This window comes from Phlebotomus papatasi, chromosome 3, assembly GCF_024763615.1.
Source record: "Phlebotomus papatasi isolate M1 chromosome 3, Ppap_2.1, whole genome shotgun sequence".
In the NCBI taxonomy this organism is placed as follows: domain Eukaryota; kingdom Metazoa; phylum Arthropoda; class Insecta; order Diptera; family Psychodidae; genus Phlebotomus; species Phlebotomus papatasi.
The window spans coordinates 24,665,439-24,779,749 of record NC_077224.1 but is presented as its reverse complement, the minus strand read 5'-3'; the positions used below and the strand labels follow the sequence as shown (position 1 = coordinate 24,779,749).

General features: G+C 34.0%; 12 protein-coding genes across 13 annotated transcripts; all 12 read left to right on the top strand.

The window, feature by feature from the left end:
* Positions 1 to 3,601: 3,601 nt before the first annotated feature.
* On the top strand, positions 3,602 to 19,130 carry LOC129808311 (cytochrome P450 6a22-like). The gene is made up of 3 exons (XM_055858151.1): positions 3,602 to 4,574; positions 15,921 to 16,178; positions 18,507 to 19,130. Exons 1-3 carry the CDS (start codon positions 3,734 to 3,736, stop codon positions 18,920 to 18,922), a joined length of 1,515 nt encoding a protein of 504 aa, XP_055714126.1. The 5' UTR covers positions 3,602 to 3,733; the 3' UTR covers positions 18,923 to 19,130.
* LOC129808315 (cytochrome P450 6a22-like) lies at positions 19,121 to 24,481 on the top strand. Its single transcript, XM_055858157.1, has 2 exons — positions 19,121 to 20,165; positions 24,042 to 24,481. Exons 1-2 carry the CDS (start codon positions 19,121 to 19,123, stop codon positions 24,479 to 24,481), a joined length of 1,485 nt encoding a protein of 494 aa, XP_055714132.1.
* Positions 24,482 to 28,666: 4,185 nt separating this feature from the next.
* Positions 28,667 to 30,507, top strand: LOC129808314 (probable cytochrome P450 6a23). The gene is made up of 2 exons (XM_055858155.1): positions 28,667 to 29,951; positions 30,018 to 30,507. Exons 1-2 carry the CDS (start codon positions 28,874 to 28,876, stop codon positions 30,434 to 30,436), a joined length of 1,497 nt encoding a protein of 498 aa, XP_055714130.1. The 5' UTR covers positions 28,667 to 28,873; the 3' UTR covers positions 30,437 to 30,507.
* Positions 30,508 to 34,319: 3,812 nt separating this feature from the next.
* LOC129808317 (cytochrome P450 6a8-like) lies at positions 34,320 to 36,012 on the top strand. Its single transcript, XM_055858159.1, has 2 exons — positions 34,320 to 35,418; positions 35,481 to 36,012. The coding sequence occupies exons 1-2, from the start codon at positions 34,320 to 34,322 to the stop codon at positions 35,900 to 35,902; spliced, it is 1,521 nt and encodes a 506-aa protein (XP_055714134.1). The 3' UTR covers positions 35,903 to 36,012.
* Positions 36,013 to 39,519: 3,507 nt separating this feature from the next.
* Positions 39,520 to 41,580, top strand: LOC129808308 (cytochrome P450 6a8-like). Its single transcript, XM_055858147.1, has 2 exons — positions 39,520 to 41,002; positions 41,065 to 41,580. Exons 1-2 carry the CDS (start codon positions 39,904 to 39,906, stop codon positions 41,484 to 41,486), a joined length of 1,521 nt encoding a protein of 506 aa, XP_055714122.1. The 5' UTR covers positions 39,520 to 39,903; the 3' UTR covers positions 41,487 to 41,580.
* Positions 41,581 to 42,175: 595 nt separating this feature from the next.
* LOC129808310 (cytochrome P450 6a8-like) lies at positions 42,176 to 46,152 on the top strand. The gene is made up of 3 exons (XM_055858150.1): positions 42,176 to 42,230; positions 44,234 to 45,543; positions 45,607 to 46,152. The coding sequence occupies exons 2-3, from the start codon at positions 44,445 to 44,447 to the stop codon at positions 46,026 to 46,028; spliced, it is 1,521 nt and encodes a 506-aa protein (XP_055714125.1). The 5' UTR covers positions 42,176 to 42,230; positions 44,234 to 44,444; the 3' UTR covers positions 46,029 to 46,152.
* Positions 46,153 to 46,783: 631 nt separating this feature from the next.
* LOC129808309 (cytochrome P450 6a8-like) lies at positions 46,784 to 48,684 on the top strand. The gene is made up of 2 exons (XM_055858149.1): positions 46,784 to 47,951; positions 48,015 to 48,684. Exons 1-2 carry the CDS (start codon positions 46,853 to 46,855, stop codon positions 48,434 to 48,436), a joined length of 1,521 nt encoding a protein of 506 aa, XP_055714124.1. The 5' UTR covers positions 46,784 to 46,852; the 3' UTR covers positions 48,437 to 48,684.
* A 3,394-nt stretch (positions 48,685 to 52,078) lies between these two features.
* Positions 52,079 to 53,599, top strand: LOC129808318 (cytochrome P450 6a9-like). The gene has a single exon (XM_055858160.1). It carries the CDS (start codon positions 52,435 to 52,437, stop codon positions 53,542 to 53,544), a length of 1,110 nt encoding a protein of 369 aa, XP_055714135.1. The 5' UTR covers positions 52,079 to 52,434; the 3' UTR covers positions 53,545 to 53,599.
* Positions 53,599 to 54,640, top strand: LOC129808319 (probable cytochrome P450 6a14). The gene has a single exon (XM_055858161.1). It carries the CDS (start codon positions 53,599 to 53,601, stop codon positions 54,013 to 54,015), a length of 417 nt encoding a protein of 138 aa, XP_055714136.1. The 3' UTR covers positions 54,016 to 54,640.
* A 1,897-nt stretch (positions 54,641 to 56,537) lies between these two features.
* LOC129808312 (cytochrome P450 6a8-like) lies at positions 56,538 to 58,842 on the top strand. The gene is made up of 2 exons (XM_055858152.1): positions 56,538 to 58,238; positions 58,301 to 58,842. Exons 1-2 carry the CDS (start codon positions 57,140 to 57,142, stop codon positions 58,720 to 58,722), a joined length of 1,521 nt encoding a protein of 506 aa, XP_055714127.1. The 5' UTR covers positions 56,538 to 57,139; the 3' UTR covers positions 58,723 to 58,842.
* A 2,221-nt stretch (positions 58,843 to 61,063) lies between these two features.
* LOC129805222 (cytochrome P450 6a8-like) lies at positions 61,064 to 62,670 on the top strand. The gene is made up of 2 exons (XM_055852995.1): positions 61,064 to 62,189; positions 62,249 to 62,670. The coding sequence occupies exons 1-2, from the start codon at positions 61,091 to 61,093 to the stop codon at positions 62,668 to 62,670; spliced, it is 1,521 nt and encodes a 506-aa protein (XP_055708970.1). The 5' UTR covers positions 61,064 to 61,090.
* A 19,858-nt stretch (positions 62,671 to 82,528) lies between these two features.
* Positions 82,529 to 89,465, top strand: LOC129808313 (probable cytochrome P450 6a14). 2 transcript variants are annotated; one of them, XM_055858154.1, is made up of 4 exons: positions 82,529 to 82,657; positions 82,827 to 83,650; positions 87,486 to 87,767; positions 87,860 to 89,465. In XM_055858154.1, exons 2-4 carry the CDS (start codon positions 82,846 to 82,848, stop codon positions 88,273 to 88,275), a joined length of 1,503 nt encoding a protein of 500 aa, XP_055714129.1. In that variant the 5' UTR covers positions 82,529 to 82,657; positions 82,827 to 82,845; the 3' UTR covers positions 88,276 to 89,465. The 2 variants fall into 2 exon arrangements, with proteins under 2 accessions (XP_055714129.1, XP_055714128.1); XM_055858153.1 differs by having other exon boundaries at positions 82,738 to 83,650.
* Positions 89,466 to 114,311: the final 24,846 nt, after the last annotated feature.

Sequence of the window (114,311 nt, the reverse complement as noted above, 5' to 3'; positions counted from 1 at the left end):
TTTAATTGAAAATGAAATTTATTGAAGTAAACGAGAAAAAGTCAAAAAATAGTCAAGATTTGAAAATCTATTTAAAATCTTTGAAATTGATAATAGCCCTATGTTAATCAATGAACGCATCGCACGCTGCCCGAAGATGAGACTCATGCATGTGAGCCCATTCAAGATGAAGGACTGCCTTCAGCAGACTCTGGTATTTTTTAGTCATGACATTGACCAACAAAATTCCCCTTTTGGGGAAGTCGAGAGAATTTGCAATTAAGAACGAAACGTTGTTTTTTAGCCAATCTTCTTTGATGCGCGATTTCTGTAATGGTTCCGGAGTTTATTGGAATCTCCACTATTTCTAACGGATTATTTTGTATACTCACGGCTACAGAGCTCCTTCCGCGACAATTTTCCGATACAATTGATATTCATTTTGACCCCTAAGTCCAAAAACACCAAAGGAAAGCTATAATTTGACATCGCGGAAGTCCATACCATAAAAAAATGATGGTCCTTGACTTCCGGTGGACATCCAAATGTTGAAATTATAGTATGACCCTTCCCTTAGGTAGACACAACCATTTTACTTGTTTACGGATTGCTCAATTGGATAATTTTACCCATCAGAGAAGCTAATCATCGGCAACTGGCCTCTAACCGCCAAGCAAAGCAACTCAGTCACCCAATTGAGCATAACTTTTTCTTGAACATCGATAAAATCTTCTTTTTGGAATTTTTAAGGCTACAGATATTTGTCTCGTGGTTATTTGCGATAGAAGCATCTCAGGGACCGTTTGCCTAAAGCTATGACTCGGTGAAAATAAAAGGATCAAATTGACCCAAATTTGATAATTTTGCAACGGATGGATCAAATTAACATGTTCTATTTATGATAAAAATGTGCATTCATAGTCTGAAAGGACAATGTGCAAAAGTGGTCTATGGTGCGACCACCAATGAGACCTATATCATTGAATAGGTCATGGTATAGGTAATAACTTTTGTTCCAGGACCAAAGTTCTCAACCATGGGGGAAATGTTCTAGAGCAAAAAAAAAATTTTCATAGAAGAAAAATAATCTCTTATATGAAATGTGCGCATTTAAACTATCTTTTTTTAAAAGAAAGAATAAGTTGTAACATAAAATATATTAAATGACTGCATATTCTCAAAATGGACATAAAAGCATATGTCTTTACAATGCATAACATGCGTAGGAGGACATTGAAACACAAGGGCTCAAAGTCAAAACTTTAAACTTTATATCTCAAAGATTTATTAACAGAATTTAATCAATGAATACTCAGTCTAAAATTGATACCACGATGCTCTAAAATTGATACCACGATGCTCTAAAATTGATACCACGATGCTCTAAAATTGATACCACGATGCTCTAAAATTGATACCACGATACTCTTAAATTGATGCCACAATGCTCTAAAATTGATACCACGATGCTCTTAAATTGATACCACGATGCTCTAAAATTGATACCACGAAGCTCTTAAATTGATACCACAATGCTCTAAAATTGATACCACAATGCTCTTAAATTGATACCACGATGCTCTTAAATTGATACCACGATGCTCTAAAATGGATATCACAATGTTCTAAAATTGATACCACGATGCTCTAAAATTGATACCACGATGCTCTAAAATTGATACCACTATGCTCTAAAATTGATACCACGATGCTCTAAAATTGATACCACGATGCTCTAAAATTGATACCACTATGCTCTAAAATTGATACCACGATGCTCTAAAATTGATGCCACAATGCTCTTAAAGTGACACCGTTCCTTTAGAATCAATAACATTTGTTACTAAAATTCGGGTTTTTTCAAAATCAATGCCAAAGTGCTCTAAAATTGATGCCAAAATCTCTTGAATTTCTATACAGGATTCTCTAGATTCAATGCCATTTGTTGCTAAAATTCGGGTTTTTCAAAATCAATGCCAAAATGTACTAAAATTAATGCCACAATTTCATTAGTTTTGGAGGATAATTTGAAGTTAATGCCAAAACTGATCTGAATTTAAGAGATTTTGGCATACTTATGGCATTGAATTTATGGTATTGATTTTGATGCCATTGTTATGGAATCTCTCTACTTCAAAATTTTTCTCTGTGTACACTATTACCTATAAAATGCACCTAGGCTCATCTGTGGTCGCCACATAGACCAATTTCCATACATTTTTGCCTTTGATCCCATTCTGTCCCAATATCCTTTGATTCATTATTTCGAAAAGGATCAAATTTGGATCAATTTGATTCTTTTATTTTTACCAGTGGTCGCAGATTTCGTTCAGATAGCTTCTTCACCTTAAGAATAATGCTTGCTTGACAAGGATGTAATACTGTTCGACATAGACCATAGAGTTTTATAATGCTGACAGTATCCCTGTAATCGAATTATATTTCTAAACTCAAAAAATTTAATCCCATTCAGGTTTTGAAGGGACCTAAAGATAACCATTGGAACCTTTCGGTCAAATATAGAGCAATCGCGCCAGCATGTTTGAGTGCCATTAAGGATAAAACAAAAATCACAAAATATTTCATAAATGCTTTTGTGGGCCTGTAACCAATAAAATAAACTAACTTTATGCAAAATTTGAGCATAGTATCTCGAACGGTTTCAAAGAAATAGCGATCTAAATTTAATTACAGTTAAATTGACTCACCCTGTAGTTTGGATTTTCAATGTGTTTTCAAGTGGACTTCAAACCGTGGACTTTCTAGTTTTATATAGTAACTATCTCCTGATAATTGAGTTTTCATGAGGCTTAATTTTACTCACTTTATATCCCTACATAAAAAGCTCCATATAAGGACACATTAAAAGTCGCATTTGCATGAAAGCTTTTTCTTTAACTTCACCGAGTAATTACTCTAATTACTCATGAATATTAACAGCAGTTTAAAAACACCTAATAAAACTTTTTTTTAAGTAGAACGAAATATAATTTCTTTTTTTTAACTTATTTGACGTTGTTAAACTTTTAATGGAAAAGGCAGAAAATATGTAGACATATTAATAGTAACATTGTTGAGAAGCTTTTCTGAGAAAATATACCATAAATTTATTAATTATTTGCTTTGAATTTTATCATAGAATTTGTGAGTTTTATTATGGACTTTTGGATCGGTGGAGAAATTTTATGACATTTTCTACTGAGCAGGAGTATATATTCATAAACTAGTGGGGGTTTGGGACGAAAGACCATAAAAGTTTTATGAGCTTTTGCAACAATTTCCCAATATACTTAATGCTTCAATTAGTGTTTTTTTCTTGATTTGACTTTTGTGAAGTGAAATAAAAAATCAAGAATGGAATACAATGCACTTTTATATCTAATTTAATATTTGTATATCACATGACAATGATTAATCGCCCGAGATTATACAAAAATTGTAAGCTTTCCGCGGTTTGTTTACAAAACCATCACCACTAAACCTCTACAAATACCAGTAAAATCGCGGCTTAGCATTATTTTTCTTTTTGTGTTGGTTTTATAAATAATATGTATTTGTTGATTTTTTCTGTGGTATATGTTGTGTATGGATATATAGTTTATTTCCATGAGCAATATGTTTCAGTGAGAATTCTTGGTATAGAATAGAAGAGCTATTAGTTCCATTGCGTATTTCGGCTGTGCTAGTCTGACTTTCCAATTGAAAGAAAATTTCTGTTCTTTATTGCAATATAATTTAATTCCAAAAATTAACAATGAGTGCTTTAGATTTTCTGCTATTCTTTGTTGCGGTGATTTTTTTGGGAGTCTCTTTTGTGAAGCGTAGATATGGTTACTGGAAAGAACGAGGAGTCCCTTACATACCGGCAACTTTTCCCAAGGGAAATCTTCAAAATCTCGGCAAGACTGTGCATTTCTTTGAATTGGCCAAGAAGTTCTATTTCGAAATGAAGGGCAAAGGAAAGCCTCTTGGTGGAATTTTCCTAACTGTAAGACCGGTTGGTCTTGCTTTGGATTTGGATTTTGTGAAAACTATGCTAGTCAAGGACTTCCAGTATTTTCATGATCGCGGATTCTATGTCAATGAACGAGATGATCCACTGACGGGTCATCTACTTGCCATTGAAGGTGAAAGATGGAAGAATCTCAGGTCCAAACTATCCCCAACATTCACCAGCGGCAAAATGAAACTCATGTTTCCCATAATGATAAGCACCTCAGATAAGCTCATAATGAGACTCAATGAAGATCTCACGAAGACTAATAACATAGAGCTTGGTGATTATCTATCACGTTTCACAATCGATATAATTGGTAATTGTGCTTTTGGACTTGAATGCAACAGCCTCGACAACCCGGATGCAGAATTTTTGCGAATGGGAAAGAAAGCTTTTGATAATTCTGAGGGAAGAGCTTTCAAGCGTCTCTTCATCACTACCTTCAAGGGTTTGTCTAGACTTTTGCGTCTTCAGATGACAAGGAAGGACATCAGTGATTTTTACACGAGAATCGTCAAGGAAACAGTAGAATATAGAGAGAAGGAGGATGTCAAGAGGGATGATTTCCTAAACCTCTTGATTCAACTGAAGAACAAAGGTATGCAATTGCAATGGGGATATCTAAAAGCTCATAATTCTTCTCTGTCGGAGCTTTTGTTGAGTTATATCTATACATTTTGGTTTCGAAATACGAACTAAACTCTCATTGCAAAATGCTCTTTCGCACAACAAAGATATTAATTCAGGTGTAGGGATAGATGGGGTTAGTTTGGACAAGAATTTCGATTTAAATACTTTCAGTAGTAAAGTATTTGCATTAATATCTTAGAATTCTATTAATAAGACGTTTTAGAAGAATAAGCTCTCAAACCCTTTTTATAACATTCTACAGGGTGGCTGAAAAATGCAACAATATTCAGAGCGCATAGCTATCAAACCACTGGTGACAGCCGTTTCATATTTTGCATAGTGGTAGTTCATTTTATTGGCTAAAAGCCTACAAAAGCATTTTCGATAATATTTCGTAAAACTTTTTTAAACCATAATGGAACTTAAACGTAGCAATTTAATGCCGCTATATTTTGCAGGAGATGCGGAAGCAGCTATCGTTACACTGAGAAAACAAAGAGGGTGTGATTAACTTCTTTTCTTCATAACTTTAACACTTTTCAGGTGTAAAAATAAATCAACATTTTTTAATGTTAATTTACACCTTTTTAAGGGTAAAATTAACATGAAAAAGGGTTAATTTAACCTCTAATACACCTAAAAATGGTACACAGAGAAAAATTACCCTCTAAATTCAAGAAAAAAATACTCTAACTAAGGGTTCGATTTTGCTCCAAGCAATTTTTTTCTTAAATTTCGCTTAAATTAAGAAAAAATTTCTATAAGAGCATTTTCTTTTTTAGAGTACGATGGTTTTGAAATTCAGTAGCTTTGAATTTAGACTTTTTTACTCTTAAATTTAGAGAAAAATAGTTTTGAATTTGTAGCAAAAATGGTTTTGATTTTAGAGTATTGTGGTTTTGATTTTAGAGCATTGTGGTTTTGATTTTAGAGCATTGTGGTTTTGATTTTAGAAACTTATGGGTTTAATTTTAGAGTATCATGGTTTTGATTTTAGAAACTTATGGTTTTGATTTTAGAGTATTGTGGTTTTGATTTTAGAGTATCATGGTTTTGATTTTAGAGAATCATGGTTTTGATTTTAGAAACATATGGTTTTGATTTTAGAAACTTATGGGTTTGATTTTAGAAACTTATGGGTTTGATTTTAGAAACTTATGGTTTTGATTTTAGAGTATTGTGGTTTTGATTTTAGAAACTTATGGTTTTGATTTTAGAAACTTATGGTTTTGATTTTAGAAACTTATGGTTTTGATTTTAGAAACTTATGGGTTTGATTTTAGAAACTTATGGTTTTGATTTTAGAAACTTATGGGTTTGATTTATGGGTTTGATTTTAGAAACTTATGGTTTTGATTTTAGAGTATTGTGGGTTTGATTTTAGAAACTTATGGTTTTGATTTTAGAGTATCGTGGTTTTGATTTTAGAGCACCATGGTTTTGATTTTAGAGTACCATGGTTTTGATTTTAGAGTACCATGGTTTTGATTTTAGGGTACCATGGTTTTGATTTTAGAGTACCATGGTTTTGATTTTAGAGTACCATGGTTTTGATTTTAGAGTACCATGGTTTTGATTTTAGAGTACCATGGTTTTGATTTTGGAGTGTTTGCTGTGTTGATTGTCGAGTATTGCTGGTTCTGAAAGTAGAGTATTCTGAGGTTTTGAATCAAGGCAATTTGAGGGTTTTTTTGTGAATGTTATATATTTTCCACGTGATGCATATGATGCGCGCGTATTCACTTCCATGAAACTCTCATATGCATCTTTCATTTCAATTTTCTATATGAACTTTGTCAATCGGAATTTACCTCCACTGAAGTATGTTGCTTAATCTGAAATATTTAAGAGTATAATGGTTTTGATTTTAGAGTATCAAGGCTTAGAACCTCTCATAGTCTGTCTTATTTCGATATTTTTATATAAACTTTTCCAATCGGAATTCATCTCCACTGAAGTATGTTGCTTAATCTGAAATATTTAAGACTAATATGGTTTTGATTTTAGAATATTATTGTCTTGCTTTTAGAGTACTTTGGTTTTGATGTTTGTCTATTGTGGTTTTGAATTCTTTTAGAGTATTGGGGATTTGATTTTAGACTATTGTGGTGATGATTCTACAGCATTGTTGGTTTGATTTTAGAGTATCGTGGTTTTGATTTTAGAGTATTATAGTTTTGATTTTAGAGCATTGTGGTTTTGATTTTAGAGTATTGTGGTTTTGATTTTAGAAACTTATGGTTTTGATTTTAGAGTATTATGGTTTTGATTTTAGAAACTCATGGTTTTGATTTTAGAGTATTATGGTTTTGATTTTAGAGTATCATGGTTTTGATTTTAGAGTATTGTGGTTTTGATTTTAGAGTATTGTGGTTTTGATTTTAGAGTATTGTGGTTTTGATTTTAGAGTATTGCGGTTTTGATTTTAGAGTATCATGGTTTTGATTTTAGAGTATTGTGGTTTTGATTTTAGAAACTCATGGTTTTGATTCTAGAAACTCATGGTTTTGATTTTAGAGTATCATGGTTTTGATTTTAGAGTACTGTGGTTTTGATTTTAGAGTATTGTGGTTTTGATTTTAGAAACTTATGGTTTTGATTTTAGAGTATCATGGTTTTGATTTTAGAGTATAATGGTTTTGATTTTAGAAACTTATGGTTTTGATTTTAGAGTATCATGGTTTTGATTTTAGAAACTCATGGTTTTGATTTTAGAGTATTATGGTTTTGATTTTAGAGTATCATGGTTTTGATTTTAGAGTATCGTGGTTTTGATTTTAGAGTATCATGGTTTTGATTTTAGAGTATTGTGGTTTTGATTTTAGAAACTTATGGTTTTGATTTTAGAGTATCATGATTTTAGAAACTCATGGCTTTGATTAGAGTATTATGGTTTTGATTTTAGAGTATCATGGTTTTGATTTTAGAGTATTGTGGTTTTGATTTTAGAGTATTGTGGTTTTGATTTTAGAGTATTGTGGTTTTGATTTTAGAGTATTGTGGTTTTGATTTTAGAGTATTGTGGTTTTGATTTTAGAGTATTGTGGTTTTGATTTTAGAGTATCGTGGTTTTGATTTTAGAGTACCATTTTAGAGTATCATGGTTTTGATTTTTTCATGGTTTTGATTTTAGAGTACTGTGGTTTTGATTTTAGAGTATTGTGGTTTTGATTTTAGAAACTTATGGTTTTGATTTTAGAGTATCTTATGGTTTTGATTTTAGAGTATCATGGTTTTGATTTTAGAGTATCATGGTTTTGATTTTAGAGTATCATGGTTTTGATTTTAGAGTATTGTGGTTTTGATTTTAGAAACTTATGGTTTTGATTTTAGAGTATCATGGTTTTGATTTTAGAGTATTGTGGTTTTGATTTTAGAAACTTATGGTTTTAATTTTAGAGTATCATGGTTTTGATTTTAGAAACTCATGGTTTTGATTTTAGAGTATTATGGTTTTGATTTTAGAGTATTGTGGTTTTGATTTTAGAAACTTATGGTTTTGATTTTAGAGTATCATGGTTTTGATTTTAGAGTATTGTGGTTTTGATTTTAGAGTATCATGGTTTTGATTTTAGAGTATCGTGGTTTTGATTTTAGAGTATCATGGTTTTGATTTTAGAGTATTGTGGTTTTGATTTTAGAGTATTATGGTTTCGATTTTAGAGTATTGTGGTTTTGATTTTAGAGTATTGTGGTTTTGATTTTAGAGTATCATGGTTTTGATTTTAGAAACTCATGGTTTTGATTTTAGAGAGTATTATGGTTTTGATTTTAGAGCATCATGGTTTTGATTTTAGAGTCTCATGGTTTTGATTTTAGAGTATCATGGTTTTGATTTTAGAGTATTGTGGTTTTGATTTTAGAGTATTGTGGTTTTGATTTTAGAGTATTGTGGTTTTGATTTTAGAGTATTGTGGTTTTGATTTTAGAAACTCATGGTTTTGATTTTAGAGTATTATGGTTTTGATTTTAGAGTATCATGGTTTTGATTTTAGAGTATCGTGGTTTTGATTTTAGAGTATCATGGTTTTGATTTTAGAGTATTGTGGTTTTGATTTTAGAGTATTGTGGTTTTGATTTTAGAGTATTGTTGTTTTGATTTTAGAGTAGCATGGTTTTGATTTTAGAGTATTGTGGTTTTGATTTTAGAGTATCATGGTTTTGATTCTAGAGTATCATGGTTTTGATTTTAGAGTATCATGGTTTTGATTTAAGAGTATCGTAGTTTTGATTTTAGAAACTTATGGTTTTGATTTTAGAGTATCATGGTTTTGATTTTAGAGTATCAGGGTTTTGATTTTAGAAAAACCATAATACTCTAAAATCAAAACCATAAGTTTCTAAAATCAAACCCATAAGTTTCTAAAAACAAAACCATAAGTTTCTAAAATCAAAACCAAGGTACTCTAAAATCAGAACCACGATACTCTAAAATCAAAACCATGAGACTCTAAAATCAAAACCCTGATACTCTAAAATCAAAACCATGAGACTCTAAAATAAAAAGCCTGATACTCTAAAATCAAAACCATAATATTTTAAAATCAAAACCATGAGTTTCTAAAATCAAACCCATAAGCTTCTAAAATCAAACCCATAAGTTTCTAAAGTCAAAACAATAAGTTTTTTTTAAAAAAAAGAACCACGATACTCTAAAATCAAAACCATAGTACTCTAAAATCAAAACCATGGGACTCTAAAATCAAAACCCTGATACTCTAAAATCAAAACCATGGGACTCTAAAATCAAAACACTGATACTCTAAAATCAAAACCCTGATACTCTAAAATCAAAACCATAAGTTTCTAAAATCAAACCCATAAGTTTCTAAAATCAAACCCATAAGTTTTTAAAAGCAAACCCATAAGTTTCTAAAATCAAAACCATTAGTTTCTAAAATCAAAACCACAATGCTCTAAAATCAAAACCATAATACTCTAGAATCAAAACCCTGATACTCTAAAATCAAAACCATGAGACTCTAAAATCAAAACCATGATACTCTAAAATCAAAAACATAATACTCTAGAATCAAAACCATAAGTTTCTAAAATCAAACCCATAAGTTTCTAAAATCAAAACCGTAAGTTTCTAAAATCAAACCCATAGGTTTCTAAAGTCAAAACCATAAGTTTCTAAAATCAAAACCACAATGCTCTAAAATCAAAACCACGATACTCTAAAATCAAAACCATGAGACTCTAAAATCAAAACCCTGATACTCTAAAATCAAAACCATGAGACTCTAAAATCAAAACCATGAGACTCTAAAATCGAAACCATGCTACTCTAAAATCAAACCCATAAGTTTCTAAAATCAAAACCACAAGTTTCTAAAATCAAAACCACAATGCTCTAAAATCAAAACCACGATACTCTAAAATCAAAACCATAATACTCTAAAATCAAAACCATAATTTTCTAAAATCAAACCCATAAGTTTCTAAAATCAAAACCATGATACCCTAAAATCAAAACCACAATGCTCTAAAATCAAAACCACGATACTCTAAAATCAAAACCACAATGCTCTAAAATCAAAACCACGATACTCTAAAATCAAAACCATGAGACTCTAAAATTAAACCCATAAGTTTCTAAAATCAAAACCATAAGTTTCTAAAATCAAAACCATGATACTCTAAAATCAAAACCATAATTTTCTAGAATCAAACCCATAAGTTTCTAAAATCAAACCCATAAGTTTCTAAAATCAAACCCATAAGTTTCTAAAATCAAAACCATAAGTTTCTAAAATCAAAACCATAAGTTTCTAAAATCAAAACCATGATACTCTAAAATCAAAACCATAAGTTTCTAAAATCAAACCCATAAGTTTCTAAAAACAAAACCATAAGTTTCTAAAATCAAAACCACAATACTCTAAAATCAAAACCACGACACTCTAAAATCAAACCCATAAGTTTCTAAAATCAAACCCATAAGTTTCTAAAAACAAAATCATAAGTTTCTAAAATCAAAACCACAATGCTCTAAAATCAAAACCACGATACTCTAAAATCAAAACCATGAGACTCTAAAATCAAAACCATGATACTCTAAAATCAAACCCATAAGTTTCTAAAATCAAACCCATAAGTTTCTAAAAACAAAATCATAAGCTTCTAAAATCAAAACCACAATGCTCTAAAATCAAAACCACGATACTCTAAAATCAAAACCATGAGACTCTAAAATCAAAACCATGATACTCTAAAATCAAACCCATAAGTTTCTAAAATCAAACCCATAAGTTTCTAAAATCAAACCCATAAGTTTCTAAAATCAAACCCATAAGTTTCTAAAATCAAAACCATAAGTTTCTAAAATTAAAACCATGATACTCTAAAATCAAAACCATAAGTTTCTAAAATCAAACCCATAAGTTTCTAAAAACAAAACCATAAGTTTTTAAAATCAAAACCATGATACTCTAAAATAAAAACCATCATACTCTAAAATCAAAACCATAAGTTTCTAAAATCAAAACCACAATGCTCTAAAATCAAAACCACGATACTCTAAAATCAAAACCATGAGACTCTAAAATCAAAACCGTAATACTCTAAAATCAAACCCATAAGTTTCTAAAATCAAAACCATAAGTTTCTAAAATCAAACCCATAAGTTTCTAAAAACAAAACCATAAGTTTCTAAAATCAAAACCATGGTACTCTAAAATCAAAACCACGATACTCTAAAATCAAAACCATGAGACTCTAAAATCAAAACCCTGATACTCTAAAATCAAAACCATGAGACTCTAAAATTAAACCCATAAGTTTCTAAAATCAAACCCATAAGTTTCTAAAAACAAAATCATAAGTTTCTAAAATCAAAACCATGGTACTCTAAAATCAAAACACTGATACTCTAAAATCAAAACCCTGATACTCTAAAATCAAAACCATGAGACTCTAAAATCAAACCCATAAGTTTCTAAAATCAAACCCATAAGTTTCTAAAATCAAACCCATAAGTTTCTAAAATCAAAACCATAAGTTTCTAAAATCAAAACCACATTGCTCTAAAATCAAAACCACGATACTCTAAAATCAAAACCATGAGACTCTAAAATCAAAACCCTGATACTCTAAAATCAAAACCATGAGACTCTAAAATCAAACCCATAAGTTTCTAAAATCAAACCCAAAAGTTTCTAAAATCAAACCCATAAGTTTCTAAAATCAAAACCATAAGTTTCTAAAATCAAAACCATGATACTCTAAAATCAAAACCATAAGTTTCTAAAATCAAAACCACAATGCTCTAAAATCAAAACCATGGTACTCTAAAATCAAAACCATGGTACTCTAAAATCAAAACACTGATACTCTAAAATCAAAACCCTGATACTCTAAAATCAAAACCATGAGACTCTAAAATCAAACCCATAAGTTTCTAAAATCAAACCCAAAAGTTTCTAAAATCAAACCCATAAGTTTCTAAAATCAAAACCATAAGTTTCTAAAATCAAAACCATGATACTCTAAAATCAAAACCATAAGTTTCTAAAATCAAACCCATAAGTTTCTAAAAACAAAACCATAAGTTTCTAAAATCAAAACCACAATGCTCTAAAATCAAAACCACGATACTCTAAAATCAAAACCATGAGACTCTAAAATCAAAACCCTGATACTCTAAAATCAAAACCATGAGACTCTAAAATCAAAACCCTGATACTCTAAAATCAAAACCACGATACTCTAAAATCAAAACCATGAGACTCTAAAATCAAAACCCTGATACTCTAAAATCAAAACCATGAGACTCTAAAATCAAAACCCTGATACTCTAAAATCAAAACCATCATACTCTAAAATCAAAACCAAAAGTTTCTAAAATCAAAACCATAAGTTTCTAAAATCAAAACCACAATGCTCTAAAATCGAAACCACGATACTCTAAAATCAAAACCACGATACTCTAAAATCAAACCCATAAGTTTCTAAAATCAAAACCACAATACTCTAAAATCAAGACCATAATAGTATAATAGAATTCAAAACCACTATACTCTTATTTCGAAACGATGATTTCGCTAAGATCAAAACCAAAATAGTCTAAACTCGAAACCTCTATACTCTAAAATCAAAACCATGACCTACTAACTTTAAAACTTCTGTATGCTCTATCAGTGTTCAAAACTACGATTCTCTAAAATCAAACCCACTGTTCTCCTATTATTAAGCACAATTTATTCTATTTTTTAAACTATCATACTCTTTTAGAGAAATTCAAGCGCAAAATATCTCAATTATAGGGGAAAATAGTTTGAAATTCTTGTACTCTTGATTCAAAACCACGTTTCTTAATTTTTTCTAACTCAAAATTTTTCTCTGTGTAATATTTACACTGATTTAGGATCAATATTGCAGGGTAAAATTAACATTTTCGGAATGTTATTTTAACTTTTTCGGATTTCTCTCAGTGTAGTGTTCTTGAAAACCCTGAAAGTAATTAAACTTTCAGTTTTTCGAAACATAACTTGATGGTACAGGTATACTAGTAGCATTTTAAAATCCTTTGGTGAAGAGTTATGCTCGATCGACGAAGGAGTAAATTCGATTGCAAGTTCATCGTCAGTTTCAGAATGTCTTTTTTTCTGATAAGAAAAATTTTCAATTGAGCAATTGATGTGCAAACAAAATGATTGTGTCTATCTGAAGGAAAAATCATACGATAATTTAGACGTTCGAATGACCACCGGTATAATTTCTCTTCAAGGAAGTCCAGCCTTTAAATAAGGTGGTCTTTGACTCAAGGACCACCTTATTTAAAGGTCTGGACTTCCTTGAAGAGAAATTATCGCTTTCCATTTGGGTTTTTAGGCTATACCGTCAAAACGAATACCAATGTGTTTCTGGAAATTGTCCTGGAAGGAGTGTTGGAGTCGTGGAAAAACAAAAAATTTAGTAAGAAGTAATGGAAGTTCGATTAAGACTCGACAACGTCGCGGAAATCACGCTCCGAACAAGATTTGGCTAAAAAAACGTTTCTCACTTCATTTTGGGAAAACAATGATCTCCACAATTCTTGGAAGCAAAATCGTTTGACTTCTCCAAGAGAAACATTTTGTTGGTCAAGGTTAGGACTAAAAAGTAGCTAAGTGTCGATGAGCTGAAGGCAAGCCTTCCTTGTGAATAGCAGGACATTCAGAAAGCTGACATTCGTGCAAACTACGATGCATTTTCTGACAGCCTTATGACCATAATTAAGTCAAAATAAGATCGTATTGAACAAAACCGATAATATTTTAAAATTTTGATGTTTTTACTACCATTTTTTCTTTATTTCAAAAAAGTTGAACAAAAATGAAGATAATATAGCGCTTTAGTTTGTTGCATTTTTTTCAGCCACCCTATTAACTCGCATAGTAATCACCCGAAAAGCAAAATAGTTGCCTTGAGCGGTCTTTAGACTAAACATTCAACGCATTCAACCCAGTTTTCAAAGAACTTCAAGTCCTGTATAACCAGCAGTTTTATTGGTTTCTCAGAAACTAATGGATCATTCACATTTTATATTCAAACCGTACTCAAAATTTTCCAAAAATTCTTACCTGATAAGAAATTAGAGAAGTAAGTCATATAGTTAATCCTTACGTCTGAAGCCTGTGTTATAGAATCAAGATTTTAACATGTCTTTTAATGCATCTTTAAAAGGATTATAATAAGAATCTTGTATTGAAGTTCTTGTAGAAGCTCTCAACCCAAGAAACAAAATAGCTGCGTTACAGAACCAAGTATTAAACAAGTCTTTTAGTGCACTTTTAAAAGACTTAAAGTGCGAATTTTCTGTTGAAATTCCTATAGAAGCTCTGAAAACACAATTTAGTTGATCATTGAAGAAGATCCCCATTAGGATCGAAAGCTCTGGGCAAAATCGAAAAAGTGTTTTCATCTTACAGTGACTACCTTTTCACTAGCAATCACCGGAAGTATCCCTCTGAAGTTCAAAAGGTTTCGATATAATTTGCTAAATTTTCTATTTTAGTCTAGGCACTCTTGAGTAAGTTGTAACGGAGAGTACTGAAAATTTATCTTAGAAACAAACCAGTAGGGTTTGTTTCTAAGAACCGGGGTGTAGGTACCCTAGACTCATCCATGTCTATTTCAGTCAGATGTATTCCGAAATAAATTTGTTTTGAAGTAGTTTTTGGGTTCATCAACCCATTTCTACATTGCTTCTTCAATTCTTAATCTATTTGTTTGAAGGTTTAAAATTAAAAACAAAAAAGTTTTAAACGATTTAACGATTTTGCAAAAAATTACAATTATTTATAGAATTATGAACATGGCCAAATCGAGGATTCAAAATTAATAGATGTTCTATGACTGTCATAGTGATGTTATTATTTCATAAAGACATATTTTTTGTTCTAATAAATCGATATTGCTAATTCAAGTGTGCAATTGAGCAATTGAGATTAACGAGTATCATTACAAATTAATCTGAAGTAATTCGTATAGTAATGACACGAACTTCAAGTTTTTTATTGTAAGATTATTGGGCTTTATTATCTATTTTAATGAAAATGCTTATCTCGAATAGACGAAAATTTCAATAGACAGAAACGGATGAAGGGAATATATTATTAGAAATGAAAAGAAAAACAAATGGTAAATGAAATAATGGAAAATTAGAAAAAGAATCTTCATCTTTATGGTCAAAATATCCTTTTTGGCACACTCTTATCGATTTCTTTTACATTGTCCGACTATTTTTTATGGACTTCGAACCTACTCTAGAGATATCGAATTTGGTTCATCAGTTCTTTCTTTATGAATCAAGCATTGGTAGAATAAGAGCCCACACAGATTTAAGGATTAGCTGAGAGACGATTTAGCGTAATTATAATCAGTTAACAATTGTATCCATCCATTATTTTTAACTTAGTCGTCACTCGGTTTCAGCCATAGGTCTATTCAGGGTCTAAACCTCCTAAACCAATACCAAAATTCAAAGTTATATCTTTCAGCTAATTTTAAACCCAGTAAAGAAAAACACATATGCTTATATGTCCAAAACAACCCCTCAAACCCCTTTTAACAGTTTCATATTGTACATAATTTCAATTAATTTTGTGTATAACCAGATGTGATTATTCTGCATGCGTGCAATTTTCCTAAAATTTGTGGACAATCAATTTAAAATTTATAATTAAATTTGAGTTTTATAAACATATAAGTTACATTGCTCTATTGTCTAAAAATTTCATAACTTTTGTTGAAAATCAAGCAATTTGTTAATTGCAAAAGCATACAAAGTTTTCTGTTTCAACTTGAGTAAATATATGCTCTTTGTCAGGAAAACTGGATGACGATCCTGGAAAAGATATTGGGAAAATCACACTAAACCAGGTGATTTCAAATGCATTTCTCTTCCTTCTGGCTGGATTTGAGACTTCCTCAACAACAATGAAATTCTGTTTGCTGGAATTAGCTCAGAATATTGAGATACAGAATCGTCTACGCCAAGAGATAAGAGCGGTTCTTGAACGATACGACAATCAAATCACATATGAAAGCTTATCAGAAATGAAGTATTTGGAGCAGGTAATAAATGGTGAGTTTGCAAAAAAATAATTTAACAACGATGACTGTTGTGACTGTCGTAAATATCAATTAAAAGATAATCACATGGACCGTCAAATGCTGACCATAAATATGAAGTTTCATCATCACTGAATTATTTTAAAAAAACGCAAACATACGAAAAAGTAATAAAAAAAATTAATTAAAATAAAAAATTAAAGAAAATTCAAAGAATACAAGGGAAGATTGTATCTTGGCTAATTTATACATTTATAAGGGAGACCGGAACAGATTTAGCCAGCAAATGATATTTTTCATTGCATATGATTTGTAAAAAAAAAATGTTTGTAACAGGCTGATCAGGCTGATAAGTATTTCAAAGAACAGAAAGGGATATGTTTAATTCGAATAAGTAGAGGAAGGTTTTGCAGGTTCGTAACGTCTGTCACAGGTTTGTAAATGTTGATTTTTCCAAGTTACCAAATGAATATCATCCACGGTCATATGTTCTAATAGCTAATCCCACATCTTATATTTCCTGGCAAAATTGGGAGCCTAGGCTTTTTTTCCTGGGTTCTAGAAGCAAAAATAAAAAAACGGGCCTAAAATCGTAATGAGTTAACCAGGGCACATTGGTAAAAAGTGCCGCTACATTTTCATTTTCCTGAAGAGGAAAATTCAAGGACTTCCAGGAATTTTGTGAGGCAGAATTATGAACCCAATAAGTAAGAGATTTTTTTGATATTGTAACGAAATTGAGATACTGGGGTCGCAAGGGATGAATTTTTTACACCAGGAATTTGCACTATTACATTTATTTGCATTGACTTTACATTTTGGTGATCATCACCCTCATCATACTATCACATCTTCTAATCTCGTTTCCGTAACAATATAGTGATATAATTGATTCGATTTGTTTGGCATTCAGTAAAAAATCTTAAATCTTGGACTCCTTTTTTAGTACGAACCTGCTAACCTTCCCCTAGTGGTTTTTCAATATTTTTTCTAAGACAGCCTATAACATCCCACTATCTAATACCATGCGTGGCTTATCTGCCCCAATCTCCCCTACTCGAATAATTAATTCGTTCTTCGCTCAACTTTTGGAAAAAAAATGTTTCTGTTTTTTGATGTCCTAAGCCCTTATAGCATGCTCTAAACATTAGATAGAGTAATACTAAAAAGATGCAGAAGCAATGAGATTCTTAATAAGACGAATTGAAGGAGCTGGTAGTACGGTTTGCGTCTCGGCTAAATTGTTCTAGTATTATTCGAAAAATTTCCTCATTTACCGTTTATTTTACACTTTGTTTCAATAAGACAGAATTAATATTCCATTTTCTTATATTGGTAGTTGAATTTTATTATATTAGATAAAATTACATTATGAAGAAAGAATATCAAAAATCAAAGTAATTCACAAATCAAAGTAATTAAATGTGAGCGAAGTTTGTGTCTGAGCTTATTAGCCATTCAATTATTGCGCGAAGTTTTTTATCAAATATTTTTTAAAATCTGCTTTATTTCTTTTTTTCTTAATCTTATCTATCGTAAATCCTGAGATGCTAAATAAAAATTAGTTTTTACAATGTATAGCAAATCAGTAAACGATATGGCAGGTTTGTATCTCAGCTAAATTTGTACAATTACTATTTTTACAATCTGTTTTATTTCTTTGGGTTTCTTAATCTTATACATCGTAAATCCTGAAATGCTAAGTAAAAGTTGGTATTTCGCAATGTTGAAAACATACAGCAAAGAAAAAGAAATCGTAAATATGGGTTGTGCCTTAGCTAAATTTGTTAAATTATGACTTCAATTTTATTTTGTTAATTGATTTTATTACAAATTTGTTTTACTTCATCTGTTTTCTCAAACTTGATCATTCCTTGTTTTTCGGATAAATTATTCCAATTTATGCGACAAATTTTTAATTTGTGTTTGTTCTGCACCATCTTTAATTATTTTTAATCTACTATTTTAGAAAATGTGATAGACAAGTTGATTTGATAAAAACAGTAAGACTTTGACGGCGATAGGGTAAAGTGGTACAAGTTGGACAATGGTACAATTTGGACAGGGCTTTTTTTCTTGATAAATTTAGTACTTCATTTTTATTTGTATATTTTTAATGCTTTAGTTTTATAATTTGGTTTCTTGTGCTTAAAAACAAACTTTGTACTGTATTTCTCAAGAAAAAAAACCATGTCCAACTTGTACCGACGAATTGTCCAACTTGTAACACTAATTCCAAATTATATCACTTTACCTTAGTAGAGAATTTGACGATTAGTGTGATTCTGCCTTAAAAGAGCTTGTGAAAGATAAGATAAATGTACAATTTCATTATTTAAAGAGACCTTGAGGAAGCACCCAGTAGGTGGGGTCCTAACACGCACCGTCAGAGAGAACTACAAAATTCCAAAGACCGATGTGGTTCTGGAGAAAGGAACCCAAGTGTTTATTCCGGTTTTGGGAATACATCATGATCCTGAAATTTATCCCGATCCCCAAAAATTCGACCCAGAACGCTTTAGTCCTGAAGCCATAAGGGCTAGGCACCCCTATGCTTTCCTGGCATTCGGTGAAGGACCTCGTAATTGCATTGGAATGAGATTTGGCATGATGCAAACGAAGATTGGAATAATTTGCACCCTGCTGAATTACAATTTATCTCCATGTGCTAAGACCAAGTATCCCATTGAGTATGTGAAGTCCACTGGCCTCCTCTCACCTGCTGGGGATTGCTGGTTGCAGGTGGAAAGGTGCTAAATGCAGAATGTGGCTGTTTTTACGACTGTGGTTTTCCAATTAAAAGGTTTTTATCTACTGTCGTGAAAATTCATGAGGATTTTAATGGTATAAATGTTGGCTCAAATCCCATGCTCAGCTCAGTTTGTTAAACTGACACTAAAATTGTACAGAGAAAGTAGGAAGTTTTTATTTTGGCAGTAATAAAGTCTGTGAATCATGCCTTGTACTGTGTTTTTTGCACTTGGTGCTACTGTGTTACTTGTCTGGTGGTATATTTCTTTCAAATTCACATATTGGGCACGTCGAGGGGTTATCCAGATGCCCCCGAGCTTTCCCTTTGGCAACATCAGAGAAGTAGGTCGAACTCTGCACTCTGCTGAACTTATGAAGAGCGTTTATGAGAAATTCCGGGGAAGTGGTCAAGCTTTTGTTGGTTTGTACTATTTCACTCGACCAGTAGCCATGGTGACTGATCTCAATCTAGTCAGAGACATCCTCGTGCGAAAGTTCGTCCACTTCAGTGATCGGGGAGTGTACTTCAATGAAGTGGATGATCCACTGTCAGCCCACCTCTTTTCGCTAGAAGGTGAGAAGTGGCGGGATTTACGGCGTACCGTATCATCTCTATTCTCACCAACTCGTACAAGAGTGTTCCATAATGCTATTTGGGAAGTCAGCTCACGTTTAGCAGTCTGCATTGGTGCTAAAACCTCCCACAATCCCACCATCAACGTGAGCGATTTATCTGGAAGGTACGTCATCGATACCATCGGACAATGTGTCTTTGGTATCAACCCAAACACCATCCTCGACGATACAGCACCTTTTCGCGCCATTTCCGCCAAAATATTTAGCATGACTCCCATGCAAATGTTGAAGCACCTCTTTATGCAATCCTTTCGCAATACAGCGAGAAAATTCCACATGAAACTCACCAAAAAGGACGTTGAGGATTTCTTTCTCTCTCTCAATTGCACGCAACCAGAGGGAAATTTCACGCAACAAACTAGTTTCACGCAATTGTTGCAGAAACTCAGAGAAGAGGGAAAACTCTCCAGCAATCAGGTCACAGCCCAATCATTCATTTTCTTCGTGGCGGGATTTGAAACTTCAGCTATCACTATTGCTTACTGTCTCCACGAATTGGCCTGGAATCCATTAATTCAGGAGAGGCTGAGGGAAGAAATACTGGAGCTGGAGCAAGGTGATTTATCCTGGGACGATATCAATCGAATGACTCTACTCAGTGCAGTCGTGAATGGTAAATTATTCAGTAAAACTGTTTCGCTATCCATTTGGAATTAAGGATACAACACACTGATCGTTAGAAAAGAATTAAATAGTCTGACAAGAATAACTCAAAAATTTATTTCTATTCTGTCGCTCAGTGCAATAATATAAATCAATTCTTATTCTTCTGCAATTATTAAAGCCTGTAATTAATACAATTTCTCGTTTATTCATAAAGATTTGTCTCAGGTTTGGAATAAATAAAAATGCAATTTATAATTTTTTCAATTAAATTTGAATTTTTCATCCGAGACACATACCATTTAGAATTCGATTTATCACCACGGTTACCATATTTACATACTTTGCCTAACCCATTTTCAGACGTTATTTGAAAATAACATTACATAAGAAATTAAATTGAATATAATCTCAGTTGAGAAATGGAAAAGAAGAGAAACGTCGAGTGAGAAATATGTTTGGATAAAAATACCTGAGGTTAGTTGATACATAAACCTTTTCCCAAAGTTCTTCTTTATTACTTCGTATAAAGTAAAACTGTATTAAGAAAAAATTTCGATGAAGAATACACAAAATTGAGGAACACGCGTAGGTAATGAAGAATAAAACTGAATATTCATAAAAGTTATAATTTTTTATTGGAAAATTACTGCTAATGGTTTGTGTACTCGATAAGTTATACCTTGACCGTGTTTTGAAGGTTCTTTTTTTCAAATTTTATTGCCAAAAATAGGTCTATTAGTACGTCTTTAAAGCAATTCAAAACTTTTGATAGAAAATTGTGTAATATAGGGAAGCTATTGCTTATGATGATACTAAAATTTTATAATTTCATAATCAATAAAAATATAAAAAAAAATCATAGGAGTGGATTTTAAGTTTTAGTCCGTTTCCTTTATTTATTTATTATTTATCTTTTAAGTTATTGACAGTTTGATCCCTTTTAGGTATTTTATTGGCAAGATATCGGTCAAAATAGGCCTAAGGCCTAAGACTTGAGCAAGATGAAAGGGGGCGGGGGGAGGGGACAAAAAAATCAATAAAAATTAAATAGGCAAAAAGGGCCTCGAGTGGGTCAGTGGATAGAGTAGTAGCTCTATGACTGCGAGGTCTGGGGTTCAAAGCTGAGCAGCAGCAGAAAAAGATTTCTCATGCCATATCGGCTTTGAATTCGTCCAGTGAATGAATGGAATAGTAATGTCAATGGTGCATATTGGCAAAAAAAGTGAACCGCCTAAACAATAGAGGCTGGTACGAGAACGAGTTTCGGCTTGAAAGTGGTACTTCAGTCGATACAAATATTCGCTGTCACTGATCCCAAACACACACCGAGAAGGGCTGCTGTGACATAGTAACGGCACTGACTGCTCACAGAGCTGTGATATTGAGCGGCCACCCGTATCGGGGGATAAGATAGAATAGGAGTGGGGAAGCATAAGGGGCCCAATTGGTGGCCTGGATGCATCGGAATATCCGAAATGGAGAACTGACCCCTGGCAAAATCTTATCTTAAATAGGCAAAAAATTAAATAATCAGGAACCCTGATAAAAAAGTTTTTTTTTTGATTTAAAAAAGGATTCAAAAGTTATAGAACTACAAATATTTTATAAACGTAAAATATCAAAGGCCTTTATGTTGTACGTGTTGTACGATACACATGCACAAGCTTGAAAATATTCTAGCCAAGATTGTTAGTTGAGACACAAACCATAAAGAAATTTTATTCAAAATTCAAAGACCAAGATCAAGATAATAGAAACTAGAACTACAAGATTTTAATGTCAAGAAGTCTGGATGAGAATGTATCAAGCTTTTTAATGTGTTAGAATCGTAATATTCAAGACATAAACCCAGTGTACTACACGCAGAGGCTCATCAAGCTTAATAAAAAGTGAAGCAACTTTTCACTTTTCCTTGTAAAAATTTTACAGCCATTGTACCGCGACTTAAATAAATTTGCTCGTAGTTCTTGTATTATTTCGGCGAACATTATGAAATATGTGTTTTTAGATAGTTTTTAATGTACGATTTCGAAATATATTAGACTGGTAAGTCAATTCTCTTCAGGAAAAGACTTGCCAACAGTCTTTAAATATACCATTTACCATTAAATTTACCATTAAATAACCAATATTTCAAGATTTAAAATGTCATGTCTTGCCTAGCGAGCATAGTTAGTTCAAGAAGGCTTTCAGCATATTTTATTCGAATCGATCAGCAGAAATATGCTGACAGGTTAGCAGTTCTCGAACAAAAAGTACTAACCAAATGTATGGATATGACACTGCCTCGCGAGTGGCGTTTTAAGGTTAGCAGAATTCAGCTGAAAATACATATGTTTTCAGCTGAATTGAAATTGGTAAGAAATTAGTGCTCGTTGGATGGTTTCTTAAAAACTAAAAAAGAAAAAATATAGCTTAAATCTTGTATTTTAATATGACCAACAGCTTGAATTAAATAATTTTTTTAATATGCTGAAAAAAATATGCTCCTATGTCGTGAACTACATACAGGACTACGTAACCCTTTAAAGAAGTTTAACTTTTATATTTCAGCTTTGGTATTATTTATTTTATTGGAGAATATGAATAAATCCTTAAAGTTCGTTTTAAAGGTTTAACGCTAAAAGATTTAACTTAGAATTTCAGGGAATGTCTGTATGATGAAAAGATAAAAGGTTTGTCACTGGTTCATAGTTTTCATTTCCACTCATTAAGTTTATGATTCCTCATGTTTTATGAACTTTTTTATTAGGTTGTTTCTTACAAATATGCTTCAGCAAATTCAGCAGAAAAACAAGGATATTTTCAGATAAAGTATTTCATTAATGACATTAGCATACTAGGAAATTTTGACAGTTTTTCCTACACAAGCAATATGCTTCAATATGTTTAATATTGCCAATACTGCTCACAGTGTGTAGAAGCCATAAGTCTGTCAAATCAGGAAACAATTGATTTTTAGCTAAGACACATTAAGTTCCACAAATACATCTCTCTAGAATAAAAAAAAAAAAATGAAATTTTTGCTTTGATCTTTATATCAGAATTGAAGCAAATGAGTTTTTTTTTAATTTTCTGTTTGAAGACTTTTTATTTTTCAATAAGAAAAGTTTAATTTGTAGCAAAAATAGAACATAAAAACACCTTTTATGGAGTGTGTCTAGAAGTCTAGACTTACATAGTTGATTTTAGTGCATGATTTTCAAATTAATTTTTGGTTGATGTATACTATTTATGTTTTATTTTAATCTCAATTAAGAATGGAGCAATTTTTTTTGTGATTGCTTGTTTAGTCATAATTTTTCTTCGAAGTGTATCAACCTTTTATACAAGGTTCTTTAATATGATTATAAATTTTATATTGATTTGCAATTCCATGAATTTTTGATAATTTTATTTTTTAATGGGTTATAAAACTATTCGAACATAATACGATTTATTACGGTGAGTAAAAAGGAGTAAACCGTTTTTATGAAAACCATTAATTTAAAGAAAATTTAAAAATTTAATAAAACAAGTTGAAATTATCAGTTGTTTGGATGGTACATAAATCACAGTTTAATTTATTTTCAGAGAGTTATCCTGCAATGAAGCTCTGTTAATTTGAAGCTTTAAAAAAAGAACTTTCTTTGCCATTAAAAATTTAATTCGACTTTTAAAGTTTTTCATTTGTGGTGCTTTTGTATTTTAAATTTAAAACCAAGTGAAAAGAGGAATTTAAGTGTAAACAAATATCTCTCAGGACAATAAAAATCTGGGTTTAATGCCATACTCATCTAAAATATAAATCACAGGGATATGGAGCACTCAAGTTCATCCAACCTTTATGTGTCTTATGAATAATTCCTTTTAACAGTAACTTTTCTTTCACTTTGATTCACAGAAACTCTGCGAAAGTATCCTCCTGGAGGGAATTTCCTTCGAGTGGCCAAAGAAGACTTCAAAGTTGGGAATAAAATAATTGAGAGAGATACTCTTGTGGTTATCCCACTCTACGGTATCCACCGTGATGAGAACTTCCATTCCAATCCATTGATATTCAATCCAGATCGACCGGAACTAGCGCAGCATTCATGCATGTTTATGCCCTTTGGCGATGGACCAAGGCACTGCATTGGTCGTCGATTTGCTCTCCATCAGGTTAAATTGGTCATTTCCGCATTGGTCAGTCACTACAGATTTTCCCCAACTCCAGACGCTTCCTACAGCATTGAACTGGCAAAAAACACGGTTCTCCTGAAACCACAGAAACCCATCTTTCTCAATGTGGAACGCCTCAGAGATGATTCATTATCTCTTGAGAAAACAAAAACTCTTCTTTAATCATATTTTTTTTTCACTGAACCTCGTATAAATCCACAGAAAAATTGAGAAATAAGCTTGGAAATAAGTCAATTTAATTTGCAAAGTCAACATTTGGAGTACTTTTATCTGTATCATAATAATTGTGTAAAAATAGCATGAGATAGTATATGTTTGTATTGACACTTATCACTCCCATAGGCCACAATCACTTAACGCAAGTTAGTCGAGAATAATTTGTGTCATATGGAACCCTTTTGTGGCTACATCTCCATACCACAGTCATTGCCACAAAACGATTATTACTCTACAATAATTAATTAACATAGAACAAATAGCTATATGAAGTGCCTCAAAAGGAAGTCAGATGCTTCTTGCAGTAGAATGCAAATTTTATGATCTGTCTCAATTAAATTATTATTATCAATTAAATAAATAATAGAAATAAATTTAAAATATTTTGAAATTTATTTTCAAACTTAATTAAATTTAAGAATTTTAATCAAAATAAAATTAGGATTTTTAAATTAAAGCTCTATAACATTCCTTAAATTAAAAAAAAATAGTGAAATCAAAATTCCTTTTCGTTCAACTGTTTAAAAAAAAATAAAAAAAAAACAAAAAATTCGATTAAGTTCAATCTAATTTTGAGTATGGGAAACTGGAATAGATATATGCAGAACATAGGAGAAGGAAAGATATAAAGAAATTTTTAATTTTATAAAATTTGACTAATCTAACAGATGTTATCGGAGGAATAATTTAAATTAAATTGAAAAATATTCTGGCTATAAGAATAATCGTATGATAAATGTCGTTAATGTGATAGTGTCCTGTTAAATTAAAGTAATTAATTATTCTTACATCTGTATAATTTAAGAGTCATTTACTCCTAAACCTAATATATAGTCGAGAAACCTTAATGGAGAAAGTGAGGCATCTTTGAAATGGGACTTTTTCTCCTATTTTTAAAAATAATTCTGTTTCGCCATATTGCAATTTATCTTCACAATTGGTTTGAGAAGGCAAATTAAATGGTTAATTAATTTACCCTATCGATTTATAAAAATAGCTTCTGTTTTCCGTAACGTTTTTTAGATGTGCTCAGGAAATGGAAATTGAGTAATGTTAAAAAAAGCAAATAAAATCTATAATTAGTAATAATGATGATAATAAAAATTAATATATTTTTTTAATTAAAGATAACATTGAATTTGAATTTAATTTATTTCATCTCACTCTTGATCTTTCCCTACCTTGATGGGTCCACCGCCGTTTTAGCATTGATTCCAACCTCCAGGAGTAACCGGTGGAGGTGTCCTTTCTCTGGTTGTATGTTTTGGTTTTACAATATGTTTCAAATTTCATTGGGGCTAGGCCAGTAAAGAAGAGAGAGCAAGATTGCCAAGCCAATCTAATCAGCTGTATGGAATTTTAATTTAAACCTAATTTCATAACTTATGATAATCACCTCTATTGCTCCCAAACAAGACTGGGATTTTGGGACAATCTAATCTGAACCTGATTCGAGGGTATAAAAAGTTTCTTGCTAGGGTAGGGTAAACCCTTATGGTCACACTGAGCTTAAATGGTCTCGCACATTTAGACATTTTTATCAAGATAAAATGAATTGTTGTAGGATAAATGTGGAGCTCAGAGGCAAAATGACACATATCCTATGGTTAAAACATAGGATATGTGTCATTTTGCCTCTGAGCTCCACAAATATGCCAAATTTCGACATAGTTGACATTTAAACTTGGAAAGTCCAACAGAGTCTGATTCGGTATATTTTGTGCTTCTATGAATGACAGAGATAAAAATAGCCCAAAAATTTAAGTTAATTATCTGACAATACCAATGAATAATATTAGGTGAGATTCTTAAAAATCTCACCTACTATAATCCTAATAAAATCTCATGTCCTCCGATCGGCCCCAAACTTTGCCAGAATGTGTTTTGACACTTCCTGATCACGAATATATGGATGGCTAAAAACCGTTCCCGTCCGTGTGTCCGTCCGTCCGTTCGGCAGCTTTTTGGAGCTTAATAGCTCCTAAACTATAAGAGATATCGACTTGCGGTTTTCGGCAAAGGTTATATATCGTATGAAAATTGCAACTTGGTGCATAGACCCCCCACCCCCCACCCCTCCTTCCGCCATTTTGAAGACCCCCCTTTTTTTGTTTTCTCAATAGCTCCGCCCCTATGGCATCGATCGGGCTCAAATTTTAGTATCTTATAGCTAGGTCTTAGGGCTTTCGATCAATACCAAACTTAAGGTCCCCCGATCCGTCTGACCCGAGCTATAAGGGTCCAAAAAAAAATTTCTTAAAATTGCCATAACTCTGGTTCTAATTGTCAGAATTTAAAAAGTGAGGGCTTTTTGGAAAGCTTTTTGGGAAGTTCGAAAATTGATCGGCCTAATTCTCCGGTTCTAATTAACATTTTGACCTAAATTTTGGTGTTTTAGTTTCGTTTCGCTGAGCACTTTCAGATGAAAGTTCAAAAAGTCACCACAGGTGGCGCTGCGATACCGTCAAAATTCATCGAAATTCAAACTCATTCTTCTCTAAAAATCCCTTGTTCAAGTTAATGAAATTTTAGATTGTTGTAGTCTAGTCTAGGACGTTTCCAAAAAGTGGCGTGAGTTCGCTGTGGTTATAATAGAACCGGAGATATAAGAGGTCAAAGTTCACAACATTCAAAAAATCATATCTCCGGTTCTATGTGACCGATTTTGATGAATGAGGGCTTAAACGAAAGATCTCACCAAATGCTACAAGTCTCTAGAACACTTGAACTTCGTGGGACCAACACCAGGGGCGCCACAGTCGAAAAACCAATTTCAATATCACATAACCTCAATTATTTCGACACGTGCTTAACCGATTTTGATGATTACTTCGACATAATTGTAGAGGACATTTGTCTCTATATTTCGTCCATACATTATTTTCCGATCAGACTACGCCGTCTGTCCGATTTTGCCGTTTAAGTGTGAAAAATTGAATTTTCCCATAATAACGCTTTGAAATCACTCAGATGCCAATTTGACTGCTTCTACTCGACCAAGACACTTAAAATAGGGTTTTAAATGGAAAGTCTCACAAAATACAACAATTCTTTCATATAGTTGAAGTTCACCAAATGAACACTTGGGGCGATCTGGTGGATAAAACGAGTTGAGAAACGAAAGACCGCGCTTATCTTGGCTTCTGAGTAATCGATGAGATCATGTTCTATGGCAAAATGATAGAGAACTTTCTGGTTTACGTTTCACCCATATATCACTTTTCTGCCAGTCCATCCAAATCCTTGATATTTTGGTTTTAATACAAAATTTATATAATTTCACGAATTTGATTCAAGATACCTGAATGGCGTCCCCCAACTTCAGCTTTAAATCGAATTTGCATGCATTCCGAGTTAGCTCACGTTAAGAATCTCACCTACATAAGCCGGTTAGGATTATCTGTCCTTTTCTAAATTGTAGAATAACAGGATCAGATTTATAAATTTTTCTGGGAATATGGGGATGTGTTCCTGCTTTCATTAAAAAATACTTTGCTCAATGTACATTTTCAGGGAAATGAGAAAAATCCACTGTCTACTTCTACCCCTGGCTAATTGTACCCCGGTCTCCCCTAATATATTTTCACATGATCTTTGGAAATTGTGAAAATTAAACCAATCTTTTTTTATTTTTGAGTAATAATCGGAATTGATTCAGGAACATAGAGCATTTCATTTTTTTTAGTAGATTGTTGAAGAAATTTCTTCATTTTAATTGAAGCCCAAAAAGTTTAAAGATTTTAAGATGTAACTCAATCACTAAACGTTATTGCATGCTTTTCTCTTCCAAAATGTTTATAAGTCTTAAAAATGTTTCTAACCAAAGTCAGATGGAAGTGTATCAATTATCCTTCCACTCCCCTACAGCAGGACTGTAAGATCCTTAACAGTGCTATTTATTGTTTCATTAGTACATTTGATTGATCAATACCTAATTAGGAGTGAATATCCTTCTGATTACTTTTTTTCTCTCGGTATCCACATAGCTAGAATTGCCTATATTAGAGATGATACAGAGAATTCATATAGCTAAGGCATTGGAGAGCATCTGAAAAGTGATTCGTCACTGTGGCTTATTCATTTGTTGGTGTTCCCTCAATAAACATTCTAAAGCATTAACACTGAAGAGCATTAGTATTCCGAAAACAAACTCACACAGTGATATATTGAGATCTTTAGAATGATTGATTCAGTATGATATAAAAAGTTGGACTATACAGACGAATTACGCAGTTTATCCCAGACAAATGGGTTTAGTGGGAAACACCTTGAACATTGATTTTGTGACTTAAAAAAAAAAAGTTTTAAAAACATTTAATTACATTGAAAGTGAAAGAGATGGAGTGGCTTGATACAGTGTTCACTGTTTTGGCAGCTTTTGCTGCCTTCTACTTCTATGTGAAGCATAAGCAGTCCCATTGGGAACGGGAGGGATTGCCTTATATCGAGCCAATGTTTCTTCTTGGAATAGCAGGAAGTGGACTTATGGAAGGTATTCCTTTCAAGGATCGAGTTCACAGGAATTACAAGGAACTGAAGAAGAAGGGAAAATTTGGTGGGTTGTATATGTTCACCTCACCATCAATTATGATTTGCGATCCTGATCTTGTGAAGGCTGTCCTTGTAAAGGACTTCCATCATTTTGAAGATCGCGGTTTCTATGCCAATGAAAAGGCTGATCCACTGTCTGCTCATTTGCTGTCGCTGACAGGGAATAAATGGAAAAACCTAAGGGCTAAATTAACTCCTACCTTTACCAGTGGTCGAATGAAGTTGATGTTCCCGATTATTATCGGAATTTCCCAGGAATTTGAAAGGACTGTCCGGGAACAAGCTAGTACGGATAGTACAGTTGAGATCAAGGATTTACTGGCTAGGTTCACTACTGATGTCATTGGGAACTGTGCTTTCGGACTGGAGTGCAATAGCCTTAAGGATCCAAATACAGAGTTCCGGCAGTATGGGATCCTGGCCTTCAAGAGAACCATCCTCGAAGGCATGAAGCAACTATTCTTACTGACGTTCCCAAAAGTCGGCAGATTCTTCAATATGTCCTTCAACGATCCCAAAGTTGCATCCTTTTACATGAAGGTCGTCCGAGAGACCGTAGCCTACAGGGAACAGAATAGCGTACAGAGGAATGATTTTATGAACTTACTAATTGATTTGAAGAACAATGCACAAGACAGTGAGAAATTGACATTTAACGAATTGGCTGCTCAAGCATTTATATTCTTCCTGGCTGGCTTTGAGACATCATCTACAACCATGATGTACTGTCTGTACGAATTGGCACTCAATCCTGATATCCAAGAGAAGACGAGAGAACACATCAATCATGTTTTGCAGCAGCATAACAATGAGTTCACTTATGAAGCTATGATGGATATGACGTACTTGGAACAAGTAGTCAATGGTGATGATTGAGAAATGAATTTGGGGATTGATGGTGAAAATATTAACCGCATTTTCTCTTTTATAGAAACCCTACGAAAATATCCCGTTCTGGCCAGTCTTCTGAGGATTTGCACAGAAGAATATAAAATGCCCAATAGCAATGTCACAATAAAACCTGGTATGAGGACCTTCATCCCAATCTACGGTTTTCATCATGACCCACAATACTACCCCAATCCAGACAAATTCGATCCCGACAGATTCACCAAAGAAGCTTTAGCTGCACGTCCACAGTACTCCTTCATTCCCTTCGGCGAAGGACCAAGGGTGTGCATTGGTCAACGTTTTGCCATGATGCAAGTGAGAGTTGGTCTGGTGGCTCTCCTGAGAACCCTCAAGTTCTCACCATGTGCCAAAACCGAAATTCCCATCAAAGGCTTCTCCCTCACCCTACCTTTTTTGATCCTGGAAAAAGGTATTCACTTAAAAGTGGAAAAATTTTAATTGCATCGAGCAGCAAGATTCTGTTTACCTGAAACTTTTTCCTGGAAAATCAATAAATGCCATTATTTGTAGCTCTTTGGAAGATTTAATGAAACTGTGCAGCGTCTGTGTGAATTGATTCTTTAAAGTTGCTCTGGTATTCGGGGGAAAAATCAATGAAAACAATAAGAAGGAATATTCGTTAGGTGTTCGAATCCAAGTGCTTTGCCATTTGTGTTAAGTCATCAGAAAGTTTCTCGCATTAACCCTTTAACGACGAGACACTTCACGGACAGAAAATCAATAATAAAAATTAAACTGATAAACAAAATTTGTGAAACCTTTTACATCTAACTTTGGAAAGTCCAACAGAGTCTTATTCGGTGCATTTTTTACCTCTACGTACGATAGGGACAAAAATACCCCGAAAGTTTAAGTAATTTTTCTTACAATAACAATGAATAATAATTTTCAGTCTGATGAAAAATATTACGTATGAGTAATGTAGTTTTTCATTCCCAAAAGGGTTTTGCTTAGAAAAAATTGGTAGTACCAAAAATAATTAAAATCATTTTTCAATATGTGAATTTAAAAATTCGCCATTTTTAAGCTTAAATATTTAGTATATAGCAAATAACTGGAGACTGGCAAGAAATATCATAGATTCGTTCAACCTTTTGCTTTGAAATTACGTACAAAACATAAGGAAAATACTTTAAAAATAACTTTAGGTAGTCAGGAAAAATTATTTTCTTTATGCGACACCGGTGCTCCAATCGTCCTTAAAGGGTTAAAGGTGCTTGAATTATATTGGATTGAATTTAATTGGAATTAAGGGTTTTAGTATTCCCAACGCCACTTCACGGATATGGGATTGATATTTAACCCCTGTGTGAGGAAAAAAATATACAAATCTATGTAGAAATGGTAAAAAAGACAAAGGAGCGTTATATCGAAATTGCCCCTCAATCTTTAAGTTTTAAATCTTCAAATCGACCTTTAAATGGATAATTCGTATTCTCCAATAAAGAACCTTTATCTTAAAACGTTAAATTTCTTTAAGCCTAGCCCAACTATATCAAATTCATAATAATTTTGAGTTTTTTTTTTTAATTTAAAAGCTGCACGAAAGGATCTTTTAAAATTTTCAATGCAGGACATTTCGAGGCAAGTTTGGGATAGATGAAGTCTTTATCTCAACCTTTAAGGCTTAAACTAAGAATCGCAAATTTTTAATTTTTACACTAAATATTTAACACTAAACCTCCCAAGACCTGATCAAATTGACCGGTTTAAAATTAACACATACTTAAACGGTACAATATCACTATCTAACTTTATGAATTCTTAAAATATTCATGTAATATATCTCTCAATGTTTAAATTTTAATTTTTTGCTCTTTTCCAAGACAAATTTATTGAGCATCCAATCCAAGCAGCACAAAATAACTTAACCAAAAATTATCGTTGTGCCAACGTTAAAATACAGTTATTTCAACCAAACAAGATATAAAAACGTTGTCCAACAGTTAAATAACCAAGATGTGCTGCTTGGGTACCCTACCGCGGCTTGTTATTTGACCGAAAAACGACCAAAAACCGTCGATAGGTTTAGTGTTAACTCAAACCTGTAAGTGTTCTTTATCTCAAAATTGGAATGTTGGTATAAATGATGCCTCATCTATTTTGATTTTGTTCTAAAATTTTCTGTATTAAAAAGTCCTCAATATCAAAGGAACTTTGATATTCTTATTTCAGCTTGGTTTTTGCGTGTTATGATATACATATAATAGCTTATAAAGGCTTTAAGAAGTTTAACATTTGATATTATAAAAGTAATGATCTTTATCGGACAATACGGTTGAAGATCAAGCGAAGAATTCTTTACTTACCTTTTATAAGAATTTGCATGAAAATTTGACTAGTCTTGGAGTCCTCAAATGCACTGATTAAATATGATATGTTCATCTATCCGTCTGCCCGTCCGGCCGCAACCACGCCTAGAGCCCAAACGGTTAAAGATAGAGACTTGGGATCTTCGGGAGACCTCCCAAAAGTCTATCCCTCCCCTTTCTACCCAGGCGGACATTGCGTCCTTATAAGAAAATACTGTTGAATCATCCCTAATCATTGATTTGAACAATTCTCATAAAAATCTCGATATGAAAAGTTGTTTTTCTTTGGGATACCAGGACACAATAATTATTTTTTCATAGTTTATATCAGCGGGGAATATGTCTAGATTTAAAGCTTTCTTAAATTTTCTCGGAAGACCTAAAACGCACAGTCTATGCCACACTGTTTGATCGCAAGCCTGGAATGAACAAAGGAATTGAAAATAAACAAAAACAAAAATTTCGAGGAAAAAAGACTTTTATCGATACTTAGGGGAAACTGGGGCACCACCAAACACGGGGTACCACCAAACACTAATTTTTATTTCTAAACTACTTGGACTATCTCGACCATTCCTTCATTGGACAAGCATCCCGATAGTGCCTATAAATTACTATAAGTCTTATCCTCTGATATCCAATATTCGATTAAAAAATCGCAGTGTTTGGTGATACCCTGTGTTTAGTGGTGCCCCAGTTTCCCCTAGTCTATTTTATTAATCTACTGAGACCAATATAAATTACAATTTTAACGAAATAATATTGAGAAGTACACGTTGAAGGGTCAAAATAAATAAAACCTCAATAAAAGTTAGCATATTTTAAAACAAGTTTCTTTGATTTTAATAAAAAAGTCATATATACATTCATAGTAAACAACTTTATCTATTTAAATAAATCCTTAGTAAAAAAGGTAAAAAATGTGTCACATAAAAACTACCACAAAAAATTTATGAACTTATTATTTCCTTGCAAACAATTAAAACTGAATACAAATACATAGACTCCAACTCGTATTTTGGTAGAATTTTGGCAATTCGAAGTTTAGAGTTTTTGACGTCACGCTGTTTTTCCATTTCTGCGTTTGTGGGTTCGTGTGTCCGGTCGTTAGCACGCCTAGAGAACAAACGGTAGGAGATAGAGACTTGGGACATTCGCCGCCCCCCCCCCATAAGTCGACCCTGGGACCATTAACATGCCCCTTATTTCCCCTCCCCCTCCAAAACCATGTTGTTTTTGGATTGCTCGAAAACGCGTCGCGCGATTAGTTCTTCATTTTCGGATATCTTTTAGTACGGACGCACGGATGAAGCATTCACCACGGGAAAGACGGTCCCGGGGGATCTACGATCATCATATTCTTCCAATACCAGCACATTGTAATGGTTACATTGTATACAAAATAAAGTGACTCGACATGATTATACAATGAACCTCTATTTTTATCGACAAAAATATTTAATGGTCCACTGAGAAAAAAATGAGGGTACGATTAACTTTTTTTCCTCTTAACTTTAACACTTTTTAGGCGAAAAAATATATCAACATTTTTTAATGTTAATTTTACACCTTTTTAAGGATAAAATTAACATGAAAAAGGGTAACTTTAACCCATAATACACCTAAAAAGGGTAATATTTACACCGATTTCGGATCAATAATGCAGGGCAAAATTAACATTTTCGGAATGTTATTTTAACTTTTTCGGATTTCTCTCAGTGTCTGAGTCAAACATTCCTGAGCAACAAAACGCAAAGAAAATTTTCATTTCCTGACTAGTTCTTGCTCCAGTATCCCCAAAAAATTGAGTTTAATGGACTCAGATACTTTATTATTTTCACTTTAGTGTAAAACTCTTATTTGCAAAAAGATTATTCAAATGACGCATGACATAAAAAAAATTGTATAAAACAGTATAAAAGCCTCAAAACTGAGAGGTTTACAGTCATTTGCAGAAAGACCTTACGGAAATATTTTCAGTGCTACGACTCAGTCTTTTAAAAATCTGAATGAATCTGTGTAGTGAAGTAGCGGTCTTCCTCGGAGGATTCATTGTTCTGATTTACTTCTTCGTCAAACGCAAGTACTCCTACTGGGCAAAACTTGGAGTGTCTTCTGCAGAACCAAGTTTTCCTTGGGGAAATATCGGTCAAGTGGGATCGAAGTTGCATTCAACGGAATTGTTTCAACAGTTCTACAGAAGATTCAAAGGGAAAGCCCCCTTTATGGGATTCTACGCTACAATAGCACCGCAAGTCTTTCTGATGGACCTTGATCTTATTCAGAGAATCTTAATCAAGGATTTCCAGTACTTCCACGACAGGGCTCAATATTATAACCTCGAGGATGATCCTATATCTGCCCATCTCTTTAACATTGATGGTGAAAAGTGGAAGACCCTAAGAGCTAAGATCTCACCTACCTTTACCAGCGGGAGAATGAAGATGATGCTTCCAACAGTGATTGATGTTGCTCAAAACTTCCATAAAATCTTGCTTGATAGGATCGGTGATAAAGCTGAGATTGAAATTAAGGATTATCTTTCGCGTTTCACCACTGATGTTATAGGTTCTTGTGCATTCGGACTCGATTGCAATAACCTTCGGGACCCTAAAGTGAAATTCCGTATTTACGGCGATCAGGTTCTTGGTAAAAGTTGGTGGAAAATTATAGTAAACAGCTTCGCAAAATCTCATATAGAACTGGCTCGAAAATTGCATATTACAACAACTGATAAAGACGTATCTGATTTCTACCGTGGTGTTGTCTTTGATACGATTAAGTATCGAGAAGAGAATGGGGTTCAACGGAATGATTTCTTGAATTTGTTGATGCAGATCAAGGATCGTGGGAACCTAGATGGCAACACTATTGACAATGAAGGGAAATTGACTTTGGAAGAGATTGCCGCACAATCTTTAGTGTTTTTCTTAGCAGGATATGAGACAAGTTCAACTACCATGACATTCGCCTTATACGAAATGGCGAAGAATCCGGAGATACAAGAAAAAGCACGAAAAAATGTGCTTGATATTCTGGATAAATATAACGGGGAATTTACTTACGAAGCATCCATGGAGATGACTTATCTCGATCAAGTTATCAATGGTAACTATTGTGTATTTATTTTGTAAAGATAGTATTTTAATTATAAATAAAAATATTTTTAGAAACGTTAAGAAAGTACCCGTCATTGGGAAGTTTAACACGTCGCATCGTTCAAGATTATGCAGTACCTGGGACTAAGTTTGTTCTGAAGAGAGGTCTCAGCGTTATTATACCCATCCATGCAATACAAAATGATCCGGAAATATATCCAGATCCAGACAAATTTGATCCAGAACGATTTTCAGTGGAAAATTCCAAAAATCGTCACAGTGCTGCATTTTTGCCATTTGGAGATGGTCCTAGAAATTGTATAGGCCTGCGTTTTGGTATGATGCAGGTTCGTGTTGGATTGGTGACTATTCTAAGGAGCTTCAACGTAGGAATCTGTTCACGAACACCTGATCCACTCATTCTAAAGAAGAACAGTTTAACGATGACCCCTCAGGGAGGTATGTGGATCAGACTAAAGAGGGTTCCTGAATGAATGAATTTATGCTGGGGTAAAGTTTCTGAGATAATATAAAAATCTTGAAGAAATTGGCTACCTTCCTAAGAAGTTTGAGTCTCCTATCATATTTTCATCATATTCTCTATAGTTGTGACTTTCTCTAAAAACTAAATAGTCAGAAAAATTGTTTTCTTTGAGTCACTGGTGATCCACTCGGTATTGAAGGTTTAAAAAAATCTGAATTAAAGATCGGTTTCGGAGAATTCGAAATAAGGAGACTTTTAAATGCCTTTTCAAAGATGTAAAATATAAAGATTTGTTTGAAGATTGATAACTAATAATAATAATTAAACTGCTTGGGGTTCGGCTTTGCGATCGTGATCCGGAACCACTTTCTGATGCTCTGTATTGTTCTTTCTTTAAATTTTATATATTTCTTTTCTTTGTGGTTCACTGTTTGATGTCATTTATTATTTGTATGGGGCCTCGAGTGGGTCAGTGGATAGAGTAGTAGCTCTATGACTGCGAGGTCTGGGGTTCAAAGCTGAGCAGCAGCAGAAAAAGATTTCTCATGCCATATCGGCTTTGAATTCGTCCAGCGAATGAATGAATAGTAATGTCAATGGTGCATATTGACAAAAAAGTGAACCGCCTAAACAATAGTGGCTGGTACGAGAACGAGTTTCGATGTGAAAGTGGTACTTCAATCGATACAAATATTCGCTGTCACTGATCCCAAACACACACCGAGAAGGGATGCTGTGATATAGTAACGGCATTGATTGTCCACACAGAGCTGCGATATAGAGCGGCTACCCGTATCGGGGGATAAGATAGAATAGGAGTGGGGAAGCATAAGGGGCCCAATTGGTGGCCTGGATGCATCGGAATATCCGAAATGGAGAACTGACCCCTGGCAAAATCTTATCTTATCTTATTATTTGTATAATTCATGTTTTTTATTTCTTTTCTTGTTTTTTTTACCTTTTAATTACAACAATTTGTTGTGCACAGTAGCCAAACAGCTATTATGGCTAGGCCCATTTCTTACCATTAAGGCACTCATGGACAGACTCTCCATTTATAATATTGTAAAAGTGTAAACCTGACCTGGCCATACAACCTATGAAGGGGTTTTCCATCGTTTTACCCTGGAGGTTGGTCACCAACGATAAGACGGCTATGGCCCAAGATACGGTGGGGTTAACATGAGTTATTATAAGGTATTAATGGTAATGAAAAATAAATACAATACAATACAATAACTCTGATAACTCTGATAAAAAAAGTTTAGGGGAAGCTTTTCAGGCATCGCACATTACTCTGGTTTTAAACACTTCACGTTTTTCCCATATTCTTTTAACAAATGTGATTTTTTGGCAATATATTTTATAAAATTTGGTCATATCAAGGGGGAGATATTTGGGTGAAAATGTGTACACCACTTCCAGGCACTTCCACGATTTGTATGAAAGAGACCTTCGCACTTCCAGAACTTCGCAACACTCTCGAAAATAATGCAATACCTCCAGCACTTCTTGCACTTCATGCACTTCTTATACTTAGAAATGGATAATTTATTTATTATGTTGAAAAATCTAATTAAGTAAATTCTAAAAAAAAATCTCAAGAAATTTATTTTTACATATATTTTTTGAAATTTTGCTTATATTTTGAATTTCTTGCGCTAGATATTCTTGCATACTTTCAATATTTAAATATTGCCTGCGTTTTACGAAGGGGTATCAACATATTTTGAATTTTCATAAGAAACTGTGAAGCTACTTTTGGAAAAATACGTATTGTCATTTGTAATTATTGAAACTATTCTGGAAAGTCTGTAAGAGTTCAAAAGTACGAGTGCAACAACTAATTCAGTACTTCAGACGTATCTTCACATTTTATTGAGCTTGATTCTCTCTCTTGTTTCAAAATCCTTTAAAATTAAAACATTTTGCACTAGTGGAAAACTTTTAGATGATTGCTAATCAACTTTTGCAACAAGCTTGGCTATTTTTTCCAGGATCTTTTTCGCTATTGTTGTATTAGATCAATTCCTCATCATCTGTCGCCAATCGATCCGCAGAAAAGATTGTTTATCGCAACATATCAGGAGAAAAATGGCCACAATCATAAAGTTACGCTTTTTCCTTTGAGTGAAAGAATGTGGCACCTACGTACCGAGCTTTTAAACACATCCAAGCCTTTCTACATAGCGAAATACGATCTAATTATTGTTTTCCGATATTTTAACAATCTCTTAAATTGCTATCCACAAATTTTCTTCTACTAGGATTCTCGCAATATTGGCATCAATATTAGAGACCCTTTAAAATGAAATTGATATTTCGAAGAATAAATCCCTGTTTCTAAATTTCCAAAGCCACTTTTCAATAATCCTTAGAGTAAGGACGAAATCTAAATAAACTCCCAAAATGTTTCTTTAATGAAAGTACATCACTTAGACCTTTCCAAAATTAGTCTAGCATTACATATTCCAAATGCACCTCTTCGTTCCTCATTTTGTAATAGTTCTCAAAAACACAAATCTACTTTTTTGAAGAATACTTTTGGCATCGAAGAAATATAATACATTAAAACCTTTCCAGTAAATGCAAACAGGTAAACAAAAAATGGTAGAGGTAACCTATGGGATACCGCTTAACAACATTCGCGAAAAAGTCCCACAAATACGATAAATTAGAAAAAAGAAATTATATCAAATTAATTGAGAGTCAACTGCAATGCTATGTCATTATTTGCGAGCCACTACATGAATTTGTAATTCCTGCAAAAATTAAGGAAAAATATTGTTCAACTGAATATTTTCCTCGGAAAAATTACGACACAAATTAAGCTATAATAAGTTTGAGCGTATTTGCTCCATTTCATTGTAATAGCCTAACTTGAAAATTTCAACAAACTTCTTCAAATTATACTGTCGCTTGAATTAAAATCTCAACTAAAACTAATGTAGTCTGAAAAATTCATAATTAGACAAAAAAAAACCTTTATATTTGAACACTTCCACTTCCAAAGACTTCCAAGCACTTCATTTTCACCTGTACACCACTCCCGATCCTAATATCTCCCCCTTGGGTCATATTCATTAAAGTAATATGGGAAAAATATCAAGTATTCGAAGTCAGATTGCGTCCGAAGCTTCAAGCCTTCGAAGCCTTCCTCTATCTGACTTTGCCTCGTTCTCTAACAGATCACGAATGGGTTGTGCATTTTGTATTACAATCACTCTTCTCCTATCTTTTTGTGTAATACATAAATAGTTTTGAAGATACACTTATAGCTTCTGTACTTGTAGAATGATTAAGCCATATAGTGAAGGTGCTATCCAACGACTCCTTCTGGTCCATCATATTGCAGATGAATATCGAATATTTTCCTAAAGTATTTGATTTTGAAGAAAGAAATGTTTTGAAATTTAAATTCAACCGCGCGGCAAAATTGAGAAGAAAGAAAAAAGAGGGAGAGTCACGTGACCAGTACCGCACCAATCCAAGCGCTTAAAAGTGACTATCGAATACATTCAAACCTCTACCTTTAGTCTATGGTACATATACAGGAGTCGTTGTGCTATCTCGCAAGAGTATCATATATATATGCAGCTTGCTTAAGAAATATTTTTGAGTCATTTGAAATAACTATCATGATGATAGTGCACTTTAATCAAATTATTAGTTAATTGTGATATGGGAATGCTAGAGTAGCATGTAGAAAATGAGGGTTCACCATCACTTTGAAAGGAATAGTTTAAATTTTAAAGACATTTTTAATACGCCTTTAAGGTGGACCAGATGATGTTTTGTAGTATTTCTGGTGGATTGATCAGTAATAGCCGAAGTGTGCAAGTACAGATAAGACTTGATTGTCTTCCAAAGGTCTCATCTGAGAATACAGGTCGAAGAATTCTGTTTGTATGACTGAGTATAAAAGCTCAGACACAGCAGAATTTTCAGTCATTTGTAGTAAAACTACACGAAAACAATATCCAGTGTAAGAAAGTTGAATAAAAATTTAAAATGATCTTGTGGAGTGATATTGTGTTTCTCGTTGGAGGACTCGTTTTTCTGATTTACTTCTTCGTCAAGCGAAAGTACTCTTACTGGGCAAAACTTGGAGTACCATATGCAGAACCAAGTTTTCCTTGGGGAAATATCGGTCAAGTGGGATCGAAGTTGCATTCAACGGAATTGTTCCAGGAATTTTACAAAAGATTCAAGGGGAAAGCCCCCTTCATGGGATTCTACGCTACAATTGCCCCACAAGTCTTTTTGATGGACCTGGATCTCATTCAGAGAATCTTGATCAAGGATTTCCAGTACTTCCACGACAGGGCTCAATATTATAACCTCGAGGATGATCCAATCTCTGCCCATCTCTTTAACATTGATGGTGAAAAGTGGAAGACCCTAAGAGCTAAGATCTCACCTACATTTACCAGCGGCAGAATGAAGATGATGCTTCCGACAGTGATTGATGTTGCTCAAAACTTTCACAAAACTCTATTTGAGAAAATCGGTGATAAAGCTGAGATTGAAATTAAAGATTATCTTTCGCGTTTCAGTACTGACGTTATAGGTTCTTGTGCATTCGGACTCGATTGCAATAGCCTTCAAGATCCTAATGCTAAATTTCGTATCTATGGTGATAAGGCTTTCAGTACTAGTTGGTGGAGGACAATTAGATTCAACTTCGTATCGTCCTTTGTTGAACTCGCTCGAAAATTGCATATTACAACAACTGATAAAGACGTGTCCGATTTCTACCGAGGTGTTGTTTTCGACACGATCAGGTATAGAGAAAATAAAGGCGTGCAGCGGAGTGATTTCTTGAATTTGTTGATGCAGATCAAGGATCGTGGGAACCTAGATGGCGATACTATCAACTATGAAGGGAAATTGACTTTGGAAGAGATTGCTGCACAATCCTTTGTCTTTTTCCTAGCGGGATACGAGACAAGTTCAACTGCCATGACATTTGCCTTATACGAAATGGCGAAGTATCCGGAGATTCAGGAAAAGGCACGAAAAAATGTGCTTGATACTCTGGATAAATATAACGGGGAATTTACTTACGAAGCAGCCATGGAGATGACTTATCTCGATCAGGTTATTAATGGTAAATATTATGAAAATCTTATCTAAAGATTGTATATTAAATTTGGACGCAAAAAATTTCAGAAACATTAAGAAAATATCCGCCATTGGGGAGTGTAACACGTCGCATCACTCAAGATTATCAAGTGCCCGGGACTAAGTTTGTCCTGAAGAAAGATCTTAGGGTTATTATACCAATCCACGCAATCCAGAATGATCCGGAAATTTACGAAAATCCAGATAAATTCGATCCGGAACGATTTTCAGTGGAAAATTCCAAAAATCGTCACAATGCTGCATTTTTACCATTTGGAGATGGTCCTAGGAATTGCATAGGTTTGCGTTTTGGTATGATGCAGGTTCGGGTTGGCTTGGCGACTGTTCTGAGGAGTTTCTTCATAGAAATGTGCTCACGGACACCTGATCCACTGATCCTTCAGAAAGATAATTTTACAATGACTGCACAGGGAGGTATGTGGCTAATATTAAGAAGGGTATCGGAGTAAATACGTGAATGTACTACTTTGATACTTACTTAAAAAATTTATATTTTAGTGTGACTAAATGTGAAAATGACTTTTAAATAAATGGAGTATATTACATCTGTCTTTCTCTTCATCGCGCATTCAAACTGGAGCACATCTTCGTGCTGGCTCGCTCTTATCTAGAAATCGTTTTCCTTCGAAAGTCTTTCTGGAAAGTTATTACAATTAAAAATAGACACCAATCAATATAAATCATTAAAGACTTCACAAGGAAAAGGTGTACTTGGGTCTGCCTCATTTCCGTAAGATATTATAGCACTGAGAGAAATCCGAAAAAGTTAAAATAACATTCCGGAAATGTTAATTTTATCCTGCATTATTGATCCGAAATCGGTGTAAATATTACTCTTTTTAGGTGTATTATGGGTTAAAATTACCCTTTTTTCATAATAATTTTACCCTTAGACAGGTATAAAATTAACATTAAAAATGTTGATATATTTCTACACCTAAAAAGTGTTAAAGTTAAGAGGAAAAAAAGTTAATGGCACCCCCTTTTTTGAGTGAGTTTATTAGTGCATTTTATTTCAGACATTTTTGTACTTCGCGTTGACTTGGCGACTATTCTAAGGAGCTCCAACGTTGGAATCTGTTCACGAACGCCTGATCTACTGATTCTTCAAAAGAACAGTTTGACGATGACTCTTCATGGAGTTATGTGGATAAGACTAAAGAGGGTTCCCGATTGAATAAATTTTTGATAAGGTAAGTTTCTGAAATAATTATAAAAATGGAAAAATTGCTTTGTTTTTCAAAATCTGAATATGAGTACTATGCATAGAAACATAGTGATTTATTAGACTTATTATCCGCTTATACAAATATAGTTTTCCTTGAGAAGTCTCTCTGGAAAGTTATTATAATAAAACAGGAAATAATCATTATAACTCATTAAACATTTCCTAAGGAAAAAACTGTACGTTGATCTGTCTCATTTTCGTATGGTATAACATAATTAAATGGTCTATTTTATTTTAGAAATTATTGTACTAATATTACGCATTACAAGCAATCTGAAAGATACGCATTAAGCTACTGGTCTTGTTGAGGAAATAAGCCATAAATTTAAAATACTGTATCATACTAATCTTATACATATGCAGCATGTTCAACAGTTGGTTTTGACTTCTGTAATGTTATCTTGCTGATAATGCATTTTAATCTAAGTTTGAATGTATTGTTCTGTTTTTGATTCACAGTTGTATGAGTGGTAGATTACACATAGGGTAAATGGTGGAAAGCGAGACACTTAAGAAAAAATTCAATTTCAAATGCATTTTTAAACTGAATAAATAATTATTTTTTACCATTTTTTTGTATCATGGGATTCTTTGACAAATATTTTAACAGAATCTTAACAGTTGTTATTAAATATTGCAACCGAATAATCGAAAAATTCACGGAAATTAAAAAGTTACACATTTTGAAAAGATGGACAAAATTTTGGAAAGTTAGACAAAAACTTTTGGAAAGTTGGACATAGTGATATTAATGACAAAATATCATACAAAATATGTAGAAAATCAAATGTTGAGGATTTTCTCTGTATACTTGCACTTTTGATGGTTATGCTAATCCCTCGTTTATGTCCGGGTAACAGTTGAGGAACGCTAATTACCAAGAACTTCCTGGATGTCCAACCAAAAAGAGGTTCTGTAAATTTCACAGACGCCGCGCGCTGTCCAGCAGTTATAGCTTTAAAGCGGATGCAACTTCTTAGCAGATTTGAATACCTCATCCGGCCAGGTCCTTTTTGATTTGTTTGGGAGTTCTGTAGAGGCTCCCCTTTGTCTTTCTCCAGGTGCTTCTTCGATATATACTACCCACTCTATCAGAAAAAGTGATCTTCGGAATCTGGAAATCCTTGCAGCCTTTTCCAGGAGATTTTCTCCTTATCAGCTACTAATTGTTGTTGCAACTATTTCTCCGGATACTTAAGGATCTTTGTCGTCCTTGTTAACATGATTTCACTGCACAAAACCACCAAATTCATTCACAAAATCAACTTGTCCAAGATTTCATAAAACTTGTTTTGAATGCAACACTAAAATAAATCACTTTTCTATCCTTTTTAAATGTAATATTTCAGAAATATTTTATATTCACCTTTTAAATGGATGTATGTCCTTCGATTTTCACTGCGGACTTAACAATATTTCACAAATTATGCTGAAAAATCAAACAAAACACTTTGATATTTTCCTAGCAACTTCCATAAGAAACAGAAAAAATGACAACTACCGTGTCAAGGTTATGAATATCACGCATGCAATACATTTTTTAAATTCTTCTTGCAAGTCACTCTTTGATTGTTTAATAACGACTTTTGCATTTTTAACTTCTCAAATAATCACAAAATTAGGTTTAATAATCTTTTTATCGAAAATTGAAATATTTAATTGATTTATTATCAAGTTTTTAAAGAGGTGTCTCACATTCCACACTGCTTTGTCCAACTTTCCAAACTGTCTCGCTTTAGACAAATTACCGTATCATTTTCATCTTCAATAAATTTTTAAGAAGCCATTCGCAATCTCAGTTTAAAAAATATACTAACATGCATAATAGAATTGTTCTGTTTAAAAAATATTTCTTTATTAAAATATTACATCTGTCTCACATTTAATTTTCATATCAAATCGTATCATAAAGGGGGAAGTTTAATCTTTTCCTCTTTTGTTTTTCTTTTTTGTATTTTAATGTAATAGCAACATAAGACAACTCTACGCGATCTTCATCGTTGATCGAAGAGCGTAAATTACGATAAGACTGTGTAACAAAAATTTCATCTGTAGAAGAGATTGCCAAATTGCTGTCTGTGTGCATGAGTATAAAAGCGCAAAAACAAGAGATTTTTGAATCATTTGTAGTAAGACTATACAAAAAAGTTGTCTAGCGATTAAGAAAAAAACATTCAAAATGATTTTGTGGAGTGATATTTTGTTTCTACTTGGAGGTTTCGTTGTTCTAGTTTATTTCTTCTTCAAACGCAAGTTCTCCTACTGGGCAGAACTTGGAGTACCTCATGCAGAACCAAGCATTCCTTGGGGCAACATCGGTCAAGTGGGATCCAAATTACACACAACGGAATTATTTCAACAGTTCTACAGAAGATTCAAAGGGAAAGCCCCCTTAATGGGATTCTACGCTACAATAGCACCGCAAGTTTTTCTTATAGATTTGGACCTCATTCATAGAATCTTAATCAAGGATTTCCAGTACTTCCACGATAGAGCACAATACTACAATGTCGAAGATGACCCTATTTCTGCTCATCTCTTCAACATTGATGGTGAAAAGTGGAGGATCCTAAGAGCTAAGATCTCACCTACCTTTACCAGCGGGAGAATGAAGATGATGCTTCCGACAGTGATTGATGTTGCTCAAAACTTCCATAAAACTTTATTTGAAAGAATAGGCGATAAGGCAGAAATTGAAATTAAAGATTATCTTTCGCGATTCACCACTGATGTTATAGGTTCTTGTGCATTCGGACTTGATTGCAATAGTCTCAAGGATCCTAATGCGAAATTTCGTATCTACGGTGATAAGGCTTTCGCAATGAGCTGGTGGAGGACTATTAAATTTAATTTCGTATCATCCTTTGTTGAACTTTCTCGGAAACTGCACATTACAATGACTGGCAGGGATGTGTCTGATTTCTACCGTGGTGTTGTCTTTGATACAATTAAGTATCGAGAAGAGAATGGGGTTCAACGGAATGATTTCTTGAATTTGTTGATGCAGATCAAGGATCGTGGTAACCTAGATGGCGACACTATCAACAATGAAGGGAAATTGACTTTGGAAGAGATTGCTTCCCAATCGTTTGTGTTTTTCGTAGCGGGATACGAGACAAGTTCAACTGCCATGACATTCGCCTTGTACGAAATGGCAAAGAATCCGGAGATTCAAGAAAAAGCCCGGAGGAATGTCGTTGAAACTCTGGCTAAATATAATGGAGAATTCACTTACGAGGCAGCCATGGAAATGACATATCTTGATCAGGTTATCAATGGTAAACTTTAAAAAAGATTACATCTAAATATAGAACCTTTAATACAAGTACCAACAATTTCAGAAACGTTAAGAAAATATCCGCCACTCGGGAGTGTAACACGTCGCATCACTCAAGATTATCAAGTGCCTGAGACCAAGTTTGTTTTGAAGAAAGGTCTTAGGGTTATTATACCAATCCACGCAATCCAGAATGATCCGGAAATTTACGAAAATCCCGATAAATTTGATCCAGAACGATTTTCAGTGGAAAATTCCAAAAATCGTCACAGTGCTGCATTTTTTCCTTTTGGGGATGGTCCTAGGAATTGTATAGGCTTGCGTTTTGGTATGATGCAGGTTCGTGTTGGATTGGTGACTGTTCTAAGGAGCTTCAGTGTTGGAACCTGCTCAAAGACACCTGATCCACTCATCCTTCAGAAGGATAACTTCACAATGACTGCTCAGGGCGGTATGTGGCTAACGATGAAGAAAACTTCTTTGTGAATAAATTTGTCAGTTTAATGTTCAAAATATTAGTTTCATACTTTGAGTCATACTTTCGTAAAAATGGTAAAGTTTTATGCATGTAATGGTGAATACAAAATTACAAAATAAATAGAATTTATATTAATAATCGTCTAATTAAACGAGATAATATTATTATGTCGCTTCAACAGCGTTTAAATCAATTAAAAATAGAATAATCAATATTCATCTTTAAGTTATTTACAAAAGAAAAGTTTACCTGTATCTGTCATTTTTATGACATCATAGCTAAATTGTGTGATTTTATTTTAGAATTAAATATTCGTGTGAACGCTTCTGAATTATAATCTGAAAGATATGCATGAGGCTACCGAAAATGTTGATAAAATAAGCCATAAAGTGAAATTTCTATCACACGAAAGTCATATATTCATGTCTAGCGTGCGCGAAATACTTGTTTTTGACGAATCTGTAATGTTATCTTGCTGATGGTGCACCATAATCTTATTTTAGAAACTTTTATTTATTTTTAGCTGTATGAGTATAAGATTATGAATATTTTAATATATTGAAATATTCTAGAATTAAGACATAGTGAGTCTTAATGAAAAGATCTCAAAAGTATTCATAATACAACTTTAGGTTGTCTTCGTTACTGACAAAACCGAATTAATGATAAGACGAGCATCTTTCAAATGTTTCCTCTTTAGAAGATATTGCCAAATTCCTGTTTGTGTGAATGAGTATAAAAGCATAGAAACTGCGGAATTTTCAGTCATTTGCATTCTGACCGTACGATAAATGTAGTTTCGTTTTAAAATAACAAATTGAAATCATAGAGAATGATTTTGTGGAGTGATGCTGCGTTGATATTTGGAGGTTTTGTTATACTCCTTTATTTCTTCTTCAAACGCAAATTCTCCTACTGGGCAGAACTTGGAGTACCTTATGCTGAACCAAGTATCCCTTGGGGAAATATCGGTCAAGTGGGATCGAAGTTGCATTCAACGGAGTTGTTCCAGGAGTTCTACAAAAGATTCAAGGGAAAAGCCCCTTTCATGGGATTTTACGCTACAATTGCCCCGCAAGTTCTTGTTATAGATCTGAATCTTATTCAGACAATTCTAATAAAGGATTTCCACTACTTCCATGATCGGGCCCGGTACTACAACCTCAAGGATGATCCTATATCAGGAACTCTCTTCAATATTGACGGTGAGAAGTGGAGGACCCTAAGAGCTAAGATCTCACCTACCTTTACCAGTGGGAAAATGAAGATGATGCTTCCGACAGTGATTGATGTTGCTCAAAACTTCCATAAAACTCTATTTGAGAAAATCGGTGATAAAGCTGAGATTGAAATTAAAGATTATCTTTCGCGTTTCAGTACTGATGTTATAGGTTCTTGTGCATTTGGACTTGATTGCAATAGCCTCAAGGATCCCAATGTAAAGTTCCGCATTTACGGTGATAAGGCTTTTGGAATGAGTTGGTGGAAAAATATAAAATTAAACTTTGCTCAATCGTACATGGAATTGGCGCGAAAATTGCACATACTCTTAATTGATAAGGATGTATCCGATTTTTACCGAGGTGTAGTTTTCGATACTGTTAAGTATCGAGAAGAAAATGAGGTCAAACGAAGTGATTTCTTGAACTTGTTGATGCAGATCAAGGATCACGGAAACCTAGATGGCAACACTGTCGACACTGAAGGCAAATTGACTTTGGATGAGATTGCAGCAATGTCTTTAGCATTTTTCCTGGCGGGATACGAGACAAGTTCAACTACAATGACATTTGCCTTATACGAAATGGCAAAACATCCGGAAATTCAGGAAAAAGCTCGGAGGAATGTAGTCCAGACTCTTGCTAAACACAACGGAGAAATAACCTATGAGGCAGCTATGCAGATGACATATCTTGATCAGGTTATCAATGGTAAGTGTAATGAACATTATATTTAAAAACTAGAATTTTTAATACGAGTACAAACAATTTCAGAAACGTTGAGAAAATATCCGGCAGTGGGAAACTTAGCTCGTCGCATCACTCAAGATTATCAAGTGCCTGGGACTAAGTTTGTTTTGAAGAAATATATCAATGTGATTATACCCGTCCATGCAATCCAGAATGATCCAGATATTTATGAAAATCCAGATAAATTTGATCCAGAACGTTTTTCAGTGGAAAATTCAAAAAATCGTCACAGTGCTGCATTTTTGCCATTTGGGGATGGTCCGAGGAATTGCGTAGGCCTTCGTTTTGGTATGATGCAGGTTCGGGTTGGCTTGGCGACTGTTCTAAGGAGTTTCAATATAGGAACCTGCTCACGGACACCTGATCCTATAGTTCTGCAAAAGGATAGTTTTACGATGTCGCCTGAGGGAGGTATGTGGCTAACGCTTAGGAGGGTTTCTGAATAAATAAATGGAACTTCATGAAAAACCTTATTGGAATATTACACATTTATTCTAATTTCTTTAAATTTTTGTTCATTTAATTTTGTTGTGAGGATTTATTTTTAAGATAAAAAGGAATTTCTCTTTTCTCTTTTTATCACAAAATTATACCGGACAATATCATTATACTGTCTTATGGTTTTATCTCAAAATCATTCTGAATGATGTAAGTTCTAATGGAGCTCAAATAAATAACATTCCAACTTTAAAAATGATTGTCGAGTACTAGAGATGCCACTCCTCTTTCGACTACCTCCAGAATAATCTGTCCTTGTCGACTGATACTCACTCATTGATGTTTAAGTTAAGCGAAATCTCCAGCAACCTTCAGGAACTGCTTATGTTATTGGGTTTGGTCGTATTACAAAGCAGTCTTCAGGCTATAGGTTCGGGGACTAGTTCCCGAAGGTCTCAGAATCCCAAATGGCAACCAATTTTATTGCTATTTCAGAATCTAATAGGTCATTTAACTAGATCTCACGATCATAAATCATATATTAAGTGTCCTCATTTTGGAATCGACATAAGTATGTGGAAACGTTTATATTAATTTTTCTGAGAATGTTTATCTTTCAAAGTTTCGGCTTATATGGATCACTCTTTGATGTTCAATTGACAAAAAATCACAATGTTTATATTACCTTGATTAGGAAAGGACATTTGTACATCTTGCGAAACTCAAATCGGCATAAGATCATAAAATTCTAAAAATAGATATCTGATAAAGGACAAAGAAGATCGAAGGGAGAGCAATCATATAAATATCATGTATCAATAGGAAGAAAGATTGAATTAAGTGGACATCGCAAAAAGAAAGACGTCTTCTTTATTTTCCAAATACTGATTTCCCCCCTTGGAAATCATAATTATTAGTCCTTAATAATCGCATCCTAAGTCAAATCGGTTAAGCCATATGGCTAAGTCTTAGGTCTGAAGCCCGTATAAGAACGAATGATTAAGGATGATGGGTTCAGCCGTTGACTGGTTTAACGATCGTCGAATAAGTCGTACGCTTTACCGCAAGTGTGTATTTCAGAATGATAGAATTGCAATAGTAGAATTTAGAATAGTAAATACACTGAATAGAGAAATGAACGTATAGATATGATAAATGATTCATGAAAATGGTGTTTTTGCATTAGGCATCTCTGAAGCTTAACTTCAAGGCTTCGTTTCATTTAGTTCCGGAAGATATATTTTTTGACGCCTTGGGCCCCACAATTATGGATTCAGTGATTAATATTTCCCTTATAGTAGAGGTGTGCAAGAACCGATTGAAACCGAACAAATGTCAAATGAAACTTTTACGTCAATGGTCAATGCGCTATATCAACAGACTTATTTTGACGTTTATTCGGTTTCAAACGGTTCTTACGTACCCCTGCCTTGTAGACTTGTCCAAAATTCAAAGCGTTTAGTTATACAGTTTACTTTCCATATCTGGCTTTTCAAATCACACTGCATTTCATGAGACCTTTATAATTTTATTTCAGAGCTAAGGTATAACTCTATAGCCCTACTCCTTTCATTTTAAATCCAAGATTTGCCAGAAAATTTTGATGATTTTGATTCAAGATTTAATATTATAGATAAATAATCCATTATATTTAAAACACTGTAGTTTTTTATTTGTTTATTAATATTGCAGGGTTTATGAAAACCCTCGATTATAGGATTCTAGCTATTTTCGATAACTCATTACAGATCTACTTACATACAATTCTTAAATGTTGATCTCATTCGCCTCTGGATTGTTTATAATTGAACTTAAGCGGTAGCTTTTTAGATTCCGTTGATTATAGTCTTTTAAACAAGGATTTTATTAGAATTATTGAGAAGTGAAAATTTGCTAATTCCATTAAGGTTAATAACTCAAATTTGACAACACAGTCGTTATCAGTCTTGCATCCCTTTCTCTGGCAAAGTCAATTATCTTGCAACGCTGATTCATTGACATAAAGTTATTCTGATTATGTCTCAGTTATGTGTTGGCGAGTTACAGACAACGGTCTGCGTCGGTTTTACGAAGTCTTCCACCCTGATAGCATCTAACTGGTAGGGGGAGGCTTTGAACTTTCGCACACAAAAATGATGTTCAAGTTCAGTGATTTTTTCTGACTACCATGCAAACTGTATGGATTCTCCAACTATGCCAAAAAAATGTCTTACTTATAAGGTTCATAATCCCACTAAACAAAATCCCAGGAAATCATTAGATTTTCCTCCAGAGGAAAATGAAAATTTAATGGCGATTTGTCCGATAGATGAATCAAGTTTCTATTATCGCACATGATTCACGTCATCATTGAACACCCCATTTTCACCGTAAATTTTGCACCGGACACTAAAAGTTGCACATCATTGTTTAAAGGGAACTCTAATCTACTTGATTAAACCATTTTTATAAGAAATAAAACATTTTAATATCACTTTTTTGGAACTTTTCTGAGAGATGTTTTATTGACATTAAAAACCATTTTTTTGCTTGATTCTACGAGAATTTCACTCCGGAAACGGTTAAATCTGATGAATACTTTCTTGAAAAGTCCAAATATCACTAAATTTACACGAATCAATAAGTTTTTAAAGCTAAAAATTGACTAAAACTCTGCAAGCGAGAAGACCACACAAGATTCCACCATTCCTCCACGGAGCCGGATATGCACAAAAACGTTTGAATGCGCATCATTGAAGATTTCTCTGTTCCTGCAGCTGCAGGAATCGGGATTTAGCACAGATATTGAGCTTCAGCAGGTGAAGAACAGGCTAAAATTTTCACAAAACATCTTCTTACGGACAATTTCTTTTCTTTGTAATGCAAAACAACACAATATAGTGAGGTTATGTCAAAGATTGTCAAAAACCAGTTGTAAACTGTATGAGCTTATTGCAGATGTGATTCTTTCATTGCACATTCAGTTTGTGCAAGCTTGAAAAATATTTTTATACCAAAGAAATGCAAAATTGCTTAATAATTACTCAACTGCAGCCTATTTGAGTCAAATTACTTCTTGTTTATCAACTTTACGATTTTTAAGTTTTGCTTTTTAGTGGTGGATCAAATCGGTAGATTACAATAGATGTGAATATGAGGGATCGCATCTAAAATGAAGTTTCTTGGAAAATGGGAGAGAAGCCATGTCTTCTATGTGCGATCGATGAATCTGAGTCAAGTTTGTGAATTTTGTTCCACCCACAAAAAGTGCCTGTTCAGCCTAAAAGATTTTTACATAAATCTGATTCCTAATAACCCCTCTACCCTCTGTGATAGTAGTTTTTCAGAAAAGTGATATTAATTCTGCACAATCGTATGAAATATTGCACAGAAAAATTACAGTTTTGGACCTGTTTTTATTTTTTGCTTCCTGAAACTAGGAAAAAAGGATTAGACTCTCAATTTTTTCAGGAAAGGTGGGATTTAAGGTTAGCTATTACAATATATAGCCATATGTGAGATTCATAAAGGAATATGGGAGAAATATGAAGTGTCTGAAGGTAGCGTATGTGCGAACGATCAAAGCCTCCCCCTATTTGTCAAACTCCTGGAGTTAAATCTTAAACACGAGTCATACTAAGAAACTGCCGTATCAGTGAAAAAAGTACGAGTAAAGAAGCATTAAATCAGTTCTTTTGCGAAATAAATAATCCGAAGTTGACTTTTATATTTGGTACTGTAAATAAATTAAATAAAGCAAAAAGTGAGAGTGCTATCTCTAATGAAAAGTGTATTATAAGATGTAAGAATACTTTCGATGGATCTCGTTATAGACAAAAGCGCGTGTACATAAAGATAAAAACTCAAGAGCTTCCCTAAAGTTAGATCTACAAGACAGATTGCCAAATTGCTTTTGTGTGAACGAGTATAAATGCTCAGAATCACCGGAATTTTTAATCATTTGCATTCCGACCATGCGAAAAATTTGCCAAGTGTTAAGATAGTAAATTAAAAAAAATCATTTGGAATGATTCTGTGGAGTGATGTTGTGTTTCTGGTTGGAGGATTTGTTATTCTCGTTTATTTCTTCTTCAAGCGCAAGTACTCCTACTGGGCGGAACTTGGAGTACCTTATGCTAAACCAAGTATCCCTTGGGGAAATATCGGTCAAGTGGGATCGAAGTTGCATTCAACGGAATTGTTCCAGGAGTTTTACAAAAGATTCAAGGGGAAAGCCCCCTTCATGGGATTCTATGTTACAATAGCCCCGCAAGTTCTTGTTATGGATTTGGATCTTATCCAGAGAATTCTAATAAAGGATTTCCATAACTTTCATGATCGGGCCCGGTACTACAACCTCGAGGATGATCCTATATCGGGTACTCTTTTCAATATTGACGGTGAGATGTGGAGAACCCTAAGAGCTAAGATCTCACCTACATTTACCAGTGGCAGAATGAAGATGATGCTTCCGACAGTAATTGATGTTGCTCAAAATTTCCATAAAACTTTATTTGAAAGAATAGGCGATAAGGCAGAAATTGAAATTAAAGATTATCTATCGCGATTCAGTACTGATGTTATAGGTTCTTGTGCATTTGGACTTGATTGCAATAGCCTCAAGGATCCTAATGCGAAATTTCGTATCTACGGTGATAAAAATTTCACTGTAAATTGGTGGAGGAATATAAAGATAAGCTTCGCGGAATCTCACAAGGAACTGGCTCGTAAGTTGCATATTACAACAATTGATAAGGACGTGTCGGATTTCTACCGGGGTGTTGTATTTGATACGGTTAAGTATCGAGAAGAAAATAAGGTTCAACGGAATGACTTCTTGAACTTATTAATGCAGATCAAAGATCGCGGAAACCTAGATGGCGATATTATCAACAATGAAGGCAAATTAACTTTAGAAGAGATTGCTGCCTTATCTTTTGCCTTTTTCCTGGCGGGATACGAAACAAGTTCAACTACCATGACATTTGCCTTGTACGAAATGGCAAAGAATCCGGAAATTCAAGAAAAAGCCCGAAGGAATGTCGTTGAAACTCTGGCTAAATATAATGGAGAAATAACTTATGAAGCAGCCATGGAAATGACTTATCTCGACCAGGTTATCAATGATAAATATTGAGAAGATTATGTATAAAAACAGAATTTTAATATGAATGTAAATATTTCAGAGACAATGAGAAAGTATCCATCAGTAGGGAGCTTAACACGTCGCACCGCTCATGATTATGAAGTGCCTGGAACTAAGTTTGTCCTGAAGAGAAATCTAAATGTTGTTATACCCACCTACGCAATCCAGAATGATCCGGAAATATTTCCAGATCCAGACAAATTCGATCCAGAACGATTTTCAGTGGAGAATTCCAAAAATCGTCACAGTGCTGCATTTTTGGCATTTGGAGATGGTCCTAGGAATTGCGTAGGCCTTCGTTTTGGTATGATGCAGGTTCGGGTTGGCTTGGCGACTGTTCTGAGGAGTTTTCGCATTGAAACTTGCTCACGGACACCCGATCCAGTCATTCTTCGCAAGGATAGTTTTACGTTATCCCCTCAAGGAGGTATGTGGTTGACTTTCAAGAGTGTTTCCAAATGAATAAACACATGATGAGGAAAAGTTTTTCTAGAAAGGAACTTCCGTGAGAAAATTACTCACATACCTCGCTCAAAGTTTAATAATTTAGTTTTGTGGTGATGAATGAATTTGAAAATAAAATGAAATGTCTTGCATTTCTTCCTCTTCATTCATTGCATAAATCGGACATTAACATTATGCTCTTTCATCCGCTTTGCTGTACTAATTGTTTTGCCTGGAAAAGTCTTTTAGAAATGATAATACAATTAAACAGGAAAATCAATATCCATTGTTGAGTAATTCACAGTAAATTGCGAGAGGTGAGTAATTTGCATATTGCTTATGCAATATAATAATTTGACTATCCATTAACAATTTTCACTTCCCTTTCGGGTTAGGATAAATTTGATACATTAATCTGCACCTTATGCAAGTTGTTATATTTTTAATAGACAGAATTCACCTGATGTCCGAATTTAAATAATTAGTGCAATTTTCACTAAAGTTCTTTACAGCTGTTTTATTTGACTACAGTTTCATATAAGAAAAATTATAAACTTGTATAAGTAAAAAACAATTAAAAAATATGCCTTTTTATTTTAATATTTAATAAAATAGTACTAATAATAATGTTAGCAGTAAAATATTTATTTCAATTTACAGTGCTTCAATTTTTAGAGTAAATGCTGGTTTATTAAAATATTATGGGAAACTGAGGCGCCACAGAACATGGGGTAGAACCGAACATTTATTTTTATTTCTGAAGTACTTGGACTACGATGATCATTTCTTCAGTGGACAAGCATCCCTATAGTATCTATGAATTAATACAGGTATCTTCCTCTGAAGTCTAATATCTAATTAAAAATCACAATGTTCGCTGCTGCCCAGTGCTCAATACTGCCCCAGTTTCCCCTAAATCAATTTTTTCTAATGTTAATGTAGGGTGAACTTTGGAAATCGTAAGTATGAGATAGTTGTTAACACTGCTATTTTTCTATTAGATATAAGACTTCAGAGAACGAGACTTTGAACGATACCTATATAAATTCATAAGTGGGGCAGACTGGGGTAAAAAGTCACAAATTGAAAATTTGAAAATTCTATATCTTCCAAGATAAAAGAGATAGCGGCTTGAATTTTTTTCCATAGATGGTCTCCATAGAACTTCTTCAAAGTAGTAAGTTTCTTGGAATTCGAACAAGGAATTCAGAAAATAAAAAAAAAACATTGAAATTTTTAGCCCTATTTTTGAAATGTTTTCCGTGCAACAAATATCAATTTTTACCTTTATTTTCCAAAATTGATGAACTGGTAAGTATTCCCTAAATGATTTGGATTCTTTGAATACGAAACCACAATCTGTTTTAGAATTTTATAAAGGTTCTTTTCTCCAGAAATCCTTTTATTAAAAATTACCACTTGGGGTAAAAAGTAACAAAAGGTATGTAGCAAAAAGTAACAAAGACCGAAGCAATTTCCGACGTCTCACGGCGAGAAGAAACATCATTTCCGCATCTCGCCGCTTTTTGTTTTCATTGGTCAAATGATTAGCAGTCTCTTGTGTGTTTCTAAAATAGCTTGAAAAGCGCTTTCCTCGTTCAGATAGAGATAACGGTGTTTTACAAAGGTGTAGAGGAATAAATTTCCTATGAAAATATGTCACCTAGCTATTTTTCTAAATTTACGAAAGCTCGTAATAAAGCAAATCAAAATGTGATAATATCCCATACCTGGGGTGGAATGATAACTTTTCGACGCTATCGAATCGATAGAATCGATAAATCTATATCTGTTAGATTAAGTGAATGTCGACTTTTTACGGATTATTGGGTCATTTAATGCGACATTCTTAAAAGAATGAGACTGTTGATATATATCTATGTTAGTTACAGGGAGTGCAGCTATCGTTTAAATTTTTCAGAATCGACAGTCGATAGTATCGAAAATAAGTTATCATGTCACCCCTGGTACTATTTGCCCCAGCATTTTTGAGAATAGTCACAAAATTACCTTTTAGAAAACAGCTCGATAAATGTATTTCCTTACAAAATAGAGGAAAATTACTTGCATAAAGTTGTAGAGCAATAAATTTCCTATAAACTGCATTAATTAGAAATTTCTGGGGCGCTACGGTAGCTTGTAAAAAAATAAAATATCCGTTTTGTTACTTTTTGCCCCAGTCTCCCCTACTATAGGGTAGGGATCCTTGCACAGTGAAGAAATGCTCGACGTTAAGTCCAAGTAGTGGAGTAATACTATTTTTTTGGTATAACCAAACAACTATAAAACTGAACTGGTGAACAAGAATAAGAGTTTATAAGTTCCTTTAATTCAGCAACAAATAATACTGCAGTATTATCTAGGGGCAGATAATATTGTCTGAGATGACTAATAGATAAGAAACAAATCGTCTAAAGCTTATTGTTGTACTTGTTGAATCAATAAACATTGAAATGAAAGTACTATCTTCTAACAGTTTAATACATACACAAAATGTTAACAAGTGCTTTTGACTAATTGAAATGTGCTATCATGCTGATAGTGCACTATAGTCTTTATGTATAAGAACTTTTAAGGCAGTTGCGTTATAGAATCCGAAATTAATCCTTAATTTCTGAAAACTAATAGAAAAAAACAAGTTAAAATTAATGTGAGTCGTAATAAAAAACACCTAGGAAAAAACATTGTCTTAGATATGTGGTGGAAGCGGAAGCAAATTTTGGAAAGGACTGGAACTTTTGTGGAGCACCACCGATCTCCGCAACGATCGGTAGTGCCACATTACTGGTTTCACAGAGCCACCCCAACAGTAATAACAAGTTTCCACAGTAGCACATCTACTCGATACAGCTAGGATAGAGAAGGATCGGGAGATATATGATCTTTATCTTCTCAAATGGGATAATGAAATTATGGAGGGTTTTTTGGATTGTAGCGTTACAACAGCCACAGCATTCGAGTTTTGATAAGACTTGAGTGTCTGACAAAGGTCTCATTCATATATAAGATCAAGTAATTGCTGGTAATCTTTATGAGTATAAAAGCTCAGAAAACAGTCAAATTTCGAGTCATTTCCAGCAAAACCGTATTCGATAATTATTAAGTCTTCAGTGTCTAATAAAGTTGACTAAAGCAATTTAGAATGATTATGTGGAGTGATGTTGTGTTTCTCGTTGGAGGATTCGTTGTGCTCGTTTATTTCTACTTCAAACGCAAGTACTCCTACTGGGCGGAACTTGGAGTACCTTATGCAGAACCAAGCTTTCCTTGGGGCAATATCGGTCAAGTGGGATCGAAGTTGCATTCAACAGAATTGTTCCAACAATTCTACAAAAGATTTAAAGGGAAAGCTCCTTTAATGGGGTTTTACGCAACAATAGCCCCACAAGTGTTTCTCATGGACCTTGATCTTATTCAGAGAATCCTAATAAAGGATTTCCATAACTTTCATGATCGGGCCCGGTACTATAACCTCAAGGATGATCCTATATCGGGTACTCTCTTCAGCATCGAAGGTGAGATGTGGAGAACCCTAAGAACTAAGATCTCACCTACATTTACCAGCGGCAGAATGAAGATGATGCTTCCGACAGTGATTGATGTTGCGCAAAACTTCCATAAAACTCTATTTGAAAGGATCGGCGATAGGGCTGAAGTTGAAATTAAGGATTATCTTTCGCGTTTCAGTACTGATGTTATAGGTTCTTGTGCATTTGGCCTTGATTGCAATAGTCTCAAGGATCCTAATGCGAAATTTCGTATCTACGGTAATAAAGCAGTTCGTATGAGCTGGTTGAAGAATATAGTCGTAAACTTCGCATCATCTTTTGTTGAACTTTCTCGGAAATTACATATCAGAGCAATTGATAAGGATGTATCTGATTTCTACCGAGGTGTAGTCTTTGATACTGTTAATTATCGAGAAGAGAAAGGCGTGCAACGAAATGATTTCTTGAACTTGTTGATGCAGATCAAGAATCGTGGGAACCTAGATGGCGATCCTATTGACAATGAAGGGAGATTGACTTTGGAAGAGATTGCTGCCCAATCCTTTGTCTTTTTCCTAGCAGGATACGAGACAAGTTCAACTACAATGACGTTTGCCTTATACGAAATGGCAAAGAATCCGGAAATTCAAGAAAAAGCCCGGAGGAATGTAGTCGACACTCTGGCTAAATATAATGGTGAATTTACTTATGAAGCAGCAATGGAAATGACTTATCTCGATCAGGTCATTAATGGTAAATATATTGAAATTCTCCCTAAAGATAGTGTAATATAATATATATAACTACAATTTCAGAAACGTTAAGAATATACCCATCAGTTGGGAGCTTAACTCGTCGCGTTACTCAAGATTATGAAGTACCTGGGACTAAGTTTGTTCTGAAGAAGGGTCTCAGCGTTATTATACCCATCCATGCAATACAAAATGATCCGGAAATATTTCCAGATCCAGATAAATTCGATCCGGAACGATTTTCAGTGGAGAATTCCAAAAATCGTCACAATGCTGCATTTTTGCCATTCGGAGATGGTCCGAGGAATTGCATAGGCCTGCGTTTTGGTATGATGCAGGTTCGTGTTGGCTTGGCGACTGTTCTGAGGAGTTTCCTCATTGAAACTTGCTCACGGACACCCAACCCGGTAATTCTTCAGAAAGATAACATAACGTTGACCGCGCAAGGTGGTATGTGGCTAAAGTTGAAGAGGATTTCAATATGAATTAACTGATGATGAGGGAAAGTTTTCTATAGGAGAAAATTATTCCATATAAATTTTTATAATTTTGTATTGTGATGTAAATTCTTAAAATTTCATTAAATTTGAGTATATTGTAACTGATGTCGAGACCTTTCCAATAGTGTGAGTCGCACTCCTCCCTCGATGTTCCCTGACCTGAGCTACATTTAAGAACGTCTTGACTGGATTGCAGTTTTGTTTTAATGAAGCGATTTTAATCAAATTTTAGTGTTATTCTAACAATGACTCCAATCTGTATCTATTTCAACACACTGTACCCCGACCCTTACTATATCCATATGGATCGGACTCTATCTCTAATGTGTATTAACCGATTTCAATGAACTTTTCTTTTGTTGGTCTTCCCCACTCAGACTATTTAAAATAGAAAATGACCAGTGATAAGCCCAGATAAGCTTATGGTAGCTGATATTCTTTACAGGTGACCTCGAAATGCGTGCAATTCGGGGTGCTTGCAACTCGGAACGCGTGAAAATTCGAGTGTGAAAATGGGAGTTGAATCTTGGGCTAAAGAATCGCGTCGAGCCAATTTTATCCATTTCGACCGAGAAACAGATTATCCGACGCGATTCTATACTCCCAAAATTCAACTCTCAATTGAATTTTCACGCATTCCGAGTTGCAAGCACCCCGAGTTGCACGCATTTCGAGGTCGCCTGTAAAGAATTTCAGCCACCATAACCTTATCTGGGTTTATCACTGATTTTTACGAATGTGTCAAGAAACTTTTGGCCGATGAAAAATGCTTAATTTTGGGAAAACTATTATTTTTGATATGAAACAAATTGATTTTTTTAAATACATAAATAACATCTACGGATTACAAGCAACTCATTTGCAAAAAGAAAAATTTTGAGAACTTTTTTCTATGATTTTTTCCACCTGGTTTCTCGAACATGTGTTTGTCAAGGAACTTTTGGCCGACACTGTAGGCCTTCCCACAAGAGAGTTTTTTATTGGACGAGTCTTCTGCCATTTAACTCTAAGCCTTTTTACTTTTAATGTAGAAGGTTTTGAGAAGAAAATCTCTTTCGGGATCATTTATGATCTTTTGTGAGACCGTTATCAATAATAATACTCGACTAAACAGAAACCGATTAAATAAATTCAAAGAAATATCTTATAGTGTAGGGTAAATTACCTAAAATATAATTGAAGACACAATTTTAATAAATTAGTTGATTGTCCGGAAGTCCGGAAGTGTCTTACTGAGGTTGTAGAGGTTACAAACCTAAAATATAGTTGAAGATTGAAATTAGTAAATTAATTGGACGTTGTCCTCAGCTCACAGAGATCTTCTCAAACCACAAACCTAAAATTAGAAAGCTTAGAAAGAGACTTTGATTAGTTCTCTATGGGGGCGATATCCGGATCGAAAGCGCGCTTTTCCAGCTGTTTTCTTCTGCGATCTTGGGATGACCTTTTCGACCTTGACGACTTGCTGATATTCCGGCTTGCTGAATAAAACGACGTATTTTCCTTTCCACCACCACTTCTTTATTTTCCACAAATGTTCTTCCGTTTTTCCCTTTCACAAACTCCTCACTATCCTTTTTCCTATTCAAATTATTCACCTTTTTCCACTTCACAATTTTCCTTTCCTTTTTCTCCTCTCACAAATTTAGGCTGCGTACATATAATAATTTGACAACTTCCCCTCCTTGTTTACATTTTCTAGCAGATTAGGGTTTTAATTTTTCGGAAAATTTCAATTATCTAATTAAATTCATTTTTAGCTTTTCCATTAAAAATAAATAAAATGTCTTGCAAAATAATTAGAAATTTCAATTCTGAACATATAGTAAGCGAATTTTATTTTTCTTTATTTTGGAATTGATTAGTAAAATCAGTAAAATGATAGGAAAAGCTTATATTTTTCCTATATTGTTTTAATTAATGTGAACTAGAAATTTTAATAAGCCATTCTATATTCACATATTTCTTGAAAAAAGTCAAATTCACTAAAGGGATAAGACAAAAATATGAAGAGTTCGAAGTAAGAGTATGTGCGAAGCTTTAAAGTCTTCCCCTACGATACGATTTATTATCATTTTGGAATGAATTGGTAAAACTCCCCACATAATCTCAGTGTAACGAAGACAAGAGACTCACAAGAATATTTTTTTAGTCTCACAGTTATAGCCAAAGTGTGAAGATAATGATAAGACTTGAGCGTCTTCCAAAACCTCACCTCTAAAACTGGTTACCTAATTGACGTTCGTGTGAAAGAGTATAAAAGCTCAAAATCGCCGAAATTTTTAGTCATTTGCATTTCTACCATGCGAAAAATTTTGCACCTTGTTTAAATAACAGATCAAAAACATTGAGAATGATTCTGTGGAGTGATGTTGTGTTTCTCATTGGAGGTTTTGTTGTTCTGATTTACTTCTTCATCAAGCGCAAGTACTCCTACTGGGCGGAACTTGGAGTACCGTATGCAGAACCAAGATTTCCCTGGGGCAACATCGGTCAAGTGGGTTCGAAGTTGCATTCAACGGAATTATTCCAACAATTTTACAAAAGATTCAAGGGAAAAGCCCCTTTCATGGGATTCTATGTTACAATAGCACCACAAGTTCTTGTTATAGATCTGGATCTCATACAGAGAATATTAATAAAGGACTTCCACTATTTTCATGATCGAGCCCGGTACTACAATCTCAAGGATGACCCTATATCAGGAACACTATTCAATATTGACGGAAAAAAGTGGAAAACTCTACGAACGAAGATATCACCTACCTTTACCAGCGGCAGAATGAAGATGATGCTTCCGACAGTGATTGATGTTGCTCAAAATCTTCATAAAACTCTATTTGATAATATCAGTGATAAAGCTGAGATTGAAGTTAGGGATTACCTTTCGCGTTTTAGTACTGATGTTATAGGTTCTTGTGCATTTGGACTTGATTGCAACAGTCTCAAGGATCCTAATGTCAAATTTCGTATCTACGGTGATAAGGCTTTTGGAATGAGTTGGTGGCGAAATATAAAATTAAGCTTCGCAGAGTCGCACACAAAATTGGCTCGTAAATTGCACGTTAGATTAGTAGCTAAAGACGTGTCAGACTTCTACCGGGGAGTTGTATTTGATACGGTTAAGTATCGAGAAGGGAATGGGGTTCAACGGAATGACTTCTTAAACTTATTGATGCAGATCAAGGATCGTGGGACCCTAGATGGCAATACTATCGACACTGAAGGCAAATTGACTTTAGAAGAGATTGCTGCTCAGTCTCTAGCATTTTTTCTAGCGGGATATGAAACAAGTTCAACTACCATGACATTTGCCTTATACGAAATGGCAAAGAATCCGGAAATTCAAGAGAAAGCTCGGAAGAATGTAGTCGATACTCTGGCTAAATATAATTCAGAATTTACTTACGAGGCAGCCATGGAAATGACGTATCTCGATCAGGTTATCAATGGCAAGTACTAAAAACATAATAAAAAGTAGAATATTTAAAACGAGTGCAAATAATTTCAGAAACGTTAAGAAAATATCCATCAGTGGGAAATTTGGCACGTCGCATCGCTCTTGATTATGAAGTACCTGGGACTAAGTTTGTCTTGAAGAAAAATCTCAATGTTATTATTCCAATCCACGCAATCCAGAATGATCCAGAAATATTCCCAGATCCAGACAAATTCGATCCAGAACGATTTTCAGTGGAAAATTCAAAAAATCGACATAATGCTGCATTTTTACCATTCGGAGATGGCCCGAGGAATTGCGTAGGCCTTCGTTTTGGTATGATGCAGGTTCGGGTTGGCTTGGCGACTGTTTTAAAAAGTTTCCTCATAGAAACCTGCTCACGGACACCCAACCCGATTATTCTTAAGAAGAATAGCATTACGATGTCCCCTCAAGGAGGTATGTGGCTAACTCTCAAGAGAGTTTCCGAATAAATAAACTCTTGATGATATCAAACGTCTCAAATTGAGAAGTATTCCTTTTGTGAATCACTCCATTACATTGTACAATATCTTTTAACTTTTTACCTTTGTGGTGCAGATGAAATTATACAATAAAAAGCATTTTGCATTACTCTCCCTTTTCATCACACAGGTAAACTGGACTTCTTCGTTATTACTGATTTTGTCTACAAATCATTCCTTCTGGAAGAATCGTTAAGAAATGATAATAGTATTGTTCATAGAAAAATTAATATTCATAGTTGAGCAATTGGCTATAAAAGGGAAGTGAATAATTTGAATATTTCTTATGCAATATGAATTTATTCTCCACATTCTCCACTATTAGTTTTCTCCTTTGCTTTGAGTTAGAATATTTGAATAGTTATTAGAAAATAATGCTTAAGTTTCACTCGAATTTACATTAAACATTACAAAAATATTCTTGCTATATTTTTCTAATTGGTTAAAATACCTTTTTGCGGATATTACGTCGATAAAACGAAGCGTCTTTGGATCGAAACTATTGACACACCCAAATTTTCTACTGATTTGAAATTAGCGAATTAGTGGAGTAGGACATCCAATTTCAACGCTTTTGAAAAAGGTGTCCTCTTGGGTGATGGGCATGGAGCATTGTCATGCTTCAATATTACTGGTTCGCGGCCATTAAACTATCTGTATCGTTTTTCGAGCATTTTCCTGTTGAAGTATAGTCGTTGGAAGTAATCTCCGTCGACAGTTTTTCCAGATTTTAGAAGCTTACAGTAGGGCGGAGTCATCACTTAAGGAAGTCATACACTTAGGGGCAGCTTCCAGAAATCTTAAATTCTTACCTTAAAGAAATATCGAAAAATCATAAAATTATGAGTTCGCAATAATTTACATTTTTTTTTTAATTTTTCGAGATCTGTTTAAGATTGAGATTATGACTAAAATGGTTTTCCAGGTGAAACTCATGATTTTTTTTGAATTCTCGAAGTGGTTCCACTACTCATCAGTTGTAAAAATTTTGTGAAGGATACTACTTCTTGTTTTTTGCCAAAAAAGAAAAATATCGGAAGAAACCTTTTCGATGGCATGTAACCGTTTGCAAATTCCTTTAAGAGTCATGTTTAATGCTCTGTGAATTTGCTGAAGTGTTTCACTGTTATTTAGTCCAACAACTCTTGAAGTTCAGCACCTTTAAATGTTTCTGGGCGTCCAGTATGTTTCTTATCCTTAGTGTTTTATACGGCACTTTTTGAAACGTTTAAACCAGTCTACACAAATTGGTTTGGATGGCGCATATTTGCCTTATCAAGGTTCCGGTCTTAATCTTGAAAACCAAAGTCGCAATCGTTAAACTCCCAAAATCTCTAGTTCAATTTGGGAGCTCTCTCCGGTTGAGGATTTGTCCTTTACCGATTCGCAGGTTATATCAGATAGAACTTACCTGAAAAATCCGAACGTTCGGACGGTTTAAACGTTCGAACGTTTAAACCGACGAGTTACACAAAAGTGAGCAAGTTCATCAAAAGGACATTTCTTTTAATGAAATTGCAATTAAGACGTTCTGCCATTCTGAAATTCCACAAAACTGCACAAAAATTCACTTTTTGCAGCAAACGTTTGCACACCGTTGTTGACATTGTCGACGATTGAAGTGTTAAGAATATCGAAATTCGAAATGGCAGAAGAATCAGCGTTAAACTTGCATTTTAGGTTTCCGGCGGATTTTCAAATCAGTTTGGCTGCGTTTTGGATTGGCTTTGTTACTTCGAAAGGTTGTTTATTACTGAACGGAAAAAAATGTGTCGAAATTCCGAAAGCTAAAATTCCAAACGTCACAGTTCCAATAGACAATATACGGAAATGCTCCCGAAAGCAAAAATCCCGAATTCTCAAAAATGTCACAGATACTCCTCCAGCACCCGCGCTTGCTTTAAGCAAAGGGAAATTTTCAGTGTTTTGGGATTTTACGGGAAAATTATTTCAGGGATGGAATAATAACTTTTCGACACTATCGAATCGATAGTATCGATAAATGTATATCTGTTAGATTAAGTGAATGTAGACCTCTCACGCGTTATTAGGCCATTTATTGTGGCATTCTCAAAAGAAGGAAGTGCAATCACCGTTTAATTATTTCAGATTTTTTTCGGGATTTCAATCCATTCGGTATTTAGTCTCTTTCGGATTTTGTCCCTTCGAGTTTTGACTTTTCGGTATTTTGGCTTGCACCGTTATGCCGGCTTCAGACCTAAAGTTTAATCCAGTTCCCGATGATCTTGAAATTTAAAAAAAGTAACCAATTTTATTGATTTTTCAAAATTTAATGGATCACTTGTCCATGTTGTTCAATCTTAAGTGATAATTTTTCAAAAAATCTTGATCGATAAGAATTTAGAGAAGTTTGCCGAAGTATTACCGTAGACCTCCTTAACCAAACGATGTGCTGCAGCTGCATTTTTTTCCAAGTTAAAGAGGCAAAGTACCACTTCCCGTAAAGTAAGCTTATTTGAGGTTTATTTGGCACAACTCTAACATCTTTTTAGTTAGAAAAAGATTTTAGTGCCCACGAGTTATCGCAGTATTACAACTGATTTGGAATTGAGAACCAGATACACTCAATCCAGAACGTTTTTCAGTAGAGAATACTAAAAATCGACACAATTCTGTATTTTTTCCATTTGGAAATGGTTCGAGGAATTTTATAATAGACCTGCGTTTTGGTATAATACAGGCGCGCATTGACTTGGCGACTGTTCTGAATAGATTTCACGTAATACTTGTTAGCGGACACCTGATTCTGTAATTCTTCAGAAGGATAATTTAATGCTGGCTGCTGCCCAAGGAGGTATGTGGCCAAAGTTGAAGAGAGTTTCCGAATGAATAAACTCGTAATGAAGCTGAATTTCTCTTAAAGAAAACCTTCCGCAGAAAATTACTTCCTTAGAGAATTAATAATTCATTCTTGTGGTGAAGATGGAATTTTAAAATAAAAGGAATAACTCACTCTTCTCTCTTCATTGCATAATTAAACCGGGATATATCATTATGCCTCTTCATCCGGTTTTCTTAATAAGTTGTCGTTGCAAGGAAAGTCTTTTAGAAATGATAGTACAATTAAACAGAGAAAAATCAATATCCATTGTTGAGTAATTCACTATAAATTAGTGGATGTGAGTAATTTGAATAAAGTTTATGCAAAATGATAATTTGACTATCCATTAACAATTTTCACTTCCCTCTCGGGTTAGAATGAATTTGAAATGTCTCTTTCCACTCTCCGTGTGTTAGTTGTGGTATTTCTACAGTTGCAGTCCCTTGATTTATGGATTAATGAAAATTGTTGAGGAATTTGCTTTAAGTGTTTAGAGCTGTTTCTTCTATTTAAATTTTAATATCCAGGTGCACTTAAAACATTAAAAGGGTAAACAGTATTGACACGTTTTTTATAGATATTTTATGCATAAGAACAAATGAGTTTTCTATGATAAACTTAATACATTCTATATTTTGGCAGAACAAGAACTCTTATAAGAGTATTATGCATTAGAAACTAGGAATTCCTTGGATAAAACTCAAATAACAAGGAAAATTAAGCATTAGTTTGAAAGTTGAAGCACTAATATTATATTTCTTTTGTTTAAAATTCTTGTACTTTTCAGATTATAACTGTTTTTTTTTCATCGAATACATATTTAAAATGTGAGTAACTTGCTGAAATTACCTTCTCTGTTGACTGACTTTATTCTGGAAAACTTTCATTTCTCTAGTGTTGAAAAGTTTGCTTATGCTCAATGCTCTCCCTGGCAAATGAGAATTATTCTAATTAGTGTGTTTTGCTGTTTGTTTTTGACACAAACAAATGCTGGCAGTATTACCCCATATTAAAATAATTTTCTAGCACCAAAAAGGTACGAAAAAGAAGCCTTTTCGCAAATTGAATTATACATGCAATGACATTAATTTACCAACATGCAAGCTGCTACTTCGGTAATAAATTTAATAAATTATTCTTAAAAGGCTGTAATATCAGAAGACTAAGATCAAGACACACTATATTAGCCTAGAACATTTTTTCATTGAATTTTCCTAATATGTCCTTTTGAACGGTGAAACTGTCTTTATACTGTCCTATATCAATCTCCTATATACAGACTCATAGGTGAAACGTATGGATATAAGTAATACGATGACCCCACTTTATGTCAGTATCTGCTATTCTGAAAATTTACTTTTATTAAATAACCGATTGGATATTTTATGACCTTGGATAACTCCTCTATCGGATTTTCAAGGACAAATGTTAAAGTAATTTGAGAAATTAATGCAATAATTGTCTTTAATAAGATTAAATTGAATAATTCATTTTTTTCAATTCCAAATAAGTTTGAATTGATAATGAATAAGATTTCATTTTCTAAGGTACTCTTTAAATTGGTTAAAGTCAGTAATAAAAAAAGGGATCGTAAAAAGGTTCCTTGTCCTGAGAAATGTTCGAATTCGTGACTCAGATTACTATAACTCAAATGTACTTTTACTATATTTACAATGAATCAATTAATAATCTATTAAAACCGATTCATAAATTACTCATAAGATAGCCTACGACGGCATAGGAGTAATAAAATTGATTTTCGGATAAATTTAGTTACCGATTATGAATCGGTCCATAATCGATTGTTACGTGAGCGATACCAAATCTTTTAAATTTTGGATTCAATGCAAAAGTTTTTTTTAATGTTGAAAGATTAAGATAAAAGCTCTAAATTTCGTGAATAAAAAAATATATTTTCTACTCTTTCTACTATAAACTATTGTAAGTTTATCATTTATGATCTACATTACACCTTTATTTCCCAAACTTTCCCTAAAATCCTCAATATCGTTTAGCCGTTTCACCAAATTCCAATATTCAGCAAAATCTTGTACACTTGAACCTTTCTTTTTTGATAAGATAAAACTTTGAGTAACTTTACCAATAAATTAGCCATAAGGCAATCAGTATCGTAAGTGGCAATTATTTGCTAAATTTGAATTGATTGAGATAGTCAAAAACACGAAAGAGAAAAAAGTGTTAAAAATTCACGGTAGTCGTAAATTGAAAATGAAACTCTGCTTTGGAATGTGGAAATGAAGCAGTAAAGGTGGAAAAATAAATAAAAATTCTTGGTGGAAGATTGCTCGAAATTCTCAAGATTATGGGGATAAGATGAGCAAACAATGTCGTGATAAAAAGGCCAATTGGTCTCAACAAAGCAAAAGTTGTTGGGGATGGAGACGACTTTGAGAAAGCTGAGTAATTTGCAAATACTTGTGTTTTATTTATCTTTCAGCTCAACGACATTATATTAAATATACTCGAGTCCGATTAGCATTTTCATGTCATGAATGCACAGCCCAAAAAAGTAACAAAAAGACTCGAACTTTGTGGAATGCTATAAAATGTAGGGGAAAGTGCTCTCCATTCGAACCCCCCCCCATTTTCTTAAGAAAATTACACATTTCTATTAAACATTAGTTAGACTATTATAAATTATTGATAATCATGTGTTAAATATGTGTATCTTAAGAAAAGAAAAGAAATTTCGTATTATTCGAAGGCATGAACGTTCAAAGGGAGAGTACTTTCCCCTAGTAATGCTGTGTCCTGAAATTAGTTCTAAAAGTTTTCTACCATTTTTTTTTAAATATATTTTTATGGTAAGTCTAAATTCGGATAAAACTCAAACAAAGAATTATTTAAGCATATAATCTGTACCGTTTTAAATCGGATCGAATCGACAGTATCTCTATATCATTTAGATTATGTGAACGATGACTTTTTACGCATCACTGTTCATTGTTTCATTTTTAAAAGAATGTGATTGTTGAGAAATATTTATGTTACATACGAAAAGTACAGCTATCGTTTAAATTTTTTAGGATCTACAGTCGATACTATCGAAAATAAGTTATCACGTTACTCCAGGTCCCCTGAGTTCCTTAGGAAAGTCCCATTTAAGGGAATCTGAGCAAATCTGTGACAAAACGAATAATTTAGTATTTTTCAGTAGAACACATGCGACCCGAGAGAATTTCTATAAGCACATTCCTATAGAAAATTCACCGTTCTACCATTTTCCCCATCCCTGAAGCAAACGTGCTCTTTGAGCCATTTTCTAAAGGAAAAATATTTTTGATCAGCAAATTTGCAAATTAGGTAATTAAAAAATGCAATATGAGTTAGTAAAAATATTATTTTATGGACAGTAGAAATTAAAAATGGTTTAAAACTTCTTAATTTTATTTCTAGCCTGTTTCACTCTAATTTTAAATTTTCATTCTTACAGATCATTTTTACCAAAATAGTGCCCAATATGCTGCTGCAGTCTATGTACGTTTAATCCTCTCCTTACTCCTATAAGCATATAATCCAGAAAAAAGCATACTTTCCTTTTGGTTCCTTAAACTCTGGTAGATTCTATTTTACAAAATTGTAAAAGTTTGTATTTTTTAACCGCATACAAAAAAAGTCGTAAAATTGTTCGTAAATGTTTGTGAATTTGTACTGGGGAGTTACGAGATGCTCGTAAATCATAATCAACAAAAAATTCGTAAAAATTTGTACTTTTTCACAAACATTGTTCGTAAGTTGAGCACTTGACGGGCATTTTTTGTTCCACATTTGTTCGTACATCTTTATTTCATTTCATTTATTTCAAGTACTGCTTTTGAGCTAGAGCTCTTCAAAGCAAAAATTTACACAGAGATATAGGTGTACAAAACAAAGACTTCAATGTTTGTGTGATAGCGGCCACCGCCGTCTTAGCGTTGGTAACCAACCTCCAGAGTAAAACGGTGGAAAATTCTTTCTCAGGTTGTATGAGCCATCTGCATCAAAAAACAGGAATAAGATATATGAGAGTATGGGAATTGGGAAGGAAAAGAAAAACAAAAAACAAAAAAGTTTTGATCGTCAAACAAAACTTTACAAAGAATTGACAAAATTTTTCGAACTTTTTTCGGTGTGTTTCGGAACACATGTTTTAACAAGGGGGAGATATTAGGTTAGGAAGTGGCGTACAGCTGAAAATGAAGTTCTTGAGAGTCTTTGGAAGTGGAAGTGCTCGAATATAAAGTCTTTTCCGTCTGATACCGTATTTCTCAGACTATGTTACTTTTAGTTGATATTTTTAATTCGTACAATTTGCAGTATTATTTGCAAAATTTGAATTATAATTTGTATAATTTGGCGGTATAATTTGGAAATGTTTGTTGAAATTTTCAAGTACGGTTATGATGACAATGAAATGAAGTACATACACTCGCTTTTGTGGTCTTCCATAAAAAAAAAACATTTTGTGGGTTTATTTGGATCGTGTCCTTGTTCTAAGGATGATTGAAAAGTGGTTTTGAAAATTTCAAAATTGAGAATTTTCAGAAGGATATCGTTAATTTCCTAAGGATTTACAGTCCTTTTTGATTTGGGTCTCGGTAATTTTTAAGTCATAGTCATACACCAATACCTACAAAATGGGCCTTGTTTCATCTCTGGCGAAGGGTTGGACTAGCTCCCATACATTATTGATCATTATGTTTTGCAGCAGAATTCATCACATCATAATAATAAAATTAATCAGTTTAAGGTACCATTTTGCAGAAGAAATCATTTTACAATATTGATAGTATGTACAATATATTGCGAAATGATATAAAAAATATCAATTTGGGAAAAGTAAAAAGGAAAAAAAAAATATAAAAATGGTTCTAGGAAACTCTTAATATTTGCGTTCATCGATCTTTCCCTTACCTAATTGTATTTCAAATACTATAAATACTATTGTAGTTCTGAAAAATGCACAAATTGAAACATCAAGCATTCTATTTGCTATGTTAAAATGCAATGGATAGAATAATATAGAAATTGAGACAGAGAAATGGATCAATATTAAAAATATTAGAAATATTGCAAACAATGTAGCTCCAAATTCAATTAAAGTATTCTACCTGGAACCACTTTGATATTTTTATCCATTTTTAAAATATTCATATTGTTTTCCTTATAACATTTTACTGAATGCATAATATTAGCATTAGCATTGTAATATGATTTTCTCTTTGGAATTGTACCACAAATTGATTATTTTTGTTTTATTGTGAGGTAGTAGAATATCCTGCAAAGAATTTTTTATATATTTATGTGAACAAAAGTCTTTCTATCAATATATTTGCCACTCACCAACTATATTTGCCAATAATGTATCAAAGTCAATCAAAGTCATCAAAGTGCATTTTAATAATCAAAAAGTCAGAATATGCTCATCAAGTGATCAACTTATGAATAATGTTTGTGAAAAAGTACACCTTTACGAACTTTTTTTTGTGGATTATACGATTTACGAGTATTGCCCAAAGCACAATAACTTTTGTTTAGTAAACATGTTTTTGACATTTAAATGAGAGTGAGTGAGATCTAGATCTAGCCATCTCGCTCATTCTCATGGGAAATTTTGAAAACATGTTTACAAACAAAAATTATTGTGCGCTCGTCATATTTCGTAAGATCTCAATAGTAATTCACAAACATTTACGAACAATTTTACAAAATATTTTTAAATTCTATTGATTTGTTTTCTTTAACACTTTAATGCCCAACGCACAATAACTTTTATTTTGTAAACATGTTTTTAACAATTCAGTGAGAGTGAATGAAACCGAGATCTAGTTATCTCGCTCTCTCTCATGGGAAATTTTGAAAACATGTTAACAAATAAAAATTATTGTGTGCTGAGCATAATACTTTAACACTTTTTAGGTGTATAAATATATCAACATTTTAATGTTAATTTTACACCTTTTTAAGTGTAAAATTAACATGAAAAAGGTTGACTTTAACCCATAATACACCTACAAAACATAATATTTACACTGATTTCGGATCAATAATGCAGGGTAAAATTAACATTTCCGGAATGTTATTTTAACTGCAAATATTATAGTTTTGCAGTATAATTATAATACAGTAGTACAATTAGTGTTACCCTATTTGTTTATTATTTACAAGTATTATGATATTATCTGCGAATCACATCAAAGAACGATATAATCTTCAAGTCATTCCTTGCTTGGTTATCACAATTACATAAATTTCGACTTTATTACATCAAATCACAAGATCAATATTATCATTACCTAAAATTTACCTCATTTCGTGATAATAAGTTCATCAAGTAAGGAACTGACTTGGCTATGAACGAGCTTAGTCATTTCTGGACTTTAGTCGTTAGTGTGTCTAGGACATAAGGTTCTTACCTACATCACAGTGTTTCAGAATATTACTTAAGAATAACAGAATTTTGTCCTCATTTTTACCAACGCTGCTCTTTTGCCCTATCCAATTGTCCAAATTTCTATTTGTTATTACAGAAAATAAGTTAAAATGTGAAAAATTTGAGCAATGTGGGGAATCTTTATGGCAATGCGGAGCTCCTACTCGAATTTCTTCCCAATTTTCTTTCTCCTCTCCAGTTTCCTCGTTTGCTTTTGATTTGATTTTTAACCATTTACTGCAACAAAGTCCCATTATGTGAAAAAGGATCCTAATGGGTCGTTACTGGGTTGAACTGCTTGGTAAATGTCGGAAATTAAAAGAAGTTTAAATGATATGATAGTTGTTTTGGTCATAATAACGAGAAATAGTTGAAGCTCTCTAAGAAGAATGATTTTGGTCAGTAAATTAACAAATTTTGTAAGTTTAAAAGTTAAAATGATAAGTTAATTAATTCAATTTTTTTTAGTAAAATATTAAAATGGTTGATAATGCTTCCGGCACACTTTTCAGATCAGTAAAATTTCATGAAATCAGGATTCGCGCCTTTTTATTTCTCAAAAGAAGTTGCATAAAGTGTATCCAATTCTTTCAGACATAAAATTGGATTGAATTAATTTTAATTTGGTGTGATGTGCAAATGAAGTAGAAGGGTGTGAAAGAGTAGGATTGTCATTATGTAGATGTTTTGACAAAGAAAAGGGATGTGAATTTTGACTTTATGAAAATTTTCTAATCTAAAAGGTGTGCTGTAGGGGAATTCTGTAATTTTCGTGACATTGTCAGACGTAAGTTCGAAACCTGACAATGCCATTCGAGCTTTTTTTGTCGTATCATATGAGTTCGAAAATGCAATTGATTGATTTTTTAATGAAATCCCTTTACTTGATGATTTTATGAAAATACAATACGTCTTGGTTGATTTGTCTTATCAAAATTCATTGTTATTTGAATTGCCAAAAATCTCAAATATGTGACTTCTGACAATGCCACGTGAGCTGAAATGGCAATGTCACGGCTACAGAATCGCATTTTCGAAAAAGCTCTCCTAAGATTCGAACCCAATTTGTCATATGGCATTGCCAGAGCGTTACAGGATTCCCCTCCTGGAGCCATAAGTTAAGTTCTTAGTTTTCCCTTTACCAAGAATGGGTATCGGTCAAAATCCTAAAAACCAAAATCAGCCAAATTTCAGGATTTGAACATTAGAAATTTTGGCGTTCGGGATTTTGGCTTTCCGGATTTAGGCTTTCGGGAATTTGGCGCTCGGGATTTTAGCTTTCGGGATTTCGGCTACCTCCGACCAAGAATATGGTAAAAGCGTAGATGTGGAGTACTGTCCTCCGCAGGTGACTGCTACTTTTCTGATCGAAAGCTTGTCTCTAATTTCAGTCAGAAAGGCCTTCACCGATCTTATCTACCATATCCGATCGGTGACAGCCATTCTTGAATGACACAACTATGTCAGCCTATCGGATGGAGAACATTTCCGTGAAAAATTGTGAATTGGGTCCAAGTGAAGTGCAACAGTAGATTTTTCCACATGTAAATACGTAATTTTTCCTCCAATTCGAAACCTGATAAAGAGGACATTCATCCTCGAAACATCGTGAAGAATTAAAGAGTAAAAATCAAGACAGGTCTATTTTTCCGTCAGAAAAGCTTACGATATAAGGATGGCAAATTCATTACCGGAGGGCAAAGTAATTCGAATCTACAGTACCTACCAATTTTAAGTTTTACTAAATTTTTTTTATGAAAATACTGTCCAATCTGCTCTAGACCAGCAATTCTAGTGCTCGCCAAAGAATTAAGGTAAGTGTGCCAAATTTCGGCATAGTTGCATGCAAGCGACAAAGTCTCAAGTTTGAAATGTAATATTTTTAATAAAAATTGAATATTTTTGTTACTCTTTTATAAGGAATGTTGCTTGGAGCCTTGCAGACAATTTATCATCTTTATTTTCTCTAAAATCATTCTTAGTTGTACATTTTAAAATGAATAAAAATATAGGCATAGCATTGGTGACCTATTTCGGCCACCTTCATTCTCATAGTTCCTTGCCCTTCCACAATTCTTTAAATATTTTTTCAGATCAACTTGTTCATCGCAGCGGCATTTTTTGTTATTTTTTTGCATTGTACAATCTCAAGAGTATCCAAAAACTAAAAATTGATGGAAATTCGAGGAACAAAAAATATGGACGAAATTGCAAGCTGGACGGAATTTGGCACACTTACCCTAGTTTCTTTCCAAATTAAAAGACTTCAAATTGCCAAAGTATAAGGAGAAGGTTCCCTGAAGACCTCAAGCCGCTATCTTCAACTGTTTGACCCTTATCTCCTATGCCAATCAGTATTGACAAATGTCTTTCGAATAAAAATTCACACAAAGTTATTTCAAGTGTGACCCAATTCCGAATAATAGAACGATTAGTTATAATAGCTTTTATGTGGTGTTCGAGGAATATAAACATTTTTACTCCGAAAGTTTTGATGAATTTGTGCAGTGAAAATTTGGGAAACAATAGAACGGAATTTTAGGTGTATGGTAGAAGAAAGGACTGAAAATTTATTAGGGTGTGAGAGATAAAATCCCCAATCGATTCACCTATAAAACGTTTTGCTTCAGCGCAAATGAGTATTATCTTTGGTCTTTTTGGTGATCTGGAGCACAATATTCTGCTGTTGAGCATTTAAATTCAAATGTGGGCACATGTGGTGTGTGCTGTATGGGTCGCAATTGGTACCCCAAACCCCTTTTTTTGGTTTGCTTTAAATTCTGTATTCACACCTTATGGCTGGTGCTGGGGAATTCTGCTGAGGTATTCCAAGTGTTTGTGCCTTGCGGCCATGGGAAATGGTGAGACATACCTTGAAATTGAATTAGAGGTGAATGAGCTTTTCCCATTTCACCTTTTTCCGTATATTTCCCCGAGAGAATCCGCACCTTCCGCCCACTCAACACTCCAGGTGGGAATGTGTTGAGCAACATCGAGAGGATTGATGAACACTTTCCCATGCTCCCTCTACCGCCCAGACTAGATAGTGCGATGCTGTTCACATCCAACAATGGATACTATCTATACGCCATATTATATTGTTTACCATCTCTCTGATTACATCCTTCCATTCTTCACCGCTTTTCGTCCTGCATCGACACCGGAGACCAAATGAACCACAATGAACGTGGATGTTTTGCACTAGGAGATAAACCCGTGAACGGCAAAGGTATCCTTCGCCAAGAAAAGCTTTTCTTGCATAAATTTTCTCTGTTTGCCTGAGGTGCTTCTCTAAGTTTAAGGAATTCTTCTGTGCTTCTGATCCTATGCTTGAGGACGAAGGATTTGTGTTTTAGTTTGCTGAAAAGGTTCGACCTCTGTTAAGGATTAACCAAAACTGTCCAGGTAAAATATGTTTACCCTTCTTTCACCGGCTAGATTTTGATAGATATTTAATGTTTGCTTTTATCAGTTAATTGCCAAACAAACCTTGAATGCACAGCCATTATAGTAAAAAACTTTCTAAAAAAGAGTTTTGAAACTTATGATAAGTTGTTTTGAAAATTTTCATTGAATTCTGAGACAACCTGAGATAACTCAAATAAACTTAAATCGATATTGTATACGTAAAATCTAAGCATTTTAGCTAGTTTATTCGATTTATTCTAAACTTAATAAAAAAAGTTATCTTAATCTTATTACAAATTTATAAATCTCTGCAATTCTATGATAGATTTCGTTCTAAGTTGAACTATTAAATTTAACCTGATGTTACGTATATAGTTACTTACATATCCATCATCTCAAATAGACAATTTTTATCAATTCTTCTAAAAGAGCATAACAAATCAATTTTAATTAGGAAATGACCTAAATTTGGAACTCAACTCAGATTAATATCAAGTATGGTAAAGTGATACAATTTGGACATAGTGTTACAATTTGGACAATTCGCTGGTACAAGTTGGACAGGAATTTTCCTTGATAAATACAATACTAAATTTTTTTTAAGCACAAGGAACCAAATTATAAAACTAAAGCATTACAAATATACAAATAAAAATGAAGTACTAAATTTAGTCCTGTCCAACTTGTACCATTGTCCAACTTGTACCATGATCCAACTTGTACAACTTTACCCTAAACTAGTTGAGACCGATGAAGAAAAGTTAGGCGAAAATAATATAATAGTTACGTCGTTAGTAAATACAAAATTTAGTAAATAAATTCCAAGAAGAATCTTGAAAGGAGTAATCTTTACGCAATTGTATTCTAACCGTGGTGTCACATATAAGATTAATACTGAGAATAAGAAAAGATGGAAAGACAGGTGTATTGTATGCAAAATTCTAAATAAAAAAAACGTGTGTAAGAAAGAGTACACTCTAGTGGAGTAATACGATGAGTAATATTATTGTTCGTATTAATTGCTTTCTGAATCGTATTACAGGAAATTTGAGCAATTTTCCATGCATTCCAACTGTGATTCGGTCAGTTTTCGAGCGAAGCGCGAGAGAGAGGAAAGGTAAAACAATTGTTATCTTTTTTTTCCATTCTCACAGTTCAGAAAGTATTAATCTTAATATTAATCTCATATGTGACATGGTCATAAGACTTTCAGCAGCCCAGTAGAATTATTTATTCATCATGAGAATGCAACAATGTCGTTCTAATTTACAGCATTTTTTGGCATATTTCGTCGGTTGCCTCAGCAACTGTGCTAACTGCATCTGCTTTGTGTCTGCATTCATTGCAAACGCCGCGCAGCGATGCATTGCTTACAACGAATGCTGACACAAAGCAAATGCAGTTAGCACAGTTGCTGAGGCAACCGACGATTTATTTCCTGAAAAATAATAAATTTTTAAGAGTTTTTCAAAAAAGAAAAGGCTACAAACATTTAAAATAACTATTGCTCATATTTTTTCAACATATCACAGCAGTACCGAAACGCCTTTACGCATTAGAAGCAATTTTTGTAAAAAGTGCTTTTTTAATGAAAATTTTTTCTATCACAGTACGAACGGAAACGCTTTTTTTTATAAAAAGCAATTTTTTAATAAAATATTTTTTGTTGAAAAGTGTTTCAAATGTGTAGAAGACATAAGACTTTATGTACGAAAAGTGACCCAGAAGTAAGGTAAAAGGGACAGATAATCCTAACCGGCTTATGTAGGTGAGATTCTTAACGTGAGCTAACTCGGAGTGCATGCAAATTCGATTTGGAGCTGAAGTTGGGAGACGCCATTCAGTTATCTTGAATCAAATTCGTGAAATTATACAAATTTTGTATTTAAACCAAAATATCAAGGATTTGGATGAACTGACAGAAAAGTGTTATATGGGTGAAATGTAGACCAGAATGTTCTCTATAATTTTGCCGTAGAACTTGAACTCATCGATTACTCAGAAGCCAAGATAAGCGAGGTTTTTTGTTTCTTAACTCGTTTTTTTCATCCAGAGTGCCCCAAGTTGTCATTTGTTGAACTTCAACTATATCAAAAAATTGTTGTATTTTGTGGGACTTTCCATTTAAACCCCTATTTTAAGTGTCTTGGTGGAGTAGAGGCAGTCAAATTGGCATCTGAGTGATTTCAAAGCGTTATTATTGGAAAAATCAATTTTTTCACACTTAAACGGCAAAATCGGAGTGATAGCGTAGTCTGAGTGGAAAATGATGTATGGACGAAATGTAGAGACAAATGTCCCCTACAATTATGTCGAAGTAATCATCAAAATCGGTTCAGCGACAGTCGAGATAATTGAGGTTATGTGATATTGAAATTGGTTTTTCGACTGTGGCGCCTCTGGTGTTGGTCCCACGAAGTTCAAACATTCTAGAAAGTTGTAGCATTTGGTGAGATCTTTTGTTTAAGCCCTCATTCATCAAAATCGGTCACATAGAACCGGAGATATGATTTTTTGAATTTCGTGAACTTTGACCCCTCATATCTCCGGTTTTATTAAAACCACAGCGCACATACGCACCATTTTGGAAACGTCCTATACTGGACTACAACATACTAAAATTTCATTAACTTGCACAATGCCGTTTTTGAGAAAAGTGACTTTGAATTTCGATGAATTTTGACGCTATCACAACGCCACCTGTGGTGACTTTTTGAACTTCCATCTGAAAGTGCTCATTGAGACGAAACCAAAAAGGTAAAATTTAGGTCGCTATGTTAGTTAGAACCGGAGATAGAGGCCGGTCAATGTTCGAACTTTGACCCCTTATAGCTCGGGTCAGGGGTTATGGATCGACTTAAGGTTTTTTTTGTTTGATAGGTATAATCAACGGCTACAACATACTAAAATTTCAGCCCGATGCACAATGGAATTTTTGAGTTATTTAACTTATAAGATTTAAAAATTTTCTTTTTAATAATAGCGCCCCTAGCGGTGGTTTTATGAACTTCCGATGTTAGAAGGGGAAGTGGCATTTCACGAGAGCTTTTCAAAAAGCCCTCACTTTTTAAATTCTGACAATTAGAACCGGAGTTATGGCCATTTTAAGAAATTTTTTTTGGACCCTTATAGCTCGGGTCAGGGGGGTCGGGGGACCTTAAGTTTGGTATTGATGGAAAGCTCTAAGGCCCAGCTATAACATACTAAAATTTGAGCCCGCTCGATGCCATAGGGGCGGAGCTATTGAGAAAACAAAAAAAGGGGGGTCTTCAAAATGGCGGAAGGAGGGGTGGGGGGTGGGGGGTCAATGCACCAAGTTGCAATTTTCACCCGATATATAACTTTTGCCGAAAACCGCAAGTCGATATCTTTTTTAGTTTAGGAGCTATTAAGCTCCAAAGAGCGGCCAGCCGGCCGGCCGGCCGGGAACGTAAAATAGCCACATATATATTCGTGATCAGGAAGTGCTGAAACACATTTTGGCCAAGTTTGAGGTCGATCGGACGACATGAAATTTTGTTAGGATTATAGTAGGTGAGATTGTTAAGAATCTCACCTAATATAGGGGAAACTGGGGCACCACCAAACACGGGGTACCACCAAACACTGCGATTTTTTAATCGGATATTGGATATCAGAGGATAAGACCGATAGGAATTTATAGGCACTATAGAGATGCTTGTCCACTGAAGGAATGGTCGAGATAGTCCAAGTAGTTTAAAAATAAAAATTATTGTTTGGTGGTACCCCGTGTTTGGTGGTGCCCCAGTTTCCCCTACATAATCTTTTTGAGCAGCACAATCTCAAAGAAATTTACGTTCCGAATGGTTCCGAATATGTAAAAGTTATTGCGTGTATGATAATGGAACGTTACCAAAAGACTAAAAATCTTGTTTTAAATTAAATTCTAAATCGGTTAACACACTTACCTCAAAGCAATATGTATAATACGGTCTTCGGACTAGAGGCTTAGCTTAATTCGTGAAGATCTAGAATAGAGATCTGAACAATAAAAAACTGCATTGATTTTACAAAGTTTTATAGATGATTTGGTTGATTCAAACTCATACGGATGATGGTATACTTATACGATCTTCAAACTAGAGCCTAGTTCTTGAATGTGTTTAATTTTTAAATAACAAACAATTGCATTTGTTTTTCATATTCTTATAGACGTGTGGCCCTTAATTTGAAAACCTACTTGAAAACATTCACAAAAATAGCACCTGTTAATAAATTACAGCAGTTAAGGCTTATGGCAACATGAAGAGCTTATCACGGTTTAATCCAACACTGAGAGAAATCCGAAAAAGTTAAAATAACATTCCGGAAATGTTAATTTTACCCTGCATTATTGATCCGAAATCGGTGTAAATATTACCCTTTTTATGTGTATTAGGGGTTAAAGTTACCCTTTTTCATGTTAATTTTACCCTTGAAAAGGTGTAAAATTAACATTAAAAAATGTTGATATATTTTTACACCTAAAATGTGTTAAAGTTCTGAGGAAAAAATGTTAATCGCACCCTCTTTTTTTCTCAGTGAAGAGATGGCTCAACGTAATTATAATTGAAATAATAATTAACCTACATTCTCATCAATTTCACACGAAGGCGTGTTTCGACTAAAGTCCTAAGTCTATCTAAAGGGTATTATAAATCTAGGTTAAATAATTTTCAAAGGAAATAAGAGTAGGAAATTTGAGGATTTGAGCCATAGAAGTATATTAGGTCTGAAGTCTATATAAGGCTTGTGATAGTTGATTTACTTCGATCAAACTAATATGGGCGTCAGACCAAAGGCTTAGTCATATGGCTCAACTTCTTTAATTTCCTATTGTACAAAATTTTTGGAAAATAGTTAGCTTGGTATTGTATATTAGGGACATAATCTCATAGATTTAGAAAAATTCTTCAAACAGATCATTATTTGAATTTCAAGACCTCCAATAACTGGGTTAAACCTCCAAACGGAAATTCTTATAATAATATTAGGATAATATTCAGTTTAAACTAAATTTCTAATTAAACGTATAGCGATAGTGCAATCTTCATAAGCCTTTTATTTTCTCTTATTTTCCTTTTTTAAATCTTTAGTAAACATTTTGGATAAAAATCCTAATTACATTAACTTACATATATTTCCGATATTCTTTTCTGAAAGTCAAAATTTAAATAATGTATCAGATTTTGAGAATAGATTGGAACAAATTGCTGTATGTAAATTTGAGAATTCTGGGAATTGGGTTAAAGCTCTAGACTGTAACCCGTATTAGGGCATTAAAAGAATATGCATATACTTGAATTGGGACCTTCGTACCTTTATCTTAATAATATCCAATTAGATAGACAAATCGGTGTCAAGCAAAATCTTGAAAGTCAAAACCTGAATTTCAAAAACCGTATCGGCAAAAAAAAACCAAAATCCTCCGAAGAGACAAAATTACGAATCGGTCAAAACTCCAAATGGGCCAAAATCTAGAAAAGAGAATTTTGGATTCTGCCGTTTAGAGATTTTAGTGTTTAATATTTTGGCTTTCGGGATTTTGGTTTTCTATATATTGGTTTTTTTAGATTTTGGATTTTTGGGATTTTGAGCCGAAAGACTCGTCATAAAAGCTATACAAACCACTGATAGGAGACGTCGATCTCGGGGAAGACCTAGCACAAGGTGGTTAAATCAAATTCAGGATCTTGTGTTGGAGTTATTTGTGAACGCACCCGAATATCTGGAATATCTTGCTGAAGTGGCCAGAGGATCGGTAGACATAGACCGCTAAAATGGATGTCATGGACCGATAATTATTCAGGCTTTTGGCTTTCAGAATTATAACTGGGACCCAGATATAGATTTTATTTGTCTTATTTCACCTGGAATTGCCATTGACTGACAGTAAATATGGTTTTTCAAAATCTTAAGTAAAAATAGCTCTAGAGAGAGTATTTCTGAATCAAATGCGGTCATGTTTGGGTTCATTGGAAAGGTCTTGAAATTTCTGAAAATAATAAACCGATTCCAGTCGGTAAATGATGTGAAAGAACTTTTGAGCTATAGTAGAAGCCACGAATCCGAGCATTTCGCAAAGCATCGGACGCTTTGTCACCCCTTTTTTTTATAAATCATAAACAGTTTTCATAAACATGTTGTGATAAGCTTAGCAAATGGACAGAAATGTGGCTCAGCATGGACGCTGGGGAGATGTATATTTGCTGGGTCAAAGTTGAGAATAGGAAATAGGAAACACGAATAAAAGTATCAGATAGATGGAAATAATCTACTTTTCAGTCACTATACGCTACTCTTCTGATATGAGCTCAATCAAGCGATGGTTCACTGAACTGCAACACCGCAAGAGATAATAAATCACAGCAAATGCTTTACTAATCCTACTACAATCCCTCAGATATTTAAGTAGAGGAATGTTGGCATGGTTCGCACAGAATGAACCTTCAAACGATGAGAATTTTTTCTTTGTTTGCAAAAACCTGACCTACCATTTCTCATCTCGTTTCATGAGCTTAATACAGTAGACTCTTCGATATCCGGCTGACTGGGGGACAAAATGACATTTAGGTTTTTTGAATGATCAACGGTTTTTCTATTTTGTGCAGTGTGAATTTATTTTCTGTCTGACAAAGAAAAAGAGAATTTTCTTCATGGTGTGCTTATGTTTCATTTTTTATCACAATTATGTATTAAAAACTTCGATACAATGTTAATAATACTTTAATTCACTCTGGACAAACTTCATGTTTAGTGAAAATAATTTTGAATATATCAACCGCCAGTGTTTGGCAGCTGTCACCCGGATATCGAAGTGCTGGATATCGAAGAGTCTACTGTACTGATATATCTTATGGTTAAGAAATGACGAACTAGCTCTTTGCAAATATAGAGAAAATTTGCGTTGTTTGAAGGTTCATTCTATACGAACCATGCCAATATTCCCCTATATTTTTAAGCACACATTGTTATATTACTCTAGAATTTTTAAAAACTTCATATTATTGATTGGTTTCCTTTGTGAGAGAGGCAAAGTTCAGCAGCAGCTGAGAAGCTTTCTATACAGATTTTATTAGTTGGTGCTCAGTGGTCGGTCGGGAAGCGTGATAAGAGTGTGTTTGGTCGCAGCTTGAGTCACCCACAGAGTCTGTGTTGTGGGCAATAATTGGATTTCATGAGACTCTCAGTCACTTCCCAGTGCTCAAGTGTGCTGCTTTGTGTCGTGATGGGGAATATGATTTTGGGAGACTGTGATTAGGACAACCGAAAAGGTGATTCTAATTAATTACGCTGAACAAATATCACATTTCATTGAGTGCGGTGTAATTGATTTCACGTGGATGACCCACAGTGCGGACTTCTGGGGAAGGTTATTGGTCAAATAAAAAAGAACAAGCTATTAATAGTTGGGTTTATTTGTACTGTCACACACTTTCACAGTTGGCTGCCTCCGCACACAATGTTATCAGCAATTATGATATTAGTGCTATCAATTATCTTGGCTTCAGTGGTAGGGTACATGTATGTAACCCAGTGGGCCTTTAAGTTCTGGCAGAGGCAGCATATACCCTTCATTGTACCGAAGTTCCCTCTGGGAAATGCCCAGACCACAAATCCCAGCATGAGGATGCATTCTGCTGTTCTCTTTGCCACATTCTATGCTCAATTGAAGACATCTAATGTGTCCTTTGGTGGCATCTACCTCTTCACACGTCCCATAGCTCTGGCTCTAAACTTGGACTTTGTCAGGGATGTGCTCACACGTGACTTTCGACACTTCTCAGACCGTGGCATCTTCTACAATGAGCAAGATGATCCTTTGAGTGCCAATTTGTTCACACTAACACGGGACAAGTGGAATTTACTTAGGGCCAAATTAACTCCAACATTCACTACAGGACGAATGAAAGAAATGACTCTGCTAGTCCTCAAAGTGGCCAATGAATTGCAATTTAGTCTCAAGGAGTCTCTCATGGTGAGCTCAACTGTCGAAATGAAGGACCTAATGGCGAGATTCACAACAGATGTCATAGGAAATTGTGCTTTTGGAATCGAATGTAACTCCCTTCGAGATCCTCAGAGTACCTTTCGAGAAATGGGACGAAGGATTTTCCAGTCAAATAAACGGTCGAGACTGCAGCAGCTGTTCATGACAGCTTTTCCATCGATGGCCAAATTTTTGCACATGAAGGTTTTTGAAAGTGATATTACATCATTCTTCCAGGATGTTGTCGAAGAGACAATGCGACAGAGAGACCTCGAAGGTATTATGTGACAAGGAGTGGTATGAGAAAATTACTTTGAACTTGGCCTTGTGACACATTGTGCTCTTGAATGACTTTTAGATAGCATATAGGTGTTGAAATATGTCTCGAACACGTTTTGCATTATTCCCTAAATCACTCCCAAAATCACTTCTTTTAACGATTTGGTGCTAAACTACCCTTGTTTTCCAAGAACATTACATCTGGAGCACCAACTTTAATAAATCAAGCATCTGAGTTATTATTTGGAGTTCTGTTAGATATGTCAAAAGTTTGGTCATATTCAAAAGAATTGCCAGGGATTTCTAATGTTTTATATGATAAAAAGCATTCATGACATTCACATTTTTGAAACTCAAAACTAAAAGAAATAAATTAAATTATTATTAATGTTCATGCTAATATTAACGCACGTAAGAATAGTATGAATGCATTATGCCTATATAAATCATGAGAGGAATCAAATTGTATTTTTCTCTCATTTTCCAAGTCAATATTTATTTGATTTTCATTATTAAATAGGTCGATTTCAATATCAAAATAACGCGAGTTTATCGATCAACAAATCAAAGTCTTATATTACCACTAATGCATTTAAAATAATTATTTTGCAATTATTAAATAATTGTTTTTAGATTATTACGAAACGCTAAAATTGGTCAAAAGAACTTCCTATCCTTCTTTTAAATAACAGGAACGTACAAATAAATGATTAAATCGTATTTTGATATCAACTTCGCTTATGCTGGCACCATTATGTTATTTTACACAAATTATATTATTTAAAAATATTTTTTTCTTAAAATGTTCTTGGTGTGATTTTGTTTTACAAATATTCTTGGTTTATGATTAAACTTTAATTTTATAAGTTAATTATTCTAATTCCGATTGAAACAACTTATACTACAAAATCAGAAAAAAAAACTTTTCAGGCTATTTTTGCCGTTAAATATTTTTTTAATTTTTGGTTTCTTATATATTAAAAATCATTTTTTAACTAACTTACAATTCGATTAAATAAAAGCTAAATTCTGAATCTTCTTCAGAAGTTTTTGGATAATCATTTTTAAATCCATGTGGTTGGGATACCAATCGGGCGTGTTCCAAATGGCGGATAGAGAAGGGCTGTAATTGATCCTAGAATCGGTTACAGTTTGTTTGGAAATAGCTTTAGGCACGCTCGGCATTCTTGCGTCTTCGAGAAGTCCTCAGAGAATACTAAACCGCGAATCACCCCAAAGCAAGTGTTTCTCGGGTGAGGAGGCCTGTGATCTTCAGGGTTGCACCTTGTTTCACAGTATTTTGTGCGCAAAAAAGTGATATTGAGTTTAGCAGACCTACCACGACGACAGGGGCACATCAGAATTGCTACACTGATAAAAAAATTAGGGTGCGATTAAGTTTTTTTCCTCATAACTAACACTTTTTAGGTGTAAAAATATATCAACATTTTTTAATGTTAATTTTACATCTTTTTAAGTGTAAAATTAACATGAAAAAGGGTAACTTTAACCCATAATACACCTAAAAAAGCATAATATTTACACCGATTTCGGATCAATAATGCAGGGTAAAATTAAAATTTCCGGAATGTTATTTTAACTTTTTCGGATTTCTCTTAAGTGTACATGGGATGTAAAACGCATGCAAGTTATTATAAAGAGGAAGCGCCCCGGAGCAGATCTGGGACAAGGTGACTGAAACAAATTCAGGATTATACCTTGAAATGTTTCGGGATCAACTCCGAATACTTTTCCGAAGTGGGGAAGGTTAGACGGGCGTAGACTGCTAACCTAGATGTCCTAAGAACGCGACACTTGGATACATATAAGAAGCAATATAAAAAATATCAAACAATGTGTCCGATGTTGGAGTTTACATTGGTATTAACCTATGCTTAGAGGAGAATAAATTCGACTATGAAGATATGTTCCCTAATTACATTATATATTCCTTTTGAGTCAAACTCAATTAACAACGTCTAATTTAGGTCTCGTAGTCTCGTTTCCTTTACTCATGCTCTAAAAATATTTTTATATATAACAAGAAATAGCACTTTTGTTAAAAAAAATTGGATAAAATCGATATTTTCAAGTTTTAAGACCAAGAAAATAAACAAAAGTACTGTGCAAACTTTCAGCGTATAGTTCAAAAGATATTTATATAAGATTTGAAGCAGTTTAACATGTTGGTGTACAACTTCAATAGTTTTCTAAATTTGTTAAAGCAAATAAGAAAGAAATGCGCATTTTTAGAATGTTTTAGAATGAGGAGCATATGGATAAATGAAAATGTAAGTTCGAGACATGTGAATTATTTACGGATACTTAACTGATTGATTTCTGGTTGAAAACAACGCGGCCGGATTGAAAATTTAAAGATGTTTCCAAAAAAAAAAAAAAAACAAATTTAAAGAATATTTTTGCAAATTGAGCCATTTATTGACTTTAGTAATTCAAAATGGCAAATTTTCCGATCATTATTGCCTACGGATGAAAAGTTGATTTGATTTATTAAGGTATATTTATTAGATTTGATTCCGGTCAAAATCCCGAGATTTTGGCTTTCGTAATTTTGGCGTTTCAGAATTTTGGCCCATTCGAAATTTTAATCCATTCGGGACTTTGGCTTTCGAGATTTTGACCGCAACATATTCACTGGTAAAAATAACAAGATCAAAATGATTCAAATTTTGATCCTTATCTCAAAAAATCAATATCTCAAAATCGTGATCATATCGATTTCTTTCATTTTCAAATACTGGTAAAAATAAAAAGGTCAAATTCATCCAAATTTGATCCTCTTGCAAAGGTTGGATCAAATTTCGAACTCTGAATGCACATTTAACATAATAGAACATGTTAATTTGATCTATCCTTTGTAAAAGGATCGAATTTGGATCAATGTGATCCTTTTATTTTTACCCTTTTTACCAGTATTCGAAAATGAATGAAATCGCTAGGATCGATTTTGAGATATGCCAAAATAAATATGATTCCGGTGGGGATGGAAGGGTGAAGAGTAGTCTCGGTAAAAAAATTTTTTTAGAGGATATTTTTTTTAGAGAGGAGGATGACCAGAGACCGGAAGTCAGCATCTTTTTCCGTTTAAGCCCCAGTTAAAAAAAACTATTTATAGGGTCGAAGGAACACTTCTTCGACAGGGAACCTCTATTGATACTTTTGTCAAAATTGTGAAATTTATTTAAAGTATCTAATAAAATGTAAATAATATGGCGTTTTTTCCTTAGTCTACGTTTTTTGATAAGGATTGATGTTCAAATTTCGTATTCCAAATGGTACAGAGTATGGTGTCAATAAGTTCTGACACGGCTTCTTAAAGTTTAAATAGGTGTTTCTTTCATCCTACTGATCTTTCTTGGAGTTCTAGCAGTAGAGTTACTCTGAGGGTTCAAATAGACCCAGGCTCATTCTTGAGATTATTTAGCCTGGAAAATTTGAAGAAAAGATTTATGCTAAACTGTTATACAGTAAGGCCACTAAGGGCTTAGGATCTTCGATTAAAGATCCTTTTGTTAAATCTACTTTACCTAATTGAGACCTAAAACCGATCTATTTTTAAAAGATCGCCTAGATGTTTAAAATTATCATCATACTATTTATTGTTAAATATTTCGTAATTCATTTGTCAATTAATTATAGAATAATAAGAGAAATTATAGGATTTTTTTCTAACAAATTACATAGGATTACGATATATTCTAGAATTTAATTATAAATTAAAGTAAACAAAATTAAAAAAGAAATAATTAAACATTTTAAAATCTAAAGAAACCACACTTCAAAAAAGGTAATTATTTTGCTTATGATTTTAGGTTCAAATGATAGAAACGATTTTATGGATTTGCTCATGAAACTTCGAGACAGCAATGCAAGTTTAACCGTCAATGAAATAGCTGCACAAGCATTACTTTTCTTCAGTGCTGGATTTGAGACGTCTTCCGGCACTTTAACCTTCTGCCTCTACGAGCTGGCACTCAATAAGGATATTCAGATGCGTGTTCGGGAAGAAATTCAAGCAATTTCCTCCAAATATGATAATAAAATAACGTATGATGCTCTATCGGAAATGAAATATCTTGACAGGGTCATAAATGGTGAGATATTTCTTTGCTCTTATTTATTGTGTTACTTTCTCAATATAGCTTCCTATCCTTGTTATGCCATTTCACTGTTATGCCAAAAATAGAGACACTGAGGAAGTATCCTCCACTTGGATCTCTCTTCCGGCGAGTCACAGAAACCTACAAAAGTCCTGAAGGAGCCAAATTGACGAGGGATATGAATCTGATTATTCCGATTTATGCAATCCACCACGATCCGGATATTTATGAGGACCCAGAAACATTCAATCCCGACCGTTTTGAGCCCGAGGAAGTACGTCAGAGACATCGCTGCTCTTTCCTCCCCTTTGGGGACGGACCACGAAATTGTATTGGGCTTCGATTTGGCTTGTTGCAGACCAAAATCGGATTAGTTGCTTTATTGAGTCGATTTGTCTTTGAGGCATCATCAACTACTCCAAGGTCAATTCGTTTTGCAAGAAAATCATTCACTCTCACACCCGATGGTGGACTCTGGCTCAACGTAAGGGAATTAGTTTAATGGAACATCGTTAAAGTATTAGGAAAAAGATTTTTGTATAAATCTCCACTAGTTTATATAGATATCGCATCCTTCTGTAAAGGGAGGAAGTAAATGGGGCTAAAATATGGCTGAGAATGATATAGAGAAGCATAGTAGAGAAAAAAGAAAGATCAACAACGAGATGTTTTCTCCTGTAATATGGTAAAAAGAAACTTGCTCGAAGATATAAAATATCTCATATTTTGCCTAACATGCTGTGGTACGTTTTAGCATTGACTGCTATATGTTTTAGAATAGACTGAAAGTTTTGGGAACTTTGTACAAGGAATATCTGATTTAATTTTTAAGTATAACACTGGAATAATATTAATATTTAAATATGGATTGCTTTTTTTCAATCAATCAAGAATAAAAGCTATTATTCAATGTTGATGTAAACGCTTAAAACTGGTAAGTTTCGTGTTTATAATAGTTGAAAGCATGCTATCTTATTCAACGACTCAAGCTTCGAACGACTCATCTTTTTCAACACGTTTTTAATGAATTTGATTCATTATAATATTATAAAATAGCTAGTTCAAGAATATAGAAGAAAAAATTGAGTTGCCGAAGCGTAATGCCCTAGACACACTTACGACTTAAGCCGAGAGACGACTTAGTGGAAAATGATGGAAATATAGTTTATCCATTATTTCTAATATAATTACGTTAAGCCGTCTCTCGGCTAATCTTCATGTCTGTCGAGGGCCTAAGTCGTCGGAAGGTAGCGCACTTTCTCTTATTTAGAAGTTAAAAAAGTCCATTTGATACAAGAATCTACCCAAGAAGAAGTAAAATTTTTCCTTTTTAGAAAGAATATCTCAAGTATTTCAATTGAGCTTTAAAATGAGTTGTTTTATTTACAATTATTAATGGTTTAAGTTCTGTTTCGTAACGGATAAGCCTTAGCGAAAATTTAACTGAGAATGGCAGTAAGAAACAATTATTTAGCTTATTAAAATTATAGACACTTGATAACGAGGTTAATTCCCCAGCCTAAAGTCTGCTTTTGATCTTCTTTACTCATGAATTTTTTTTTAATTTTTTATTATTTATAATAGTACTCGATAATGTAACTAGAATCACAATGTATTTTCAAATATATAACAATTATGTAATTTACTGAGTCGAAAATTAATTTAATAAACTTCGTTTTTTATCAAGAAATGTTTTTTCTGTGATTTATTTATGATTTTAATAAACGTTTTATAAAGCTAATTTTGATTGATTTCTTGATTTTTGCTTTTTAGTTCTTCACAACGTTTCGAGAATGGATGTCTTCTTCGTCAATCTGCTATAACTCCGCCTTTTTAGCTTTATACATATCATCATACCGAAACTTTATTCGTAATATTCTTTTATGAAAATGTGTTTTTTGTAGTTAAACATACATTTTTTATTAAAATGCTTTTCTCTATAGAAACCAAACTTAATTAAAGGCGAATGAGTATCGATTACCGGATAATCGTTTCGGAAATAATCACGTCATGTCAGTCTTTTACCTTATAACGTTTCTGGATAAAAATCAAATTTAGATCATCATTTGTAGCGCTTAAGCCCTTATAGTCCAAGGCCGTAGCCAGGAATTAAGTACCCAGCGAGCACACTTAGCTAAAAAAGCAGAGTTTTCAGCATATTTTTGCTAAATCGATCAGCAAAATATGCTATCCGGTCAGCAGATCTCGAACAAAAAGTGCTAACCAAATGTATGGAAATGGCACTTCCTCACGAGTGTCGTTTTAAAGTTAGCAGAATTCAGAAAAAAATACCTATGTTTTCTGCTGAATTGAAATCGGTTTGTATTTGGCGCTCGCTCGGTAAGAACGAGCCATATTTAAATTTATTTCAGATGGTATTTCAGGGGAAACCCCAAAGAAGCATTTTTCGCATTTTCCGAAATCTTTAGAAAATCACTTTGAAAATATTTTAAAGCAAAATCTGTTGTGTGATCCATTTCTATACTGACTTTTTTTGGAGGAAATTTCGTATCTAGGATTAAAAATAATATCCCAAATGAAATGTTCTTAGGTGAATACGGCTTTAACCCTAACTTAAAATATCGGCATAAATCCTGTAATTCGATTTTGATTATTTAAAGTGCTCCGGATAGCTCTTAAGGTTTTTAATAATTATTCAAAAAGTGCATATTTTCCATATCGATCGCTCAGAATAAGAAACTAATAACTCGCAGTAGGCAAATATTACAGAAGAGCGATTTGAAGCTGATATTTTACGTACAGAGTATAGGATTATTGAGATTTAAAATCTCTATAACTTTGAAAATAATTATTTTGCAAGTATAATATTCACATTGAAGGTAGAGGGTGTAAAGAAGTATCCAGAAAGCGAATAAAGCGATTTTTGTAAAAAAAAAAATCGAGTTGTTCGACTTATATTCTGACAAGTTGATATTATCTTTTTAGTAGCTTGAAGTTTACTTTGAAACTTTCTTTCAAAGGAAAATCACAAATTAACTGTTTAAATAATTACCTATTTTATTATAAAATTTAATTTATTTGTATAAGCGAGAACATTTCACATAAAATTCTCTAAAACTTTTTTTGGATGATGAACTTTTCTTCGTGGAAATATCGATAAAGAAGAATATTCTCTAATGTTTTCTAAAGTTTAATTTAAACCAAATCTGGATGAACTTTGCGGATTTCACACAGATGTCAAAAACACGTTTTCTTGAAGAAAATGTCGAGAAATTGATCAAAAATTAAATGGAAAAGTCTCAAAAGTTTTTCTGCAAATTTTGTTTCAAAAGTTTATAAACAGAAAAATAATACTGCAACGATGTTGATCATTTGCCCAAAGTTCTCTAAAAATACAACTATTTTGAAATTTTTATCATTATAGATTTTTTGAAATGTTTCTTTAGAAAATTCCGAAAATTTACCATAAATCTATTTTTTTCACCAAATTGAATTATTTTGGGCTCTTTGGAAAGCTCATAAAATATAACGAAATACAATTTAGGGCAGCAAAGGTGCTTTTGCTCAGTGGAAATCCCCTATTAAGGGGAGATAAATCTTAGAATTCTTGAATTTCTGCTTGCCTTTTTAATTTATTGAATGACGTGTAGAGGGACTATTGCTCCACCTACACGTCACACACTGTCCTTTACTCGCGACGCTCTTGCTTTTGTCCGTATAGGAACTTCATGAATAAAGGTCAACTGAGGATCACTTTTTTGGTCATCAAGGACTTTGGAGTATCTTCACTAACTCAAATAAATTCCCAAGTAATAGCTTTTACCGCTACACCGTAGCTTTTTAGTTTTTTTTTTTGAAAACTTATTTGAACCTACTCTCAGTTTACATCATTTCTTAACCATTCCAAAAAAAATCAACCCATCAAATAAATCCTTAAACAACCTACCCAAATTAATAGGTAGTTTTACTTTATAAATAAATTATTATAAAATAAAAGATTTATTAGGTAAATAAATTATAGCATATAAGAAATACATAAATAAAAAAAAAATAAATACGATATTTTATTCAATTGGTCGTATAAATGAAGCTCTTCGATTGGTTCGAGTGGGGCCCAATGTCCTACATCAGTAAGACTAAATTTATTTATTATTATTAATTGTGTTAAGGCATAAATTTTACACATGTTTTACCCAATCGGGTAAGTGTGCCAAATTTCGGCATAGTTGCATGCAAGCGTCGAAGTCTCAAGTTTGAAATGTAATATTTTAAATACAAATTGATTTTTTTTGTTATTTCTTCTGAAAGAGTGTTGCTTGGAACCTTGTAAAAAGTTTATCGTCTTGATTTACTCTAAAATCATTCTTAATACATTTTAAAATGAATAAAAATATAGACATAGCTTTGGTGCCCTATTTCGGCCACCTTCATTCTCATAGTTCCTTACCCTTCGGGAATTCTTCCAATATCTTTTTCACATCATCTCGTTTGTCGAAGCTATTTTTTTTGTTATTCTTTTGCATTGTATAATCTCTAGAGCACGTAAAATCTGAAAGTTCATGGAAATTCGAGGAACAAAAAAGGTGGCCGAAATTGCAAGCTGGCCGGAATTTGGCACACTTACCCTAACGGGCCACGTCAATGGCAAGCGGGCTTGCCGATATCTTTGTCCGACACTCAATTTTAGCCTCGTGGTGGAAGGATCAGTCAGTCCCCAAGGACTATATAGGAGTACCGATTTCGTTCCGAAAAAAGCCCTAAATACACGTGGAGGTTCCTTCCTTGCTTTCAAAATTTAATAATAATGAAAACCTAGACTTTGATAAATAAAAAAAAAACAAATGTCACCCTAATTTAGATCAGTTATGATTTAAGTTTAGTTTTATAATATAGGGGAGACACGGCGTTTGAGACACTTTTTTATGTTTTGACTTTATATGGCATTGTTTCCAAAATTCAAAAAAAAAGGGACAGATAATCCTAACCGGCTTATGTAGGTGAGATTCTTAACGTGAGCTAACTCGGAGTGCATGCAAATTCGATTTGGAGCTGAAGTTGGGAGACACCATTCAGTTATCTTGAATCAAATTCGTGAAATTATACAAATTTTGTATTTAAACCAAAATATCAAGGATTTGGATGAACTGACAGAAAAGTGTTATATGGGTGAAATGTAGACCAGAATGTTCTCTATAATTTTTCCATAGAACATGATCTCATCGATTACTCAGAAGTCAAGATAATCGAGGTTTTTTGTTTCTTAACTCGTTTTTTCATCCAGAGTGCCCCAAGTTGTCATTTGTTGAACTTCAACTATATCAAAGAATTGTTGTATTCTGTGGGACTTTCCATTTAAAACCCTATTTTAAGTGTCTTGGTGGAGTAGAGGCAGTCAAATTGGCATCTGAGTGATTTCAAAGCGTTATTATGGGAAAAATCAATTTTTTCACACTTAAACGGCAAAATCGGAGTGATAGCGTAGTCTGAGTGGAAAATGATGTATGGACGAAATGTAGAGACAAATGTGCTCTACAATTATGTCGAAGTAATCATCAAAATCGGTTCAGCGACAGTCGAGATAATTGAGGTTATGTGATATTGAAATTCGTTTTTTGACTGTGGCGCCCCTGGTGTTGGTCCCACGAAGTTCAAATGTTCTAGAAAGTTGTAGTATTTGGTGAGATCTTTCGTTTAAGCCCTCATTCATCAAAATCGGTCACATAGAACCGGAGATATGATTTTTTAAATTTTGTGAACTTTGACCCCTCATATCTCCGGTTCTATTGAAACCACAGCGCACATACGCACCATTTTGGAAACGTCCTAGACTGGACTACAACATACTAAAATTTCATTAACTTGCACAATGCCGTTTTTGAGAAAAGTGACTTTGAATTTCGATGAATTTTGACGCTATCACAGCGCCACCTATGGGGACTTTTTGAACTTCCGTCTGAAAGTGCTCATCGAGACGAAACCAAAAAGGTAAAATTTATGTCGATATGTTAATTAGAACCGGAGATAGAGGCCGGTCAATGTTCGAACTTTGACCCCTTATAGCTCGGGTCAGGGGTTATGGATCGACTTAAGGTTTTTTTTGTTTGATAGGTATAATCAACGGCTACAACATACTAAAATTTCAGCCCGATTGCATAAGGAATTTTTGAGTTATTTAACTTTTAAGATTTAAAAATTTTCTTTTTAATAATAGCGCCCCTAGCGGTGGTTTTATGAACTTCCGATGTTAGAAGAGGAAGTGGCATTTCACGAGAGCTTTCCAAAAAGCCCTCATTTTTTAAATTCTGACAATTAGAACCGGAGTTATGGCCATTTTAAGAAATTTTTTTTGGACCCTTATAGCTCGGGTCAGGGGGGTCGGGGGACCTTAAGTTTGGTATTGATGGAAAGCTCTAAGGCCCAGCTATAACATACTAAAATTTGAGCCCGCTCGATGCCATAGGGCCGGAGCTATTGAGAAAACAAAAAAAGGGGGGTCTTCAAAATGGCGGAAGGAGGGATGGGGGGTGGGGGGTCAATGCACCATGTTGCAATTTTCATACGATATTTAACCTTTGCCGAAAACCGCAAGTCGATATCTTTTTTAGTTTAGGAGCTATTAAGCTCCAAAGAGCGGCCGGACGGCCGGCCGGCCGGCCGGCCGGGAACGTAACTTAGCCCCCCATATATTCGTGATCAGGAAGTGGCGAAACACATTTTGGCCAAGTTTGAGCGCGATCGGAGGACATGAAATTTTGTTAGGATTATAGTAGGTGAGATTGTTAAGAATCTCACCTAATATCTTGAAATTGTAATAGGGACACTAATAGGCAGAAGTGGGGCACCTTTGAATTGGTGCAGGCTTCTCTCTTATTTTAAATTTAAATCGGATCTTGGAATGATGTAATTTAGTTTCACAACATATTTTTGTAGCTAAAATATATCATAATAAGGCTCAATTCTATTTAAAAATAGCAGAAAAAAGCTTAATTTCAAAGCTTTCTCATTTCAAAAGTGCCCCATTTCCCTGTATTTTAATTAGAATATTTAATTTTATTTTCTTGTGTATATTCATTAATTTACTTAATTTCAGATGGAAATAGAATGGTAATAAAATTTATAACAGTTTCTCAAATCACAGAAAATTTGTTCGCTTACCGCTGAAGGCATCAAGATGCAGCTCCCTTTGGGATCAAATTCAAAGTGTAACCATCAAGTCTGTTTCAAATAGAAGTCCTTGCTATCTCAACCATCACAACTTTGCATGTTTTCCAAATCACAAAATTCTGCAACTCCCCTGGGGTGGATAAATAGTGATGGTGCCTTGTTCTCCCCCATCTGCCTCATTCTTCATCGGGATCCTTTCCACCTGCTTTCCTGAGCTTCCCATCCTGAAAATTTGAGAAAGACTCACAAACCAGCGTCATTTCATCCATAGCACCCAGCCACTGAAGCACTTCTCGAGGCAATTTCCATTCGCAAAAGTCACATGATGGCCCCACAACACACTGGAAAAGGGGGAAAAGTCGTAAAATTTTCTATTTGAAACATGCCTTTGCTGTTCTCTTCATTCCCCATCTTTAGTCCCGTGCTTTAACATTCTGCATAAATAAGAGATTTTGTGGTGTGATTTTTTCACACTCTGCCTCTACTCAAGTATTCTCATTGCTTTTTTTAAGCACCGCATTCTCAAATTATTCTCTGATTAATAACGAAAAAAAGGCAAGACCATTAGATGAAAGAAAAAAAACCCATAGAGCAAAATGACATCGTCAAACCACAGGAATACTTTTACCAATGCTCAAGGATAATGTAATTCATTCGAGTTTAATGGTTTGTAGAATTTTTGGTCCTTGCTTCTTCTTCTTCTGGTTTCGTGCAAATACTATACATATTTCTCTCTAATCATGACAACTTTCGTGTATACCCTTCTCAATTTTCAACATTCAACAGATTTTCATGTATAAATAATTCAAGAACTTTAAGTTTTACCAAAATTGTCAAAGATATTACATTTTCTATACCACTCACAGCTTGTATAAACTTTGGAAGCCCAAAAGTAATATGTCAGTCAGAACAAAGAACCACGTTAGTGATGCACGAGTTGTTTACAACAATAAACTATTTAAACCATTTTGGGCCCATGCTGCACAATATCGTTCTATTGTCTTTTGAGTTGAAATTCAAAAGAGAATTTCAGCATGAAACACATATTTTTAAATTACAAATTCGGAAGATTTGAAAAAAATTGTAGATTAGAAAAGTGTTTTTGGTGAATTTCATTGGGAAATTTTGAGAATTACGGTTAAAATACTTTTTTTTATTGATTTTACTGGTCAAACTCAAAGAGAGAACAGTTACATAATCCAATTTTTCTCAACTTGTGACACGGATTGAGGCCGAACGGTGAGAGATATAGACTTCCGGTCTTCGACAACCCCCCCCCCCATAAGTAAACATTATCGTTCATTCATTAATTTTCAACCGCTTTCCCTATTGAGGTCGCCGGCCTATGACATCCAAATTAGCAGCCCACGCTTGTCGATCATCCGCCACTTCATGAAGATGTTCGGGTTCGATCACAAGGCGCTCCCACGCACGATCCTGAATTTTATTTAGCCACCTTGTCCTAGGTCTTCCCCGAGGTCGACACCTCCTCACAATGGCTTGCATAGCTTTTCTGTGGAATCTTTCTTCATTCATGCGTTGAACATGTCCATACTATCGAAGTTGTAATCTCTCGACCCGAAGAAACAGCTCCTTGACTCTTAGTTCCTCACGAACGGCTACATTCCTACATCAACATTATCGTTCCCCTTCCAACCCATGTCTTTTGTGCTTTATTTCAAAAACCGCTCCTACGATTTCTTTAATTCTCGAATATGTTTTAGAGATAGTCCAGGCGAATATTTCGTTCTTGAACACCTATATTCAAAAACCATTTCGATATGTAATGTTCGAAGATCAAAATTTAACCACTTAGGAGGGCATATTTTTCAATCGATTTGCTTAAATTTGGATTACTTTTTTAAAGATCTTGCAATTTACAACCCGACTGCATGAAACTTAATCGGTCATTAGTCGGTATAGTACCCGTAATTGATGTATCTTTCTAAAAAAAAAAAATTCAAAAAAAAATACTATTATTTATTCGAAATCTTGTGACACGGATAGAGGCCAAACGGTAGGAGATATACACTTCCGGTCTTCGACCATCCCCCCCCCCCATAAGTCAACTTTATCTAGGCCAGTCTTTTTCACTTTTTTTATTCACTTTGTTTATTTCGAAAATGGTTTCTACGATTTCTTTCATTTTCGAATATGTTTTAGAGGTAGTCAAGGCAAATATCTCGTCCTAGGACACTAGAACGCCTGTGTTCGAAAATCATTTCGATATAGAATTTTCAAACAACAAAGTTTAACCTCTGGAGGGCCTATTTTTCAACCGATTTGCTTCAATTTGAATTTTTGGAGTAGTGAATCGGTAATATACCCGTAAGACTTTCCTTTCTCGGATTTACTTTTTCATTTGTTCGTATGCTTGTTACTCATGCTGAAGTATTCTAAAACCTACTTTTCTTAAGCAATTTCTTATTTATGAATGGTTTTTTAAAGTTATCAATCCATGTAATCGGTAATAAAGCGGTATGTACCCATATAAAGCATGCGAAAAAATACTAGATGGATAATTCTTTCTCATGAGTTCGAGCACTCCGCAGAGCAGAGACGCTTTGCCATCTCATTTTAATATAAAATCAAAGGTTTTTTCACCACATTTTTTTTGTCAAGCTATGATAAATCGAATCATTGAGTTCGATCCTATGCCATGGAAATAGTTTTGGTGAATTTCCAGACGAAATTTTTAGAATTAGGGTTAAAATAGGATTTTTATTGATTTTAATTTAAATCAAAGATAATACGTGGTTATACGATGCCGACGGATGGATGGTACATCCACAAAAATTGATTCCTATCGCATATCATTCGTCATTTACAAATTTAAAAACATGTTTATACAGATTTCAATTCAGTTTTATTTTTTGTCAATGAACGGGGTATTTCGAATGTTTAAATTCATGCTTTTGCTGGATTTTGCGGTTAATTGGATACATGGCATACGATCAATACATTTAATTACGGAACGTTAATCAATTTCAATTTATGGTGCAGAATTTAAAATTTATCTTTCATTAATATCAACTGTTTGTGATAATTAACCTAAACGAATTACATAGATGGATAAACAAACATTGTACTCCATGTATACGCCTTATTATCATTTTATTAACTTGGAAGTATATTAATAGTCCATCCATGATCCTGAAACCAAATATCTTTAAGAGAATATCCCTGTTAATTAACAGATGAAGCAAAGACAGTTACATGGAAAGCTTTAAACCTCAACTTTAATTGCTCCATTACTAAAAATATTTTCAATTTGAGTTTTTTCATTGTAATGTTTTATAGGAATTTGTTTTTCTATCGGAATTTTCAATACAGAAGTTTTCCGTGGTTCCACTTTGTGAACAACATCTGGCTTTGCTGAATGTACACAAAAGCTCCAAAGCTGACCTGGACTATGCTTAATACAATTGGAAACCATATAAACTTCCATGGATTCATGGTCTGGATATTTGCTATTTATAGCCCATATATCCATTCTTTTCAGCACCTTTCAAGGAATGATATCGCTCTTACAGTATTACAGAGGCGTATGACAATTTTTATCGATATTGGAATATAGTTCTTTTCCAAATTGAACTATTTCGTTCATTCATCGTCCGATCGTTTGTCTTAGAAGAGGTCGGGGCTTAAGACATTTAATGCCTCTACACACCTGAGAAATTTATGTCCATAATGAAGCAAATTCCCTAAGCTTCCGTAGGAAAAAACTCTTCAATATGGACATAAATTTCTCAAGTGTGTAGAGGCCATTATACTAGGACTCCCCCGGTTTTCGATCCATTTATCCGATCAGCAAGGTTTGGGATTGATTCAGAGACGTTCCCAGGCAAAGTCTTGAATTTGCTTCAAACATCATATGATCAATAATAATAATAATGGTGACACAACGTTTCATAGTGGAACTTACGCCCTAGACACACTTACGAGTTAGTGGAAAATGATGGAGATGTAGTTTGAACATAATTTCTAATATAAATACGCTAAGCCGTCTCTCGGCTAATCCTCAAGTCTGTCAAGGCCTTTAGGTCTTCCAGCAAGGGTAGTTCGGAACATCTATTATTGCTTTTTCTTATACAGGGATAGAGTTGTCAGTCTCATGCCCTGTGGAGTAAAGTGCAGTGACGCTCACTGGATCCTGATGACCTAAATGGGATTCGAACCGGGGTTATTTGCACTTGAGTGCTCTACCACTTGATCCATTAAATTATCAATTAGAAAAACATGATTTAGGAAGAATTGGGGCACCATCGAATACAGTGTTATACGTGATCCTTCCTAATAGAAAACGAAGCGTTTCCGTGTAATGTGCTGACCATAAGTATACCATTATACCATTAGATTTGTGATTTTCAAAAACACAGACGAATGATTTCTTTAATCTTTTGAACTTTGAACGAACCTCACTGTGCAACCACAATATCCTTCCGTTTATTACTCAAATCTCACGAACATAAGTAAGAATAGTATTTTAACCAGTTTTTCTAGAGCGATTGAAGGGAGAACCTAAGTAGAACCAAGGCGATTGAGTGTGACTTAATGGCTCTGGTATGTTCCTGATATGCAGATCGTGCTTAAAGATGGATAACTAGGGTTGGTAGATAACTTAGGATTATTGTACCTTAAGGCGGGTTCTAATGTTAAAGAATGGTCCGCATCGGTCAGACATGGTACATCTGATCAGTAAAGACCATCTTTATGTTCTAGAATTAAGAAAAGCTTACGAACAGGAGGGGGTCAAAGTCACCCGCAGGGGACAAATTGACCTGCACTTACGGTAATCAGAACAGTACAAAGATCGTGAGAGTTTACGAATATGAATACTTTAGGATCCTACTGAACGGCTCATTGATATAGAGCGCTCATTTTAACCTAGTAAACAACGTTCCGAACTAGGCCTTCTTGCAAGTAAGTTTTTCAAAACTTTCCAGGATGGGGTTGTTAGTCCAATGCGCTGTGGAATGAAGTTCAGTAAAGCTCACTGAAAGCCAGGGGCACATTGTGGAGGTAGGGCGGTTTGTCCTGAATATTTCACTATCCTTGCCATTTGAGAGAAAAACTTGTCATCTTAATAGAATTTTAAATGCTTTTCTGATTCATTCAGTGAACTTTTCGGCTCTTTTTGGGAACAAAATGAAAAAGATATATCCAGAAGTGTGATTGTGAAAGTTCTGCGCCCATCATCAAAAGCATTGAAGAGCACAATATAGCATCTTGCTCCTCTGAACAACAATTTGGCCAGATGCCAAATCCATTGCTGTCAAATTGATGCCAAATAAATTGTTGAACCCATTTTCGGGTAACTTTTAGATGCCTGAGTGTTCTGGCAAGAAGTGACGTCCAGAAAATCTTCTCAGTAGTGCACCTTGAAGTTTCTAGTAGTCCTATAATCTTCAGGCATTACATTAATCAGTGTCAAGTTTGTTTCGTTCGTTCATTTCTGAGTTCTTGCCGTATTGACCAGAATGATCCTTTAAAGGGGTATGCTTCTTTTATACACCTTTTACTAAGTCTCGTTGTGGACAATGGTGACCCAGATGAACCTAGAATTATGTTACTGGTTGAACCGAATTGACCGTTGACCGCCGCGTCGTTCGAATCAGGGATCTCTACGCCTCAAATCCGATGCTCTATTCACTAATCCACCGAGACTTATATCTTCAGATACAACGAATATCGAAATGGGCTGAGCCAACAAGCCTTAAAAGTTACAATCGTAACCCATGACACTGATCATCCTGTGCATTTCATAAAATCATGAACGAAAATTTCCATTTGTTTGTCTTGGAGGTTGTAAGCAATATTGAGACAGTGATGGTCCCAAGAAAAAGAAAAATACTCAAAGCGTGATGAATAAATAAGAGTTAAATTCACGAGAATGTCTAAATGGAGCTTAAATTGTCGCTAATTTAGTCGAAAGACAAAAGCGGTCTTCAGACTGAGGTTTAGCCCAATTCATAACTGTCTCAAAATTCTATACAGCAAAGAATTTAATAAGAATCTAATGAATCATTTACCTTTAATATCCAATTCTAAATCAAAATTTTGATTAATAAGGTTTTAGGGTTTTAGAGAAGATAAAACATGTGGTCAAGTCTTAGGTCTGAAGCCCATATAAGCTCGGCTTTTCTCACTACAGCTCTTCCGAGATCTCTTATTATTAAAGAAGCTTGATTGCTTTAAGTATTCAACGTCTATCCTATCATAACACATAGACAATTCCATAATGTAAATTTAAATTAAACAATATTTGTTATGCTGGTTGCAAAGTAAACACAAGGAGAATTAGGATATTTTTTTCTGTTAAATAGATTACATCTGTAAAAATGCTGCAAGTGTTTTAGGGTAAACATACCATTGCCATTGGCGGTATTTTTCCTACGATATTTATTTGAGTTGAAACTACCAAAATCAAAATAATGAAAAACGACTTGTAAAGCATTTACAGAGGACACAAGACATTATTTAGTTTTTGAAGTCGTTCTGTGAGAAGTACCTATAATGGGCATAGGTCTCTTTTATACTTAATGAACGATATGTTTCCATTCCGATTTCCAACTTCCTTAGAGTTTTCTTCTGCTTTATCACAGCCTTAGACATTTTCATCTCCGTCTTACCCGCTTCAACACTTCGCCTTTGGCCTCTATTGATTTTCATTCGGTTTTTTTTTCTTCTCTTCTTGGTTATACTCTCTCTCCCAAGAATCACCATAATATCATTCTTTTATGAGGTCCCCATTGCTGCTTTTTTTGTCCCCAACCCAGACGTAATCTGTGCAAATTTATTCAAGATGTGCTCACGCGAATTGACCGATGTTCCACGCATGCAGACACGATCCCCAACATCCCCCCACACCCAGTCCCTTGGGGTCTTGTCGGGGAGTTCTTGGTGCTTTTTTCACGCTCCAAGGAATGCCTTGACATCGGGTGGTGTGTTCCGAACAGATGGTGTTTGTTCCTGAGGACACCCAGAGATGTTCACTCTGCGACAGTCAATGCCACTTCGTCATCTGATACAGAGACTCGTTGCTGTGGCAACTGCCGTGGTCCAGGCGCACCCTACTGAGTCATCATGGCATTTTGGGGGATCTGGCAGGGGATACCCGAGATTTTCTCCTCGTGCCAACGCAGACGGATGCTCAGTGGGGACGCATCCCAAGAAACATTTTCTCCTCCGCAGTGAAAAATTCTCTAATTGCGTTATTATATAACTTTGGTTTTTTTTTTTTAAGTTTCCTTCGGTTGCATGGGCCCTTGCTAACAAGAAGTCACTCTGGTAAAAACCTTACTCAAGAAGCAAAACAGCTGCCTTATAGAACCAAGTATTAGAAAAGTCTTTTAGTGCACTTTTAAAAGACTTAAAGTGAAAATTTTCTGTTGAAATTCCTATAACAGCTCTTAAGATCCTTAAGAGTGCGCCACTTTACTTATAGTAATATCAGTGATGGAAGCATGAGCGCTATAAGTAAATAAATAGATTTTTCGTTCTATAGTGCCTTACTTAGGGAATTCTACAGGACTATTTTAAGAAAAAATTGCTGCTTGGGTAATGACCTCAATTAGGAAATCTGCTGCACTCTATAGTTCAGTGGGTGCAAACGTCAAAATTCTGTCAAAAATGCATTTTTGATGAAAAGTGTTTTCAAAAGGCAACTTAGAAAAAGAGTATTTTCTAAAGCTTTTGGCTGGAACTCCAAGCCTTCCCATTCCAACTAGTGAGTAAAGCTTGGAGTCCTAACTAATAGGTTTAGGAAACATGATCTTTTTCTAAACAACCATATACCCCGACACTCACTGGTTCCCAAAGTGTTCTGAACAACATATTGTATGGCCACAGGAGAGTGACCGGACTTTCCCGTTACTTGTGGTCCGGTTGTTTAGTCTAACCGTGGTATCACACAAGAAAATTTCACATTCAAATTTTAATGCGATTCATATTAATTGTTGCTGATATGAGTCCTAATGTGCAATTTTCATCAAAAGCTTTTAGAAATCGAAAAACTTCCTCATTAAATTTTCATCAGGTAACTACTTTATTGCAGTCATTCGCGTGGTTTCTGCGCAACAATTTTCTCACCAATTTATTCATGATTAAATTGTGATAAAAAGTAGTACTAATACCTACTATTTATCGCGCACGAGATGGAGAAAGGACAAAAGACAAGACATTGAAAAAGATCGGTGAAGAGCATAATTAAGAAAAAAGCTAATGAAAAATGTGTTCGATCTGCATTTTATATTGCTTCATACAAAAATAGAGGCAGCCGATCTGATGGTTTTGAGGCCGTTTGGGACAAATTGAGTCACCAATCGCCGGAACTCACACCTCAGTCGGGATTTGGGTGATATTGGCTCCCTCATTTTCGTAGTCTTCTTTTGAAAATAAAGCCCTACGATTTGAAGCAGCTCTTTAAATTCCTCCAAAGTCATCCGGAGAAAATTATTATATCCAAAAAATCGCCCCAGAGATTTTCAACGACACCATGTGAAGGTCGCGTTAGGAGCCAATCTCTCGCCCACATACTCCTTATTATCGCTTAGCGGGTCCTTTTATACGACATAAAAGTAGCGTACAGGAGAAAAACTTCCTCTTCTTCACTAAAATCGCACATTTTCGCTCAAACGACTGAAATGCTTCAAACACAAAAATACTCATCTGACAACTCGTGTGCCATCGTGCCATTGACCAATTCTACCAATGTGTCCTGACTAAATCAGCGATTTCGAGTGGTTCTACAAGTTTTAATGAGCAACTTTACACTTTTAATTTAATGTGAAATTTTCTAGTGTAATAACTCCTTAAGAAAAGTGAGGGGGAACAGTTGTAGGGTTCTTTGCATTACCTTGGTTGAGGCAATGGAACTATTTCGCAATCTCCAGTTCGTTATATTTCCATTATTCTTGTCGTAATTTGTGGTAATTTTATACGAAGCATGTTACCGGCTATCATTTTGATATAATTTAATAAAAGAGATCACTAATAAAGTCAATATAGTAAGGTAGGGTAACTGCATCGTTTTCCGAAGAGTGCTACTTAAACGCTTGTTTTTGGACTGAAGAAATTCTTTTTTTAATTCTTCTAAATCCACAGAATTATTCACTGTTTCATTCAGAAACATAATATAAAAAAATATCAAAAATATTAAAGAAAATTTATAAAATAATGATAATACTGAAGTAAGTCAGCATGCACTAACTGGGTCGCCTCTTCGCTAATTCACTTTTAATTAAACCTTTGGATTTAAGGATTTAAAATACTTTTTCATAAGGAAAAAATAATAAATGTTTTCAATCAACGAGCTGTCATTAGCGAAAATATCACTGCTAGAAAATTTTTAGTGAAGAACCCAGCTGGCACAAGATTAAAGTGAGTCGATTACACTCACTTTTGCTTTTTCTCAAACTTGAATATTATGTTACTGTAGTGACTATATTACGGAAATAAAAATAAAAATATTATTTTAAGTGAATTAGTCATAAACGATCCAGATAGCGAAGCGCCCGGATTAGCACACTTAACTATAAATAAACAAGTAAATAAACAAAAAAATAAATAAATTAATTAATTAATTAATTAGTTAAAGCGAGATAGAGTGTATAGAGCCACCGGAAAGTACTCATTTCAAGAGTCATTTCTTAGTCGTCGTCAGGGAATTTCAGAGTCATTTTAACGTAAAATGACTTACTTAATGGACAGACACTTTATTCCCGACATTTCGCAATCATATGCTTTGCCAATCGTTGGAGTATTCCTTTTTGTATCCAGATCACACATATAAGGTGGTAGTATAACGAAAAGATGTTACTTGGGAAGGGTTTAAGTGTTTCAAATTGTCAATATTAAAATAATTATCTAACTAAAAATAATGAAAGAACTTACAAAAGAAAGAAATAAGAGTCTATTAATTTATATAATTTTTCAATAGAAGAAGCTTCATATTTTGATAAAAGTTCCATTATGACCACTTTAAAGTTTTGGGTATAAAATGTGAATTAAAGAACAATATTTCATAAGCCTCATTAAACGACATATTTTGGATTTTAAAAACACTTTTGAGAATTTTTGATTCCATGGTTCACGCTATCAGTTCTTTAGAAAACCATTATAAGCTCAAATAAAGATTAGTTACAAAAAAACTGTTTTTATGCTTCTTGGGTTTTGGTATAGCATAATACAGGGTTGTTCCGTATTCAACAACATTACTGTCAATTTGAAAACGTATTGAAAAAGTGGTGCTCCTGAACATCCCTGTGACTTCGGTGCCACGGAGTATCTCTTCCCCTTCTGAGTCATCCCCACAAACGCCGTGGACCCCAATGCTGGAGGCATCTGCAGGATGAAAAGCTCGTCAGTTGGGTAGAATTTCGCGTCGTGGGCACTTCAAATCGCATCAAATCGCAAATTATCGTCAACATTTTTTTTATTCGATTCTATACTCCCTCATCTACAGAACCATTACCTCAAGCCCCGCGATAGAACGCCAGCTCGACACTAGGACATCTCTCAATGGGAGACATCAGGAAGAAGTGTCCTTGGCGGGTTAGTCGAGCAAATTGAATTAATTACAGTATTCCTGGATATATTAATGGGATAAAATCCAATTGAGGAGTTTGGTTTCTAACTCATTAGGATTCTCCAAGTTACTTGGTGTCATGGTGTGAAGATTTTTTTTTATATATTGATTTTTGAGAGAGTTTCTATTTCCTAAAAGTGTCAATTTTCCTAATTGAATTAAATACCATTTCAGTATGTTTATTTATTTCTGTGACTGCTGTCCAATGAAAATTTGTGGAAAATCACTGAGAAAATGCTGCTTATGAAGGAATTTTTGCAGAAAATGTGACCTCAATTGTGAGTGCTCCCTATGCTGAATGGAATAATTTTCTTAAAGTGATTACAGTGAAATATGTTTCAGGGTTTAAGTGAATTTATTGGGTGGAACAAGAAAGGATTGTAAGGCCTCGAGGGAGCACAGTGAAAAGTTTTCAATTACAAGGTAAATTATAACAATTTCACTTTAGACCCAAACTCCCCAAACTCTTTCTTTTCTCACCCTCCCTCTCAAAAGAGCCTTCCCTAAAGTAAAACATTATCTTAAATCTCAAATTTCTACCACCTTAATACAACTTTAACTGAAGAAACTCACCTATCTCTTTGATCTCCAACTGACTGTACAATTTGAATGTTAATGCGGAAATTGGTAAAGACCAGTCCAGAAAGGAAGGTGATGCTCCAAAAATTTTCCCATTCCATGATAGTTTGATACCCACGAGTAGGTTTTCTGGAGAAGAATAACAGCTGAGGCGGTGATTTTTGATTGATGATTCTTCTATTCTTGCTGAATTTTTATCCAAAACACTGGCCTATAAAGCTACCCAAGTAGCACGTTATGATACAAATTTATATGGATATCCGAAAAATTGGCAGAGCTGTGGCATTTGAATTAGTTGCATATTAAATTATTTTGATTCGAATATTTTGCATTTCACCTTATGTAAAAGACATTCATTCTCACGAATATGAGCACCTCGCACTAAGTTCTCTCATTTTATTAATTTTTTCTGTTTTACCGGTTCGCAATAGCATTTACTCCAAATTATTTACCACTTCAAAAAATTTCAAAAGTATTCCAAGATCTTTCAAATGAATCCAAGATTATCACAATCGGTTAAGTAACACGCTATTAACAGCTTTATTAATATTTGACCTTGAGAAATCGTTAGAAGGATTAATTCAAGGATATTGACGAGAACAAAAAAATAAGTCATTCTTTCAAATTATATGTAAAGAATTACTTTTTAATAGCACAGATGGCATTTGCACTACTAAAAAACGCGATTTTTATATTAAGGCTATAATTCATGTGAGCAACACTGCTCACTGTTATACTGATCTTTCATCTGTGCGTTTCAAATTAACGAAGCTCTACTATTATGTAAATGATTTTTTAACAAAGTTCTTGGGATTGTACGAATATTTCAAAATAGATTCTCCGATGAGGTAGACTGTACTGGTTTTGTTATAAGGGCTTAGGTTCTAGGGTTAGGGCTTTTATAAGTCAGATTTTGGAATTTCGGTCTAAAAACTTTGTTGCTCTTCTTTATGTTTTTATTGGCCGATGTTTCGATCCTTAGTTGGGACCTTCTTCAGGGCATCAAAAACTGGGAGAACAATTGTAAACATTAATGTGGAAGATTGACTGCTAATGGATGAGGAGCAATGTGTAGTCTCAGAGAAAGTTGATGGTGTTAAATTCATGTTTACAATTGTTCTCCCAGTTTTTGATGCCCTGAAGAAGGTCCCAACCAAGGATCGAAACGTCGGCCAATAAAAACATTAAGAAGGGCAAGAAAGTTTTTAGACCGAAATTCCAAAATCTGACACATATCATCCTAACGGTCGACTCTCAACATTGAATTAGGGCTTTTACTTCTTCGTCATTTTTTTCTATTTCGCTCATATGAAACATGAAAAAGCTCTAAGAATTCAAACTTAGATTCTGTTAAAATTTTTCCTAAAGTACCTTAGTTTTAGAAAATCATCAAATTGCTTTACACTAAAATTATGTCACACTATGACTGATCTGTGCTTCTTGGGTACCACATGCTCCTTCATATCGGAGGGTATCTTGTGGTCTTCAACCACCTATTAATCATTTTTTCCTATTTTTCACTCAAACATCCTCAAACCCCCACCATCATTAATGATTTTATTATTCACATTTCACATTACCTTCATATAAGTATTCTCCTCATTTCCCACAACCTATTTCAACTCTAAAACCATTATAAATTAAACTTTCAAAGTACGTAAATATTGTTCTTTGCAGTAAAATTATGTTTCTCTTTGAAATTCAAATGCAAACTGAATTTATTCGCGGAATTCTTTATACTTATTTAAACGCTGCAAAATTTTTCTTTTCAAAAATGACCAAAAAAAAGTTAATTTCTTTGGTGGAATAGGCCCCTGGATATCCTTTCTCGTTTGAAATTTCACTTTTTTTCCGTAGCCACCACAAGGATGAATGTTGCAGGCAAGGAAATGCCAGTTAAAACTTCCTGTTATGTATTACTTGAAGAGAAGTAATTAGATACTCACGCTAGTGTCAGTCAAAGTGTTACTCGCAGGGGAATATTCAAGGAAAAATTTAATTAAATTTCTCTCAGAAATTGTTATTAAACCATCAGCTTAAAAATATAATTAGGAAGGTACTTCAGGAACAGGTTGATTAAAGCTTCAAGTTTTTCTTTATCTTGCAACTGACTGAGAACGGAAACATAATTATTTTCTTACAAAAAACCAAAATTTTATAAATAAAATTGAGATATTCAATGTGGTTATATTTTCATTCTGTTTCTTTGTAATGTGAATATCAATAAATAAATAAATAAAAACAATATATTTAACTATTCTAGGGGGAAGTGGGATACCTTTGAATTGGGGAAGCTTCAAAATTCGGCCTTTTCTTCTATTTTGAAATGGAACTGAGTGAGACCCATCATGATACAAACCAGTTTCACAATTAAGTTGTGGAGCTAAATTATTTCATGGCAAGTCCAAATCCATTTGAAAATCGGAGAAAAGGTCAAATTTTCAAGCTCCTTCACTTTCTCTATAGGGTAAGTTAAGCTAATTCAAAACCTGCTCCAAATGGAAATTTTTCGCTACTCCAAATGGAAACTCCATTATTATCACGATTTATACAGTACTAAATTATTATATTTATAAATTTTCTATACCACAGTTTCATTATTTAGTTAATTTTACTCCAAATAAAGCAAAAATCCATTCATATTCACAAATTTTAATTTGTTAATTTCTCAGAAAAATTAAAAGTGTGAAATGGTTTTGAATTAGGACATTTACCCTACAGATTTTATATCTCTTTAATTTTCAGCATGAGAAAAACTATTATTTCTCAGACAAATGAAGCTTAAAGTATATGCTGTAATTACTTAATTTGTTTAATTTTTTTCTCTCAAAAAGACTTTAATGCTTTATAATCTACAAATTCTTCTCAGTATTTTATTATTTAAATTGTGAAAGATACAGCCATCATGGCTCGATTTCCCTCCGGCCTCTCTCTTTCTCTCTGGCCATATCCAACTCCCTCGGCTGGTAACCCTGCTAATCTGATGCTGAGTTACAAAACATACAATCTGAGAAGGGGCTTTTCCATCGTTTTGCCCTGGAGGTTGGTCTCGACGCTAAGACGGCGATGGCCGCACGGGGGGTGGGTTAAAAGAAAAGAAAGAGATGAAATAAAAATTCGAGAAAGAAAAAATACGAGATAGACCTCACCGTGAATTATTTTTTTTGCAAGGACTTTTGGTATTACTGATTTGCTAGAGATCAAATGGATTCATAAATCACAAAAGCATTTGAAAATCAAAAAATCGGTGTTTAACCGACTCATTACCGATGAAGACCGATGCAGCCGGGTTCAAAATTTCAATACCTCTCCAAAAAATCCAAATTTAACCAAATGGGGTGAAAAATTACACTTCCAAAGTGGTTGACCTTTGACCTTCAATAATTCAAAATGGCGAATTTTTCGGTCATAGGTTTGCTTGGGCGAAATGTGCGCCTGGACTAGCTCTAAAACATATCCAAAAATAATTGAAAAAGCTTGGGCCAATTTTAAGAGAAACCGAAAAAAATGTTTATGGGGGGGGAGGGGAATAGGGGAAAAAGGGGAAAAACATCTAGATATTGTTTTTTTTCATTGGGGGCATCTAAGACTGGAAGTCGATATCTCTTACCGTTTGACCTCTAGCTCAAGAACAAATTTAAGGTCAAGTAGAAAAAAATTCCGAAGAAATTATTCAAAATCGGTACTTAACCGGTTCATTACCGATGAAGACCGATACATCCGGGTTCAGAATTTCAATATCTTTCCAAAAAATTCAAATTTAACCAAAACGATTGAAAAATGGACCCTCCAAAGTGGTTGACCTTTGACCTTCAATAATTCAAAATGGCGAATTTTCCGGTCATAGGTTTGCTTGGGGGAAATGTTTGCCTGGACTACCTCTAAAACATATCCGAAAATCATTGAAAAAGCTTGGTCCAATTTTGAGAAAAGCGAAAAAAACTTGTTTTGGCGGGGATAGTGGGAGGTAGGGGGGGGGGGGGGAAACAAGAACGTCGGGAGATAATGTTTTTTATTGGGGGTCAGCTAAGACTGGAAGTCTATATCTCTTATCGTTTAAACTCCAAAACAGTGAGAAGTTGGAAAAGAGACGATTGTATAACTGCTCTCTCTTTGAGATCGAGCGGTAAAAACAACCTTTTAAATTTTAAATTTTAGAGGTCAAATTCTTAAAAATAATTGCAATTAATTTCAAATCATATAATTTGAGATGATATTCTTTAAATTTATGAACCACTTTATATCGATAAATTAATCGTCACGAACACAAAAATTATTCGAAATATTGGATGAGATCATATATTCTGTCACTAGAAGAGGTTGAAAGTTTGGAGTGGTATATCTCAGCTCCTGATGAACATAATTGGATGAGTGAACTATTGTTGGAAAGCTTGGTTCATAAGCTTTTAGAATCTGGTATACTTAATCTGCTATGGATAAACCATGGTCATCCAGAACCATTTATGTCGAAGAAAACACATTTTGCAACGTCTTTTTTGGCCATCTACTTCTGGGACCAGGAGTGACCCACTTTTCTCGCACGTGGACTGTTCGTTAGAGGAACTCAAATGGTATAATTTGTGGAAGAAACTTTTTTCTTGGATATCTTACTTTTTTTATCCATCCACTTTTGCAAGAATTTTAACATTTTACACGCATAGAAAAAAATGACAGAAATCCTTCTATCTCATTTTCTGGACAAACTAATGAAGATATCGACTTGGAATGTTCTAAGTACTCCCCCATAAGTTGATCCAAGGAATCCAAATATCACATCAATTTCATCCCCACGTCTATCCTTCCCCTCCAGAAACCACTCTTTTAGGATTTCTGTAATTTTTTCCTTGCGTTTAACACTTCAAAATTCTTGCAAAAGTCGATGAATAAAAAAAAGTAAGACGTCCAAAAAAAAGTTTCTTCCACAAATTATACCCTTTGAGTTCCTCTAACGAACAGTCCAAGTGCGAGAATTGTGGGTCACTCCTAGTCCCAGAAGTAGATGGCCAAAAAAGACGTTGCAAAATGTGTTTTCTTCGACATAAATGGTTCTGGATGACCATGGTTTATCCATAGCAGATTAAGTATACCAGATTCTAAAAGTTTATGAACCAAGCTTTCCAACAATAGTTCACTCATCCAATTATGTTCATCAGGAGCTGAGATATACCACTCCAAACTTTCAACCTCTTCTACTGACAGAATATATGATCTCATCTAATATATAATTCACGGTGGTTTAGTTCGTAAGAGCGTTCGGCTCTTGGGCGATGTGGCCCCTGATTCGACTGTCATAGTTGTGAGTTCGAGTCCCGCCCGGTGCATTGAGAGAAATCAGAAAAAGTTAAAATAACATTCCGGAAATGTTAATTTTACTCTACAGTATTGATCCTAAATCGGTGTAAATATTACTCTTTTTAGGTGTATTAGGGGTTAAAGTCACCCTTTTTCATGTTAATTTTACCCTTAAAAAGGTGAAAAATTAACATTAAAAAATGTTGATATATTTTTACACCTAAAAAGTGTTAAAATTATGCGGAAAAAGAGTTAATCGTACCCTCTTTTTTTCCTCAGTGTGCAAATGATTGAAGCGTTTAAAGTTCTATCTGGTATGTTCGAGCATTGCGCAAAGCTCTGGAACACTTTGCCATCTCTTGCCAGCTGGGACGCTTTGCAAAGGAATGAATTCATAATTTACTTTTTATTATTTAAAGTTGCATTAACTGATTGCATGCACTTAATTTTAACTTTAAAATTTTTTCCTTGAAAATCTGTTAAGTAGACATTCGCCTCTGTAATATTTGATGAGCGAAATTATCTATCAATACTTTCTTAAAGCATTATTCTATAAATACTGACCTCTTTATGATTTCACTTCTGACATATTTGGGACAAACTTAATGAAATTAAGCTTAGGGTACAATGGCCATGAAAGTATTTTTGGCTAATTTTCAGGTTGGCTTGGTGTACCTTGAAATTTTCACTTCATTGCTTCAGTATCACTCTGAAAATTCTCAAGCCAGTGTCACATAAATAAATTAAAGATGTTGATTTTAGCTATTAATTTTCTGTTTACAGAGCAATTTTCAGCATTGCAATAATCATTCTACTTAGCGTGTAAGCTGTGAAACATACCAAAATAATTAATCAAGTTTTAATCAATGTATGACAAATTTAATGGATCTATTGGAAGATATTTATGTCATTGACGCTGGTGAATTGTAATAAGGATTTGTCGATCTGTCCCGAGACTCATTTGTAATGGTCTAATAAATTTTCCAACATCTAAAATACTAAGTCTATTTAGTATGTGCATGAAGATATTGGAATCATGAAAGGCGGAAAAGTGAATGCCTTACAGACGATAAAATATGGATATACCAGGGGAAAAATTTTTTGATCCCAATTCCCTTACACATATATGTATATATGCGTCCAAAAAAAAAGAAATAAATGGTATTAGATATTAAATGAATTCTCTTTTGGGGAAAAAAAGGGCGAGAACAAAAGGAAGCAAAGTACGATAATATCGATTTATTCTTATTCCACATATTGACTTTAGGGATAAAGAGGCGCTTTTTTTAGCCATCTACTCATCCCAGGCTCTCAGTTCCTGTGACTTTCACATGATTTGCTATCGAAGTTATTCTTTTGAAAAAGTAATTGTTCAGCAATTTTATTGGTGTAATTTTTGATGCGGGTGAAAATGTGAAAAGCGTCTAATGGGAAATTCCCCAACAAGAACATTCTTGTCAGTGGCAAAAACAGAGTTTCGTGAATTTATTTTATCACAAGGACTAATGAATATTTTAGTTTATCGACTGGAATTTCTCCAAAACACATTTCATTCACACTTCGTTGCATATCACAAGTTTCTTCCAATGAATCCTCTAAAGTTTCTCACTATCCATTAACATAGAAAAAAATAAGAGTTCAGAAACTTTTCCATTTATGCACTTAATATCAAGAATGACTTTTTCCTAACAGAACAATAAAATTAAATGTCGACACATTTACTGTAGCAATCGTATTATCAACAATTACCAATAAAATCTAAGAATTTCTTTTTGAATATATTTCCCCTCCTCTGAAGATGTAATTTAGTGATAATGCTCGTTGGGATAAAATAAACATTGCAAGAACTTTATTGATACTTCCTCAGAGCTCTATAATATTCTCTGGAGATTATTTTGTATGTTTCTCACGAATTTAATATTTCACCAACTTTAACCCCGAAGGTTAATAAATTTTCCAGCACATACCCACTAACACAGGAGTGAGGGAAATAAATTAATTTACCATTTCCTCCACCCCATACAAATAATTTTCCAAATTAAAAAACAAATACATATTGCAGAATAAAAGAATAATTTAATAAAATATTTTAATATCGGGAAATGTACATAAAACCTTTAGCTATACAATCAGTTTTAATCGATTGTATTAAAAGCGTTTCTATGGAATTTTGCAGCGGGATTAATTGAATTTTGCACATTTTGCATAAATGAGCAAAAAGTTCCTGTGGTATTGTCGAATTCAGGTTAGTTATCGACAATGCAATAATTTTATTTGATTCTTGCAAAAGAGGACAGTCAAAAGCTATTTCACAGCTTTTGATGAGCTTACGTACAATCTGGGACTTTCAAATGATATTCACCGAAATATTCATATAATTCTTATTATTTGCAATTGACAAATACATAGATAATTTATTGCTTGTGACAAAAATCAATAATTCAGTCCGGAGCTAAAGTTAACTAATATAGAATAACTTCAATCGAGTTTTCGGTTAATATTTGACTGGCTTTTCAAATAGCTTTAGAGCTTTTAATGGTTGTTTGTAAACATGAAGATGATGATTGCTGCTCAATAATTATTACACTAGACCGCCTCTTGAGTAATCTTCAAAGGGAAATGAGAGATTCAGTCATAATCTATTTAACATTTGAATGCATCCTAAGGTATGTATTCTGATACTTTTACTTACTTACACTAAAAGGAATACGAAAAAGATAAAATAACATTCCAGAAATGTTAATTTTACCCTGCATTATTGATCCGAAATCGATGTAAGTATTATGCTTTTTAGGTGTATTATGTGTTAAAGTTACCCCTTTTCATGTTGATTTTACGCTCAAAAGGTGTAAAATTAACAATAAAAAATGTTGGTGTATTTTTATGCCTAAAAAGTGTTAAAGTTACGAGGAAAAAAGTTAATCGCACCCTCTTTTTTTCTCAGTGTACGTACA

Excerpts from the sequence above, each read along its gene's own strand:
- LOC129808311 (XM_055858151.1), top strand. The coding sequence starts at position 3,734 with ATGAGTGCTTTAGATTTTCTGCTATTCTTTGTTGCGGTGATTTTTTTG. Across the intron at positions 4,575-15,920 it reads GATTCAACTGAAGAACAAAG|GAAAACTGGATGACGATCCT; the intron begins GTATGCAATTGC and ends GCTCTTTGTCAG. Across the intron at positions 16,179-18,506 it reads TTTGGAGCAGGTAATAAATG|AGACCTTGAGGAAGCACCCA; the intron begins GTGAGTTTGCAA and ends CATTATTTAAAG.
- LOC129808315 (XM_055858157.1), top strand. The coding sequence starts at position 19,121 with ATGCCTTGTACTGTGTTTTTTGCACTTGGTGCTACTGTGTTACTTGTC. Across the intron at positions 20,166-24,041 it reads ACTCAGTGCAGTCGTGAATG|AAACTCTGCGAAAGTATCCT; the intron begins GTAAATTATTCA and ends TTTGATTCACAG.
- LOC129808314 (XM_055858155.1), top strand. The coding sequence starts at position 28,874 with ATGGAGTGGCTTGATACAGTGTTCACTGTTTTGGCAGCTTTTGCTGCC. Across the intron at positions 29,952-30,017 it reads CTTGGAACAAGTAGTCAATG|AAACCCTACGAAAATATCCC; the intron begins GTGATGATTGAG and ends TCTCTTTTATAG.
- LOC129808317 (XM_055858159.1), top strand. The coding sequence starts at position 34,320 with ATGAATCTGTGTAGTGAAGTAGCGGTCTTCCTCGGAGGATTCATTGTT. Across the intron at positions 35,419-35,480 it reads TCTCGATCAAGTTATCAATG|AAACGTTAAGAAAGTACCCG; the intron begins GTAACTATTGTG and ends AAATATTTTTAG.
- LOC129808308 (XM_055858147.1), top strand. The coding sequence starts at position 39,904 with ATGATCTTGTGGAGTGATATTGTGTTTCTCGTTGGAGGACTCGTTTTT. Across the intron at positions 41,003-41,064 it reads TCTCGATCAGGTTATTAATG|AAACATTAAGAAAATATCCG; the intron begins GTAAATATTATG and ends AAAAAATTTCAG.
- LOC129808310 (XM_055858150.1), top strand. The coding sequence starts at position 44,445 with ATGATTTTGTGGAGTGATATTTTGTTTCTACTTGGAGGTTTCGTTGTT. Across the intron at positions 45,544-45,606 it reads TCTTGATCAGGTTATCAATG|AAACGTTAAGAAAATATCCG; the intron begins GTAAACTTTAAA and ends CAACAATTTCAG.
- LOC129808309 (XM_055858149.1), top strand. The coding sequence starts at position 46,853 with ATGATTTTGTGGAGTGATGCTGCGTTGATATTTGGAGGTTTTGTTATA. Across the intron at positions 47,952-48,014 it reads TCTTGATCAGGTTATCAATG|AAACGTTGAGAAAATATCCG; the intron begins GTAAGTGTAATG and ends AAACAATTTCAG.
- LOC129808318 (XM_055858160.1), top strand. The coding sequence starts at position 52,435 with ATGATTCTGTGGAGTGATGTTGTGTTTCTGGTTGGAGGATTTGTTATT.
- LOC129808319 (XM_055858161.1), top strand. The coding sequence starts at position 53,599 with ATGAGAAAGTATCCATCAGTAGGGAGCTTAACACGTCGCACCGCTCAT.
- LOC129808312 (XM_055858152.1), top strand. The coding sequence starts at position 57,140 with ATGATTATGTGGAGTGATGTTGTGTTTCTCGTTGGAGGATTCGTTGTG. Across the intron at positions 58,239-58,300 it reads TCTCGATCAGGTCATTAATG|AAACGTTAAGAATATACCCA; the intron begins GTAAATATATTG and ends CTACAATTTCAG.
- LOC129805222 (XM_055852995.1), top strand. The coding sequence starts at position 61,091 with ATGATTCTGTGGAGTGATGTTGTGTTTCTCATTGGAGGTTTTGTTGTT. Across the intron at positions 62,190-62,248 it reads TCTCGATCAGGTTATCAATG|AAACGTTAAGAAAATATCCA; the intron begins GCAAGTACTAAA and ends AAATAATTTCAG.
- LOC129808313 (XM_055858154.1), top strand. The coding sequence starts at position 82,846 with ATGTTATCAGCAATTATGATATTAGTGCTATCAATTATCTTGGCTTCA. Across the intron at positions 83,651-87,485 it reads GCGACAGAGAGACCTCGAAG|GTTCAAATGATAGAAACGAT; the intron begins GTATTATGTGAC and ends TTATGATTTTAG. Across the intron at positions 87,768-87,859 it reads TCTTGACAGGGTCATAAATG|AGACACTGAGGAAGTATCCT; the intron begins GTGAGATATTTC and ends TGCCAAAAATAG.